At 41.1% G+C, this 118,219-nt stretch overlaps 10 protein-coding genes and 1 long non-coding RNA gene across 15 annotated transcripts; 4 read left to right on the top strand and 7 right to left on the bottom strand.

The window, feature by feature from the left end:
* Window positions 1-7,755: 7,755 nt before the first annotated feature.
* LOC4352729 (calmodulin-like protein 5) lies at window positions 7,756-8,641 on the top strand. Its single transcript, NM_001423615.1, has one exon. The coding sequence runs from the start codon at window positions 7,848-7,850 to the stop codon at window positions 8,346-8,348; it is 501 nt and encodes a 166-aa protein (NP_001410544.1). The 5' UTR covers window positions 7,756-7,847; the 3' UTR covers window positions 8,349-8,641.
* Window positions 8,642-25,832: 17,191 nt separating this feature from the next.
* Window positions 25,833-28,109, top strand: LOC136354732 (uncharacterized). 2 transcript variants are annotated; one of them, XR_010738476.1, is made up of 2 exons: window positions 25,833-26,222; window positions 27,148-28,109. It is a non-coding gene; the product is annotated as an uncharacterized lncRNA (long non-coding RNA). The 2 variants fall into 2 exon arrangements; XR_010738475.1 differs by having other exon boundaries at window positions 25,874-26,222; window positions 26,970-27,570.
* Window positions 28,110-33,105: 4,996 nt separating this feature from the next.
* LOC4352732 (VAN3-binding protein) lies at window positions 33,106-39,086 on the bottom strand. Of its 2 annotated transcripts, none has more exons than XM_015763170.3 (7): window positions 38,722-39,086; window positions 37,886-37,996; window positions 34,401-34,803; window positions 34,015-34,320; window positions 33,877-33,926; window positions 33,713-33,770; window positions 33,106-33,587 (listed from the first exon to the last, which is right to left on the bottom strand). In XM_015763170.3, the coding sequence occupies exons 1-7, from the start codon at window positions 39,019-39,021 to the stop codon at window positions 33,376-33,378; spliced, it is 1,440 nt and encodes a 479-aa protein (XP_015618656.1). In that variant the 5' UTR covers window positions 39,022-39,086; the 3' UTR covers window positions 33,106-33,375. The 2 variants fall into 2 exon arrangements, with proteins under 2 accessions (XP_015618656.1, XP_015618655.1); XM_015763169.3 differs by having other exon boundaries at window positions 37,886-37,999.
* Window positions 39,087-50,560: 11,474 nt separating this feature from the next.
* Window positions 50,561-52,438, top strand: LOC9267998 (protein IQ-DOMAIN 19). The gene is made up of 3 exons (XM_026021957.2): window positions 50,561-51,014; window positions 51,096-51,347; window positions 51,433-52,438. Exons 1-3 carry the CDS (start codon window positions 50,703-50,705, stop codon window positions 52,144-52,146), a joined length of 1,278 nt encoding a protein of 425 aa, XP_025877742.1. The 5' UTR covers window positions 50,561-50,702; the 3' UTR covers window positions 52,147-52,438.
* A 1,514-nt stretch (window positions 52,439-53,952) lies between these two features.
* LOC4352733 (protein ROOT HAIR DEFECTIVE 3 homolog 1-like) lies at window positions 53,953-62,282 on the top strand. Its single transcript, NM_001423616.1, has 22 exons — window positions 53,953-54,308; window positions 55,246-55,312; window positions 55,551-55,653; window positions 56,170-56,240; window positions 56,374-56,437; window positions 56,522-56,587; window positions 56,716-56,763; window positions 56,847-56,909; window positions 56,995-57,051; window positions 57,170-57,328; window positions 57,702-57,770; window positions 57,846-57,937; window positions 58,314-58,392; window positions 58,658-58,823; window positions 59,215-59,339; window positions 59,472-59,734; window positions 59,814-59,910; window positions 60,006-60,167; window positions 60,255-60,359; window positions 60,501-60,595; window positions 60,683-60,779; window positions 61,583-62,282. The coding sequence occupies exons 1-22, from the start codon at window positions 54,155-54,157 to the stop codon at window positions 61,943-61,945; spliced, it is 2,565 nt and encodes an 854-aa protein (NP_001410545.1). The 5' UTR covers window positions 53,953-54,154; the 3' UTR covers window positions 61,946-62,282.
* A 1,285-nt stretch (window positions 62,283-63,567) lies between these two features.
* Window positions 63,568-67,621, bottom strand: LOC4352734 (serine/threonine-protein kinase Nek2-like). The gene is made up of 14 exons (NM_001423617.1): window positions 67,263-67,621; window positions 67,069-67,135; window positions 66,733-66,798; window positions 66,595-66,641; window positions 66,458-66,503; window positions 66,279-66,359; window positions 66,140-66,182; window positions 66,000-66,049; window positions 65,841-65,922; window positions 65,703-65,752; window positions 65,493-65,566; window positions 65,343-65,394; window positions 64,785-65,240; window positions 63,568-64,467 (listed from the first exon to the last, which is right to left on the bottom strand). The coding sequence occupies exons 1-14, from the start codon at window positions 67,346-67,348 to the stop codon at window positions 63,892-63,894; spliced, it is 1,776 nt and encodes a 591-aa protein (NP_001410546.1). The 5' UTR covers window positions 67,349-67,621; the 3' UTR covers window positions 63,568-63,891.
* Window positions 67,622-73,715: 6,094 nt separating this feature from the next.
* LOC4352735 (uncharacterized) lies at window positions 73,716-80,347 on the bottom strand. 2 transcript variants are annotated; one of them, XM_015764468.3, is made up of 8 exons: window positions 79,883-80,347; window positions 76,469-76,562; window positions 76,324-76,374; window positions 75,582-75,755; window positions 75,066-75,245; window positions 74,725-74,844; window positions 74,396-74,529; window positions 73,716-74,015 (listed from the first exon to the last, which is right to left on the bottom strand). In XM_015764468.3, the coding sequence occupies exons 1-8, from the start codon at window positions 80,257-80,259 to the stop codon at window positions 73,949-73,951; spliced, it is 1,197 nt and encodes a 398-aa protein (XP_015619954.2). In that variant the 5' UTR covers window positions 80,260-80,347; the 3' UTR covers window positions 73,716-73,948. The 2 variants fall into 2 exon arrangements, with proteins under 2 accessions (XP_015619954.2, XP_015619953.1); XM_015764467.3 differs by lacking the exon at window positions 79,883-80,347 and adding an exon at window positions 77,823-78,108.
* A 1,127-nt stretch (window positions 80,348-81,474) lies between these two features.
* LOC4352736 (protein NETWORKED 1A) lies at window positions 81,475-90,332 on the bottom strand. Its single transcript, XM_015764465.3, has 6 exons — window positions 89,975-90,332; window positions 88,275-88,501; window positions 86,943-87,290; window positions 85,532-86,853; window positions 83,675-85,444; window positions 81,475-82,976 (listed from the first exon to the last, which is right to left on the bottom strand). The coding sequence occupies exons 2-6, from the start codon at window positions 88,375-88,377 to the stop codon at window positions 81,744-81,746; spliced, it is 4,776 nt and encodes a 1,591-aa protein (XP_015619951.1). The 5' UTR covers window positions 88,378-88,501; window positions 89,975-90,332; the 3' UTR covers window positions 81,475-81,743.
* An 8,553-nt stretch (window positions 90,333-98,885) lies between these two features.
* On the bottom strand, window positions 98,886-102,841 carry LOC4352738 (uncharacterized). Its single transcript, XM_015762795.3, has 6 exons — window positions 102,371-102,841; window positions 102,209-102,274; window positions 101,268-101,418; window positions 101,091-101,183; window positions 100,944-101,007; window positions 98,886-99,625 (listed from the first exon to the last, which is right to left on the bottom strand). The coding sequence occupies exons 1-6, from the start codon at window positions 102,640-102,642 to the stop codon at window positions 99,048-99,050; spliced, it is 1,224 nt and encodes a 407-aa protein (XP_015618281.1). The 5' UTR covers window positions 102,643-102,841; the 3' UTR covers window positions 98,886-99,047.
* Window positions 102,842-104,163: 1,322 nt separating this feature from the next.
* LOC4352739 (ubiquitin-conjugating enzyme E2 variant 1C) lies at window positions 104,164-106,366 on the bottom strand. The gene is made up of 4 exons (XM_015764791.3): window positions 106,199-106,366; window positions 104,968-105,107; window positions 104,719-104,844; window positions 104,164-104,627 (listed from the first exon to the last, which is right to left on the bottom strand). The coding sequence occupies exons 1-4, from the start codon at window positions 106,230-106,232 to the stop codon at window positions 104,487-104,489; spliced, it is 441 nt and encodes a 146-aa protein (XP_015620277.1). The 5' UTR covers window positions 106,233-106,366; the 3' UTR covers window positions 104,164-104,486.
* A 738-nt stretch (window positions 106,367-107,104) lies between these two features.
* Window positions 107,105-114,360, bottom strand: LOC4352740 (protein tesmin/TSO1-like CXC 2). Of its 2 annotated transcripts, none has more exons than XM_015764789.2 (11): window positions 114,120-114,360; window positions 112,564-112,733; window positions 111,770-112,475; window positions 111,046-111,452; window positions 110,892-110,963; window positions 109,352-109,529; window positions 109,177-109,272; window positions 109,018-109,084; window positions 108,227-108,395; window positions 107,738-108,128; window positions 107,105-107,635 (listed from the first exon to the last, which is right to left on the bottom strand). In XM_015764789.2, the coding sequence occupies exons 1-10, from the start codon at window positions 114,168-114,170 to the stop codon at window positions 107,762-107,764; spliced, it is 2,283 nt and encodes a 760-aa protein (XP_015620275.1). In that variant the 5' UTR covers window positions 114,171-114,360; the 3' UTR covers window positions 107,105-107,635; window positions 107,738-107,761. The 2 variants fall into 2 exon arrangements, with proteins under 2 accessions (XP_015620275.1, XP_066162244.1); XM_066306147.1 differs by having other exon boundaries at window positions 107,105-107,661.
* Between the last annotated feature and the right edge of the window lie 3,859 nt (window positions 114,361-118,219).

Here is a 118,219-nt window from a genome sequence, read left to right on the forward strand (position 1 = left end):
TGTAGAAAATAGTAGTAATATTTTTAACCCAAGATAAATATATTACAAAAATTTATTTGTTTTGAGTTAAAAATATTACTACTTTTTTCTATAGAATTAGTTAAATTTAAAGTAGTTTGACTTTAACCAAAGTCAAAACGTGTTATAACCTGAAACGGAGGGACGTTGGTGGGCTGGTGGCTACTTGTAATTAAGCTGGCGGTCAATAGTAAGCAAATACTAGTAACATCGCAATATCTTATTTTTAAAATGTATGACGCTGTTAACTTCTCAGATAATGTCTTATCATTCGTTTTATTCGAAAGTTTAGTATACATATGTAAAAGTATAAGTTAAAATTACGTTGAAATGAATTTATGGCTACATCGTATACAAATATAGAAGTATTTAATCTGTGTCTGAAATGATTTTCTGGCTACATTATGAAAAGAGAAGATTAAGAAAATACGCAAAACGTAAGACATTAGCATATAATTAATTGAGTATTAACTATTTTAAATTTTAAAAATAGATTAATATGATTTTTTAAGCAACTTTCCTATAGATTTTTTTTTCGCAAAAAGCACACCGTTTAGTAGTTTGGGAAGCGTGCGCGTGAGAAACGAGGTGTTTTCTCTCTCAATCTCCCGGAAACGATATCTCAAGGTGGACTCTTTGGATAAAAAACCTAGTTACAGTCTTACAGATGGCTGCAACAGCTATGATGATATCCTAAATGTGATCTTTTTTTTTTAGTTGTTGCATTCTCGATGGTTGTATTTTCGTTGGATCGGTTTTGATGGATATGGTGATGGTAAGATATTGGTGAAAGACTCTTTGCAGCTAAGTCATCCTCTGATATTATCTTCTGCTTTGGTTCATCAGTCATCGACGGTGATGTGTGCACAATTCGGTTGACACTATAATCAGTTAATCAGTCACACATTTCGAATATTTTGTTTTTGGTTTGAGAATGACAATGACTGCATATCCAACTTGTAAGCTATTGTGAAAAAAAAAGAAGTGATCATAATCACACTAATAACCATAAAGATGGGCGAATCCAACATGGGTGTTAGAGGGATTCAACTTCGAGCCCTCCCTACCCCGTTGGATCCTCATGAAGAGGAGAGGGAAGGGGGAAGAAAAGCAGGGAGACTGAAGGAGAAAATAGAATATCGGTATTATAAGCATGTTTTATTTCTAATCAAACCGAGATTTTATAATTTGCAAACATTCATTCTACCCGGCCCTTTTTTTAAAGATAACCTTATAGCTAACCTATTATACATGTTAGCTTTAACATTGACTTATAGTCAGAAGTGGATCTTACTATTAAACTTGCTCAGCTAGCTATTGTAAGCAACATCTCTTAGAGCAAGTATAATAGAGGGATGTAAGAAGGCTGAATGCTAAGGTGGATGAGAGAGGAGAGGAGAGAGATGAGAAATGAGCTGTAAGCTTACAGTCGGTTCAAATCTATGAAACCGATAGGTGGACCGTATATTATAGTGAAGAGCTAACCACCATATGAGTAAGCTGAGAGATATGCCATAAAGATCTATGTAGTCAATAACTGTCTGTTTTATTAGTCTTGCTCTTAGTTCTATCTCTTGTTGACACGTACATTTTTACAGTCATCAGCCGACTATACTATTAAACTTGTTCATTAGTACCCGTCCGCAAAAAAAAACAAATCCTAGCTACGAACCTGGATATATGCGTGTCTAGGTTCGTAGCTAGAATTTGTTTTTTTTGGATGGAGTAGTATGTTATACTTTTGGATAAAAGTGGTACGCTTTTCAAATTTCTAAACAGTGTGTTTCGTGCGAAAACTTTCTATATAAAAGTTATTATAAAATATAAGATTAATCTATTTTTTAAGTTCATAATAATTAAAACACAATTAATCACACGTTATTACCACCTTATTTTACGTGAAACACTTAGGGTGGGTTCGGCACCCTATTTTTCCAACCCCTCTCCATCATTTTCCGCGTGCACGTTTTTCAAACTGCTAAACGGTGTGTATTTTACAAAATGTTTCTATACAAAAGTTGCTTAAAAATCAAATTAATCCATTTTTGAAAAAAATGGCTAATACTTAATTAGTCACGCGCAGGGTTTAACTTACCGCCGGTAACCGCGCGGTTACCGCGGTTACCGGGCTTACCGCAGGGGTACGGTAATATAAATACCGCGGTAACCTCCTTAAATACAAATAAATTTAAAAAATAATTTGAATTTTTGATAAATTTTGCACGGTTTTGTACGGTTTTTCACGGTTACCGCGGTTACCGCGCGGTAACCGTGCTTACCGCCGGGGCGCGGTAACCCCGGCCCCGGCGGTAAGGTAAACCCTGGTCACGCGCTAATGGACCGTTCTGTTTTGCGTGATTAGTGTTCTGAATGGCAACAGCGAACACCGAACAAACTCTTAATCTCTATCTTCATCTCCATTTTCATTTTCATGAGATTCAAATACCACCTAACCTAGCTGAAAGGATGGGCGGGCGTGTGGGAGCAGTCGCAGAGGTCAAAGTGACCAGGAAAACCCAAATTAAGGAACATTGGTGTACATACATGCAGTGTCCACGGAACGGGTCTACGAGGGCGGCCACAAATTAATAAATTTGTCCAATCCTTGCACGGATCGATGCACCACTGCACCGCACTGATCGATCATCATCGGTTGAGCCGCGGGGGCAGTGGACTATGGACCTCTTCTTCTTTTTATTCTTTGTTTTCATGGCTTAGAAGACGTAGCTTAATCATATATATTAATATATAAAATTCATCTCACTTAATGTAGTTAATAATACTATTTTTTTTCTTATCTCATTAAGCCATATCATTACAATTATCACTAGCCCTGGATGATCGATCTATGGTCTAAATTATCTCTCATTTTTCTTCTCTTGTGAAGTCATATCACTTTATTTTTTTTGATGGTTAATCTATATTATCTCCATTATTTTCCTTCTCTATTTGAACCACATCACCTTATACTTTCTTTCCAATGATCAATCTATTTACTATTTAAATTGTTATAAACCACATAATTTTAATTGTCTACAGTTTTATTTCAATAACCGATCAAATACAAAAATTATACTAAGTATGTAAGGTTACGTCGTCTAGATATCTTACATGTTAATTATACTATCATCACATAAAACCCCATGGCAACGCGTGGGATTTCATCTAGTTAACCAATACTACCTCCATCCCAGAAAGATCGTGGTTTTGTATCGTTTATCGCCAATGTTTGACCGTCCATCTTATTTTAAAAAAATTATGATTAGTATTTCTGTTGTTATTAGATGATAAAACATAAATAATACTTTATGTGTGACTATTTTCTTAAAAAAATTTCTTTAAAAAATTTTCAAATAAGATAAACGGGGATACGGAAACTTACAACTGTACTAGGACGAAGGATGAAGGTAGTAAGACACTATCATGTTTAGAGGAGGTTTAAGTATTGTGTTGTCCAGCTGTGCCGATTGGCATTATGAACCGTCTAACACTGTACTCCCTCGGTCCAATAAAAAACCAACCTAGTATCAGACGTGATACTCCCTCTATTTTTAAATATTTGACGCCGTTGACTTTTTAAAATATGTTTGACCGTTCGTCCTATTCAAAAAATTTAATTAATTATTAATTCTTTTCCTATCATTTGATTCATTGTTAAATATACTTACATTTATACTTATAGTTTTACATATTTCATAAAAGTTTTTGAATAAGACGAACAGTCAAATATATGCTAAAAAGTCAATGGTGTCAAATATTTAGAAACGGAGGGAGTATATTATAGTACTACGAATCTAGACATAGTACTATAATATATCATATCTGGTACTAGATTTTTTTTTATGAGACGGATGGAGTATGATTCAAGAGGGTGCATCGGCAAAAATTGCTTTTGTATATATAGTGCCTTTTCATTATGTGCTAATAATTTTATATATTTGGCATGTAATTTTTTTTTCTGCGCGCCTATCACTGTCCTCGGTGCGTGCGTTTGCTGTTCTAATTTCTTTCCCCACTGAAGATTGACGACGACACCGGTCTCTCGATCGATCAAAACTTTTACTTTTGACACGGTAAATACACCGGTCGTCGTTCTTCCAACACGCGTGTCCTCCAATCCACGGCGTTTGTTCTTCACATCAGTCTCGATCGGTTCATTCATTTTCATTACTAATTCCTCGATCTGTTCCCATGTCAACGATCGATTCATTCGAGCGCGAGACCGATCGAGAAAACCCGGACCGTCCGATCGATCGGGTCACTACTAGACTGGATTTTGTTCCATGGCGTTTTTATGTCGTTTGGACGACGTCGTCAAAACCAAATCTTGACCGTCTAGCTGCTGCGACCAAATCGCCTACTCTCTATGCATAAGTACTCAATGCGTTCCATTAAAAAACCAAATTACCTACTCTCTGCTTAATGGGGGATTGTCTGCAGTACTGCATCATACTGTTGATACAGTAGCAATGACCGACGTGTGAACCGGACCCACATGTCAGCTTCTGCTACTGCATCAGCAGTATTGTAGAGGATTTGCATCCCTCTCTGCTACAACCAAACTATGTTGGTTTTCTACTCTCTGCTGTGACCGAACTATGTTGGTTTTTTATAAGATGGAGGGAGTACGTAGTAGCAGCAGTCATTCTATTTTCAAAATGATCTATCTTGATCGCCACTAGTTAGGCTGAGTTCGTTGCTTGGTGTTGGAAACTCGTCCCTTCGCGCACATAAAACTGAAGAACTCACTAGTGCATGATTAAGTATTAGCTAATTCTTTTTAAAAGAATAAATATGATTTTTAAAGCAACTTTTGTATATATTTTTTTTGAAAAAACATATTGTTTAGTAGTTTGAAAAGCGCGCACGTGAAAAATGAAGGAGTCGAGTGAAAAACTTTAACAAAAGAACTTAGCCTTATTACTAGTAATATGCTCTATCCGTTCTATAATATAATCATTATTAAATTCAGGTTGAATAGAAACACTATTATGCTCCTCATGATAATTCAGGCAAGTTGCAATCTCTGAATTGGATCTAGCTGATCAGTCCAAACAGCAATTCATTCATGATTTCATCCATTCATTGAACTAGAATTTTACTGTTGAGCTACGTGCTCCCAATCCATATTAATTCATTCGTTCAGTCAAGCCGCATATATGAACCTACGTGTGTACTGTGGCAGAAATTCTAGTCCAAACACTCGCACGAATTTAACGAAATTCTGCTGCTGCCAATCTCTGAATCATTCTACAACCGACACCTCTGAAAGTCTGAACTCTGTTCAAACCTCAAATCACGCACACGTACACACTAGTGTACCGAAGTATATCCATCAATTTCCAGGGAAAAAAAACAGAGGAAATGTCAGATGTATTATATGAACAAGTGAAAAGAAAAACAAAGGAATAAAATTCCTGTATGCATGATGAGTCCCTGTTTGGCTCTAACAAAACAACTGCAGGCCAGTAGGTTTGCAAAGAAATTAAAGGGCACTGAACCTGCAATACAACAGCTAGTAACCAGGAGAGAAAATTACGTATATATATACCCTCAAAATTAAATCAATCACTTTTTAAGTATTAATTATTATAAATTAAAAAGGAATTTATTTTATTTTAAAAAATCTTACACACACAGTTGTGCTATACATTTGTCGACAAATTTTTCCTTAAAAATTTGGGAGATGTAAATATAGTGTGATCGTAATAATTACATCGTAATTTGCATGTAACTACAGTACAACTTGAATGTAACTTTTAAAAATCTTGTGATAACATGCTATTTTCATGAAGCGGAGGTCACGAGACCAAATCCCCTCACTTACGTGTGTGTTGTGACTTTTTCCTTCCCATAAAGCAAATCTAATGATTTTAAAATTACACGAAAGTTACATATCATGATATCAATTAGGAGTACGCATCTCATTTAGCAGTTAGGAAGCATATCCATATAATACAAGAGAGAACAGCTAACCCAAAACTCTAAAAAAAACTCAGGCTAATTAACACAAACAAATTAAAAACATTGTGTGAAGGAGCAGAGCAGAGCAGAGAAGGCTAGAGTGTGGCGTAGAGGATGATGAATTTTGATGATGCGATGAATTTTGTAAGCATATGCAGATACAGTGGAGAGAAGAAACCAAGTGAGATTAATTGAGATCGATGAGGTGTGCCTCCTCCTTGAGATGCGACCACACCAGCTGTTCACAGCCTGTGGAACGCGTCGATCAGCAGACCAAATCGTGTATTTTATCATGCTGCCTCGTGTGCCACAATATTATTGTTAACGTAACTGCTCTATTATATTAGTATACTATTAGTTAATTAACCATGGATGACACTCTGCTAGATTATGTTTATTTCTTCAGTGTCTCAAGAAAAAGATTGTGTACTACGTATGTGTATGTTTCAAACTTACAAGTAGGAAGTTTTGAATTGGTTGGGGTTGGGCAAAGTTGTTGTCTTAGCTCTGTGTTTGTAGATATTAGCTAATTGCTCTCATGTCACTGAAAAATCGCAAGTTGGATTTTTTGTTAAAAAAATAGTAACCGTGGCAGCGGTGGAATGAAAGGAAATAAAAGCAATTAACTATTTCTTTTCCTTCATGGCAGGTCGCTAGTTGCCCTCAAACATCGATGAAAATAACTTAGTGGATTTTAGCATTAGTGGTTTCCAAAAGGAAAAAAAGATTATATATGAGTAGTACAAAATCACATTTGCTAAAATATAATACCCTTTTTTAATAATGGGTAGATCAGCCTTTGCTTCCGCAAAAGTTACAACCAATTATTACAGCGATTATAGCAACTAAGAACCGACAATATCAAATCAGAAACAACAACATATAAAAAAGAAATTCATGGATGAAATATAATACCATTTGTGCTAAAATAACCGTCTTTCTTGGTTATAAACTGTGAACTTGAGCAATGGTTTGAGAGTAAATCATCCGTAATTCTATTGGTCAGAGAAGTAGACCACAGTCGATTTAATTTGGAACAGTTCAGTCAAACATCTACCAAAAAATCTTTTAACTAGACAAAAGCGTTAAGCGTATCACACAATATTAGTTAAATAAACTTCCTTTATTAAAACCATCCTAATCCCTGGCATTTGACACAGCCAAACAGTAGTTTGATACTGATACGATTCACACATCAATTTTCCAATTTTGCGCTGCTCTTTCCTCACATATTGATCACATTTGCCACTTTTTGAAAAATGGAATTAATCAACGTAAAATTCCAATTAATTAACTAAGCTTCCTTTAATAATTAATTCCCTCCTAAACCCTAGCATTAATTTGACACAGCCAAACAGTTCATACTAATTCGATTCACACACCAATTTTTCAAAAAAAAAAATCTTAGCTCTTTCCACACATCATATTTATTTGTCTCTTTTTTGAAAATGGAACTGATCAACCTAAATTGTAATTAATTAACTGATTAATTAAACTGCATGAATTTTGCACTTTTGACCTAGCTAGCTAGCAGCCTAGCTAGGAAATCAAATCAAACCAACAAATAAAACTAGTTGATGGCGATGGAATCATGCAAGGAGATATTGAATTTGAACCCCCTGATGAAAAAGTCAATGCCATCAGCTTCTTCCTCTTCTTCAATTCCTCCACTCGTTTTCAGATCATTTTCCATGGCGCCATGGCGCCTATATAAGCACCCACCCCCCTCTCTCCCCCTAACCCTAAAAACATACACCATCCATTTTTCCAAGCTTCATTCCAAGCCACTACACTAGCACACACTACATACAATCTTCTTCTTCTTCTTCTTCTTGAGTTCTTGGAGGTCGAGGGGTGGGTCATCAATGGCGGAGGTGGAGGTGAGGGTGAGGCAGGAGCAGGTGGCGGAGTTCAGGGAGACGTTCGCGTTCTTCGACAAGGACGGGGACGGGTGCATCACGCTGGAGGAGCTGGACACGGTGGTGCGGTCGCTGGGGCAGACGCCGACGAGGGAGGAGCTCGCCGAGATGATCCGCGACGTCGACGTCGACGGCAACGGCACCATCGAGTTCGCCGAGTTCCTCGCCCTCATGGCCCGCAAGGCCTCGCGCGGCGGCGAGAACGGCGGAGGAGGAGACGACTCCGGCGACGCCGCCGACGAGGAGCTCCGGGAGGCGTTCAAGGTGTTCGACAAGGACCAGGACGGGCTCATCTCCGCCGCCGAGCTCCGCCACGTGATGATCAGCCTCGGCGAGAAGCTCACCGACGAGGAGGTGGAGCAGATGATCCGGGAGGCCGACCTCGACGGCGACGGCCAGGTCAACTTCGACGAGTTCGTCAGGATGATGATGCTCTCCGACCAATAATTAATCTCCTCTCTACTATATATCCAAAATCAATATATCTCTCTCCATTTCATTTTGTTTTTTTTCGATCTCTTCTTTCTTTCTTTCTTCCCAATTTGATTAGTTACCTAACTAATTAAGGTAGCTAGCTATAGCTACTGTCATTTAATTTGGCCTTGGTTAATTAGTTCCTTGATTAATGTATTTGTTTGTATGACCAAATCATACATACATGTATGTCCATTAATTTTTGCATGCAAATGGAAGTATATACATATATCTCCAAATATATGTCAATAATTTTTTTGTTGCAAGAGAGAAATTAAGAAGCAATCTTTTATCTCTCTTTTTGTTTCTTTTGGAAAATGAAAAAGAAAATGAGAGAGGAAGGAAATTAAATTGAAGCAGGGGTAGGTCAACTTGAGCTAGCTAGCACTAGCTGTCCCTGACCATTAATTTTCCATTTTTTAAAAGTCTTTTAGTGTACTTTTTTTTTGTTGGTGTTGACAAGAAACAATTTGGCAATTAATGCCTGAATCTTTCTAGAGTATTTGACCTGGCTATTTTGTTTTGTTTTGCTTTTGTTCATGTCCTCTTTTTTGGACAGTGACTTTGGCCGTGTTGGCTAGTAGTAGCTTTCATACGAGTACTTTTCTATAAAAAAAAACAGAGAAAGAGAGAGAGAGAGAGAGAGAGAAAAAGAGGGTCGGTGAGGCATATAGAATCGGTTGTGCGTTCAACGGTTAAATGTTGTGAAACCATACAACACGCGGTTGTGCAGCACCGTGCAATAAACCAAAGATAAAAGGAAAAGAAAAAGGAATGTTTTTTTTTAGAAAAGCAAAAGGGAAAAAGATCAAAGGAGATTTTGTTGAGGGACTCTATATGATCTTCCGTTAACACCTTTAGAAATACTGATAGGATCATGTATCAGGAATCATAATTAGAACACGCTTGTTAACCATGAATGGATCCAACCAAACGTCTTTGAAGTAGAAGGATGCGCGTGAGGCCAAGTTTAGTTCCAAACTTTTAATTTTTCCATCACATCAAAACTTTCCTACACATATAAACTTCCAACTTTTCGGTCACATCGTTTCAATTTCAACCAAACCTTCAATTTTGATGTGAACTAAACACACCCTAAGTTGGCTTTCTCACGCTTGCTTCCTCGTTGGCGTCCTACTGCTCATATGTGTTACCATGAGTTTATATCTAATATTGATGGATTTGTGCAAATTCGATGCAAAAATTCTAATGCCTCAACAGAACAGGTTATCCAGTAGTGGAGCCAAGTTCTGTAAACAGAGATGCTGCTATCCTTTCAACATATATTTAATTTGAATTTAAAAGTTCATGAAATTTCGACTGTTTAATTTAGGTTTCTAGCTCGACTACTTATGGCCATATGTGGCCAAATTAACTTCGGTACAACCTGAGGTAGACTCATTTTTATGTTTGTTTGATCGGATTGCTGAGCTTGCAAACAAAAAAAAAGTTAAAAAAAATACTTGGGCGACATTTGGACGGTGCATACATACAGCAGCCGGCCTGTCTGACTGACTGTCTGTCACGCGCATTGCTGTGTACGGCCGTACATACGTATATATATACATACACATTTAGGCCATGTAGCTCTTCCAAACAGTTCAGCTTTTTATCTAGATTTTGAGAAGCTGTAGTTGTAGAATCTGAATTTAGAAAATAAACTAGAAGCCAGAAGTTGGGTTTTTCAGCTTTTCCAGATTCTCAGAAGCTAGCTACCAATTAGCTACTTCTCGGAATGTTAAGCTCCCTACATAAATGTACTGTACAATCCCTTTTTGTCTGCTCCATTAACTATGCACCATCCGATACAAAATCAATGGCCGTGATGGACGTACATGTATATATAGTGTCGTGTACTAGTGTGGATCAACACCGAACCCGTGATGGATGTACGTCGTATTGAAGCAGTCGCCGGTCGGTGATGTGTACTGCACCGTCTGCACGTACTGCACTGCATGTAGGAGTAAATCGCAAAGGTTGACGCATATGGCGCAGGCGGCTGAGTCTCTCTTTTTTTTTTCCATCCTCTATTTGATCGTAAAGTTGTTCTTATAAGAGGAAATAGTTCGAATAAACCTCTAAATTATAAAACCAGATATTTAACATTTCAAATCACCCCCTCTCCCCTCAACTAAAAATCCACCCCTTATAGAAGTATTGTTTGGAGCGATTTTGTTGTTGACCGGCTGACGTAGAATTCCAACATGACAAAAATAGAAAAGATAGACCTATCTTCTAGAACCCATTACATCGTCCTACTATTTCCTAGTGGGGGAGATATTGCAACGCCGGGAAACTCGTGTCGATGAAATTAAGGAGCGATGTCGAGCTCACTTTTTCCCCCATTGGGAACCTCGTGGATTTGCGCCGATCTCGTCACCAAAGCTCATTGTGCAAGTGTGAAGAAGGCGTGGGACGGATGGCGTGCAACGACCAAGCAGTTTTTTCGGGTAGTGCGACGAAGGTTGGGCGGAGATGGCAGCTACCGGAGGAGGAACTCGAGCTCAGGGCAGCCATGGAGGTGGGTACTAAAAGAAAGGGAGAAGGGGGCACCATTGTCTACGCGCGTGGTCAATCTCCTTCATGTTGCCACCTAGATCTAGAAAGAGGAAGAGCCGAGGGAATCAAGAAGATGGTCGTGGCACGAAGTAGAGGGAGCCACATGAATGAAGAGGAGCAGATGAAGCAAAAGCCACAGTTGCCTTCCTCTCTCCCCTCGACGTTGCGTCGGGCCCCGTTCGCGCATGAGGACGCCATCTGCCATGTATCTATAGTGGCTAGTTGCATCGTCAGGGTTTTCATCATCGGCCTTGCTGAGGATATGTCGCTTCGTGGATCTACATCACTTCTCCTTCCGGCGGCTTCCTCCAACCTCCGCCATGCTGTATGTACTTACAACATATACTATCCACCGCTAATAAGACATCGCTGTAAGATGGCACACCACCAACTTGATCCCTTTCTCTCTTAAGCATAATATAGATATGAAGATAGAGGATGTCAGGTGGCCCCACTACCATACCATTTAGTATGAATGAAATTCAGATTTTTATCGTCATGTTGGATAGCATGTAGGGTCAAAACCGTTTCGTATTTTTTTTTCGTGGTCAAAACCACCTTGTATTAAAATAGGGTCAAAACCCGTCGTGCCTGATTTTCTTATAAGGGAGTATCGGAGTACAAATCTTTTTTTTCTTTTTAAAAAACACTCTTTATATATATTGTGTTTTTCTTTAAAAAATCGCACCGTTCAAAAAAAAACTTAGGAAGCGTGTTTACGATAACAGAAAATGAACAGCAAAGCGTTAATTAACTAGGAACCCAGAAAATTAATGAACTGGGCCTTATTAGTTAACTACGCGAGATGGTTTTCAAAGCAAATTAAGCGTGTACGCAAGCACATGCGAGTACGTACGTACAGGTACAGGTACAGCTATACTATTGATGTATGTATGGACGGAGCTAGAGCGAAATAGAGGATGGTGTCACTTGCTTAATTTACTTTATTTTAGATCGAGTTTAAGCTGATACGGGTGCCCAAGTTTGTATTGAGAGGGTGTATACATGGTGAAAATATATGAGGTATAGCTAAAAAATTTTCTTGATCGGATACCTGGACACCCCCTAACATATACTAGCTCCGCCCCTGGATGTACTCATGTACGTTTACATATGTGGGGGTACAGCAGTACAGTACAGTATAGGAGTGGATGGGAGCTGGGGTATTGAATGAATGAATTGATCATCGGTTGGTCAAAATCAAAGCATGGGCTAAGCTGTGTAGATAGCCCGGCGCCGGCCTTCATTGAAGCCTATCTCTGCATATCTTTGGATTTTCATTCATTTGCAGAGGCCCACCACCCTTCAAACCATCCACACACATTCTTCCCCTTTCTTCTTTCTCTAATAATTCTTTGTGCTCTAGCCATGACTTGGACAACAACAAATTTATGTGCATACTGAATAATGCTACAGAAACTAATACTCCCTCCGTTCTAAAATATAAAAAATTTTAGTAGGATGGGACACATCCTAATAATATTACGATTCTAGACAGAGAGCATGTATCCAACCAAAGCTTCATATCTAAATATATTTATAGTACTGGGATATGTTCCATCCAACTAAAATTTCTTATATTTTGGGACGGAACATATATTTAGACAAGTCAGATATGTGTACATCTCAGCGTGACACGTACGTATATAGGTTGTCCAGGCCGGCCACATGTAGCTAGACATAATTTGGTTTGCCAGCTTGATATATACTTTTATGTGTTTTGTGGGGGATTATACATATGTTGATGAGATTAATTGCTGAAGGAGTTGGAGCCTGGAGGTTTCTGCACTTGAATACTTGATCAGTTCATTGTCTGAAGAATGCATGCATGAACATTCAGTGTCCAGCTTGGGCTGCAAGCTGGAATTAACAGCTTGCAGCTTGTTTGATCCAGCTGTAGTACATATAATAATTTGTACTACAGCATATATATCCATGTATTAATTCAAAATGATTTACTACTACTTTGGAGAAAACAGCTAGCTATATGTATACAAACACATGCACACACTCTGATGGGATGGTATTGCTGGGATTAAATGGAATAATAATTAAGGAGCCAACTCTGTTGAGTCCAAATGCATGCATGAGCTAGCCGGACAACCACTCAACCAGCACTAAGCTCGTTCTATCTGCACTTTTCTTTTATTTCTAGAATAAGTTCACTTTACGTTCTTTATCTTAGACATTGAATTTGAATTACCTCCTTAAATCGCAATACTATACATATATAACACATCCCTCAACTTATGAAACCGATGTACCCAAGATCCTAGACAATGTAATGCCCGATTTTAGCTAACCAAACGAGTGGGACCTACGTGGGCCCAACATGTTAGTGGCCCACTCTTCTTCCTTCTCTCCCCCTCGTCCCTCTCTTACCCATCCCTCTTCAGGCCAGGAGGCAGGTGGCGAGCGGCGGGGAGAAGGGTGACCGCCGGCAGGAGGCGGGTACGTGGTGGGGAGACGCAAACACGGGAACCTAACCGATGGAGGAAGAAGAGTTGGCAACTAGCATGTGAGATCCACGTGGGGTCCCACTCATCACATCAGCTAAAATCGTGTATTATAATATCGTAGGACCTCGGGTACACCGGTTTTGTAAGTTGAGAAATGTGTTATATATGTTTCGGTTCAAGAACGTAACTCAAACTTGACATCAAAATGACAGACCTAAAGTGAACTTATTCCTTTATTATTCCCTCTCGAGAGAAGGCCCGATAGGCGGCCCATCAAGAGGACAAACTAATTAAACCTAGGATTACTACTACCGTACCTTATTAACTACTAACAATAACCACTATATAATCAGCTGTAAAAATTGTACCCGTACTTACCAAAATATAACAATTTTACAATTCAAAAGTTGTTCTAAATATAACAACCTTTTACCTATAAAGGGTGTGTTTAGTTGACACCAAAATTAAAAATTTGATTGAAATTGGAAACAGAAAAGTTGAAAGTTTACGTGTGCAGGAAAGTTTTAATATGATGAAAAAGTTAGAAGTTTGAAGAAAAAATTTAGAACTAAACTCGGCCAAAAGGTGACTTTTGTTCCCAAAGTAATCATACTATACCCACAGTATCCATTTTGTTTTTATTATGTACTCCTATTTAACTAGTCTCAACTCCCATCTCATATCTCACCTACCTCAAAGACAATGCATTTCTTCTTCTTATTGCTCGTGACAAAAGCTAATATTCTCATATTTTCACTTACGGTTATGCTTATTAACTAAAATTTAAATTTTCAACCTTAATTAGTTTGGAGCTGATTTTGGAGTTTTCATCGAAGTTTATTTTTCAGCATTTACTAGATTACTATTATATATATATATATATATATATATATATATATATATATATATATATATATATATATATATATATATATATATATATATATATATATATATATATATATATATATATATATATATATATATATATATATATATATATATATATATATATATATATATATATATATATATATATATATATATATATATATATATATATATATATATATATATATATATATATATATATATATATATATATATATATAAAAGTTTTATTTAAAAATTATTTTTCATTTACAAATATACCGTTTGGCTTATTCTACAAATAAGCAAAATGATGGGGGCCTTAAAACTTGAACAGAGGGATAGGAGTAGTCGTTCTTTCTTTTCATTTTGCGAGGATGCAAAATGTCTCTCTTTAATTTATTACAGTAGAAGAATCCCTGCGGTTTGGCTAGCTAGTTCATGGCAGCAAGCAGCTAGATTTAATGGCAGATTGCAGCTAGCTACTCGTAGCTGGTATATGCAGTACTCCCTCTGTCAAAAAAAAAAAAAAAAGACAAACCCTGGATTTCCGTGTCCAACGTTTAACCGTCTGTCTTATTTGAAAAAATTATAAAAAAAATAAAAATACAAGTTACGCATAAAGTATTAATCATGTTTTATCATCCAACAACAATGAAATTACTAATTATAAAAAAAATTTATATAAAACGGACAGATAAACGTTGGACACGGAAACCCAAGATTTGACTTTTTTTAAGACGGAGGGAGTACAGTACACAGTACAGTCCAGCTGCATGCCGACCTACCTAAGCTAGCTATACCGATCACCATTTAGGTTTTGTTTAGATTCAAACTTTGGATACAAACTTCTAACTTTTTTCATTACATCAACCTGTCATACACACATAACTTTTCAGTCACATCGTACTAATTTCAACCCAAATTTTCAACTTTGGAAGGAACTAAACACAGCCTTAGCAGCAGTAATATTGTACATATACGGCAGACACACTGCATCCTGACCTGCAGTATACTGTCCCTGCATAAACATGGACCTTGAGAGTTTTTATATATATATATAGGCCAGTACGTATATACAGATAATACAATGCCTCCATTCTTCTTCTTCTTCTTCTTCTTCTTATTCTTCCTGCTGTTGATCTAGCTACTCCTTTTCTTGAGTCTGAAGACGACTGATCTGGACCTGATTCGGCCATGTTCTTTTCAGTTCATGTAGTTATGAATTAGTCCGTAATGTAAGAATAAGAGGCTGAAGTCGAGGATCTACTTCTAAGAAAAAATATTTACGTTTCAATTTTCTTGTAAATAGGTTGTCAGCGCTAGTGTTATTTAACGTCGAGACATTGAACCTCAACACCAATAACTTGGCAATGAGAAAAAAAAGATCAATTCCTAAAATAATTTTGTTTCAAAGATCTATTTGTAAAGCAAGTTATCAAAAAAGTCAAAATGTAGAAATTGATCGACCGAAGTCTCCGATAGTTGGGACAAGACCCGGCCTGATCCAGTGTGGAATTTATAATTCCGCTGTGAGTAAATTTTAGGAATGCACATTCACCTCTTGTATGACTTCAAAACCTTTTCAAATGATATCAAAGCCTAATATAATGTATAATGTATAATGTTCAATTTATCCATATCAACAATTATCCATGTTATATCCAATCATGTATATAAAGAACAATGATATTCTGTTCCAAAATACATTAACTTTTAGGGGCCCTTTGATTTGGAGGAAAAACATAGGAATTTTAGAGGATTTTAATCCTATAGGAAAATTTCCTATGAAGCCTTTTGAAACAAAGGATTGAATCCTATCCAATCCTTTGAAATTCCTATGGAATGGATAATCCTATAGAGATTTTGGAGAAAATTTAGCAAGAGCTTCAACCTCTTGCTAACTTTCCTTTGAGTTTATCTCTCTCATCCAATTCCTGTGTTTTTTTGTGTGGTTCAATCAAACGGTCATTCCTGTATTTTTCCTGTGTTTTGCAATCCTCTGTTTTATACTTACATTCCTATCAAAATTCTACGTTTTTCCTATTCCTACGTTTTCTCAATCCTGCGATTCAAAGGGGCCCTTAGCTATAAATCTGAATGAGGACGTAGGTAGTAGTATAGCTTATACCGATCCAGCGTATTCCCCCCGTCCCATAAAAAACCAACCTAGTACGAATCTGATCATAGTACAAAAATATATCCTAGCTAGATTTGTTTTTTATGGGATGAAGAGAGTTCATGTAAGCATATGTTGCTTCAATTCTTTCATATGTTTCTTTTCGTTTTGATTCCACCACTTGTTGAACACGAAGGGTGTGTTTAGTTCACACCAAAGTTTGAAGTTTGGTTGAAATTGGAACGATGTGACGGAAAAGTTAGAAGTTTATGTGTATAGGAAAGTTTTGATGTGATAAAAAAGTTGAAAGTTCGAAGTAATAGTTTGGAACTAAACAAGGCCGAAATTGAATACTCTAAGCTGCAGTAAGCAAATGCAAATGCATCTAGCTTGGTGAAGGCCGAGTTTACTCTCAAATTTTTTATTCAATCTTCCAACATTTTCATTACATCAAAACTTTCCTACATATACAAACTTTCAACTTTTCTATCCCATCGTTCCAATTTCAACCAAACTTCTCATTTTGACCTGAACTAAACACACCCGAACTACAAGTAGCTGAGTTAGCTATACAAGTGGATCAGTAGCTGCATGTAAGATCGATATATGGATGACAAGAATAGGTCTAGCTGATATGTACTGTAAGAGAGATAGGCCTGCATCAGGCGGCGACAAGGCTTTTGTTTGTCATGCGGGTAAAGCACTGCACGGCTACCGAACTAGCCACACTAGCTACTCTACCAAGTACTACTAGTACTGTATTTAAGTATATACACACATACAATTTGTATTTGTATACATATACTATACTCTTCTCAATGCCAATGCAAAATTAATACTCCTACCATATATATGCAATGCATATGCAAGCCGGACCACACACTAATCGATCAGAACTACTGTTTTCTCACTCCAGATCTCTATATACATTCAGTTGTGGAGCAAGCGATGGCGATGCCCTGGAGACCGAACGATGAAGAGCGTTTTTTTTTTCTTGCCAGCAACTAATTTTTATGACTATTTTGGTGATCGAGAGTGGCGGCACCATGCCACCGGCATCCGATAAAGCCCGCGATTGACCACCGGCTAGCCCGAGAGTTTGCTCTACCAATCCCATACAATTCATAGGTTTTCAGCCGTGTTCGTCTAAACCGTAGTCTATTTTTCGCGAACGCGTAAAAGACCTAAACCATAGTCTAAAAGGTCTAGATCGTGTCTAGATGTTAGACGATTGTGTCTGTAAGGTTTAGGGTATAAATTGTGAATCAAACCGTTTGGTCATCTAATTTATGGGTTTTCGATCGGTTTCTGTAAAAAAAACGTGAACCCTAAAACAGTTTTCTTAACCGAAACCTTGTTAATTTGAACTTATTGGTTGCCAAAGTTAAAACTATACTGGTGAACGGTGTCAATTAAAAATAGAAAAATGAATGAGAATTTTGCTATAGCTATAGGTATGGATAGATAAAGATAGTTTTCCTCCGGCTATAGGTGCTCCTTTTCAGTAGAAAGGGCAGTAGTTCTAACTGCCAAAAGCCTTATGGCAATGTGCATGGTGAGTAGTAAATGGCACCAAGGAGTGAAAAAATAACCTTAAGTAGACCTAGCTATCTACCACTACCTACACATATATAGCCCCTGCTAGGATCTAGAGATGGGACCACCACTTGTGTAGATCATAGAGCAGGAGCTAGTAGTGACAGAGATATATAGAGGGGTCCTGCATGCCTGAACAAGTGAAGGTGGTTATATTGCTACAAATATGTGTGCATGGTCTGTACCTGATTGGAAAGCAAAGGATGCATGCTATGCTAGGGTTTTGCATTTCTTTTGTTCTACTCCCTCCGTTGAGATTTGGCTTGCAACGTTTGACCACTCATCTTATTCAAATTACTTTTATAAATATAAAAAACGAAAAGTTGTGCTTAAAGTACTGTAAATAATAAAGTAAGTCACAAATAAAATAAATAATAATTTTAAATTTTTTTGAATAAGACGAGTGGTCAAATGTTGCAAGCAAAAACTCAAAATCCCTTATATTATGGGACGGAGAGAGTACAATTTAATGATTTGTTTCTTGAGTATTCTTCTTCTTCTCCCCTTGGCCTGTGGGATGTGTACATGTATGTACTCTCTCTCCGTCCTAAGAGCAGGTAAGCCAGCTGTAAACATATTTTAAGAAGATAAATCAGGAGAGAGAAGAGCAGCGGGCTACATATTTGTAGCCAGCTGTAGCACGGACTCTAAGACGCAGTGTGTCTATGACATGTGGGACTAGGTATTAATAGTGTAGTATGTAACTATTGTATGAATGAGCTATTAAATTGGCTATAGATGAATTGAAGCTAGTAGTTGACTATACTATTGAACTTGCTCTAAAATAAACCAAACTCGTATCAAAATGTAATATGTTTAGTTTCGTTGAATTAGAATATGTTACATCGTAATACGATATTGGTTTATTTTGAAATAGTGTGAGTATATATGGAATTATGTGCTCCATTTTCAGGAGGAGAATCTTTGCCAGTTATGAACAGGTTGCTCAAATCTTGGCATTGATGAGACCTTTCATCTATGTGCATATCACTAGCCAGCCAGCTACTACCTCTCATCAGCTTTTAGTTACAGCTACTAGTACCTGGCTAGCTATCTCAAACAGCTTGTGTTACTCCTAGCTAGGAGTAATTAGCAATGCTCTAATCAATTTGCATTCACCATATTTTACATAAATGTACCTTTAAGCAATGACTGATAAAAAAGTATAGAAGTAAACTAATTTATGATCAAAATTTCATAAATGTACCTTTAAGCCACCTAAAATAATTTATGATCAATTTTTTTATGTTTGTGTTTTTAGTAGTTTAAAAGTTAGGGTTGAAAAAGAGACTATAATGAAAAAACAAAATTAACTCTAAAATTAAGTTTCGTCTTTTAAATTTTAGCGGCGTCTAATAAGGTAATAAGGAGACGATGAGAGCCTCATGAAATATATGATTATATGTAATGCTTGCTTGGAACTTTTGAAGATCTGATGGTTCAAATAGAGAATCATCTTATATAAGGCGGTTTAAGAAGCTTAAGATTACAGAGAAAACAAAAGTAACCCTACATTAATAGTACTAGTACTAGTAGTTATGCTAGCTAGGAGTGGAGCAACAACAATTGTTAATTGTAATGACTATATTAATTAGTGTGACAGTTAATTTGCTTGACCCCAGATGAGAGTCTCTAGCTAGCTGTAGTTAACCCCAGATGTGTAATTAACTTATTAAAGGCCATGCAACCATCACATCCAAAGCATGAGAAGACCTACACAGCACATAATAGCAACATGGTTACACAGATTTGTCTCATCTCCTTGGTGCCATCTCTCACACAGGTATCTGATCAACAAGGCCACTGGGCCAGGACATGCCTGCTGCTAACTGAATTGTATTATTAATTAGTACAAGTACTCAGCAATAGGAGAGGCAGAGTTGCTGGATCATGCTATAGATAGATGCTCTCTGCATTTCTTCTCTTTTCAGCAGCATGCATGCTATGCATAAACTGATAAAAGGAGAGATGTAGGGTTTAGCTAGCAGGTCAGAAAGGGTTGAGGAGGCATTGGAAGCATAAACTAAGTTATGATCAGAGGAGAAAGCTACTGCTACGCATGCATGCATGCACAGTACTATACTATGATCGATAAAGAAAAAAAAAGAAAAGAAAAGAAATATACAAGTATATATATTATTATACTAGTAGTAGGAGTATTACTCCCTCCGTGTTTTTAATATATGACGCCGTTGACTTTTTAACAAATATTTTGACCATTCATCTTATTAAAAAAATATAATTATCATTTATTTTATTTTATCTTGATTTATCATCACATATTGTTTAAGCATGACAAATATTTTTATTATAAATTTTTTTTAAATGAGACGAATAGCTAAATATTGATAAAAATAATTAACGGTGTCATTCATTAGAATACTGAAAGAGTATGTACTACTGTGCAGGCAGATCTCATGCCTGTAGAAAGTTTTCTGTTTACTCGCTGCTGTAGGCTACGCTTGATGGTACGTGTGCTGGTACCAGCATGTCTCTAGTGCCTGTCGTTTTGGTATAATATAATGTCCGATCTCTACATGTTTAAATTTACATGAATTTTCAGCAAACACAAAAAAAAACACTTTATAAATCAATACATGTCAATTTAGCGTCCAAAGCTCTCTAATTAATCAATTGCTTATTATTGCCACATATGCAAACAACGGGTACTATGTGCAATGAAATCGATCTTCTTTTTAATTAGCAGATGTTATAATGAAAACCATCAGAGAATCAAACACTTTCTTACTTAAATAGCTACCTGTTTAATTCAGTATCGAAGTTAAATTAATTGGTGGACCAAGATGAACATGGATGCAAATATGCAATGGAGAGGATGAGAAGGATTTTATCAGTCCTCAGCTGAAGTTTTGACTACAATTCCTTTGTCCAAAAGACAGTTTAATTTTAGGGTAAAGTCCATTTTAGCCATTAATTTTTTTTTCTCAAAGTCTATTTTTTCCACCCTAAACTACAAACATGTTATTTTTTTATTCTCAACTTTTAAATACACCTAGCAAGCTTAAAACACATTTCAAGTTTTCTCACTATAACACAAGCTTCATTTAGGTATGTTTATAGCTGTAGACCAACTTAGTGGCATCTGTACATTAGCAAAAATTGTGCAATAAGAGTATAAACTAATAAAATCACCGTCATTTTAAACAAAACAACTAAAGAAAACATGTCCCATGGTGTTTTCATTTTTAGTTTCAAAAGTTAAGGGTGAAAAATAACCGACTTTGTAATTCAACATGAAAAATAGATCAACTTGAAGCAAAGTCCTTAAGGCCTTGTTTAGTTCCAAACTTTTTCTTCAAACTTCCAAATTTTCCATCACATCGTTTTAATTTCAACCAAATTTTCAATTTTAGTGTGAACTAAACACACCCTAAGGGATAAAAATGGACTTTGAAAAACTTCCTGCAAAATTTTCTAAAGAAGTTCCCATGACCTTGTTTCATGTGCCACACACACCAGCATGCTGTAAAATTAACTCTCTTCTTTTATTTTTAAGTAATGTTCCTCTGCTGGTTAGCTATAGCTAGCTGCAAAAACCTGCAATGGCTTCCTTCTACTAGCTATATAGACTCCCTGCAGCAATGCCACATGAGAAGTCCTGCACTATGGTAGTGACCACTGCATGCATTGCTACTCACATCTCTCTCTCTCTCTCTCTAGCCCTTCTCTTTTACCAATGTACTCTAATCAATACACAGTTGCCATACTGTGTATATACGTGTATATGTACACATACCCTAATCATACATGGAGGAGTACACCTGCCTTAGCTTCTCCCTGCTTCCTCTATAAATGCATGCCCATCCATCCAAAAAGCCAAGCCTGAAACACTTTGGTTGAACCAACCTCGTTCTCTCTAGATAGCTAGCTAGCCATCTCTCCTCTTCTTCTTCTTCTTCTTCTTCTTCCATCAAGCTCACTCATCTTGAGTTCTTGGTGAATTCAAGATTCATGGTATATACTAGTATACTACATATCATGAGCACAAAAACTCTTCTGCTTCCCATGTATGTAGCTGTAGCTTCTTCAGTATACTTTGCTCTTGTTTCAGTAGTGTGCATCTCTCTAGTTATTGCTAGCTAGTACTCCAAAGAGTGAGATGAAATTAGTGGATGAATTATAAGTGAGATGATGATGATGGTGCTAGTGTGAATGAGTGAAGCTGCCAGCATGATCTAGCTCTGATTAATCGGCACTGTTGGCGTACAGTCGATTGACTAATCGTCAGATCTGTGTGTGTAAATCACTGTTAGATCATGCATGACAGCCTCATTTCTTCACACTGTTGGGCATGTGTTAAACTTGATTAGCTGTGCACAGTACTGCAAGAGGGTACAGACAGGATAAGGTGATGCATCTATGATTTATCTCTGCATGTTTGATGTTTTGATTACTTTGTACAAGCTTGATTAGTTGTACAATACTGCAGAAAGAGTACAAGGTACAGGGTAAGTTGTTGCAAACTTTGCATCTACCTCTACGAGCTGCTGTTATTTTTTTTCTATCTAGTATAAGTACGTAGCTAGTGAAGTAGTATCAATCAATGTATATGGTTATAATAGTTAATTAGTTTATGCTGGATTTCTCAGTGTATGTAATTAAGGGTACCTATTGTTTTTATTAGTTCAAAAGCCCTAGTCTTAGGATTAGTTGATGATTTAAAATTATAAATGTGTCAGCTCCATTCAATTAGCTTCAAACTTCTTGAGTACAACAAAAATTAAAGCAATTGGGCTAGACTAATATATCAGTTAAAAGCCTATATATTGAGCACTAGTACTTCACTAACTTGAAACAGCTATACAGGCCCATTTATTTAGTTACTCCACTAAGCAATGTGTAGTAGTACTAAGCTAGCTAGGTAATTATTAGTTTTTGGCAACTACTACATGTTGACATGTTGTGAGTGCTTTCATATAAATCTGAAGCAAAAATAGGATTCATGTTTGCTGGCTAATGTAGTTTTTTTTCTTTTTGATGCAGCAAACACACTATAATTATGTATATGGATGATTTACTTTTTATATCATTAATGTAGTTAAAAATATATTCTACGTACTAATTAAACTAACAAGACAACCACTTCATGCATATCCTAATTAAGACATAAGGCCCCCATACTTTCACCAACATCATAGGTTAATGCATTCAACAATATAAGAATTGATAAATTAATGTAGGGATCACTTAATTTGTGTCCACTTGTCACTTACACAAAATTAGTCAATTGTGTAGAAAAGCAACATTAAGGATTTGTAGATCTACCTAAAAGTTTATGCATGCATTGAGATGTATGGCTGGCTCTCTTTCATAGTCTGTAATCCCAAGCTATAGCCATCCAATTCAAGCAGCAGAATTGTCACTTTCTGCTTCCAAAACTAGGCCACTGACATATTAATTTATATAGGCACAGGTCTCATACACAGTAGCAGTATGTAAAAAAATACTGCCTACTAACTGGCTTAATTACTGCCGTTAATTACTGCATTGTGTTGTGATTTGTGAAGATGCATGCATTTGGTATTAACTATTAATCTCTCATCGAAAGCATGCAGGGATGAATAATTAACTAAATCTATACTGCAAGGTCCTTGATTAATCACTGTGAGGTGGTCTTGGTGAACTCTTAATTAATTGAGATGTACTGCATTCTGGGATTAATACTGGTCATTCTAAATTTTAATATTTCGTGATAAGCTTGTAGCAACATTTGACCTAGATTTATGTACATTCATACATAGTACACATGCATTGTATAATATTTGACAGACGTATTCATATCCATCATCAATCGGTCCAGAAAAAATGAAAGAGACTGGAAAGAAGACGATACGTATATACGGCTACTGTTTCAGATTTGGTATAGATACGGGTCCATACCGTATCCTCCGTGCCATCTCTATCAATCTTTTGATAGACAGAAAAAAATAATTCAAGAGACATGGAGAGACTTTAGTCGATTAATTAATTAATTAATATCATCAGGCTGTCACTGTCTACACAAATCGATATATTGAGGTAGACGTCCATCGACTGCCTGCACGAAAAGTTCTCGATCTCTAACGCAACTAATTAACCATTTAAGTAGCATTTAAATTAATATAATTCATGCTAGTAGTGAGAAAATTCACTAACTTCATATACTCATGAGAATTTTTACTGTTCATCACCAAATTCTTTAAATTCTTTGTATTTTGCAAAAAGAAATTCTCTGTAAAAACATACTTAGCTTATTCTCTTCCGTCAAAAATAATACACTCTGTTCTTTTATGTATAACATTGGTTAGTTCAATTTATACATAATAGAAGTATTTGATGTTGGAGATAAGATTGATTCAATCTAGTTTTAACCTTCAGTTTTATATTAAAATGATTTCATAAGATATAATGTTTTTGAAAATATTATGACAATAATTTCCAAGACATATCTAGATATACTATTTCTTTACAAAACATTTGAGAAACTACCGACTATTCAAGTCTGGAATGTTTGACTCAAATCGAGAGAATCCTATAATCCTCAAATTATTTAAGAGGGGGCACTGTACTTCCTTTCATTAGTGAATAGACCAAACATTGGAACAACCTAGAGCTAACCAACAAACATTGTACGGGAAAATCATATAGTAATGTATTAAAATAAATTATTCACCTGATTATTATTATAAATTATTTACTTAATAATTACTACCTCCGTCTCATAATAGATGTCGCTTTGATTTTTTTACTTGCAACGTTTGATCATTCGTTTTATTTGAAAAATTAGTGCAAATATAAAAAATGATAAGTCATATTTAAAGTACTTTTAATAATAAAACAAGTCACAAACAAAATAAATAATAATTCTAAAATTTTTTGAATAAGATGAATGATCGAACATTACAAACAAAAAACTCAAAGCGATAAGTAATATGGGACGGAGGTAGTATAAGAGTAACTTAAATATTTAAGAAGTAAACTTAATCAGTAGCAAATTAATCGACCTGCTATTAATTAATGTTGGTATTTATGTTAATTTCCAGAGTAGGATCTACGGCTCAAATTAAAGCCATAAATCAAGTACTTTACAAATCTAAATTGAAATTAGCTCAAATAATTGCAGTTACAAGCTTTTGTACAATTCACCTATGTTCTCAATAAAACAAGTCAGAATTAATTAACAAGGGCTAAAACAATCGAACTAAATTATAAAGAAGAAACATATCATTTTTAAAGAAACACAGTTTTAAAGACATTGAGTAAGTAAATTAACCTACTCATACAGATAGGGTGTATGTGTGTATGTTCAAAGGGGTGGTTGTACGCGAGTTGTGGACGCATACGTCTATACAGTGGTGGATCCACTGTTGGGGCTTGTCAGTGCGCAAGTCCCAGCTCCATGATCCCCTTCCTCTAATTAGCAACTAATGACTCTATTAGCATTTAGTGTAAATCCAGTAGTATGACAAGGAAAGCTAGCTCAAGCACTCAATGTCCAAATTAAATTGCAATGTCAAATATGTTATAAGTATACCATATCAATTTCTTGATACATTTGTGTGTATATATTAATATAGCTGCAAATTAAAATGGAGAAAGCAATGGGTTGTCTTTTGATCATATGGGTTTGGGTTTCATCGAAAATACTTAGTTGATATATCCTAGTTTGTTTCAGTCACATTGCCCATATTTATACAAAGCCCTCCCTCAATTTATATCTAGATTCGCCACTGTGTCTATACTGTGTTTTTCTTAAAAAAAAGACGTGGAGTAAATAATCATACTTAAAAACAAGGCGAGATGAGATGACAAAAGATGAGAGAGAGAGTAAAAATCACCACTTTGGCTTGTATATATCCCGGCCGCCGCTTGCTGCTTTCTTCTAGTCTTCTCCAATTATTCGCCCATCTCTCTCTCTCTTCTTCCTCCTCTCCTCCATGAAAGCTAGGGAAATTAACTAAGGGCAGTGGTGCACCACAAGTTGGTGAAGCTGCCAGCATGATCTGATGATGATGATGATCCACCTCTCTCATCTGTGTTCTTGATTAATTACGGATCAATCGATCAGGTCATGCTGTAGTTTCATCTGCTGGTTGGGAGCACAGCAAAAAAAAACCCTAACTTTGTAGCCGGATTTGCATGGATTAATCTGCTAGGTAGCTCATCAGATTCTTTGAGAGTTTGCCTTGCTCTTCTGCAGATGAAGACGTAATCTTTGAACAGATGGGATTCTCAACTCTCAAGGTGAGGTAGTCATCAATCCAATCCATATACCTGCTCAAATTCAGTTTTAATTAAAGACTAGCTGCTTCTATGGAGTTAATTAGGGATCCTTTTTTATAGATCTCTCTTGATCTGTTTCTTAGTCTGTTCTTTCTTAATAAGGCATATATACCTCTTGGATTTGGATTTTCTTGAAAATTAAGGTAGTTTATGAGTTGGATGTGTTGTGTTATCTGCCCAGCCTTAATTTAACTGTGCTTCCTAAAAATTCGTTTGATTTGATGGTAGCATCTGAATTGTGAACTCATCTTTGGAGCTTGGACTTTAGACCAGGTGCCTTAATTCCTTAACATAAGATTTGGTCCATATTGTTTATGGAGCTTCTTATCAAGAAATACTCTTTTGATTAGGGAGTCCCCTTGTCACTTTCTTCAGTTGTGCAGGTACATATGACATATCTGTATTAAACTGATGACATTCATAACCAACTGTCCAAGTAGGGATTCATATCTTTCTACTAATTGCAGAATGTTTTCTTGGCTGAAGGAAGTTTAATCTAACTGTTCAAGTTAGTTGCTTGGTTAGCTGATAGTGATCCCTGTGTTTTCTAGTTGTTGATACTGCATATACATATATCTGTGACATATGGCTAGTTCTTGTTTGTTGTGTGTAGATAAGATACATACAAGATTCTGATCTCTGCAGCAAAAGAAACAAAGCTTCCTTTTTTCTCTTGTTTTATCCCCTAATATATCTCTTCTTTTGCAGTTCTAGCTAGCAATTTCACTGTAAAACATGTGTATTACCGATCAATACTGGCATATATCTGAACTTGATGCAATACATGTGTATTACTGATCAATACATAAAACTGAAAATGTGGAACATATCTGCTAATTATTTTCATGAGTGTGGCTTTGATTATTGTGATCTTGCCACTTGCCAGCAATGATGTTAGCTAGTGATGGGAATATCACCTGACCAAAGGAGGGACATGATTAACCTTGCTAATTAAGTAACAAGAAAAGGAGGAGGGGGCAAAAGAATTATGGAATGGGTTTTCTTGACCTGAAGACAAGTAGTAAGATTTGCTAATGCTTGCTTGCAAGATATGCATGCCTAACCACAAAACAAGGAGTTTGGCACTACAAAACTGAATGATGATTGCCTCTTGCTTGAAGGATGAAACTGCTGCCCATCTTTTGATCATGGCACCCCCTTCGCATATGCATGATTGCCCACACTTTTCTCCTCTTTTGGGCTCTGTACTATGGAGATATTCAAGCCATTTTCTTGAGATTTTCTCTGCAATGTAATGACCTGTTCTGTCCCTTGATGTTTCACTTGCAAAGGAGACTGTACTACAGCATCTCTCTCTCTAGTCTCTACCTCTCTTGATGTTTCACTTGCAAAGGAGATTGTACTACACCACCATCTCTCTCTACCAATCTCTCTCTCTCTCTCTCTAATTAGTTGCAAGTTTTGTTGGCATCTCTAACCACCTCTCCACACTCATGGTCATGGCCATGGCTAGCACATTTGTCACCTAGCTTGCATTGCATGGTCCTTTGGAAGATTCATGGGCCACACACACATGGTGACATTCATGCAAAGCTCCAAGCAGGTCTCCTTTATTGTGATTTGGTCAGCTAGCTGGTTTGTTACAAGATGCCCACAACCTTTGTCCTTTCAATTCAATGCAGTGTGCAGTGTGTGCCTGCAACTTTCATATACATGTTGTACCATCATGTGTCCTCTTCCTGGCTTGCAAAAATGTAATGGCTAATCACATCCATCATGCTTGCAAATTAAGCTAATTAATTAATCACAGGTGGCTAGCTAATTACCAACTGATGATGATGATTAGTGACAGGCAAAGATGATAATCTAGATATCTTGTTCTTCTCACTACTGTCTTGTCATTGTTGGCGTGGAGTGCAATGCTGCCGTTTGTGTGGCTCCAGAAAGGTTGCCGGCTTTGCTGCCCTTCTCTCCATGTTCTTGTCTGAATCCTGAACATTTTAACAACCGTGTCTTTTTCTCTTCTTCCTTTTCCTCTTTGCTGACAAGTTGATGGTTTTGAGATATCTATTGTTCTGCTTGTTTTTGTTTTTGCATGTGAAGTCATATTCAGATGGTTTGCAAGGATTAGAAGTCATGGGTGTACTGTGTGCAAATTGAACTTGTCAGGAACAGTGACTGAATTTTATTGTTCAGGCTTTGCTTGTCTGAACTCAAGAAGAGGTAGAGCTAGGGTGTTATTTTTTTTATCTGATTTATGTGATACATAATCAACTACCATTCGTTTGACAGAACAAGATTGATAGGTGCATGTTCAGAGAAGTTCCTTCAGGTTAATTTCTTATCAGCTTAAGATTTTCCTCCTTTTTTCTCTCTAGTAGCTAAAGTACACTTGCATGTACAATATATTCAACCGGAACTTACACAGAAGAGCTAATTTAACTTATAGTATATGCAAATTGTTCTTGTTTTTCTCATACCTGCATCAGATATTCAGATTAGTGATACGAGTAATGGGCCTGTTCGGCTGCTTTGTACCGCCGCTGCCCTGCCACAGCTGGAGAAACAATATACCATGCTTGTTGGCTGCACCCGAATAGAGCCAATACACTCAGAATAAGTTCACTTTAGGTCCCTCAATTTGTCACCCAGTCTGATTTGCATTCTCAGTCCAGAAAAACGGATACAACGCATCCCTCAACTTACAAAACCGTGCAGAAAAGGTCTCTGGGCAGTATTGTGCCCGGTTTTGGATGATGTGGCTCCCTTTGATTAGGTCCTCGTCCCACGTGGCATTGACGTGGTGCTTATGTGGTAATTGGATCCCGGAAAAATAATAAAAAATAGTGGGACCCACATGTCAGCTACACAAAAATAATAAGAAAAGGTGGGGCCCATGTGGTCCCACATGTCAGCCCCCTCTTCTCTCTACCCCCCTCTCTCTCCCCTACAGAACAGCGAGCAGTGGCGCAGAGGGGGGAGGTGGGCGGAGCGGCGCGCGGCAGCGGGCAAGGAGGGAGGCGGTGCGCGGCTACCGGGAAAGGAGGGAGGGCTCCGACCCGGATGTGACCATCGAGGACGTCGGCGGCAGCGGCCGGGCGAGGAGAAGCCGCGGGCGGCGGTCGGGCGAGGAGGGAGGGGGCCTGCGGCGGCCGGGCGAGGAGGGAAGCGGCGCTCGACGACCGGGCGAGGAGGGGCGGCGCCGTTCTGTTGGGCATCGCGGGCGGAGCGGCCGACGGCGTGGAGCTACCGCGCTCGCGGGCGACCTCCTTCTCTGCCTCTTCCACCTCCGGCCACCTCCGCCGCCCGCGGCCTGCCGTCGCTCCGCCAGCGACCTCTTCCTTTGCCTCTTCCTCCTCCGGCCACCTCCACTGTTGCTCCGCCCGCGGCCTGCCACTGCCGCCACCCCTGCCGCTCTGTCCGCCGGCATTCTCATGCCGCCGCTCCGCCGCGAGGACGAGGGTGAGCCGAGAGGAAGAGGAGGGAGAGCCGAGATGGACTTGTGGGGCCCACGTGGGCCCCACCATCTCTTATTTTTAGCTGACATGTGGGCCCACATGGGTCCCACCATCTTTTAATTAATTTATGTGTGAGCCTGACATGTGGGTCCCACGAAGTTTACTATTTTTCCGAATCGAATTATCATGTAAGCACCAGGTCAATGCCACATCAGATGAAGACCAAGTCAAATTTGTCACGTAGGCGTCATATTAGCCAAAATCGCCGTCAAAACCACCGAGGGACCTCGTCTGCACTGGTTTTGACAGTTGAGGCACCCGTTGTATCTGGTTTTCCGATTGAAGCATGAAAATCGGATTCGTTGACAAGTTAAGGGACCTCATATGAACTTGTTCCAATACACTCCGGCTGATGAGGAATGCATGTTTCTTTTGGCCCAATCAGGTACTGTTCTAATGGAGGACCAATCAGCCCACATATGTAAATGGGCCGAGCCCATGGTGCTAAGCTCTCAATCTATTTGGGCTTATTTTAGCCCAACCTAACTATCTGGGCCATCTCTAAAAACAATACTCTGAAAAGGCCTTCTCGCCATTTTTTCTTCAGAAATCCTCAACACAGATTCTCAGGCCAGTTCAGACTTCACAAAAGCATGTACTCCAGAATTAGGATTCCTGCATTCTCAGCAAAACCAGTTGCTATGAACTAGTGGATTATCCTATGTTCAGCTAATTAATTCAGTTATCTCCAACTAGTTTCTGTCAGGGTTAGTAGGAGAACAGAAACACCCTTTCTGAAGAACTGAAGAATGGCATCACATTAGTTCAGCCAGCTTGCAACTTTTCTAAAGCACTTGGGATTAATACAATAATCTGTACTTGAAGCAGTCGACGGATGGAGCCTTCAATCTGTACTTGAAGCAGTCGCCACCGCCGTCTCCCGAGCACAGTGATGCTCCCAAGTTCCAACATATACTCCACATGGTTGATTCTTTTCTTCCCAAATCTGAAGGAGAAAACAACATTGGCAATTATGTGTGACAATTATTGGAGCGTACAAATGAATAGATTAACTACTATGAATTTGAAAATTATATTGAAATCAATATTATAAGAAATTCATATACTGAAAGTTTTTACAAAAATCACACCACTAATCGATTCATCAGAAAAGATCAGGGCCAGACTCACACACCCAGATCACTGTCTGTCTTCCAAAACCAGCTGTCCTACCCTTGATTTTTCTTCGGATTCAAAGAAAATGATGTTAACGAATGGAAAGAGTTGAAACAAATACTAAAGTTCTGCTGCTGATGCTACTCCAACACCTGCTACAGTAGTACTGCCTACTCCATATGAAGATGCTGATGCTTTTGCTTTGCAGGACGACTCGGCATCCAATCCAATCACGTTTATCAAAAGAAGCTGCAGGGCCCTGTAGTTGTAGTACTAGTACTAGCATCTCCTGATCTGATCATCTGAATTGACCTGCCTGAATTGACCTGTCCCAATTCTTTTCTTATTATTACTCCTACTTGATTCTTTTCTTACTCTATTATAATTAATACTGAAAAGAAACTCATGTGTTTTTCCTTTCCTTCTTGTCGTTTTGGCTCCAATCTTTGTTCTTCCTTGAAGAGGATGATGAATAGTTGTAGGTTTCAGCAACAGCAATGTGGTGTTTAGTTTCATTTTCTTCTTTTCATGTTTGTTCAGAGAAAGGATCTCAAGGCAGGAGCAAGTTTTGTGATCTTGCAGCCTTTCTCTAAAGAGATGAGATGAGCTCTCACTTTTACTTTACCGTTTGCTTGCTGCCTAAACCCCACTGTCAAAGCCTGAGATTGCATTAGATTCGGCATTATATATATGCAGATGTAAACATGAAGAAGAAAAGTGAGGTTTGAGATGATCTTTAGTCACCAATCTCGAGCACCGAAAAGCATTTCACAGTTTCACATCATTCCATGTCTGAACATTCTGAATACCTCCTTTTTATACAAGTTTAAGTAAAAAAAGAAGATCAAATGTTAAGCTTATCTGAACTTAAAATGTTCCACAATCCATACACACCGTGTTTAGAGCGAATGAATTTCATATGAAACAATTCAATTCCCGTATTAGAAATGGGACCCTCATTGTTAAGTACCACTTCTATACGATCTTAAGTTTAAAAAAAAGATCGAGTTTAAAGTTTACCCAAACTTGAAATGCTCCACACTTAATGCACGCCGCATTCAGGGGCATGCATGAATTTCACAGGAAACAGTTCAATTCCCGCATTATAAACGGGACCTCATCGTTATTATAGCACTACAGTTTTGCATGATTGCATCATTTGAAACATAAATTCCTCTCACTCACCAAGACAGCAACAGCCATCAATGCCCAGAGCCTGAACTGCAAATGCAGCTAAGCTAATTAGGATTCAAGAATTGTGTGGTCCTTGCAAAACCAAACTGTCCTACATCCATATAAGCTGGTCCTGGAACAATTCCTCCTTGCTTCGTCCATATCTACAGTTGGAGAGGGGAGAACAAGTGAACAACCCTAGCTAATACATTCTCACCCTGCTATATGCAAATGCAATTGCAAACAAAGCAATCATCATTAAGGGACCCAGCAATTCAAAGGGGGCAACAAACTATTTGGTGTATGTAGAATCTATGGATTGATAGGCAAGAGGGGTAGATGATGTTAAGGTGGCAAATGGTTAATTGGTTAGCCAACTTTTGCTTTCAGGCTGCAGTCAAAGATTCTTTAGCCTACAACAATTCTGTTGTGACCTGTGACTTGTGAGTACTGAGTAGTAGTACCAGGTACACTCTATTGTTCTTTCTTGTTCTTATATACTGAAAAAAATTACAAGTAGACATAAACAGATTATTGGTAATGACAATAAAAGCATAAGGAGAACATTCAAGTAAGTTCACTGGCTGACAAATGCAACGGTAATACTTCATCCATTTCAAATTACTTGTTGTTTTAGCTTTTTTTCTAAATCAAACATTTGAATCTTCAATCATCAATTTTCGTATACACCGAAAGATTTATGTTTTAGATTCACTATAAGAAATACTTTCACAATATATAATCTATATGTTAATAAAGTACACAATTTTTTTAAAATTAATAGTCAAAGATAAAGGTGTTTCAGTAAAAAAAAAAAAGATGATAAAAGTATTTGACTTAGGTCAATGGAGGGAGTAGCTAAGTTTACCACGGTTATCGGCTTTATCAAGGTAATACAAATCGAGAAACCGCTCGGGAAACCAGCCAAGTTAGAGAAAAGAAAACCGAAAGTCCAATTTTCAGCAAATTTGTTTGAATTCTACCCCCTTTTTTTTTGTTAGTAATCGAAGTGAAACCACGGTTACCGGAAGAGCAAAAGCACTTAAGAAGTTATGATTCCCTGCAGACACCACATATTACAAATGCAGATGATGCTTGTCTGTCTGTATTTTCATTGCCCAAACCCCCTCAAGTTAAATCAGAGACAACTGAAAAGAGAAGATACAAAACAACACTTCTTACATGACACATAAAACCAAAAAAGAAAAGAGAAATCAACACCACACACATCTACAAACCATCTCTGAATCTTGTTCAGTTTTCTGCTCCTAATGACAGCAACAGTGAAGAGTGACATGATCACAACAGCTTTTGCAGGCAATGCCGGCGACGGCGGCGGCGTTCGGTCAGGCGAAGCGCTTGCGACGGCCATCGATGGTGGCGAGGAGGCGGGCGACGCCCTTGGTCCACATGTCATGCTCTCTCTGGCTGCCGCACTCGAACTCGATCACCCGGTGCTCCGCGGTGCGGAGCCCGAAGTACCGCCGGTGCTCGCCGCCCTCTAGCAGGTGCCTCCCCGGCCACGCCGCCACGTCCCTGCACACGTCCACCACCACATCTGCCGCCACCGCCACCGCGACAAAACCCCGCCATTGTTAGAGACAAAGGCATACACCCCTCCGTTCTTAAAAATATATATATATAAAAATCAACTTCTGGAAACGAATCTGGACAAGCGCTTACTCTTCTTCTTCTTGGTGAGCGTGCCCGCGACGTGCCGGCTCTTCATCTTGAGCATCACCTGCAACAATGGCGAACCGCAACTTGGGATCAGTAAACCTTTTTTTTCGCCAACAAATTTGATACATCTAAGAACACAATTTGGCATATGTTGGTTATGGATTTACCACTCCCGTCCGATGGATGTAGACCGAGACCACCTTCCAATGCAAAGCTCCTGCACATGATCATCGAGTTTGATTGATTAACATCATCGAATCGAATTAGTGGATGATCAATGGTGATTGGGTAGGTAGGTTTGTTACCTTTGCGAGTGCGCTTGAGGAGCTCGGTGCCACGGGCGAGGAGCTCTTGGCTGCAGATGGTGAGGAAGTTGTTGTCGTCGTCGTCGTCGTCGTCGACGGCGGCGACCTCGTCGCTGAAGCTGCTGCTCGTGTTGCTGCCGTTGCCATGGTGGCGGTGGTGATGCTGCTGCTTCTGGGCGTTGTGTTTGTGGTGGCCACCGCCGGTGGTGGCGGCGGCGATGGCGTTCTTCTCGACGGGGATCACCGCGGCCACGTTCCACACGTCCTTGAGCGCCCTCGCCTTGAGCGTCGCGGCGCCTCGCAACGCTGCAATGCAATGTAGAGAGATGGCGTGATCAGTCACGGTGGCTCGCCGGAGACGATGAGGATGGGGGTGGAACGCGAACCGGTGGCGGCGGCGGCGGTGATGGTGACGATGTCGCCGGGTGTGCGGACGTTGACGGCGGAGGCGATGGCGGCGGCGAGGTGGTCGCGCTCGGCGCCGAGGGACTCGGCAGCCTCGACGCACTGGGCGGCGACCAGCGTCGCCGCGGACGCCACGGCCATGTCGGTGCGCGCGGCGCGGTCGTCCCTGCCGCCGCCGGAGGCCGCGGTGGCGGCGGCCACGGCGGCGACCGCGGCCGCCACCGCCGCCACCGACACCGCGGCGTGGACCTGCGCGTTGTGCGCCCGCGCCTCCTCCTTCTTCTTCTCCTTCCTCTCCTTCAGCCACCGCCCCACCGTCTTCCCGCCGCCGCCGACGACGCCGCGGTACGGCTGCGGCTTCGGCGTGCTCACCGCTCTGCAAAACTGCACATTTTTCCAAGAAAAAAATTGTCTAATTAGCAAATAGTTCCAAATTAGTTCCTAGTAAATCAAATCCCTAGGTTTCATATTATATGTCGCTTTAATTTTTGTTAGTCAAACTTACAAAATATAATATATTTTAACACAAAATAAATATATTATCAAAATATATTAATGTTATATTTAGTGAAGCTAATATAATGTTGTAGATGTTCCTAAATTTTTCTATAAATTTAATCAAACATACATAAAGATGTTTCTAAATTTTTCTATAAATTTAATCAAACATAAATAAATTTAAATAGAAAAAAATCAAAACAACTTATAATATAAAATGGAGGGAGTAGTGTTCAATGCATCAAAGTCATTCGATCCGATTCTGTCCTAATAATCCCATGTCACCATCATATAATTCAATCCAAAACCCAATAATCCTATCAAAAACCGAAATTTTTTTAATGAAAAGAATTGTATTAATTTCATCGGATTGGAACTGCTTAACCAAAATGTGGCATTCATGTACATGCACTCCTACTACACACCATTAGGTAAAATGGAATGGATAGCTAATAAATTCCCCCAACTTAAATTTGATCTACAGCAAAAGTGGCAAGCAAACAGTAGCATTACAACTGGAGCAGCTAAGCCAAGAACAAACTCTGAATTTGACAGGTTGCATCCAAAGGGGTTCTTATTTCTGAACAGCAGCAGCACACACTGTAACTGTATCAAAATGATGCTAATTGCAAAGTGTGGCTGCATTTCACTGACCCAGGGCAAATCATTGTGCTTCTTTTCCATTCCATGACGTTAATCTAGAACCCTAGGTTAAATCAATGGAGAATGTTGAGCGTGCCATAGGATAGGCCAGGTCAGTCAGTGCACACGCCACTGAAGAAAGAAGAAAGAAGAACACAAGAAGACATAATCATGGAGGGCATGAGCATGAGCCCCAAGCAGCAGCTTTCTGGAGAGGAGAATTTACATTACATTACTCTCAAGCCCCTGTTCCTTTCAGATCTTTGTCGCAGATTATTTGCTTCCCGCTTCTAAAAATATGATTTCTCAAAAAAAAAAAGTCTACTGCGAAGTTTATTTGTCAAAATATTAATTTATCGTGTTAACAAATAAAAGCTATTTCCTCAGACAGTGCCTTGATTAGAGCACAGATTAAAATAAAAGAATGGCATCATCAGGTTAGGAACAGAAAGCTGTGGGGGAATAACACTTGATTAGGGATAAGAAAGGCATCAGGTAGTCTTGACACTCTCAGCTCATCACTCTCATCAAGCTCATGGGGCAAAAAGGCAGGCAAGCAGCTAAAGTTCAGAGAAGAGAGAGAGAGAGAGGGAGGCAAGGCAAGGCAAGGCAAGCCTGCTGCTTTTCACCCAGAGATGGCAGTGAAGAGAGTGGGGGCACTGAACATGTTGCAGGGCTTTGCTTGTGGAAAGAGGAGACCACAAGGACAGAAATGGGAGCAAGAATCAAAGCTTCAGTTCTTACACACCAAGCAACCACCAAAGACCATCAAATCAAACACCTCTTCCTGCTGGTCAGAGCTACAAGTGTACAGTACAGAGGAGGAAATGTTTTTTTTTAAAGAAAAAATGGAATTGGGAGTGTTTCTTGTGGAAGGAAAAAGCATGAGATCACATGGTGGTCTTTTCTTCAGTTCTTCTCTTTCTGAACTTTGAGATGGCCCAGAGGCTCATGGGGCAACAATAACATGCAGTGACAAATTGCCAATCAAGTCTTTTGACCATGACCACTCTCATGAGACATGTCTCTCATGAGCCAATGCAAAGAGGAGCTGAATTGTGGTGGCACCCATGCATAGGATTTCTGTTCCTATCAAGATTCAACTTCAGGACCAAAGCTTGGCTGAGTACACAGTACACTGAGAGTGCATTTCACATTGCTTTGTGATGCTATCAGAGTAGACATCAGCAAAGGAATGCATGGTTGGGAAAGGTAAGCAGATTCTTTCAATATTCAATGTGAGCATTGGTCAGGTGACATGGTCCAATCACTAGTCTTTGGTTGTTGATTCTTTTTGTCACCCTAATGTTTGCTCTACTACATCTGCTTAATTAGATGGCATGCTTCAGTTGCTAGGCTTGATAAGCTATTCACAAGAACTGCCTCTGTTAAAGAGCATGGCATGTTGGCATGCCTATGTAGCTGCCGCCTGCAGAATGGAGTGAAAAATGAGCAATCATTGCTGTGAGAGCTCAAAGGCAACACTCTAACAAACTAGTGCAGTGATTCAGAGAACAAAATGTATCAAAGGGAGAAGAGGATACCAGCCAGGCATGAGAAAAGGAGCAAAAGCATGGAAGAAAAGGGGAATGATTATTGGTCACAAGATGTATCCCATTTTGGGGTGAGAAATTCTGCAGATGGAAGGAAGAAAAAGATATCTCCATCCATATTTGTGAAAAATTCACAAGTATATACATTATTCTGCAGTGGCTTTTTGGTGTGTAGTATTTCTGAAGCATGTGAGCCTGCAGAGAAAATGGAATTTGGGCAGCAAAGTATTCCATTGGATGAAGAGAAAGGCATAAACTGGAATTCTTTCTCACTGTGCAGAAAATTTTGTGAAAAGGAAAGCTGCAAGGCTGGTGTTTTTGTCCCAGAGGCCAAGTCCCCACAAGTTCTAACACTGAAATTGACTAACCTGGAAATGCTAAACACTACACAAAATTAGCCAAAGTGACTTCTTGTTGTGTCCCAGATATATATTGCTCCACACCAAAAAGATGCAAACAAGCTAGTGTTCCATTTCCACAAGGAAAAAAGGAGTACACAAAATCATAGCTGAATATAACCATCTCAAACAAAATGCAATGAGCAGGATAAAAAGATATCATGGAATTTCTTGATTATCTTATCCAAATTGGCAGTAAAGAATAGCTTATCCTGTTTTTACCCAACAATGCTAGTGCAGCAACTCCCTTAATCATGTTCAGTATGTATAAACTAGAGCAATCACACACCCCCCCCCCCTCTAGAATTGACAAGATTAACAAGTCATCCATGAAGGGAAAAAAAATGTTCAGGTGCAGGGATCAGGAGAAGAGACCTTGCTGTCGTCGACGTCCGGCGAGACCGGTGGGCTGTCGGAGAGCGAGCCGCCGCCGTTGAGAGGGCCGCTGCTGTGTGAGAGGCGGCCGGAGGTCAGCGGCGACACCTCCTGCTGCTCCATGAAACAAGAAACGAGTAAATTCTCAGTGTCTATCTGCAAAGTGAGCTACTGTTCCAAGCAGAACAGCACAATTTCACAATAATCATTGAACATGCAAGGAAGTTTTAAAGAGTAGGAAATGTTGGTGTGAATTGTGATCATTAATTAGCTTGGATTCATGTTACAGAACCAAATAAAGATGGCTAGTATTTTGTGTGTGTTTTTTCGTTGATTATGATGGGGGTGTGTGGGGGGAAAGAAATCTCATATTTGGCCTCTTGTTCTTGTCCTCACTTCAGTCCAAGAAGTACAGGAAGTCAGAGAACATTAAAGCAAAGCAGGTACTACTAATCGACGAGGTAATACCCATGAGAAATCAAACCAAAAACATGCAGTTGAGAGAATCACACCTAAAAGTTGGGAGATACAAGTTTTTTACTGCACTGGATTGAAGTTCATGTATTGTTTGGCTAGAGAGAGAGAGAAACAGAATGAAAAAGCAGAGAAACATACTACAGAATAATCTCACCAACCTCTCACCTAAAAAAAGAATAAAATAATTAAAGTCCATAATCCGGTTGCTATTAGGATGTACTCAGTTACTCACTCACTCAGGGACAAGCTCAATTAAAAAAGACCGAATTAATCTCTCTATTTTTTTTAATTAAGGAAGAGAGAGAGAGAGAGAGAGAGAGAGGATGAGGCAAGAACGAAGGGACGAAACGCGCACGCACCGATTGCGACATGATCCTGTCCATGATGAGCTGCGAGGTGGCCGCCGACGCGAAGGAGAAGGAGCTCCCGGAGGCGGAGCCGTCGACGTCGAGCTCACCGGAGACGTCCTCGGCGATGACCGCGGCCGACGCCGCCGCCGCCGGGAAGGCGGCGGCGGCGAGCGCGCGGCGGGAGACGTCGGCGGCGCCCGACGCGCTCCACGACCGGGACAGGAACTCCAGCGCCGGGTCCCGCGGCAGCTCCGGCGGCCGCAGCTCGCCCCTTCCTCCGCCGGCGGTGACCCTGCCGGATTCGCTCATCGGAGCAGTCGCTCTCGTCGTCGGCGGCGAGCGGTGGCGGCGTGCGTGGGCGCGAAAAAGGTGGTGCCTTTGGAGAAGTGGGGGTGTTGGTTTTATAGGAGTGACCCTCTGCAAAGAAAGACAAGGAGGGGATTAACCGTTTGTGCATCTAAAGTGTTTTTTTTCTTTTTTTTTTAGTTTCTCTGGCTTTTTGTTTTTTGAAGTAGAATTGGTCATTTTCTTTATTGGTATATATTTTACTTTTTTTTGGCTTTTAATATGTTTTTAATACTTGCAGGGGATTTCGCTTACGGATGTTGTTGATAAGGTCGTCTTGATTTACGGGGTTGTCGTTTCTGATGTAATGACGTGGTATTGTTGGCGTATACGGAATAAGTGATAAGCTCTACAGAAAGTTTAATACCGTAAACCATAATTCTCGATGGGTTGTTAGAAGTTTAATCGTGTGGGTTTGAGGTATGACGTGGTGAGCGAGAGGTTTACTCATTGTCGGTTTGTCGACTTGCTGGTTTGGTAAGACAACGATAAGAAAGATGAAGATAGTATAGTATACTATGAGATAATTTTGGCTATTCATGGTTTATGGCCTGAATGGTTAGGATGGACCTCTAATAATAAGGAGAGTATAGTAGTGTTCAATAATACATAAAAGGTGAACCACTCGCACAAGGTAACTATAGGAGCCAGAGAAGAGGTTGCCAATATAATTGTGAATATGATACTCAATAACCTACAATGCTCCGCAGTTACATCAGCATTGGGAGATTCATATCGCAATAGACCTTTCTCAAAGCAACTTAGCACAAGGCTAACCATTACTCTAATGAACCACTAAAAAGTTTCTTTTTTTAGTTTATCTGCCTTTTTTAAGTAGAATTGTTCATTTTCTTTATTGGCATATTTTACCCTTTTTTTGTCTTTAATGTGTTTGTAATACTTGAGGGGGGGTGTCACTTACGAATATTATCGATAAGGTCGTCTTAATTTACCGATGGTTGTTTATGATATAATGACGTGATAATGTTGGCGTATACGGAAGAAGTGATAAGATCTATGGAAAGTATACTAGCGTAAACCATAATTCAACGGGTTGGTAGAAATTTATTCATAAGGGCATCCACAATGTACATGAAAACCAGTCCATAGGAAATAAAAAATTCCATTCAGCTATCTTAACACATTATGCAACTAGTCTATAGCAAAGAAATAACAAAAGTTGTCCATAGCACTATGGGTAGTCCATAGACAATAAAAAATCATAGTTATGCCAGGTGCATGCATGCTGCAGCCTGCAGCTTCAGCTCCGGCTGATTTTTTTTTGCCTTTAGTGGGACCCACCTTAATTGCACACATTGTGGTGGTTTCTAAAACTATGGACTCCCAGGTGTGGGTCCCACATCTATGGACTAGTTTGCTAAATACATTGGTGTTGCCCTAAGGGTTTGAGGTATGACGTGGGGAATGAGATTTACTCATCGTCGGTTTGTCGACTTGCTGATTAATGGCAAGACGACGATAATAAAGATGTAGGTAGCGTCATCATTGTAGACTATGAGATAATTTTGGTTATTCATGGTGTATGGACTTGATGATTGAGACGAACCTCTAATGAACAGTAGTAAGAAGGAGAGTAGTAGCATTCGATGATATATGAAAGGTGAACCACTCACATGAGGAAACCGTAGGAGCCAAAGAAGAGGTTGACAATATAATTGTGAATATGATGCTCAATAAAACTCGCCTGCAATAAATTCAGCACGACACACAGCTTAACCTCTTAAACACTACAATGCTCAGCAGCTACATCAACCTTTGGAGATTCATATCACAATAGATCTTTCTCAAAGCAACTTAGCACAAGGCTATCCATTACTTTTACAAGTAGCATCACATGTAAAACTTAACTAACAATTAAAAAACCCTCATGTCAGCCACTCTTCATTTCCAAATTACAAGCAATGGCTCCACATTCCCTGGAATTATTGCTCCTTAAAATAGCAGTACTATACTACTATTTTTTTCCTAACTCACCCAATATAATCAATTATGCCATAATAAGTGGTGCTCCATTTGTTGTCAAGTTAGTTTAAGGTCTCATCTCATGCCTTTTTGGATGGGCCTTCTCTGCTTTAGTTTTTGTCTTCTCTTTTCCCAGATGTTAAGAAACCATAGCAAAACCAGCTATCCTCACACTTTTTTTCTCTTTTTTTCCCTTAGCTTCCATGTCCTTTTGTTGTGTACACTTGTGCTAGCTGTGAACCATACCTAGGCCCCCACACAAGACATGGTAGTATGGTACTTGTTCTGTTGGATACTCATGTGTTGTGAGCAGCAGTGGTTTTCTTCTGTCTAGAAGCAAACATGGCCTGTACTGGCAACATACTTATGTGCTTTCTTTGCTAATGGTCATGATGATCTTTTTTTATTATTTGGGGGTCGCTTTAACTTAATTTGACTTTAAGCAGATACAGATACATGGATGAGCTTTGGATTGTAGTGCCTTTCTTGTCCATGCAGAATTGCATAATAGAAGCTGAAACATGTGTGATGAACAGAATTATACTACTACTTGTTTGTTGATAGGCCTATTTCTAGGAAAAAAAATGTTATTTTTTGAGTAGCTAGAATGTGATCAAATAGTACATGATTTAATTGATTCTATGGATATAATGATAAATACTACATCCGTCCATAAGGAATCCTATTTTTTTTAGAGACTACGGGTAAAAAAAACATGTTGCCTTATTAACGAGGGATGTTTAGGGGGTGGGGAAGACCTCTTATAATTATAGAAAAATTCTAAACCATTAGATCCCTTATATTTGTATTTGTAGATAGAGGGAACATGATTTAACCTGTGATTGTAAGGTTAACCCTCACTTTCTATATATACAAACCAAATTTGTATTGCGTATCACGTTATGCATATACTCAAATTTTATTTTTAAAAAGTTACAGGGCAGATTAACCATCACAATACTCACATTAGTGGTTGCAGTGCCAAGGGCACCAAGATTAGATCATTAGAGCATCCAATTTGATCATATCAACATAAGTACATGACAGGGACGACCATTAATTTTGATTTGATCTTGTGTTCTTGTACATATGTGGGAATGCACAGAGGCAGCAGCCATAAACAGCTGATGCAACCACCCACAGCATCCACCGACTCACACTGTAGTGTATACTGTACACACACACCATTTGGTACTCTACCTGATCACCTCCAGCTCTTTCTTCCTCTCTACTCCTACTCCTACTAGATCAGTGATCAGTAGCCTACCCTGCCGGCTGGGTCACTGCCAGGTGGGGCCCACCCAGAAGCATGAGCTATATAGCAGATTAGCAGTAGCACCTGAGCTACTTCACCTCCCTGTCTGTATGCATGATCATGTTCTGTTTTGGGCTTGTGGCCTGCATTGGCGGTGGTGGCCAATGGCTCATGCAGTAGTTGAAGAATTTAGATTATTGGTTGGATTATTGCTGCGAATTATCAACTTGATTACAATTATCTATATATATTTCTTTTAAAAAAACTCCAATGGTGGTTACAGTAAATCTGTCCCACATTACCCTTTGAACTTCTAAATATATTACATAACAACTACATTTAAATGAATAGTCACAAATAAAATTAAATTGAGGTGAGTATAACTTGTAGCAAAAAGGTGGATGACACATTGATAAAAAAATATATGCTTTTATTTATTTTAGACAATAATATTATGATAACATAATAACTAGTTTAAAATAGGTGGTCTAATGCAGAAAAAAAGAATTTTAAGAAAACGCATTTCAAAGCGTGGAGCAAATAACCCGTTTTGAACTTTTGATAATCCGGTAAATAAGCTGAACTGAAATTCCTATAGTAACAGGCAGCAGGCAGAGAAAGACAGATTTCGCTGGGTTGCTTTGATGATTGGTTGGTTGGGTTGGCTGCTTGATGGTCTCCATCAGGTCCACCCAGCATGCAGTCAGTCATCAGTGTGATCGATCCATCCTTGATATGAGAATGAGATGCTGCTGCTCATCAGTGGTGATCACTAGTGCTGCTGCCAGTGGACAGCAGCAACAGCAAGATGGAAATTTCTTCCATCCTGTTGTAAATTCTTCTTCTCTGATTTTATCTGCAACCATGAGTATATGCTGCTGCTGATGCCAACTCATGATGCAGCACATGAAACTACAGCTTCTCTGCAGTCAGAAATCGAAATAGTGATCAACAGATCAGGTACTATTAACCAGCAGGATTTGCATTGTTTGGCTACATGTGCAGAGTCTTAAATTTCCCGGCTATTCTTGCTCGAGCTGAAACCTGATAAGTCTGTCCGTCCTAAAATATAACTGACTTAATAAGAACAAGAAAACTATATTACTTCTTGGGTGTGTTTAGTTCACGCTAAAATTAGAAGTTTAATTGAAATTGTAACGATATGACGGAAAAGTTAGAAGTTTGTGTGTGTAAGAAAGTTTTGATGTGATGGAAAAATTGGAAGTTTAAAGAAAAAGTTGGGAACTAAACCAAGCCCTAATTGAGTATTAGGTTACTATATTTTAAAATGGAGGGAGTACTTACTTATCTGAAAATAATTCAGTTTGGAAGTTCAGCTTAGCTCTCATCAGGAAGACGGCATGTAAATGCAGGTATCATGATTCATGAGCAAAGAAGGCAGTTGACAGAAGACAGTGTGTGAAGAACTCTGCAATGGCAACAGCAAGAGCACTGTAGTAGGTCGCTGCAGATTACTATGCACGCATCAGGCTTCAGTTCAGACAGCAAGCAGGCAGGAGGAAACAGGTATAAATTTCATACGAGAAAAAGAGGAGGGAAGCAGCGAGAAGAGTGAACAGTGGAAGGGAATCGGCAACGGCAAGTGCAGTCGCATTCATCTCCAAGAGTAAAGAAGCTAGATAGGCAGCCTACCTTGCTACGAACATGGGCAGCTGCAGAAGCAGCAATGGCGGCAACGCATCAGCAGAGCAGCAGCTTAAGAATTCAGATCAATAGCGAGCACTGTTCATTGCGTAGCGTAGTTCAGAAACTGAAGCTCACTACTCCTCCGTGGTACTCTCCGCCTCAAAATAACATCATTTTTCACTCATCTCACACATATCAATACAAAGAAAAAAACTATAGTACCCTCACTTTATTAAATCCTAATGCGTCAATGTAATTATTTCATACTTTATTATTTTTAATATTTATCCCCTATTTTTATAAACTTATTTCATAAATTCTGATGCAACGATTATTTAAAATTAAATTTATTTTGAGATAAACAGGAGAAATAAAAGATGAACTTATTGAGTATGGAACCGGATCCTCTGACGTAGCGCTCGCTACGTCAGAGGGACGTCCGGCAGCGCTCGTCCATCCGTTCAGCATCCAACGGAGTTGAGCGCGCACAGCACACAGGCTCGGCCCACGGCAAATAAAAAACGGCCCACATCTTCGCGTTGACGCCACACAAGCCGCTGCGGTGCAGCCGGTGGTGCGCCGCGCCGCCGCCACAAGTGAGGGAGGGGAGGCCTATGCCGCCGCCGCCACACGGCCACAACCCGTGCTTCCTGATGAAGCCCCCTCTGCCACCGCCCTCTTCCTTGACCCTGTCCCACGCCTCCGCGTCCTCCCTCGTGCCGTCGTGCGGGAGCCTCGCTGCGCTCCGGCTGCGTGGAGGTCCGATTCCAGATCGCGTATCTGACGGCATGGCAGCATTCGCTCCGCTGCAGTTCGTCCTTTGTCGTTCGTCCCAGAAGCGCGTCGCCCAGTCGTTCAACCCATGTCGCCAGGGAACTCCGGCCGCCAGAATCGCCGCTCAATCTCCTCGAGTTCCTCTCGAGCTGGTGGAGCGCGTCGGCCGTCGATGTTCCCCGTGCGTGGGGCACGCGATGTCACCTCCAGCGAGGGCAGAGTAGAACCGATCGAAGATGACGCTTTCTTTCCATTTGTTAAAGAAGACATCAAGAGAGTGTAATGTGTTAACCAAGAAAAGGAATTTGCGGCCATGAACTGAAGAGAAAACGAGTGATTTTTTTATTTTTTTCTTCAATTTGTTCCTCGTCTAGCTCCTCGACGGCGAGGACGGACTAGTATTCCAGCCGACCAAGTTGAAGATCACGGCGGGGTTGCTCGATCCTTACCCCTAGGACCTTGGCTTCCTGCTCTGCTTCTTGCTCCTCTAGCCAAACAGCTTGGACACAGACAAATTGATGTGACCATGGCTACTACGGATACATCCGTTGCTCACATCATGGATGAACAACAAGATATCAAGTTCAAGTCCTCCAAGTGCTGGAATCCGATTCGGCCACCTACTACACTGCTGACTTCAAACGGCCGCCGAATCTCCATACGACCTCCGTTTTCGGCCGGTGAGTACTTGATGGAAAGCTCTCGGAGTCCTCTTTCCAATGCATCAAGCCTCATTGCCAAATTCCATCTCAGTCAGCAGCAACTGAAGAAACAAGGTGCTGCGACACCTGTAATGGGCCTATGGGCTTGTAACTTCATTTGGGACCCCGGCCCAGGTGGGGCCCATGTGGGGTGCGCCCCAAGCTGGTGGGGCACGACCCTAGGCACCCCTAGGTCGTCCTCCTACCCCTATATATAGCTAGTTACCCCTTCAGGGTTTCTGGGTTTTGATGATAGAGATAGCTACTTGCTACCGGCTCGCAGCGCGCGTGTTGGCTAAACCGCCCGTCTGCCTGTAATCGGAACCCCACCATATTGTGTTTTGATAGTGAAACTTTCATCTTTATCTAGCAATTTCAGTGCTTGTTCTACTTGTTCTTGCTTGTTCTTCGATTGCTTGCAGGACGAGTGCCCTCGTGGCCGGGTTGACGCGCACCACAAGTTCGCGGTGACCATTGGAGGTGGTGTATCGGTTGCTAAGGCGTAGCGTCTTTGGACAGTTGTAGTCGGGCTGTGAACGTCGTCTTCATCCAATCGAGTTATCCCTTACCTCTCATCGAAAGATCGGACCACAAACCCTAGCGGGTTCCCATCACAAATGCTACCCAGCCGTCGACTTCACAACGGCATACTTAACAACAGCAGAACCAGCGGCGCGGTGAACGACAGCGAGCAAGTAGCGCACATGCTGCACCCATTTTTCCCTGAGCGAGTAGCGAGCGTTCGATGCTTGATGGACGGCGGATCGACGGGCTACTGCCCTCTGACTTAGTTTTTCCTAAGTCAGAGGATCTGGTTCCGGAAGCAAGGGCAAATTGTGGGGCCATTTGTCAGTGTCACAAGGTGGCTAGTTTCCCTTGTTTGCAATATGTTTGCCTTCTTCTTCTTCGGGTTCTTTATGGCCGGACATATATAGGACATGGTTGTATTCCTACTGAATAATGATAGCCCGGCATATATAGGACATGGCTGGCTATATTCCTGCTGAATAATGATATGGAGTAGCTAGTAATCTGGATTCTTCGAGAAGATGTTCCCTAGTTTCTTTGCATTCCATCTAATTAGTTATGAAAAAAATTGGTAAGATAGATTAGTATGTGACGGGGTATATTATTTTGTAAACATTTAAGTTTAGATTATACAAGTTAAAAAAATATGACCGTGAGTACACATATACTAGTTTGAGTTAAATTTGTTGATTTTATTACAACTTGTGGGGATCAAATTTTAAGTTACATATTTTTTAGATCGATATATTACATATTAATCTATCTTATCATTCATTTTATATAACTTTTTGGATAATATACACCACCGAGGAGACATCCCCTTATGCATGAGATTAAAACCTATTTCCGTAGTAACCTTCACTATTTCGTGTTTTCAATACTCCTATATGACACCGCTAACTTTATTCGATAGACGGTTGGTCAACAACATGATACCCGGAGAATTGACTACGTACGAATGATAATAGATGAAACCAGCATGATATGAACTGCAATGATGATCCATCGCCTCGCCTGAAGAAAGCTTAAGCTTATATAACCTGGGATGGATGAATGGATGGAGAGGACAGAATATTCCTCTCCTCGAGCCTTTTGATGTCCTGCCTGCTGCTGCCATTCTACCAAATTGCCAATCAGCAATATGCAGGCATGCTTGCTTGCATGGGCAAAACCATAGAGGATGTCGAGCTAATTTAAGGTGGTGTTTGGATCCGGGGACTTAATTTTAGTATCTGTATTTAGACACTAATTTAGAGTATTAAATATAGATTACTTACAAAACTAATTACATAAATGAACGCTAATATGCGAGACAAATTTTTAAGCCTAATTAATCCATAATATGCGAGACAAATTTTTAAGCCTAATTAATCCATAATTAGAGAATGTTTATTGTGCTAATCACGGATTAATTAGGCTCAATAGATTCGTCTCGCGAATTAGTCCAAGATTATGGATGTGTTTTATTAATAGTCTATGTTTAATATTTATAGTTAGTGTCCAAACATTCGATGTGATAGGGACTTTTAAAGTTCCAGTCCCATCTAAATAGGGTCTTAAGCTAGCGGCATTCATGCTCGATGAGCCAGTTGAAAATGAAGAACAATGTATATATAATATATGTCTGATGTCTCCAAAAGCTTCGAATGTCCACGTGATGTTGCTGTAGCCTGTACAATTTTACTACGTATATGCCTAGTAATACTACAAATTATACAATGTGTTTTGAGTTTATATGGACCTTGGGATCTTCAACCTCTTAGCCAAGACAACGATGATTACCACTCTGCTGCAGACACACACACTCACAAACTCACTCTCACTGTCGATTCTTTTCCCATTAAGATAAATATATATTTTACCTCCGTTCTTTTGTGGTTACGATATAAATTTTACCTCGGTTTTAGTGTGCTTTTTAACTGAAGGTGTATTTTGTACGAAAACTTTTTATATAGAAGTTGCTTTAAAATATCAGGTAAATTCATTTTTCAAGTTTATAATAATTAAAACTCAATTAATCATATGCTAATAACTTTTTTGTTTTTCGTGCCTTAACTTCATCTTCATTTTCAGTAGAAATGAACATCATCTCGGCGTGTGCTTTCAGCTGTTCAACTCATTTCGTATGCTTTTGTACTTTCTTAGAATAATAAAGTGGTGTTTAACATCCAACTTTGCATTCCTATTCAGATTACAATGAGGATTTGAGAATCAAACATGACACCCCTCCTGTAAGGTAGAAGCAAACCTGGCTAGGTTGTGAGCATCAAAGTTACAATACAAGCCTGATTTTCCTAACAAAATTTACTTTTGCAGAATACTTCTTTCTTGCCTCAATTATCATTAACAACTGCTAAATATTGGCACCTTGATCTCAAGGCAGTCTGATGATACACAGACCTTTGACATGTTCAACTCATTTCGTATTTTCTTTTGTAAGTACTAACTTTGTTGATTTGTGTGTATGAATTATGATGGGCCCATGACCTGGCCCGAAAGACAGGTAGGCCAGGAATATGGGCCGGCCCGTTATTATTATCTACCCAGTTTGGATTGAATGAAACTGGCAACTCGTTCGTCAGTGTCAGTCTCGAGACGTCCTAAAATCAAGAACGAACAATCAAGCAGAGATCTTGTATTGTATGCACATATATATATAGGCCGATTTTTGTACCCATTCTCAAGCTTCTTTTCATTGATTATTCAGAATACCAAAGAAGATAGAAACAAACTTTTGTATATTGTGATGCCAAGTTTTCTCTTGTCGAAAGATTGAAACTCTGAACATTTAGGACAACGAACATCATAAATTAAGAAAACATTACTACTTACCTTCTTGTTAGCATTTGGAGGAGAATCTTGTTGTGGCCTCTTCATTTTTTTTTCCTCAACTCATCATATTCATACCATACTACCATCCTCCAAATGAGCATTCAGTCTTCGACCAGATGCGCAAAATTTGTCTAGTGTTTGTATAATTTTGAGTTATCAACAGTCGCGATGGAGATTTGAGAAGATAAAGAGATCTCACTCCAGTCCAATGCACTCATCGCAGCCATGATGAATGATGCATCAGAGGAGAAGGAAGTTTCAAGAATGTGACTGAATTCTTGCTACTACCTTCAAAAAATTCAGAACTTCTTCGAACTGCCACCATTCGCCATTGGATCCTGAATTTGATTCCAACGTTTGTAACCGCCTCCAAATTCTTTCACTCAAAATTAAATGAAACAAAGATCATTCCTTACTACATTTATTGCCAAGCTCCGGTTTCGAGTGTCACCATGGCCCATTGTTCTGCTGCCTGCTCCCTGCTGCTGCAGCACTGTTCAGGCCTTCAAGGTCCAGGCTAGCACATTGAATCCTCAACCATTGTGGCTGTCTCGACACTCATAAACCCAGCAGCCTCCTACATCAGTAGCAGCAGCAGCAGCACCATGGTGTACCAGCATGCAGTACAGATCAAAGTTTCAAAGGCACACATTACTCATCACTATTCAATACGCCATTGTTACACACTCATCATAAGCACAATCATGTGAAAGAAGCTAGTCAAGTCAGGAAGGAGAAGGTTCAGGCCACTGCTCCCCTCTGTCCGCAAATATAAGGTATTTGGGGTTTCTCCATCCATCCACAAAAATACCTTTGAATTTATCACTTATTGGTAGTTGAATCGGTAGGCATGATCTTTCCCGATAAGTAAAGTATCAGGGGCATCAGAGGAATTTCACCTTAACCTTAAACAGTGCTAAACAATTTAGAACCCCTTAAGTCCCATCATTTCGCCTACAGCTGACTATCAGCTTAAAAAATAACTTGTGAGCAAAACTTTTATACTTATCTTCTTAGTGACTTTAAAGCCACCACTGAAAAATAAACTACAATAAAAAAATCAAAATCAACTATAAAATTAAAATTTTAAATTTTAGCCGTGACTGATAAGCTAAAGAACAAACGATGAACAAACTTTATGTTTGTGGACCAAGGGAGTAATTAATTGGTATTGGATCATGAGCCCTCATGAAAAACTTTGCTCAGATGGTGTTTGTTACCACTGGTTAAAGTAGCTAGCAGTAGCTGTAGCACTTGTAGACCATGGTCATTGTAGCAGTACCACATTGTGCTGAGTTGTGCCATGTGTTTGCTTCTGGAAGATGAGGGAGTACTGCATGATGCATGAATGAATCCACAGTGCTCACATTCATAGCCAGGTTAATTCCAGTAAAAAAAAGCAAAAGAAAGATTGTACTGAATTACTCACCACATGTAGCCTCTGAAAACCCCCCTTAAATCCCCACAATTACACCATAATTAACATTGTCCATCTCATATGAGGGACACATTTTTCTTTGTTGTCCCATTTTTTGCAGTGAAAGGCTGTGTTTAGATCCAAAGTTTGAATCCAAACTTCAGTCATTTTCCATCACATCAATCTGTCATACACACATAACTTTTCAGTCACATCATCTCCAATTTCAACCAAAATCCAAACTTTGCGCTGAACTAAACACAGCCAAAGTTGAGGAGTTAGTAATTGGTATGCTTAAATTGTGTTGGGTACAGAGTTTGCAGTCCTGCAGATATATTTAACTGAATGCATGTGCAAGAAGAAGAAGAAGAAGAGCAGTATGTAGATTGGCAGATTGCAGAGGCATAGGTGGAAGATGTGTAAGGTTCTAGAAGCATCTAGAAGCCGAAGCTGAGGTCACTAGGCCATCACTTCTGCTGCAGAAGCTTCTTCTCCTTCTTGTGCAGAGATGGGGAAGGCGGGTAGGTGGCTCAGAAGCTTCCTGACCGGCGGCAAGAAGGACAGGAAGGGCAAGGACGGCGGCCAGCCGCCGGCGCCGCCGTCGCCGGCGCCGCCGTCTGCCAAGGAGAAGCGGCGGTGGAGCTTCCGGAGGCCGCCGGCGCAGGCCACCACCAACACGTCGTCGCTCTGCTTCTCCGACGTGCACGCCGTCTCGCCGGCGCCGGAGGCGGAGAGCTCGGCCGCCGCTGACGTCGCCGAGGAGAACGAGGCCGCCGCGGCCGCGGCGGTCAGGATTCAGGCGGCGTTCCGATCCTACCTGGTACGTATAATGATACGCCATTGATGACGCCATCATCTGTTCCTGGTTTTGTGCAACTCGATGGCGTGTGGGGGGGTGCAGGCGAGGAAGGCGCTGTGCGCGCTGAGAGGGATGGTGAAGCTGCAGGCGATGGTGAGGGGGCAGCTGGTGCGGCGCCAGGCGAGCACGACGCTGCGCCGCATGCAGGCGCTCGTCGCCGCGCAGAGGCGCGCGCGCGCCGAGCGGCTGTGCCTCCTCGACGACGACAAGGACAAGCACGCGCGCTCGCCGCGGCCGCCGACGACGACCAGCCGCCGCTCGTCGCCGCAGCACCACCGATCACGGAAGCCACTGGTAAGCGAAGCGTCTCCGCCACCGCACTCTAGCTCGCGACGGCGATCATGGGAGACATGAGGAGAAGATGACTATGGCATTGCAGGAGGTGGTGGATAGGGGATCGGAGGAGAACGTGAGGGTCGTCGAGGTGGACAATGGCGGCGGCGGCGGCGGCGCGGCGAGGGGGTGCGGGAGGCGCAGCACGTGCGGCGCGGCGGCGGCGGCGGCGAAGGGCGAGCTCTACCAGAAGGTGTCGCCGACGCCGTCGGCGTTGACGGAGGCGAGCGCGCGGACAATGAGCGGCCGGCTCGACGACTACTCCTTCTCCGCCGCGGCGTCCGAGGCCAGCGGGCGCCACCACAGCGTTCCAGCAGCCGCAGTCGCCGGCGGCGACCACGCGGCGGCGCTGCAGCAGCTGTTCCCGAAGAACTACATGTCGAACACGGAGTCGTCGCGCGCCAAGGCGCGGTCCCAGAGCGCGCCGAGGCAGCGGCACGACCAGCCGATCAGCGCCGCTGCCTCGCCGTCCCCTTCGCCGTCGTGCGGCGAGTGGACGACGACGCCGGGCGACCGCCGGCGCAGGGCGTCGCTGGACCCGCGTGACCTCGCCGCCCCCGCCTCCGCCGCCGGCGTCGGCGTCGGCGCGCGCATGGAGCGGTGCGCGTCGCAGGCGCGCGCCAGCGCCAGCGCGAGCGCGGCGTGCCCGTGGGCAGTGAGGATGGACAGGTCGACGGCGTCGCTCGCCGGCGGCAGCGACGGCGGCTCGTCCGCCGCCACCGCGGTGACCGCGGCCACGGCGGCGCGCGTGACAAGCTGACACGGACGAACACGAGCTGCATGCTACTGTGTGAAGAAGCGATCACTCTCTTCTCTCGAAGTCTCAAGTCTGAAATTTTTTTTTTTTCAGTGGCTTGAACAGATCAACAGTAGAAGCTGACAACCTTGTTGCTTCTTTGCTTCTTGCTGACCTGAATGAGCCTTGTTTCTTTTCAGTGATCTGAAGTTCTGAACAGTGAAATTTTGTTGTGTGTTGTCTGTGGCATTGTGCAAGTTACAGATTGTGTCAGTGAGAAACAATTGTGTGAGTTTAATTCAGATTTGTTTCTTGAGATAGTGTGGAATTGCAGTTATTCTCTGAGGTGATATTTTCAGTTATGGCCTTGAAAAATTTATGGAAACTGGGCCTGTTTCTTTTAGCATCCATTCCTGCCCAAAGTGACTGAAGGGTTTTAATTTATGAGTTGTCCATTTACAATGTTTTTTTTTGTTATTTTCGGATCCTCTTTGATGTAGTACTGCAATTCACCATAATTAGACTACTGTTACTTGTTACCGTAAATGCGATGTGCATATGATTTATGATATGTAAAATATATTGACAGGTTTTGCACTAGCCTTATCCTAATTGTGGTATATCAAGATGTATCGCAATTCTATATACATCTCGCGCGTTAGGTTTTACACTAGTCGTATGTCTATTTTAGTCATTGAAGATAGTCATTATTGTTCATACATATCAGCGATCTCGCTATGATTTAGAACATCCTTATAGCCATCTTTTAATTAACCACCTAAGATGTTTGCTAGTATAGCACCCTTATCACCTTTGCTCAACCCACACCCCCTTTACAACATCACCACCTTTCATCACATAATGATGTAATGATAAAAGCACGGGCACAAACCATAATGCAAGATATAGAGATGAGCGCACTATGATCTAAGATAGACGATAATTTCATCCAAATGTGAAAGACTCATGTATAAGTCTGGTTCGAATGCTTTATCATACTACAATAAAGAATAAATAATGTAACCATAGCTACTACGCAAGAAAACGTATAAGGTATATCTATGTACCTATGTCATGGTGCAGTCTAGCATTACCATAATTTATTTTTCAAATGGCCGGATATTATCCTGAGATCTATATATGCTAGATTGATTTCAATTACCCCCATATAAAAAAATATAATTTCTACTACGCCCTCTGTTTCATATTATAAATCTTTTAACTTTTTTCCTAGCTAATCATTGTTAAATTTGACCAATTTTTTAGAAAAATTTAGCAACATCTAAATATATCAAATTAGTTTTATTAAATCTTACATTGAATATATTTTGATAATATATTTGTTTTGTATTGAAAATACTACTCCCTCTATTTCAGGTTATAAGACGTTTTGACTTTGGTTAAAGTCAAACTACCATAAGTTTGACTAACTCTGTAGAAAAAAGTAGTAATATTTACAACACCAGTATAGTTTCATTAAATCTATAATTGGATAAATTTTCATAATATATATTATGTCTTGGGTTAAAAATATTAATATTTTTTCTACAAAATTAATCAAACTTAAAATAGTTCGACTTTGACTAAAGTCAAAACGTCTTATAACCTAAAATAGATGGAGTACTATATTTAAGAAAAATATGGCCAAACTTAAAAAAATTTGCCTAGGAACAAAAGTCAAACGACTCATATAACATGGAGCACGAGGTAAAACAAGAGGGGGCTGAAATGTGATAAGTTATTTTTACAGGGACAATAAGCTGAGTTACCCCGATGGGAGGAGAGGCGAGGGCCGAGGGGTATAAAAGCAAATTAAAAAAAAAAGGAGGAGAAGGGGGAGAGGCCTCGCGTCGCGTCTCCCACGTATCGTGGTCCGCGAAACCCGAGTGGCCGGAGAAGCCGAGGCGAGGCGAGGCGGTTGCCGTGGCGGGCGAGTGACATCGTCGTCGTCGTTGTCGTCGTCGTCGTCGTCGTCGCGCGCCCCACGAACCCTATCGGATCGGGATCGGGATCGGAGAGGAGAGGAGAGGGTATGGACGAAGCGGCGGCGGCGGAGGCGGTGCAGCTGATCGACGGCGAGGGGGAGTTCGCGGCCGACTCCGCGGAGCGCTTCATGGCGGCCGCGGGCGTCGCCGGCTGCGGCCTCTCCTACGCCGTCGTCTCCATCATGGGACCCCAGAGCAGCGGTACGTACGGACCCATCCCATCCCTCGCGCCATGTCGAGATCGCCTCATCGATCGGCCGCCGCGCGCCATGCGTCATGATTGGGTATCGATCGATCCCTCGCACGGCACCTGTTCGATCAAATGTTTCGGCGCGCGCGCAGGGCCGCTACGACGCTCGTAGTATACAAACATCAGTTTTGAATAATCTTTGCTTTAATTTGTTTGGATTGGTAGTACATCAGTACAATACAAATCTGCATTTGCTACTAGTGGAGTACTTGCATACGTACGTTTGTGTTTCTAGCAAGTTATTATGGTTGCATTTTTTTTTTCGTCTCCCAATACTGATTGATGGATGCATGAACGTACTCTTTGGCTAAGGTGTGTGTAAAGGAGCCACTTAATTGTACACATCTTTCATCAAGCTCTGCCTCTGCTGACATGAATGGATATTATAACCCGGCAAAATGAATGGATATTATAGGGTGTATAAGTCTCGCATAATCTGTTCTCCGCAATCCACATAGATGACAGCATCTACCGTTTTTCATTTTTCTTACACGCCTACCTTTCATGCATGGAGGAAAGACCCCTTTGTTTTTGTCTTTTCTGATACTTGACTGTGTTATACTCCTTCCGTTTCATAATGTAAGACTTTCTAGCATTGCCCACATACATATAGATGTTAATGAATCTAGACACATACATATGTTTAGATTCATTAACATCTAAATGAATGTTGGCAATGCTAGAAAGTCTTATATTGTGAAACAGATGAAGTATTACTCTTAGCACGCATTCTTTGGCTAATAGTACCCTGACACTGGCCTTTACTACAATGTACTATTAGCTTTTAGCTGACATGTGTGCTTTCTGTCACCAATATTTGTGAGTACATGATTAAGAAATTAATTAGTACTTGTTTGATCATCATAACATACCTTTTATTTTGAGCAGGAAAGAGTACGTTGCTGAACCAACTCTTTGGAACTAATTTTAGGGAGATGGATGCGTTCAGGGGAAGGTAGTCCCGTTTTGTTCCTCCACATGATTATAAATATTCGTACTGTCTTATTTTTATTTTGTTTTTTGAACTAGTTACTTTTCTTTGCTAGGCAGTAGTACGTATCTTTGCTTGTTCATTTTCCTGTTCTCTGATTGCTGAACTGGATCTCTCACAGGAACTCATAGTCACACTATTACATTTTGATTTCTGGTAGGGAAATACCATGATATCACTGATATTATGCCTATGTCTTTAGGAGTCAAACTACCAAAGGTATCTGGATAGCACGATGTGTTGGTGTTGAGCCGTGTACTGTTGTGATGGATTTGGAGGGTACTGATGGAAGAGAAAGAGGAGAGGTATGCTTGCTTAACGCGTATACAATTCAATTCCCATGTTCAATATATCTTCTAGTGAACCTTTTGGAGTGGCCGTGTGCACTTGTAGAAAGCTGTTCTGTAGAAATCGGTAACTAGCCCAAGATATGGTTTCACAGAACAATAACCAACCACTGACAATTGGATTTTTCCCTAGCCCGAGATCTTTAAAAGCAAAGTTTGGATTTTTCCCTACCCCGAGATCTTTAAAAGCAAAAGTTCAGTTAGCATTAGTATCTCCTTTCCTCCTGCAATGATTTATCTGAGCAAATTAAGTTTGCAATATTTGGTTTATAAGTATTGCGTTTTCATTGCATTGTCATTTTCTTGTCTTCTGTTTATATCTTCCAATTAATGAAAATGAGCTTAACCTGCTTGGCTAGCTCCTATGTTTTAAAATGTGCCTTTACATGTATTACGAGTTTAAGCAACTTGAGGGATACATGAGTTGTTTCTTCAGTTCCTTTTCTGATACCTGTGTCTTCTGCCCCATTTTAGGACGACACTGCATTTGAGAAGCAAAGTTCGTTGTTTGCTCTTGCAATTTCAGACATAGTTCTAATTAACATGTGAGTTACTCAATTGTTCAACTCTACTACTGAGCTCATATTATGAAAATTCCTCATAGCCTTCTAGGTTGAACTTTAATATATAATTCATCAACTTCATGACTTTGTATTACCACCATATGTATGTCGATAGGTGGTGCCATGATATTGGCCGGGAACAAGCTGCCAATAAGCCTCTTCTAAAAACAGTATTTCAGGTATTTATCTGTTTTTTCAGATAACCTTTGCCACAGCAATACATTCTTGATGCATTTGTAACATTTGGACAACTGGGTTTGTAGGTCATGATGCGTTTGTTCAGTCCCCGAAAGACAACACTATTATTTGTTATACGTGATAAAACCAGGGTTTGCCTCTTTGTTCTTTATTCTTTCTTGAATATATTTACTGTTATGTTTTGTGCAAGCTGTTTGGAAATATAATCATTGCTCCATTTACTTGGGCCAATCTCAGACACATCGTTGTTTTCATGTAGACTCCACTTGAGCATCTAGAACCAGTTCTGAGGGAGGATATTCAAAAGGTGATGCCATCATCTATTGTTTCCATCTTTGTTACAACATAGTTTCCTTTCTCTAGTCCTAATATTGTCACAGATTTAATCAGATATGGAACTCTGTTGCTAAGCCAGAGGCGCACAAAGACACCCCTATCAGTGAATTTTTCAATGTAGGTTTTGTAGTTCCAGTATTCAATCTTTGAAACAAAGATGAAGGTTTTACTGTTTATGTTAACATGGTTTGTCAATATGAAGGTGCAAGTCACTGCATTGCCCAGTTTTGAAGAAAAAGAAGAACAATTCAGAGAGCAGGTACCTTTTCACTTGTACTCTAATGAAACAGTTGTCTGGGGACAACAGAACGTTTTCAAACAAAAATAGGGAACTGAAAATTATTATTTTTCAAGCACCTTACTTTTACCTCTGCCAGGTTCAACAACTTAGGCAGAGATTTTCAAATTCAATTGCACCAGGAGGTCTTGCAGGTGATAGAAGAGGAGTGGTTCCTGCTTCAGGATTTTTGTTTAGTTCACAACAGATTTGGAAAGTTATACGAGAGAATAAGGATCTTGACCTACCTGCTCACAAGGTACACTTATATCTCCTTCTGTGCACTAAAGACTTATACTGGGTCAGTATTATTACACTTACCATTAAGGATTTAAAATCTATAATATTGTCTGTGCACTTTAGAATACAATTGAATATACTATGCAGAATACACCAATGAATCCCCACTTTCTGAACGAAAAGACTAATGCCACACCATCTGATGTATGCTAAAATTGTTTCTTTCAAATGCATTGTGGAAACTTTTGTTGTCAACAGTGATCAGTAAAATAGTTAACTGCGAGTTTAAATCTGTATGATATACCTAGGTGAAGTAACATCATCAATTCAGTAAGAGAAACCACTCTAGCTTGTCGGTTATTGATTTATTTTCATTTGTTTCATTATACAAGGTAATGGTTGCTACAGTTCGATGTGATGAAATTGCACACGAAAAGTTTTCCTGCCTAACCTCAGATGCAGTAAGAATCTCCCACTTGATCTATTGACCTGTGTACAATTTCCAGGTTCATTAATTTGTTTGTGTCATTCTTTAGGAATGGATGGAATTGGAGAGTGATGTGCAGTCAGGTCCAGTACCTGGTTTTGGAAAAAAACTTGGCTATATTGTGGACGTCCACATGCAAGAGTAAGCCCCTGCATAATATAAGTTGTTGACAGCTCACAGTTGTGGTTTGTTCAGTGTGATTCCTATTACCTTCAATTTAGCAAGCAAACAGTATAAGTAATATAAACTTGGTAACATAAATGCATTTGATGTTTCTATAAATCTACCAGTAGATAGGCATATGCATCGCAAACAGGAAATGTCTTAAAAGTTCTCAAACACTTAATTATGATATTTACGGAAGAATTAATATAGAGATGTTTTCCTCTGTTTCGAATTGCTATTTGCAAATTCTGGAAGCTAGAAATTGGTCACCTTGTTTTGTACCAAATCCAATATTTTGTGGTGACGGTAAGTATTTGTTCATGAATAAAATTGATACGTGAATTATTTTTAGGTATGACAAAGAAGCCATCTATTTCGATGAAGCTGTTAGGACAGCAAAACGACAACTGCTGAAATCCAGAGTACTGAATGTAAGGACTCTTGTACATCAATACTGTTTTTTCTTATATTATTTTAATATATAAAGGAAGCTTTGATTGACCTCAGCCAATTACATCAATACTGTATTGTTATCGTTGAAAATGGTATGCTCTCTAAGAACTAAAACTTTTTTGTAACCACTCTGCTACTCTGATAAGTTAATCTGGCGCTAAAGAGAAATGCCAAGATTTTCTTTCTTCTGAATAAACACAGTTCATATATATGTTTTAATTTTTTGTCTCAAATTCTTCGCAGCTTGTCCAACCCGCATTCCAGAAAATGTTGGCTCACCTGCGTACGAGGGCTCTTGAAAAATATAAAACTGAACTTAATCTTACTTTGGAGAGTGGAAAAGGTTTTGCAGCAGCTGTTCGAGACACTACTGAATCCAATCTCAACGAATTTGATCAAGGGTGTGCAGGTAAACTTCTTAAACTCTTGATAATTTATATAGATACTTCATGGCCAATGACCACAAAATTTATTTGAGTAGTACTGTTATTAGATGTAATAATCGTTACATTCTTGAATTGAAGCAGTCTACTAGTCTGAGTCCTGCAACCTGCAAGTAGCTGAATTTGGTGCACTTAAACTTCAAAGAACATTAAATTTGTCTAAAGACGGTATACCTCTGTGCAGTGATGTTGCATGCTTTTTCATCATTATATCTACTTACTGTGCATGATTAACATGCAATTTGCAGGGTACTCTTTTCCAGATTATTTTTGTGTAACAATTCTTAATGTGGTACTGGTGACCTTGAGGAAAGTGATACTGCCATCTGACTTGTTTTTCTGTTGATTCTGTTGTAGATGCTGTAATCGAGCAGGCAGACTGGGACTACTCTAAAATACTAGAGAAGGTTCGGCGCGATGTTGAAGACCACACACTTTCAATTCGTGAAGGCAAGCTATCAGAATTGACAAATCATGCTAAGGTTAAGTATGGCAAGCTAAAGAAAGCCCTTTCTTTTAGCAACTCATAACTAACCTCTCTTCTGCATCGATTTAGCATGTGCTACGGGATTTGGTTACCACATGGTACTAATGCAGGTATATTATACATGCAGGAGAAACTAAGAAAAGCACTAGTTGAACCTGTAGAGTCTCTTTTCGATGCTGCAGGCCCTTCAACCTGGGCATCAATAAGAAACCTTTTTAAACGAGAAACGGAGGCTATCCTGCCAGAGTTTCAGAAAAACCTTGCTGGGTTTGAAATGGAAAGTGCAACGTCAGAAGGAATGGTATCAAAATTAAGGGATTATGCCAGAAGTATCGTAGAAAATAAAGCTAAAGAAGAAGCTGGCAAAGTTTTGATTCATATGAAGGAGAGGTTGGCAAAATCATCTATTATTCGTTCACCATACCGATCAATTTCTCGCACTTCTGACAAAGTTGCTTGCCATTGCCAGGTTTACAACGGTTTTCAGTCATGACAAGGATTCAATTCCGAGGGTCTGGACAGGGAAGGAAGATGTCCGTGCAATAGCAAAGGATGCTCGATCTGCTGTATAGGACTTGAACCCTTCTAAGTTCTAATGGGATGACATAGTTCTTCCTTTGATTCCCCTTCTTTGTTAAATGGACTTGCACTCGTGTTGCAGGCTCTCAAACTTCTTTCTGTATTGGCTGCCATTCGCTGGGATGAGAAACCGGATAAGATCGAAAAAATCCTCACTTCCACACTCCTAGATGGTTCTGTTACACCGAAGTCGAAGGGTGCAAGTGCTTCTAGTGATCCACTTGCTTCAACTACTTGGGAAGAAGTAAGCTTGTGTTAATTTTTCGCGCTGCTGTAAATATTAGAAGTGCATAAATCATGGAACCATCACGATTATTGAACTCTTGAGCAGGTTTCTCCAAAGTATACCCTCATCACTCCTTCTCAATGCAAGTCACTGTGGAAGCAGTTCAAAGCAGAAACTGAGTTCGCCATTACACAAGCGGTTTCCACGCAGGTGTGTATCCATAATTTGGGAGGATCTTTATGCTTTCTTCCAAAATTTGGATCACGTACATGGTTTGATCTTTTCCTATTTGATCAAAGAGTCTTATTTTCATTTGTCAGTTCCTTGAATTTTCATCTTTTTTTACTCCAGCAAGCTCACAAGCGCGGCAATGGTAGGCTGCCTCCTCCTTGGGCCATGGTGGCAATTGCAGTTCTTGGGTTTAATGAGATCATGACGCTTCTTAGGTATTTGCTTGTACTATACATATCAATTCTATACCCACTCACAAAACAATATAACATTATATCTTCGTTTCTTCTTGTTTTGCACAGGAATCCCATATATCTATTCTTGCTATTTGTGGGTTATTTGCTGGTCAAAGCTTTAGCAGTGCAGCTAGATATCAACAGAGAATTCCAAAATGGCGTGGTAAGGTTTTGAACATTCACCGTGAAGCTAACCTATAGTATTGATATGCTATTGCAATAGTATCCTATAGAGATCAACAAATTTCCCGGTACTATCTGATTATGTGTTGCATCATAGATTCATAGTGGAGCATGTACAAGGTCATTATCTATTGAACACTTTTTACGAAATTTGTTTCCTATGAGGCTATGAATCGGGAAGGATAAATTGTTTATTGAACACTAGTATCCTATTGCTAGTGTATAAATTGTTTCCTATGCTACTTATTTCATGAATATTTAGTGCAACCTCAACTTAGAGGATCTTGTGAAAAATATATAGTGGCATAGTTTATTCTACAGAGAAAGTTTTCTTTTGTTAACATAGCAATCTGCTTATAAAACCTTAATTTTGCTCTAATTTTGATGAAACATCAGGCTATAAGCGCTACACATTGGTGCAGGGATTGAAATTTTGGTTCGAAATTTCCGAAATTTCGGTAAATTCGGACCCCCCGGCATGCCAATATCTCGGCCGAATTTTTCAGTTTTTCTCAAACTTTTGTGAATTTAATCAAATTCAGTTAAATTGTGTCGAAATTTCAGAAAATTTTGGCCCAAAAATTTTTGTTCTACCGAAATGGCCGATATTTTAGCCGAAATCGAAATTGAAAACCCTACATTGGTGTGTATCAGCAATTCAGTATTGTCTTCTGAGTTAGAATGTTATGCCAGTGCCTCACTAGTGTTAATAAGTTTGCAAAAAACCACATTGATCCTTTTCTCCACTAACACAACAATTATGCTGAATCTTATATATTGCAGGTTCCTGGGATCATCTCTGTTACAGCAAAACTAATCCCCACACTACAGAACATTCTAAACAAAGTTGCAACAGAGCAACAACAACAGCAAGGGCATCACCAAGATGCTGCTGCAGAAGCTCCACAGCAACAGCAGCAACCACAGCCGCAGCCACCTCCTCTACTCCTGAGCCCCAGAAGCCCAATGAGCGAACTGCGGAGGCCGCTGCACATGCCATTCAGCCCGGTGCGCAAGGCGGTATCGCCTTCGCCATCCTCATCGTCTTCCACCGTTACATCGCCCAGGAACGCTGGTGAAGACCAGAAGCCCAGGCAAATGGTACAGCCTGACAACGAATCCAACAATGCTTACTCTATAGTTTGATGATCTTGGGTGTTCAGGGTCAGCTGGTGGTTTATACTGTCCAACTGGAAATTGGAAGGTATGAGCATTTCGTTGTCCTCATTTGAATGCATAGGTACACTGATTGCAGCAATGATCCATCGTCAGTAGGGTATCAAGACAGAATAATTCAAAATATTTTGTCTCGCAAAATTTTGTAAGGAGGGTGGTTAATCTGTAGAATGGACAGAACAATTGCTACTGAACACCATTTATCAGCATGTATATAGGAAAGATTCAACTGCAATGCCTAGGATATGGTCAATCAAAAAGAAAAAAAATATATATATACTTCTAATGCCACTTGGATAAAATAGCACATGCAAAGGTTTGTTTCCTTTCAAAATACTCTATCCTAGGTTTGAATTTGTGCTGTCAAGACAGTGACCATGGCCTGACAGTACATTATCTAGGGAATGGTGAGTTAAAAACCTTGGTTACATGACTAGTACTATACTGCATGTGTGCATCTGTTGATTGTCAATCAGTCTGGATACTTACAAAGAGAGACAGGGGACACTGTTGTGGACATGGGGTGTTGCCTGCTCTGCTGAACGCCTGCAAGAAGCCACGACATTGCCCCCATGCCGACGGCCTCTCCCGAGAGAGATCCATGCATCCATTGTTTTCTTCTTCCTCCAGTCCTGTTGGCAGCACAGATAAGTGGTAGATTTTGGATCATCTTGTACAGGCAGGTGACAATTGTGACAATACAAGCAGCATGGCACATGCAGAGATTCTGCATTTGTACAAAGCCTCTACTGGTTTTGATTCTAAGCCTCTACTGGTTTTGATTCTCTCTTCTCCCCTCCTCTCTGCATGACTGCATCCATCACCACATGGTCATCTGCTGTTTTGTGGAGTAGTTAAGTACTCTCCCCATCGTTTGGCCTGGCTTATTAGAGACTAAAAATAGTTTATGCATAAATTGTTTATATGTGTGCTCTCAGCGACTTAGAAGCCAGTATTGAAAAATAAACTACGATAAAAAGAAACATCAAGATCCGCTTATAAATTAAGTTTTAAAAATCAAATTTTAGCTACGGTTGATAAGCTAAAGAGCAAACAATTCTAGCGTTTGAAATTTATCCACAAATATAATCATTTCTAGAGTACTATTTTCCCAATCTAACCACACATGATTCTCTGTATTTATCGTTACATTGCTTGGTGTTATATCTCATAAAGCTAGTAAACTCTTAGGGAAATCAGAGTAATTTCACCTCAACCTTTATATCTGTTAAAACTCCTAGAAATGCTTATATTTATGGACAGAGGGAGTAGCTAGCTGTGACTGAGATGGCATGCAAATTCAACCACAGGGTATGGCTTACAGCTCAGGTAGTTAGGCTTAGCTTACAAAGGCCACAGGGTAGGTACATGGTATGTGATACATGATCTGCACAGCATCCATGCATGCATCTGGGTAACATAGATTTCTCTGTTCTTATGATTGGAGTGAGCTGAGAGAGAGCTGGATCAGTATAGTGTAATGTAATGTAATGTAGTCAGAGTAAGATGAATCTGGAGATCCTGGCATAGGATACCCCAAACCCTGCTCAAAGAAAATAATCCTGGAGACCCCACCCTGCCTGCTGCCAACTGGATATCCTTAACCCCACATTTATATCACTACATGATTGCAGGTGCCACATGATTACAAAGGTTCTAAGATCTTGCAAGATCTTCAGCTTAACTTACAGTTCTACTACTACAACTCCTGCTGCTGATTGCTGATTCCTAATAGAAAGTAAAAAACTGGAAACTAGCTAGAGCTAGAAGTAGATTTTGAGTTAACAGCAACACTGAGATGGTGCTGCCTCCCAACAGCTAAAAGTCTCAAATCCTAAATATTGTTTACCACTACCTGAGCTAATATTGCACATGACAAAACTGGCGATTTTAGACGCGCCTGATACAAGGTGGCGCTATGATGCCGTCTCCTTGAAGCTCTTTGTGAGCCAGATGGCCGTCTCCCTGGGAGACGCTTTCTCCGGTCCGAATGGCTTCAGCAGAATGCCCAGCTCCTCATACCTCTCCTGCTGCAGCAGCTGCGCGCTGAACTCCAGCAGCCCTTCCAATGCCTCGGCACGCTGCTGGAACGACGAGGTGTCGAACCGCTGCTGCCTGGAGTCATTGGATCCGCGGCTCGAGGCAGCAGTGGCGTTGCGGCCTGAGGAGTCGCTCCCGTTGTCCCCATCGGTGCGTAACACCTGGATCGTGCATTTGTCCTTGGTGATTGACCGGTTGATAAAGGGAGGAGTGGAACATGAGCCATGGCCAGGAGAGAGCTTGTTGTGGATGGGGAGCAAGGGGTCCTCAGACGATGCCAGTGGGAATTCCGCAATTCTGTCGATTCGAGGGGCATTCACAGAGACGTCAGGGGAGTCTAGTTGTTCCAGAATGCTGATGCTGCGCTTGGTGGGTGTTTCATATGTTGACAGCGGGAGTGATGCTCTTCTTGCTGGTCGGGCAATTTTGTTTGGAGTTGTTTTTGAGGGCAGCTGTAAAAGTGGAAGAAATTGGAGCTCAATGAATATTGGCACATTCATTTCAACAGACAAATAATGAAAGAGGCAGCATAATCATGCAAAATGCAAGCTCGTGCTGAAGCCATAAATAGCATAAAGAAACAACTGCATCATGACAAGATCTTAATAACTCTAAAAGACCAAAAGCTGAATAACACTAATGTAGTATGCACTGAGCAAGCACATGCTATAATTGAGGCTATTGTAGTTTCTAAACAAATGAAGAACAGGTTCACTGGTATTATTGAGTGCACAAATAATATAGAAAAAAAAGGCACAAAATGGAATACCTCAGAGCGGTATGTTCTGTTATACGATGTTTTGGGAGGTTCAAGCTGATTTCTAGCTGTATAAGTCTTGGCTGGCAAGCTCTTGGGCGTCCTTAGGATGCTTGATGTCTTTGTTATGATGGCTTTACTGGTAACCTCATCCCCAGCCTCACTACTGTCAACAGAGAGCCCTTTGACACTCTGGGTGGTTGTGTATTCTTTGATGCTCCGTGTAGAGCTAACTGAATTCCGTTCCGGAGATGGCTTGCTAAATGTCACAGTCCTCTCATTTCCCAGAGAGTTCCTCCTGGCCATTCTTCTGCGTGCAGAATCAACCACGTCACTAGGAAATGTCATCTTCTTAACTTTGTCAGTCAAAGATTGATGGATTGGAAGTATGTTGCGAGTAGGACTAGATTTCAATTGGACTTGCAGCACATAAGGCTGAAGTTGTGGATGCTTGAGTAGCTGTGCAGCCTGTACAGGAAATTTAGTAAATATTTATACCACAAAACAAATAGGAGTATACATCAGCAACTATTACAAAGTAGTAACTAGGATATAGTATAATGGACTTACACTAGGTCTGTGCTCTGGACTTTTCCGCAGCATGCTCTTAATAAGTCCCCTACTGCACGCAGAATATAAATTTAAGAAGCATGCTCTATCCAGATAAGATGGTGGGCAAAATAGGGTGAAACAACAAAAGGCAACTAGTTCAAAACTTACAAGGCACCAGAATATTTAGTGGGTAATGGTGAGACTATTGATTTCGTGATCTTGTTAATCAGCGCTTGCATGTCCTGCAGGGAAATGAGAAAATTAGACCCTTGTACGTTTCATAACACTGCATTACTATTAGCATAGATGTAGTATCTAAACATATGCTCAAATAAACCATCACACAGTAAAAGTAAAGAAACCAAAACAGGGACTTACAAAAGCTTTAAATGCAGGCCTGAGCGCGGTCATTTCATATATACAACATCCTGAAACAAAGTAATAAAAATGAGAGTTCAATAGTAAGTTTTCCATTTAGGGCAGGAAAGTGGTTTCTCAAATTGAAGTCATATATACCTAGAGACCAAATATCTGACTTGGTACCATATGGTATATCAGCAAGAAGTTCTGGACACATGTAACTTGGTGTTCCTACTACCTGTGTTGGGAGCAATATACTACTAAGAGTGACATCGAATATGTACTGGAAATATGAAAAGTGCTACAATTACTTACAGAAGATGCCAGATCATCAGAAGTCAATATTTTTGCAAGCCCAAAGTCACCTGCATTGGTTTAAATTTGGAATTGCAACATTACCAGGATTGCTAAACCCATACATAAAGTATGATACTTTTTGGGACTAAGATACATACCAAGTCTTATACTTTGGTCCCTGGCAATGAAAATATTGGAGCACTGAAACGAATTTTTAGCAGCTTTAGTATATATTATTTCCATGCCATGGAAATATAAATACTATAAGGTACTCCCAAGTTTAGCACTACTACTGACCTTGACATCTCGGTGAAGAATGTGGTTTGCATGTAAATAATCTAGAGCCATGAGAAGTTGCACAAGCCATTTGCAAAGCTTCTGAAAAAAAAATGAGAAAAACATTTCAGTGCACATCCCTTGTTTGCAGCAAAGCAATTTTTAAGGTATCAAAGGAAATGCAAGGTCAGAATCCACACCTCCTCAGAGAAATATGTACCATTAGCTCTTTTAATAGCTTCAGCCCTGAACCGATTATAGATTGTGTTAGCTAAGGAACTAAAGTTCAAGAACAAAATAAACTATTTTAAAAGGATTTCATCAGAGGAACACATACATGTCTCCTCCCTCACAATATCCTATAACAATGCAGACATAGCAACCCTGAAAAATCCAAAGATAAAGAAGTGAGAATGAAACAAATCTATTCCACCCTCCCAACTTCATAACCTTCTCTTCAGTCCTTTTCACCTACCTTCTCCACCCATGAATCTTTGTACTCCACGATAAACGGATTCCTGACCGTCGCAATAAGTTGCATCTGCATGAGGAGCATTTCCACATAAATCAGTATAAAAAAAAAGGAAGTACCGCACAAGAGCAAGAAGACATCACATCATTTTAACTTCACAGTTTCAGATCAGTTCAGCACCAGCCAAACTAAACACACTAGCATCATCATCATCACCACCACCCAACACACCAATTTATGCAGCTCATGGTGAACACAAGGCATTCCCCTTGAAACCATAGCTTACTAGGTACCAGAAGCTGAAAAATGCAGCTCATGCAGAGATGATGATGCTTTTACCTCCTGGTGCGCAGAGCGGCGGGTGCGGTCGGTCTGCCGCGCAAGCCGAATCTTCTTCAGCACATACCTGCATAAACACACACACAAACCTCCAACATGATCAAAATGGCTGAAATAACAGTGAGCTTCAAGAATGCCAAAAAAAAAAGGAAAGAAAGAAAAATGAGATGAACAATGTCGAGTCAAAAGCTCACTTCTTCTTCTCCAGCTTGTGCCTCACCAACAACGCCGAGCCAAACGCCCCTTTCCCAATCTGCTCCAGCACCTCATACTGATCCATCCCTTTTTCCTACGAGAGACGCCCCCAAGAAACCACCGCGAAGATCCAAGAACTCGCTTCCCCCCACCCAAACTCCCGATCAGCAAAGGATCGATCTTTGGGCCCCCGCGCCGACGCCTTCACGCGCGCAGATCTCGCCGCATTTGATCGGAGGAGAGCCAAGGCAGGGGCACCGAGAAGAGAAGAACACGAGCCGCGAAATTGAAAGCCGCAGCGAGGGAAGAACGAAAATGAAAAGAAAAGAAAAAAAAGATGGGGTTTTTGGTGGGGTTCAATCAAACTCGCTTACTCCCCTCAGCTTTATATAGCCTCCAAAAAGCCAAAGCAAATGAGGAGCAAGAAGAAGAGGCCAAGCTCCTCAAGCTCCTCGAGGAGAGAGAAAGCAAGAGCAATGCTAGAGAGAGAGAGAGAGATGGTGATGGCACTGAAGAGAGAGAGAGGGAGGAGGAGGAGGAAGAAGAAGAAGAGTGAGAGATGACTGAGGAGAGAGAAAGAGGGGGTGTGGGCCCCACTGGTCTAGTCAAATTAGTGCTCTCTTTTTTTTAATTTATTTTTTTAAAAGAAAATATTTTGGGTCTTTTAGGTTGCATTGATCCAATTGGTGTTTGTGAAGAGAACAAAAAGGAAGTCATTAGTGTGAGTATGGCTACACTAATGATATGGTAACAGTGTGTGATTATACAAAGTACCTACTTGTGGAGGTGTGGGTACCACTGATTTTTTTTTTTTTTGATTTTTTGGATGAACTGAGAGGAGAAGGCATGTGATCAGATGAGAAATCAAAGAACAAATCAGTACGGAGTTCGAGCCTGCTTGATTTTAAAATTTGGGGGGTTTGATTTTATGACTAGTTTTAGAGATTTCTTGGTCACTTTTGTTGTCCAAATCTCTTTACATGTTTTCGTTGCTTGAAAAGAAACACCAAAATAGCATAATTTCATTAAAGACAGCTACTAGTTTTTTTCCTTTTCTGGAAACTGATTCTATTTAGCTAGTTGAATTGTATATGCATTTTTCTCTTGACATTTTTTTAACTTTTTTTTAAAAAATAGGACAAAATCCGTATCATTTGTCTATGATGTTAGGGTGATTAGTGATGGGGCTCACACTATACACATTTGTTTTATAATGTAGCCATTTCTCCTGCAACTACTACTAACACCACTTGCAGCATTATACTACTTCACAATTACACTATCAAACAAAGAAGTGAAACATTTTATAATCCAACTATCCAAGCAGTGTTAGAGGCATCTGAAAAGAAAAAAAAACACATGTACAGAAAGCCCATTGGATGTAGCCTTTGTTTGGCATCTTCTGAACTCAAGAGAAAGTTCACAGATAACAGATTCATTCAGATATGGTAGTAGTGTAGATGGAGAGGTGCTTGCTTTAGCTGGAACAAGTTCAGAGGTGACTTTGGGTCATTGTTCATTTTGCTAGGGTCCACACGTCAGTCACTCAAAGTCAGGTGATGTTACCGCGGAGGATTCGCTTCGTGCTTTAGCTAGATAGAATTAGATTTTTGAAGCAAATCAAATCAAATTGCTCAGTTCCTTTCATCCTTTAATTTCTTGCTTTCTTTCTTTCATGTGTGCTGCTTCTGCGATCTCTGCTTTTGGCTGCATGCCATGGCTCCTTTCTCTCTGCCTGACACCAGAGCATTTTGTGCAAAGCAATGTTCCATCCATTCCATATATCTTCTTTTGACACGCCTGCAATGCTGCTTGGTAAAGCAGATCGATCACATTGATGTTTATTGCAACAGAAATTGTTATGCTCTTTGATCAGTTGCTCTCAATGTTTAGTTAGTACATGCATTGCATTTTACAATCACTGTCCATTTGGTTGGTTAAGTCACCATCAACCTAGGAAAGCACCTAATGTACCCATCCCTCCTTTTCCATGCATCAAAAGTATAGGCAAATTAAACAAAACACTTTCATGCTTACCAAATTGTATGGGATATAACTAGTGGGAATCATGGATGAAGCTTAATTATCTGAAGCAAAGAATAGCATTCAAGAATCTCATCATTATTGTTTCTCTAATTTAGTTGCTTTAATGTGTCCTATGTAAGCCATTTATTCTGCTATTTTGGTTCTCTCTGTATTATTTGAACCCTATAAACACCTCCAGATTTATTGCCTGTTTGAAACATAGAAAATTTCACCTAGAGTTTTGCCTTATGTTTGCTTATTAGCTTATCAGCCGTAAGTTAAAATTTGAATTTTAAAAGTTAGTTTTGGATTCGATTCATAGTTATTTCATCATAGCTTATTTTTTAGCATTGGTTTTAAATGTTAATAACACAGCTTATTTAAAAAAATAGTGAAAAAATAAATAAAACAACCCAAAAAAAATTTATGGGTAATATTTTTTAAGTAAAAGTTTTAAGAAAAAACTCAAATGAATTATTGATACGATTTGTGAAACACAAGTAAAGCAAATAAAACCGTATTATTAAGATATGTATATATCGTGTGATGTACTGAACGTGTGTACGTGCACGAGATGAAAATTAAAAATCCGACAGGTACCGAACTGGGTCTCACATGGAGGGAACAGTGGAATCCAATGCGTCTATATATATGTGCCAATTAAATTGAATATAAAAGTAGAATTAGATGCATCTAATAATGATATGTGATAGATGTGGCAGCATGAGAAAGTGACCCATACTTAACCCCTACTATTACTATACTTTGAGTTGGATCTAATCCTAGCATGTAAAAATATCACTCTAGCAAAAATAAAGAAATTCAGAATGTCAACTCACTCGAGTCTGATCCAATTGATTGTTAGTTTTGCTCTTAAGGTATGCTCCTATATACGTGCATTTTGCATCTACACCCTTCTTGAAATACACGTTTTTTCATAGTGGTAGTAAGTAGATGTTCCCAGTGAAAATTTGATTGTGATAATTTCTTATTTGCCCCTGCAAAATACACACGATCAATCATTTATTTACTCATGACGAGTCACTGACATTGGGTCCTAGATCCATATGTCATTGAGAGAATGAGAGGAAAATAAGGGATCGGGTTAATTGTAGAGGCAAATAATGATTTTATCCAAATTTAATTGATCCACTACATTGAAATTGAGGGTACAGTTACAAATAAGGCCTCTAACTTTTTTTCCCTTTTGCTTTATCTGCTTCTAAAAAGAGCCAGAAATATTCCTGATTCCATTGCCATGCAGTTCCATCACAAGCTTTTTGTTTGACAGTTTGACTGCATCTCCTATCAACCTTTTTGCCTTCGCTTTGTTTGGCAAACGGGATAACGTACAGTCTCCTTGATGCAAAAAAAAAAAAAGAAAGAAAAAAAAGAAAAAAAAAGAAGAAGAAGCATGCCTAGGTGACTGGCATGTGGGTCCCACCCCAAGCTTCTAAACACTGTTGCTTCGCTATGCATGATTCCAAAAGCACTAATGCAAAACAGTGAGCATGCAATTGAGTAGCAAGAACTAAAAGATATATGGTCGGTACACTGAAGAAAAACAAACCTTCAAAAGGATAACAATGTCTCTGTTTCTTGCAAAGAAGAAAAAAGGGTGCTGATCATGATGTTAACTTCCTACTACTGTTGACTTAGAATCTCAATTATGTCCAAGATATCACTCTAGCTAGCTTTTTTTTAAAAAAAAACAAATCCTGAATTGTGGTGTAATATTATAGGATGGGTGTATTAATAATTAGCTAATTCATTTAACAAAATATTTAGAATTTTATCTCCCTATATACCTCAACATTTCTTTTCCAAAAAGCTAAATTGTTAAATAACAGAATGATGGAATGATTTAGCGATCTCTATTCAAGAGCAAAAAGGAATAAATTAAGTACATAATATAAACTTTAAAAATAAATTTATAACTTTTTAAAAGAAATTCAGAAATGAAAAACTTTTGCGAAAACCACAACGTTAAGGAGCTCAGGCCCATTGATCCATTTCTCCATTCCTTTAGATAGAACAAAGAAATATACAGGCTGGAGCTCGATTCCAAGAAGCAATCCAGAAATCAGGAAAAGAAAAAAAAAGAAACCAGGAAAGTTAAAAAAGAAAAGATCAGGGGAAAAGAAAAAAACAGAAAGCAGATCGAGAACACGTATACGCCATGTCGATGCATGCCGTAATTTAATAACTGCAGCCAAAAGGATAGAGGATAGAGTTGATGTCATGCGTCCCTTCTGAATCTCCGAATGTGTCTGAATAAGTTTTTCAGCGATGCATCGCGCTTTTTGCTTACCTGTTTCTCTCCAACCTCTTTCTTGGCGTATCATGCGAAGATATTGATTCACCGTGTTTACTACTTATCATAAACTAGATATTAATCCACCGTGTTTACTACTCACAACACAACGCGCGAAGCTTTCATCTGATAGAAATGTATTTTTGTCAACCCTGCAATCTTCGCTCGACATTGGCATTTGAAGCATCTAAAATTTGTTCGCAAATATAAATAATCTAGAATACCTCTTGTCCCTACAATTACCTCTTATTAAAATTTCTTCCCATCTTTACTACTTATCACCCTCTCACCTCATCCATCGATCCCTCATTTATCGAAGGCCACCGATTTTTTTTCTCTTAGCGTTAATTCAGGTTGAACAAACATAAAAATGCATATTTATAAACGGAGAGAGCATATATATATATATATGTCAGCGCCATGCAATGTCAAGGAATGCACTGCTGCAACTGCAAACAAGCCTTGTATTTTTTTTTTATATAGCCATTTAAATTGGAAACTTAGTCCCACGAACATGCCAATCTAAAATTTCGCTCGTATGAAGATTTAAAATCAAAACCTTAAGATGCTACTGAGGTCACTGCAACTACTAAACTATACACCCTTTGGCAAGCATGCCATTGCAAGCCTGGATCGAGTCAGACTCAGGGGATGCATACGCCATTGCAATTTCGATTGCGATTGACGTACTGTTTGAAGAGAGAAGACTGAAACGGAGCCATCTCCGCCATTACTGCGGCGAAAGCAGCAGCTTCGTCATGCAGAGATGCAGGGGCATACGTGACGGCCATTAATACAAGGAGATGAAGGTCACATGCTCCTTGCTCCCCTTCGCCAGTCTCGCCGGAACTGACGGCCTCGACGGCGACCGGCCGGAGCGGCGGAGCCATTCATGCTGCTGTACCTGCTGCATTTGCATGCGCATCCCTCTCTACAGTCTACACACGTGTTGCTACATCTGGTCTAAGGAGAAGATAGAAGAAGATCGAATACGTAAAATGAGATAAGTCATCAGCACGGAATTAGTTAAGTATTAATTATCTTAAATTTAAAAATAAATTAATATGATTTTCTTTAGAAAAACATACTATCTTCGTCCCAAAAAAAAGTGCAACCGTGGATATCCATGTCCAACATTTGATCGTTCGTTTTATTTGAAAAATTTATAAAATTTTTTTAAAAATATTAGCCATACATAAAGTGCTATTTATGTTTTATCATGTACTAGTAACAATATTAATCGTAAAAGTTTTTCTAATAAGACGAACGGTTAAACATTGAACATGAACCGTGTAAAACTACACTTATTTTGAGACGGAGAGAGTACCATTTCGCAGTCCACCAGGGAGTGCGCATGCGGAGAACGAGTTTTTCTCCCAATCCCCATGACTTGAAACAAGCAAAATGAGCATACTACATCATAGATGCTAGTAGCTAGCAAAATGAGCACCAATAAAAGACGCAGTAAGCATGAATATTGTTACTAGTAGCTAGCCATCCAAAGTGGATGAAGCAGATACTAGCAATTGAAATTCTATGGGTAGGCTTCTCTAATAAAACAAATGAATCTCTTCCCTCCCGATCAGAAATGGAGCCAACTGATTTTGAACATTGTTTTGTTTGATTCATGTGATGTAGTACCTGCAACTTATCTCCTTGTTTTGTTGGTATGCACGTACAGTACGGTGCTTTTGTACTGTATTTTAGTTGGTTGAGAAAATGTGATCGGATAAAGTTGGGGAAAAAAAGATGGGAATGGAGATGCTATGAGTCACGAATTAATTGTATCTGTTCTCAACCGATGCAGGCATAGCTGTGTACTTCGTACAATTGTACATCACATTTGTCAGACTGCAGAGCTACTGATGGTGATACATCACATGCCATAGTTTCTAGGGCATCGCCATCAATTCATCGTCCATATGTACTCCAGATGCCAGAAGTCATCAGGTCATTTTAAAAAAAAATACTATGTGCAACCTATACAAGCACAATTTTCTTATGCTCCATAATAGTGGTAAAAGATGTGGTCACAGTTGATCACAGGAATGTAGAATATGGTGTCTAAATTTTGAGGAATCAAAATCTGCATTTCACAAACCCAGACAAAAGCTTGTATACAATGGAAATTGCACCACTTAAGGCATATATAATTAAAAAACCAGATCAGCAAAATTTGTGTGCCTCGGTGTACAATACAGATCAACAGCTTACAAAATCTGGCATGCAAATCTAAGCTCTCACCACGCTATGAAAAATATCCCCTTTGCAACTGTAAGCTAGGAAAGAATATGACCACAACAGGGGAAGAATTTGGGAGCCATTCACTGTCCATTTGTTGTTTATTCAAGCCGTTTCTTTGAATATACGGGGAAGCACTTCGTGGATGCTAATGTCCAGGAGCTCAGGACTCCTGCAGAAATATTAAAGAAGAGATATAGTACACTATATAAAAGCTGGAGACACCCACAAGAGGAGGGAATAGACATTGATGGTTATCTAACAGGTCGGGAAAGCAAACCCTAAGTCATGAATGAATGGTGCAAAGTTTATAGCTGTACAACAGGTACAACATAGGTCACAAAAAGTGCTGAGCACCACAAGATGGCGCAAAAAGCTGGAACATAGATCAATTATATCCTAACAAAATTCATAGCAGGAGAAACATGCCAGCACAATGCAAAGGTTTTCTATTTATGTTTACTACTAATTCCTTGAGAAATTGAATTCCTCAAAGTAAAATATGGAAATGCAGATATAATAATTTTGTCTCATGAAGAAAGGGATAAGTACCTGCATAATACTCGTCCCTTTTCAGTTGTGCTAGGGACAAACCATATCTTCCGCAGAATTGGTGACTCAAATTGCACAAAGAAACCATCACTCTGGTCAAGCTTCCATTTTCTTGATCCCTGTCCTTTCCAGACCTGTATATAACAAGATCATTGTTAGTCTATCATTTTCATTCTAGCACCAAAAAAGGAAATCTTATGCGCTGATTTAACATGAACAAAAAGAAAATATATTAGAGCCAAGCATGCAGCAACACAACATCAGAAAATGATAGGCACAAATCATACAGGGCATGGTGACACATGAAAGAGGGGAGAGGGTGATTTGACCTGAGGGTACGAGATGGCGCTCTTAGGTGCTACCATACAAGCAGCCTTTGAGAAAGACTCCTCGGAATATTGCCGCAAAAATGTGAAGCAACTGCTGTGAGTGTGGGGTGAGTCAAAGGCCTAGTAAAAAAAGAAACCAGATAGGTGTTAATAGGAGACAATGTCATGGATTCAGAATAGAAGCCGTAACAGAAAATTGAAGATTTACATATGTAAAAAATAACTAGATCCTAATTCTGTTAAAGAAATTGACTATTATAAATTTCAAGATGTCTGCCTATTTATGAATTGTTAAGCTTATGTCGAACAGCCGAAATGAGCAGCCTGTAGCAGAATAGTACCTTGTCAATGTTAACCACTGGGGCATGTTTTTCAGTATCAGTCTTCTGGTCATCAAGAAGAAAATTAACTCTTGCATCTACTTTTCCGGTGTCATGCCAGACCTTTATAGCTGATTCAATCACATTAACAACAAAAGTGAAGATACTTTGCCCCAGTTCGGCATCTCCATATTTTCCAGCCTGAAATGGAAATGCATCCAAGTTAAATAAACAACAAAACATATTCCTTTATACAATAGGAAGTCCTTTTGTTTTCCATTTCTGTAAAATTCGAACTGGTAGGAAGAAAATTGGATATTAAACACTTGACATTATGCAAGGTGTATCTGTTGCTCATTTAAATTTCAGAAAGACTTTCCCTTCATTAAATGTGTGTACCTTAGCATGCTAAAATATGCAATGTACGATCTTGAAAGAAAAAGGAAAGATCTGTCGGTAGTAAATGCGGTAGCAATGACATTTGGGAGAATATGATGTAGCTTAAAATGGAATGAGAAAGCATGTAAGACTACCCACCAGCTCGGTTTTCAGTGAATCCAAGTTCTTTGCAACATCAACATTAGAACGCATGTTCTCCACATCAAGAGCCCGCTTCTTTTCCCTTGCCAACTGAGTAAGCCTCTTAATTTTTCTTGAAACTTCTGTATTTTGTGGATTGTGTTGCAAAGCTATCTGAAAAGAAGATATTGCCTGCACCAGAAAATAGCTAATACAGAATCAATGCTAATATTTTGAATAGCTTGATAATGTACAATCAATGCTACTGATATTTTAAGAGTTTGATCTCATGAAAGAGAAGTTGATGAATAGTTTAAGTACTTCAGCCAAACATCCAATCTTTGCATGTGGCCATATGAAAATAGCAGCAAGAGGGCCACTGCTCAAGCACAAAAATAAAACCCCCGAATAGACATGAACACATGTTAACATGATTGAAGGAAAAACTTTGTTCAATTGTAAAGACCAATGTTATGATATAACATGGTAAAATGAATAAAATTCAAATTTATCTTACAGATTTAAGGTTTCCCTTAATGCAATTGCACTATAATGTATTCAGCATCAACTGATTTCAGAACTTTACTTTTGATAATTGCAAGTGATATGTGCACTTCCAAACTAGGGTATTTCTTACCACAATTTTCTCAGCTTGCCAAATACGGAAGGCTTGGCTAAAGCTTACATAACAGAAAATAAAAAAGAGATAATTATCCTTCTCCCTGTTGAGAAAAAGCAAGGAATTGTCCTTTACTCTCACCTCCTCATAGTGTTCCATCGACTCTAAAACACACCCTTTCCTGAAATGACCCTACAGTTCCAAAGAAGGCAGCCAGTGAAAAGCTGAAATATGATGGAAAAATAAATTGCAACAGATAAATCAGAGTGATATGATATGAATATACCTTTTCCCATTGTGGCTTGAGTTTTATTGTCGTATCAGCATCAGCGAGTGCCTTATTAAGCTTAACTAGATGGAGAAATGCAGCAGCCCGATTGCTGGCAATTATTTAAATAAAAAAAAGCATAATCAGAAGCACTCAATAGCATTTACAAAAGAATTCACAAATAGAAAGTGCTGTCTCAGAGTATGGGTTCATATAGAATGAACATCATCAACTCCACATATTTGTTATCCTAACTGTAACTGGACATGTGAATTCCAAATATTGGTGATCCAAAGCCAAACACTCCTCTGGATTTGTTTCCATATATATAGACAGTGCATCTCAAACCAACTAAGATAGCAGCAAGCTCCTATTGGGAACAAGAGAACAGATCAATACGACCAATTTATCTAGTATCTCTTGTGAATATGTGTAAAAGTGTTGCTTAGTTGAGTTACATCGGGCAAGGAATCTTTTGATGCAATTCAGAACTTATGATGTAATTGGCGTCAGATGTATGACCTCTCAAGTACCAATAGAAAAGGAAAAGGAATAAAAAAACATTGTCTTTACTATTTTTGGTTGGAGCAGACAGTATTGGACATGCAGGGTGTATCTACTTTTTAAGAAAATTAATTGCATCCAGAAGTAATTCTTCTTCAGCCAATGAAGAATGGTTTCACTTGGAACAGATATTTTGTCTGTTTGTGCGTTTAACACATTACGTGCAGTTATGAAACAAGATGTTTACCTTCTGCAACTCATCATTTTTAGACACGCCAATAAACAAGTAACATTGTAGCATCAGAGCCTTACGTAGTTACGTCACAAACTCACAATAACTTAGTTCCATATATAACACTGGATCTTTATGAAACATAAGCCTAGCTCCGGACAGGGTTTAAGAAAACACAACAAAAGGCTGAGCTGCTTACATAGTTATGCCAAAAGGCAATAGCAATCACTAAAACTCTAATGCTCGGAAACTACACAGCATCATATCCTTTGAAAGCCTAAAACTAACTGAAAAATCATCACCGTGGGTTCGCAATTCTCGAACCAAATATCAGGACATTACTACAGCATATTAACCTGCATCAACAGTAGTAGCATTTTAACTTTAAGCCAAGGAAAATGATCAAGCGCAACATAGTTGTTGTTTCTGTAATGTATCCACTCGATCCCAGGGGCACCATTCCACATAACGCACGCATCCAACCAAACAAACGCACACGCCTCCGTCTCCGGCGACCTCGAGTCTTCTCAACGCGAAGAGGAGAAACGGCGACACACGCGCGCGCTGACGCGGGAGATCGGCTAGGGCTACGCGAGACGCGAGGATGGATCGGGGAGGAGGAGGAGGAGGGGATACCTATAGAGGGTGGGGTTGTCGGGGTCGAGCTTGATGGCCTGGGTGTAGAGCGCGGCGGCCTTGAGGTAGTTCCCCGCCTTGAACTGCTCGTTCCCCTGATCCTTCAGCGCCGCCGACGCCGCCGACCCTCCTCCTCCGCCGCCACCCTCCGCCATCGCCGCCGCCGCCGCCGATGTGAAGCTCCGAGAGGGTTAGGGTTTTGGAGTTCGCGAGCTCCTCACTCTCACGCGTGCCACCTCACCTCTCCTTTTTTTTTTCTTTTTTTTTTCTCTTGACTCTTCTGCTCGGGCGAGACGAGCACGTGCAGTAGGAATAAGTTCACTTTGGGTCCCTTTATTTGTCGCCCAGTCCGATTTTCGTCCCTTGGTCGCAAAACCGGATACAACTCATCCCTCAACTTACGAAACCGTGCAGAAAAGGTCCCTCAGCAGTATTGTACCCGGTTTTTGATGACGTGGCGCCTACGTGGCTCCCTTTGACTAGGTCCTCGTCCCATGTGACATTGACGTGGCGCTTACGTAAGAATTGGATCCCGGAAAAATAATAAAAAATCGTGGGACCCACATGTCAGCTACACAAAAATAATAGAAAAAAGGTGGGACCCATGTGGTCCCACATGTCAGCCTCCCTCCTCTATCTATCCCCCTCTCTCTCTCATCTACATGGTGAGGAGAAGGTATAGCAGGCCAAACAGGCGGCCCGCCCCAGCACAGCACGACACACTGACGGCACGGCTCACTAGGGCACGGCTCCTGTAGCGGGCCGTGCCGTGCCGGCCCACGTGCCAAGGCCTCGGCCCAAGGAGGTGCTGGGCCGTGCCGGGCCGGCACGGCTACTGTAGCGGACCGTGTGCTGGTAGCGGGCCCACTGGTACATGTGGCCCATAAAAATTGAAATTTGAGGGGAAAAAAGAAAAAAGGCAGAAAAAACATAATATAAAGGAAAACATTATAAATATAGGATAAATGTGAGGAAAATTTAGGAAATATATCATAAAATATATGGGTACAAATAGGATAAAATGTGGCAAAAAATAAAAAATATGAGAAATATATGGAAAAAATTAGAAAATCGTAGGAAAAATAAATGGGCCGATGGGCCGTGCCATGCCTGGGCCGTGCCGTGCCGGCACGCTAGAGCAAACGTGCCGTGCCGTGCCGGCCTACGGGCTGAGGCGTCGGCCCAAACACGGCACGGGATAACGGGCCGTGCTGGCACGGCCCACAGGCTGGCGTGCCGTGCCGGCCCTGGGCCGGCTACAGTACTGCCGTGCTCGGGCCGGCCCGGCTTGGCACGGCCCATTTGGCCAGGTATAGGATAAGGCGAGCGGCAGCGGGCGGAGTGTGGACCAGAGGGGCGGCGGGTGGAAGCGGCGGGGCAGCAGGCGGTGGGCGGAGCGACGACGGGCGGCGAGAGGCGGGCGGCGTAGCGAGAGCGCTGCGTGGGAGGAGGTTTCCTCTTCTTCCTCCTCTCTCCTGGCATCTTTGGCAGTCGGCGATACGGCGGCAGGAGCGCTGGGTGGGTGGGGGGGAGTCGGCAGGCCACGGGCGACGATGAGACAATGGCCGTCGCCGGCGGCGCAGCGCGCGACGAGGCGCCTTCCCGGGGCGGCCGACGGCGCCGGCGCGCGTCCTGGGCATGCAGCGGTGGCGGCGACGCGACCACGGAAGAAGGGGAGCGCAGATCTGGCGGCGCTGCTGCTGCTGCGGCAGCAGGCGTCGGCTCCGAATCCGCAAGCTTCCCTTCCCTTCTCGCCGGCGGACATCCACCTCCGCTTACCGCCTCAACTGGATATGTTTAGCTTACATATCTGCTTCTTTCGTTATGGGCTGAAGTGATCAATTGACGATTTTGCCCACGCTGACATGAGAATGGTCCTCTTTTGGTGCCTGACAAAATTTGATCTCTACCATTTACAGCTCTGGAGTGGCTGACGAGCAGCCCAACCACCATGCGTTCCAACGCCAGCCATCAATCCTCGTCGCGCGCGGTAAGGCACGGGCGAAGGAGGACTAGGACTCTAGGAGAAAAGAGGGAGAGGCGTGGGGAAGGTAGCTCACGAGGTTCCCGGTGCCGAGGTGCAGAACCCGTTGGAGCTATCGACGAGGACGAGCCCCACCTGCCCCCGTTCGCCGCCGCCGGTACCCAGGACGAGGTCGGCCTCCGGCTGTAGGGGCACCGCTGCCCGGAGCACTCCCATCGTGTCGGCGGCGGCGGCGCTACTGGCGTCGGACCCCGTTGCGCGGCGCGTGCGTGGCTGGAGGCTGGTCTTCGGGTTGACCTCGAGCTCTCCCCGTCGGTGTCTCGCTCGCTGCCCCGCCCCTCCCGTCGCCCGCTTCTGCCGGCCGCCGCTCGCCCCGCTCCATCGGCCGGAGAGAGAGAAGGGATAGAGAAGAGGGGGAGAGAGAGGATAGAGAGAGGATGGGGGAGATGACATGTGGGGCCTACAAGGGTCCCACTTTTTTAATTACTATTTTGTGTGTGAAACTGACATGTGGGTCTTACAGGTTTTCTTATTTTTCAGGATCGAATTACCATGTAAGCGCCACGTCAGTGCCACGTCATATGAAGACCGAGTCAAATTAGTCATGTAGGCGCCACGTCAGGCAAAACCGCTGTCAAAACCGCCGAGGGACCTCGTTTGCCCGGTTTTCGTAAGTTGGGGATGGGTTTCGTAAGTTGGGGATGGGTCGTACCCGGTTTTGTGGTGCAGGGACGAAAATCAGACTGGTCAACAAGTAGAGGGACCTAAAGTAAACTTATCCCGTGCAGTAAATTAGAGGAGTACTCCACTCGGCCCAACCCATTATGGTCCACGGAATCCCGTTTCGACCGATTTGCGGCCCATACGTAGATGGGCCCATTGAGGCGTATTACGTTGGTGGGCCAACTAGCTGCAGCCCAACAAGTTCTAACCAGCGGCTTTAACCAAAAAAAGAGCAAATTTCAGCGAAGTTGAAGTTGCATAAAACCCCAGGGGTTATGACCAACGACACATATCCCTAACTATTGTGATTCTAAAGTTTTACAAAACCTCACCCCTATATGTATTCTGGCAAATATTTATTTAGAATTTTAAAACGTACTCCGTAGAATGTATATGAAACCTTTACTACTGGTGATTAAAGTTGTTTGTTTAACTCTTCACTGCTTTAAAAAACATTGTTTCTGATATGCTAAAATCATTGAAATTTAATTTGAAGTGGGATTTTATGAAACATTTGGATCCAAAACACATGTGGTTACATGCCACAAGCCTTATTACCGGTAGTTTTACGTAACTTTAACCCTACTAAATGTGGGTTTTTTGAAATTTACTGATGAAAAAAATCGATGGCATTGGTAGTTTATCCTAATTCATAACTAACAGGGGTTTTAGTGCAAAAAAGACACCTGTTTGCGGCGTAGATCGAACATGCGATTTTTGCTATATAGCCCCTAGATAAAATCTCCGAACCCCGAAGATCGAGGAGATTTTGCAATATAGCCCCTTCAACAATTCGAATTCTGCCCCTGAGCCCCTGGACGCAATCCGCCGCGCATCACCGGCGTTCTGACACGTCGGAGGATCGCCGGCGGCCAAGCAGACGCAGAGACATCCACCGACAAAAACCAACATGGAGCATCACATATCGAATCAACAGAAAATTAATTTACAATAACGAGGAGGAAAAATTACTAATTAATTAACCATTTACAACGATGCTTAATCGAAGTTCATGATATATATATGATTAAGAGCACGAAACTAGGATTAGTCCACGAGATTATTTACCCTACACCCCCACGACATTAAAATGATTACGAGTTTTTCACTTTTGATTAATTAAAACTGGGTAAAATGAAATTAAAACGAAGTAGTAAATAAAAATTAAACGCTTCTTGCTTTGTCCATCCATCCATGGAGATTCTTGATTAGAGTTAGTCGTCGATGGCCTTGGCTCTCATGCAGCACGACGGCCCGCGCCGCTGCCGGCGGCTGTCGCGCCGGCGCCCGTAGAGGTACTCCACCAGCTGCACCCTCGACGATCGCCGCTGCACGGCGGCGGACGACTTGCCGCTGCTCGCCGCCGCCGTCGCCGCGGCGGCGGCGGCGCGGCGGGTGGCGCGCTCCTCCTCGTGGCGGAGCAGCGCGTGCTGGAAGCGCTGCGTCTCCTGCTCGAGCCGCGCGATCTTCTCCGACATCTTGCGGACACGCTCGAGGATCTTGCGCTGGCTGCGGCTGCGGAGGTCGTCGCCGGCGGCGCCGCCGGCGGCGTCGGCGGAGGTGAACTCCTCGGCCTTGCGGAGGAGCTTCCCGTTGGTGTCGATGAGCTGCGCCACGGCGGACTCGGCGTCGACCATCTGTGCGGTGACGTCGTCGAGCTCGGGCGCCGCCTCCGCGCTCGCCCGGAGCTCGCCAACGATCGACTGCAGGTCGACCAGCCGCTGCGCGTCGGCCGTCAGCCGCTCGATCACCTTCTTCTTCCACTCCCTGTGTGGCGCCTCCGCCATGGCGGGTGGTGGCGGCCGCGGCGGGAGGAGGAGCTCCTGCTTGTCCACGCTAAGATCCTTTACCACCGTGAGCTGGCTCACCTCCGACGAGCACGACCTCCGACCCCTCTCCGCCGACGCCTCGCTCTGCGGCGGCCGGAGATCGTCGTCATCGCCATCGCCACCCTCCTCCTGCTGCCGCCGCCTGCTCGCTCTGACCACGCTCCACAGCCCAAGCGGCGGCGCCTCCGTCGAGCCGCCGTTCCTCCTCCGGTGGTGACGCTGCGATGACGCCGCGGCGGTGGCGGTGGCGGTGGCAGCTCGGCTCCGGTTGGTCGGAGTTGTGGTCTGGACGAGGTCGAGCTGGATGTCCTTGAGCAAGCGGCGGTCGTAGGCCGCGGCGGCTGGGTCGCTGGCGGCGTCGCTGTCGTCGACGGCGGCGGCCATGTCGTCGCGGAGGCGGAGGAGGTCGATCTGGCGGCGGGCGTCGAGGAGGTTGGCGTTGAAGTCGAGGCGCTCCTGCTCGAGGACGACGCCGGTGTCGGTGACCACCTTCTGGAGCGCCTTGATCGTCCCGTGCAGCTTCTCCAGCTCCATGTCCTTCACCATCTTCGTCGCGTTCGGCTCACCATGGATGGGCTTCACCGCGATCTTGGACAGCTGCGGTGACACCGAGAATTCCTGCAGCAAGTGACAATGAGTGTCCCATGATTAAGACTGAAAATGTTCTTTTTTGTGTTTCTTTTTTTTCGAAAAGTCTTCAATTAAGGAGGAGCAGAAGAAAAGTTTCAGTGGTATGACAAAATGATTTGAATTCATAATGATACTAGATGCAAATACTGGTCTTCTATGTGCAAGAAAAGATCTTCAGGTAGTGCAATTCAGATCCTTCAAACAAGATTTTCATGGAAAACATTGGAGTTCAGCATAGGGATTTGTATGTTTCAGGAAAACTGAACAGTTTTAGTGGTATGACAAAATGGCGCAAATACAAATATTACAGTGTTCAGTTTTTCAAGTACAGATATCAGATCCTTCAAACATGATCTTCATAAAGGTACTGCATTTGTTTGTTCAAGTTTAAGCATAGGGAAAACATCTTTCTTTTGAGGAGCAAGCATAGTTTTGCGAAGAAAATTAGTAAAACTATCATAATACTTCAACAAGAACAGAAATGTAGGGTAGTTGCTACAGGCTTGGTAATTATCTCTACGTTAGCTAATTTTTGGTTTATCTCTACATTAGCTAATTTCTGTTCATGTTTAGTTAACAGGTGGAAATTTGGTATAGAAAAATTTTGTGCAACTAAAATGGAACAGATATGCAGAGAGTGCTGCAACACGAACAGAAATGCAGAGAATGCAAGGGTAAATGTATACCTCCATCCTGAGCTTATTTGATGGTAAGCAATCTTTGGCCAGTGACATGGTTTGCTTCTCCAGGGCACTGACTTCAGTTTGCAATGCTCCCAACAGTGTGAAGTCACCATTGAGATCAACCTTCAGCCTACTGTTCTCGATCTCGACGGCGTTGAGCTTGTCCTTGAGCGCATTCACGTAGGAGTTCCTCCGGGTGATCTCCTCCTTCAGGACCTCCTTCTGCACCATCTCGCTTATCTCGAAGCTCTCGCACGACGCGATGAGCTCAAGCACCTTCTCCTTGAAGAGAGCCGCGTTGGCAGTGGCCATCTGCATGTTGGTAAGCAGTTTTGTGATCTCGGCATCGCAGGACTTGACATCGATCACCGGCTGTTCTTTGCTTCTGAGTGCCTGCACCTCGCTCTGCAGCTTGTGGAGCTTCTCCCTCAACAACTCATTCGATTTCTCAAGGCCAGCGTGGTCGATCTCTTTGCGCTGTTCGATGTTCACCGTGCTCTCTTGCTGGCTCTTCCTGCCAGATTTCAATAGCTTTGTGTCTCTTCGCATAGTACGCCTTCTCCCAGCGCCGATTTCTGAACCAGAGCTGTCACAGATGCTCATGGTTTTACTGAGTTCCTTCTCGAGATAGTTGTTCTCGAGTTGCAGGTCTCCAAGCTTCTTGTTCATCAGCTTGATCTCCTGGTAAAGCTCATTGCCTGCTGCATGGAGAGACCCGAAATCTTCATGCAAAGACTGCAGCTGAGATGTCCTCTCATCATGAAGACTTTTGAAAACGACACCGAGGATGTCTGTACTGATTGCTTCACCAAGGAGAGTATTGAAATCATCGTTGGCCGTCTTCTCTTTCTCCCTGGAGTCATAAAGTTTGCCTGACAGTGAGGAGTTCTCTTCAATCAGCTTGATGACTTCAGCTTGCAATGACTGCCGCGACTCTTGCAGCTCTGAGAGTTGTCGAACCAAGAATTTTGCCTCACCTTTCATCTCCTCAACCCTACGGTTACGAGCCTCCATCTCCTTCCGTAACTCGCAGCTGATCTTCATGAGGTCGTGCCTTTCATTTTGCAGCTGCAGAAGCTCTTCGCTCTTCGCCTGCCACTCTTGCCTCAGAACACTCCTCTCTGACCTTAGATCAGCCACCTCGCGTCCAAAGTGCTCCAAAAGCGTGACGACAAGAGACTTCTCGAGGATCTGGTTTTGCTTCACGTCCTGAGCATCAGAAATAGTATTCAGCAAGCACTTGATCTCATGCAAGATGAGCTGCACGATTACATCAAGCTTCATTAGATCCAATGATCCATATTTATCATCCAAATGTAGTTCTTCCATCACAGAACCAATTCCTTCCGTTAACCTCTGGTTGTTTTCTGTCAAAAAGGTTAATTTCTCCTCCTGGATTTCGCATAGCTCTTTCTGCTTCTGCAGTTGCCCTGAGACATCAGAATTTGCCTCTGCCATGTCACCTAAGCACTTCTGCAAGACGAAAATCTCCATCTGAGCTTCAACAATCTTATGCTCCTCATCTTGAAGCTGGTTCTCCCTACGACGGCCTTCTTCGAGCAGGAAGCTTAACTGCTTCTGTACAGCACTGAACTGAGTCTTGCCTGAGTAGTTCAGTTCTTTGTGCGCCTCTCTCTCAAGCCTTAACATCTCCTGTAGCATGATCACTTCACTGCTTGCCTTGTTTTTCTCCTGCTGAAGATCCAGGTGGTGTCCTTCTAACTCCGTGAACTGGGCCTCCAGATTGAGTAGGGCACCATTCATGCTATCCACCTGTGGCAACATGGAAGCATTTCTAGGATCAGTTCATATTAAATTATGACAAAAATAATTGAAGTAGTAGAGATGCTAGGCTAATACCTCACGCACAAGGGTTCTCTTTTCAGATCGAAGTACAGAATTCTGATTAAGTAGTGCATGTGTGGACTCTTCCGAGTCATTCAGCTTCCTTCTGAGGATCTCAAGCTCGGTATTGTTTTCAGATAACAAATTTTCCAGGAATACGTTTTTCTCTGATAGCTTCTCCATTGTATGAGAAATGCCCTCGATCCGTGCAATGAACATGGACCGCTCAGATTGGAAGCCATTAATCTTGGAATTGAGGTGCTTGCATGATTCTTCCAATGCAACCTTCTTCTCTCGCAATTCTTCAACCTCAGTGGTTGCAGCTGACAAAGACCTCTCTAAGTGAGCATTTCTCTCCAACGTCCTCTCGAGCTGCATCAGATTATCAACATACAGGGCTTTCACACCCTCGTGATGCTTGATGGTCTCTTTAAGCTCAACATTCCCATCTCTTACCTCTTGCGCAAGTGCTTGGAGGGATTCCACATTGAAATTCACCACCTGTATTTGTTCCTTGATCGAAAAATGTTTCCTCTCGGAGTCACCCTTGTCATCCTTGAGCTGGGAAAGCTCATACTGAAGCACCTTCTTTTCCTCCACATGCCGAGACACCTCTTCCTCAAGTAGCCGCTGGGCATTCTTCAAGGAAATTACTTCATCCTGTAGACGAATTATTGCTGAGATCGAAGAGTTGTTTTGCTCCTCCAGCTTACGGTTCTCTTCGCGAATCTTGTCCAGATCATTTTGAAGTCTAACTTTGCTTGCTTCAATGTCATTAAACTTACTTGCTTCACCATTCTTTTCAAGAGTCAAGATTCTTAGCTTCTCCTTGGCTTGTGCCAGTTGCTTCTCCAGTGATAGCCGTGTCATTTCGGCTTGCATGCTCTTGAGTTGCTCTTCTTGTATAGATATGCTAAGCTTTTCCAACTCAACGTGCTTCTCATTGAGTTCTCCATGCCTCTCTTTTGAGTCATTCTTCAGCTTATCTAGCTCCGAATACAAATTCTGGTTAGCTCTTTCAAGAAGAAGGCAGCGTTCCTCTGCGGTGCTCAAATTCTCCAGTCCATTTTGCATCTCCTCCTTCAATCTCTTGAACTCCTCCTGGGTTTGCAGTATTTCAGACTTGAGGGCCTGTAATCGATCACTGGATTGTTGGCATTGTGAAAAGGCAGCTTCCTTCTCGGCTTCTTGTTGTGCAAGGGCCTCCTTGAGGGAAGCAACTTCAGATTCGGCCCTGTCGCTATTTTCTAACACTGAAGAGATCTTCTTCTTGAGTTCTTGGTTTTCCTGCGACAAGCTCGATATTTCTTTCTGCAGCTTCTCATGTTCCTGGTCATCTGCAATGTTAGCATGTTAGTATAATTTGATTTCCGTTAGGATTACTGTATAACTTCAGGAAGTGGATTTGTACAGCACTACAACATACCTTTGGCACGCTTTTTTGAATCACCAGAATTTATGAAAGAGAGGAAAAATGGTGTCATGTCACGACTATCAGCCTCAGTTTCTGTAGACAAGGTTTCAGCTGGCAAATCATCATCCAAGTCTAACTGAAACTCATCAGGAAATGCTTCCGCCATTTTCCGCTGGGCGCTTCGGAGCTCCCCAGCAGCATGATCATGTCTTTCAGCTAAAGCTCGGTAAGCACGGTATAACTCCTCCAGCAAAGACATCAACTCTGGACGCCTTCTGTAGTACATTTCTGCTCTTCTTGCAAACGAGTCAGCATCCTCATCGATTATCTTGATCATACGCTTGATTTTGCTATCCATATCTGTGTATTTAAGCATTGGTTAAAATGCCATTTCAGATCAGACTTCAAGAAATTTTGCAAAGGAGATGTGGAACATTGTGCAACTTGAGTATTTGACAAAAACAAATATTTGCTGCTACTAACTGAGACCATATCAAACAGACAATAATAATCTATAAAACTTGGGCCATGTTATAATCTTGAAGTTCAAAACATACAAGAGTTTGATTTCCTAAATATTTCTAATGATCAACATCTGACAAGTGACAAGTAGTAGCTAATATGTGGCGCTGCCCAAGTTTTTAAAATCATGAGTTCTTATCTGATAACATCTCTAGTGCAGTTTCTGTTTAACTGATTCATTACTAAATCAAGTCCATTCTAAAACCAGCATGCCCAACAAGCGATTAAAGCTCCAGAGAGCATAATATATTTCACACATGAGGAGATTTGGAACAATCCCAACAACTGTCCATTTGGGTATCTTACTATCTTATATTCCAGATATTCCAGTTTCAACTTATTCAAGTGTTTTTCCTCAAAATCTGCTGATCTTCCACAAGAGACATGAGGGATGGGTTCTTTCTTATGAACACTGTGACAGGCAGAGATTTTTACAGATAGTCAGATATATCTTTGCTTTAGCATTAAAGCCTTTCAATCTCAGGCTTACATCCTAGAAAAAATAACCAGCACACTGTCTAGACAATTTCATAACTTTTTTTAGAGAAGGGAACTTTTTTACCCGGCATCTATATCCAACCAGATATGTGCAGCCTTAGACAATTTCATAACTGATATGTAGATTCAACAAATATGCCGATATGCCACCCGAAACAATAGACAACATGGTTAGGTTTTGTGACTTTAGGACAAAACTACTGCATGAACAAACTGGTATAGAAGACTAATGTTGTAGCTAGATATTGATGCATAATGCTAATTATATCCAAAGACTAAATAAGAAGAAACTAATAAAATTAAAATGACCAAAATAAAGTTTACCTGTGAGATTTTCTTGAAGCCATTTCGAGTTCTTTGGGCTTATATGACTATCCCACCACCACGAGTACTTGCGCATCGGATTCGTTGGCGACATCATCTCCATCAGATCCAATCAAGACAAGAGAACAGCACCCCTTTGATTCTGAACACTTTTATGGCTTCAAAGCCAATGGTGACCAAAGCAACGGGATATCAACCTACATGAAAATCTAATTCCGGCAAACTACCTGCAAAGCATTAGAAACCTCCAAGATTAGCACCTTATGCAGAAAATTTCCTTTCCCATATGCAAGCTAAGCACTAGGTGTTAGAAATAAAAATAAAATTGAACAACAAGATGGATCAGAGGACCATCAGACCATGACAAGTTCTATTCCACCTTTTTCTAGAACACCCTTCAAAACCAAGTAGGTTTTATAGATCAAAGTTGCAATGGAAGGAACACTTTTAGAAGTACACAACAGTAAAATGTTCAGATTAGCAACATATTAATGCAATGAATTGTTTCCCCAAAAAAAAAAACGCGCCTCAACCTGAAACCGTCTACTTGTTGTCATTCTGAAATTAGCAGCAATTTTTCCGAATTAATTAAGAATTCCGGAGATAAGGTTTTGATAAGAAGCAATGATGAACCAGAAGCATAAAAAATTAAATGGAATACCCAATCTGCAGAATGTTTCCAAGATCAGAAAAACCAGACTATGAACAACCCAAAATCCCTAATTTCAGCAGCGACTGGAGACTGACTTGTTAATCAAAACAATGCCCAAAAAAATATGAACAAGGCAAAACTAGATGAGAAATTTATCAGATACTGCCAGAAAAGAAAAGTAAGGAAGGGACGGAAAAAAAAAAGAACAGACTTCCCGAAGAAGGAGAAGAGAATCAGAAACGTAACCTCAAGAAAGGTTAGAACATCCCATTTCCCACACAGAAGCAAAGAAAAATTCCTTAAAAATGGAGTATTCTTCCATGGAAAAATGGTAGATTAAACGGAGAGCAGTGAAAAGAAAACCCAACAAACACAATAAAGACTCAGCCAACTAACCCTCAATGCCTCAAATCACCCACAAAAAAAAAAGTAAAATGAAGCAAGAAATCCACACCTGCTCCCAAATCGCAGCTCTTTTTTTTTTATGAACTGATGCTGATCAGAAAAACCGCAGAAACAGGAATCACAGAGAGTAGAGTATTAGAAGGGAAAATTTTTTGGGACAAATGAACCAGGAACCATACCAAGAAGCAGTGCCATCTGCTGCCATTTTTAAGGGGCAAGACTGTGATGATGAGAAAGAAATATTAGAGGAAACAAGAAATTAAAACAGTTTCCTAAAATGAAGCTTCATCTGCACCCCATCTACGCGGCTAAAATGGGTACTAATTGGGTCCCAGAAATTGCCAAGAAAAGGGAGAAATCGTCGCATTTTCTTTCCTAAAGCGGCAGAAAAAGGCAAGAATCTTGGCATCCAAGAAGGCCACCAGGAGAGCTTTCAACAGTGACCAAAAATCAAAGCCAGAATACAGATACCGAATTATTTGGAAAGAAATCAAAGGTAAATCAAAAACAGCGAAATCTTCCCCCCCACAATGTATAAAAATCCCATATTCTTTTTCACCCCTAGGCAAGCACAATCACATCTCACAACACCATTCGCCTGAATCTTGCGGCATTTTGCCCCAAATCAACGAGATGTTCATACCTTCACAGGAGAAGAAGAGGAGTGAGGAGGAGGCAGGATGACATCTGGGGTTGGATCTTTCCTCCCTGAAGTGCAGCTCCAAACCCAAGAAAGAGAGATCCAGCTATTACCACCCCTCATCCCAAAACAACCCCTATGCCATCATCATTCACAACAACACATTAAACACTATCCAAGAAAAAAAATTCTCAATTTCTTCTCTCCTTTTCTTTTTGCAACACAACACCCCAAGAGAGTGTGAGAGTGAGAGTGAGCTCTCTCCTGTGGCAGAGCAAAGCAATGATTAAGGAGAAGATGGGGAGCAATGGAGTTGCATCAGTGTGGGGAAGAAGGAAGGAGAGAGAGAGAGAGGGGGTGTGGGGTTAGTGCAGTGATGAGGGAGGGTATTAATTGTTTATTTGTTTCTATTTTTATTAGGAAAAGTAGAGTAATAGGACAAAGATTAAAGCGATTCAGCTACATTTTTTTTCTTGGGAGGAATAATTTTGCAAAGAACATGAACAGTAATGTGGAGCCGTGATATGTGGCAGTGTGGGGATTGTTGTGTTCAGAAATTATTTACTTTGTTACTTTCACCTTTTTACTGTTTCTTTTTAAAGGGGGGCAAAGCAAGCCAGAAATTACTAATGGGGGAGTCAGATTGTCAGTCAAGAAATTTTCGGAGGAGTTATATTTTTTTTTCGGAGTGATTTACTTTTGTTGCTATGATTTGTTACCGTTGTGTCCAAAAATTGGATTTTTGCAGGAATTTTGTGAGTGTTTGTTGTGATTTCTGAACGTTGGGAACTAAACGGTAAAGTGAACTTAAAAGTGCGAACTATTAGGAGATAAATATCCAGATTGTACAAAAAAAAGGGCTTTTCTTCTTCATTTATTCGGTTGTGCTAATTCTTGCTAAGTACCCTTAATTAATTATGAACCAAACGTCCCAGAAAACTTCTTTATAGGCCATTTGTTGAAACATAATTTTAATGAATCACAGTGGATGTACTTTAGGAGATAGCTGGATCTCTGAAAAGGTTTGCAAGTTTTATGTCTCAATTATCTAACCTAAGACTAAATGTTAAATTTTCTCCTTTTTTTTATTTTGCATCGTATCTTCTTCTCTGTCATAGTTACATTATGATAATATGATTCCTCAACAAAAAGGTTTCACTGGCTAGGACTCTAGGCATTGTAAAATTTTCTTTACATGTTTTTTTTCATGACTTGGACTCTAGGCATCATGTTTCATTTACAGACTGTAGTTAGTGTTTGTGTGAGAGAGATTGTTCACCTAACCACCAGTGCTAATCATTGTTTAGAGCAAAGCATTAGTTTAAGCATAGGTATAAGTGGAGGCAGGAATGAGAGCTAAGGATTAGGAAGGTGGTAGAAAAGCTATGGCCATTGAATAATCAGGGTTTACAAGCACACTAGGCATATTTGCAGATTTAAGTACATTGGTCTTGCTGTCATTTGTCCTCTTTTCTGCTCACTTGGCAGCACAGTTGATGGTTGTTGTCTACTACTTTTATACTTAACATTTTTCTTTAATTTGTTTTTGTTCCTGGCAAAAGGTGCCTTCTATTCTATATTCCATCAGACTCTCCTACCACATTGCTAATATTATAGTCCAGGACTGCATCAGTCAATAATCTACTACTAGTGACCAGATGCCAGTGATCAGTAAACATTCTGCGGTCATAAGCTAAATTAACTAAGCCTGCCACTGTATTCTGATTTCTTTAACACACTCTAATCTAGTATTAAATTGCCTCTCTGAACAATACTACTACGGTCAAGCAGAAGTAATGTTGGTTGGCATGTGTGTGATCAATCGCTGTCACTTTACACTGAAAAATAATCACGATTAATTACCTTTTTTCAGTTGTTACAGATCACGAAGAAATGACAGTCTCCTGCAGGGGATAATTCAGTGCAGTTTTATCATTTACTACTCTAAATCATAGGAACTTTATGGATTTTTTTTTAAAGAGTGATAATTAAAGAGTGATACAGTACAGTATAGGCAACAAGAGTTACAAGCTACCCTGCTGATTGGCCGTAATTTTCTTTAAAAAAACTAATAAGTCGTTGCTTTGGTTGAGTCTTAAGCCACAACCATGTGCAAAACTCCTTGATGAGAGATCCAATTTTATTCATCCTTTGTAGTATAAAGGTACATGTGTCCAGATTCATAATCAGGAATTCATTCATTCGGAGATAAAGAGAGTTAGACTCTATTAGACGATGTTGTTGAAGTTGTCAATAAAACAAACTCGACCAAGACAGGTTGTACACCTAAGGTTAACTTTGAGCTTACAACTATATATGCTCAACCTTTGAGCTTGCAGGTTAACCTCAGGTTGACTACTCCACACCATTATCATTGAAAAACCCTTTAATATTATGATTAAACACTATCAAAATTTTCAGTAAAAGAAAAACACTGCCAAAATGTGGCTAAATAAAATATTTCAGTAAAGAGAGAAAAACATTGTCAAAGGTGTGTAAATAAGAGTTCGTACAACAGAGACATGATAGAGACACTATTGCCGGATTCTCTGATTTGGTGAGTGATTTAAATGCTGAAATCATACAAATTGAAGGTTGGTGAATTATTTAAGAGCAATAAGCTAGTTGGCTGGATTTTTAAATATAACCAAAAGGGATGTATTCCCTGCTGGGAATGAATCATTTTATATAGGCACACTTTAGGGTCCATGCAAATCCCAAAAGTAAGAAAATGATAAGTAAAACAGTGCAAATTGCAGGGATAGGATTTTTCAGTACACACAATTGCAGCACGCATGCTTATGATTCTTGTACGAAATGGTGTCCTTTATATGCTATTTACTCGTTCTTTTTTAGCTGAGCTGGCCATAGCCAAATTCCATTCATATTGAAGGAGAAGTGGGGTTCAAAAATCCAAGTTGTGGACTCATACAGAATTGTGTAATTAGTGCCATTAATTCTGGAACAATTATATATATGCATCTGTTTTTCTAGCCGTGCAAAATTATTTTTTAGGCCGGGTTAATTTCTCTTCAGCTGCAATTCACCTTGATTAGGAGCAAAAGTACAGTGAAGATTGCTTGAGTTGGGGACTGTCGGCTTGAGCCTGCCAAGAGGTAGCTAGGTAATCGTTTGTTAGGTGCTCTATCAAAATCATGATATGCAATTACCTCTCCACAAAGCAACTTACTAGTAGCATACATAGGCTTCTCAAGTGACATGCATATTGCTAGCTAGGTGGATTAGGGCATGTACAACTTTCATTAGTAAGGGTTCTTAACCTTTCCAAGTAGACAAATTCGCTGACATGGAAGAGATGAGAGTACAAAGTGAAATATCGATGTTAAGCTTAACATTGGTTTAGCATCAACTGTTTTTAAAAGAGAAAATATCGACTCTTAACCTATGTAAAAAGAAATTTGGCTACATAAGGATAGGGAAAGGGGAAAAAAGAGATTTTTTTTTCTGATGGACGAATAGTGGATAGTCTTTATTGTCTTAACTTTTGTAAGGGAAACAACCTTCAAAAAATTTGTATTGCCTAAAAGTTCATGCTAAGCTAGCTACCTTTGAACTTGTACTTATGACTCAAGATCCAAAAAAAACAATACTTAGTTTCTTAACAGTGTAGTTAATGTTTGTTTTGATTTCTTTAGGACTAACAAAATTAAAAAAAATGAACCAGCTGGCTTAGTTTCTTGACAGTGCAGTATTCTGAATGTGACATAACATAACTAAGAGTCTATTTTCTTTCCCCCTTCAAAAATGGGCCCATTTGAAATCCGATTAGGACTTAATTCTCCAAATTAAGTGTAAGCCAGCATAACTGAATTACTGATTAATCAGTCACAATTTTCGCTGTCAGCTATATATAGTTGCAGGCTGTGCAACAAAGTACAAGAGGGGTCAAGATGAGTCAGACATTGCCTCTAGTCCCCCACACTGATGTTGATACACTCAAAAGTCCATTTCTTGCATCGCATGCATGCATGATCATTGATGCATAGCTGTGGCTGTCCACTGGTTGCAGACGATCTCTATTTGATCTCTCCTAAGCTTAATTAATTGAGCAGCTAACTTTTGCAGCTTCTAAACCTTTATGTGTGTTCCAACACCAAATGATGCATATTCATGGTCATGCACTAATTAACCTCAGAATTGAAGGACCTATTTGTAACTTTTAAGGGCTATAATGCTCAAAGATGGCTCTGTATTACTGTATATATGCCTCCTTCCACAGAAGAGTGATGTAATTTCTGTCGCAATATTATTAATAAAATTCAATAATAAAATTATAGTTTGTAAAAGAAATTTTTGAAGGAAATAATAACTTATCTATATATAAAAAATCACCATTTCAGGTGTCAATCAAAATATCTACAAAGATAGTTATACCAAAAGCATATTAAACTATAGGTATATCAATTTTTCTGTGAAAAAAAAAACAAATGCATATAAATCACTTTTCAGATGCCAATATTAATATTTACAAAGATAGTTATATCCAATGTTTACAGTTTCTTTTACTATAGTTATCTCAATACGTCATTGCTTTCTGTGGGTGAGGTCATATCTATCGACTTTATCAGAAGGTGAAGTATACATTAATATATGTGTAATATCTCTACTGATCTAGTAGTACGCCTATATATGCATGAGAGTTAAACAAATCTAAAATGTAGCTAGACATTAACCTTTTGGGTGATTTGGATCAATTCAAGCATGTGTGGTTAGGTGAAACTACCTAGCTTTGGGCCTTTTGCACATTTGATATATATGTACCCTCTTGGGATCTAGCAGTGCAACGTTTTGTGAGCAAAGTTAGGTTTCAGCTACCTAGCTTATTAGATGATTGGCAATGGATATGGAGGGAGATCTCGTCGACTAATTATTGTATGGATGATTTTCTGGCTAACATTTTCCTCGAACTTAATTACTAGCTCGGCCTAAAATGTCATGGCATGCATGTTTGCTAGCGAATTTTAGAGAGGAAACAAGTCAACAACGTTTTGCATAAGGTCTACTGAATTAAGATAATTAAAGACAAACCTCTACTGAATTTAGGATTAATTAAGAGGTACTAATTCCTAAGCATGTCTGACAAAGCAACAAAATTCAGTTAGGTACTATAAATTAAAATAATCAAATAGCTAGAGATGAATATACACTTTTTTTTTTTTGCAATGGTGGTGGCAAGCATGCATGCTTGCTTAGCTATCTTAATTATTAGTGCCCTCCAAAAGGGATAAACATGTGTGGATAATTGGGCTTATGGATCTTCCTTTCCAACCCGGCTACTACTGATCTCGACCGACCTACATGTGTACATATCTTGCTTAATCAATGGAGCTTTTTTAGCCTTTAGCAACTGTTGCATTATGCATGCTTGTGATCTCCTTGATTATCTTGCTGCCATCCATCCATCCATCCATGGCCTTTTGGGATATGATGTGCACATGAAAAGTTTTTTTGCATCACTGGCTTCATGTTCACTGTTCACATGTACACGTACACGCGTGTGTACAAACTATATGCGAATTGTCAATTTGCGCCTTCTTTATTTGTGGATCCTTCCATCCCATTCCTTCAAGAGCCAGTCGCTAACGATTAGCCTCATTTAGAGCATGAAAATTTATCTTTTATTATTATAGAGCAAGAATTTAGATTTTTTTTTTGTAAAATTACTGTGAGGTTCTATGTTATTGTGGGGTTTATGTGAATGAGTTAAGCATTTAAAATTTTTTAATAATAAAAATGGTTTTACATCACCTATCTCTACCAACATGCACAAGAAAAAAATAAATAAAATGGTTCAAGGTCATGGGACGAATTCTTATCTCCCCCGATAATATCCAACTGAGATATACTCAATAGAAAATACATTTAAGCATTACATTAGTTATAATTTATGTTAGTTGGTCAATATTTATCTTCCTTTTTCTCTACAAATAAATTTGTAGTACTGAACTCTTGATAGTTGAGATATGTTGCCAAGAAAGAAGAAAGGGAGGGGGTTGGAAAAGTGAAGGGGGGGAGCAAGCCGCCATGATGGGGGCAAGTGTGGCGCACAAGCCGGCCAGAAACACCAACACCACTTCAGTTCTCTTCCCTGCTTTCCATGCATGGCCTTGTGGCCCACTCACTGACAATGAGCTCACTGCAGCTAGTGACAGTCCAGTGTTGTTCTGGGCCCATGCCCATGGGTGGCCCACCCTTCCGGGGCTCTGTGGGGCCCTGGACCCACTAGGTGCCGTTTGCTTCCATGACACATTTTCTACTACTACCCTTCTCTTTTGGAGTAACTTGTCGATGTGACAATCTGACCAACTGAGGGTGTGTTTAGCTCACGCTAAAATTAGAAGTTTGGTTGAAATTAGAACGATGTGACGGAAAAGTTAGAAGTTTATGTGTGTAGGAAAGATTTGATGTGATGGAAAAGTTGGAAGTTAATTTGAAAAAAAAAGATTGGAACTAAACTCGGCCAAAGTCATAAGACTATGGCCCTGTCTAGTTCCCAAAACAAAAATTTTTACCCTGTCACATTGAATATTTGGACACATGCATAGAGTATTAAATATAGACAAAAAAAACCAATTACACAGATTGCGTGTAAATTGCGAGACGAATCTTTTAAGCCTAATTACGTCATGATTTGACATTGTGGTGTTACAGTAAACATTTACTAATGACGGATTAATTAGGCTTAATAAATTCGTCTCGCAGTTTTCAGGCGGAATCTGTAATTTGTTTTGTTATTAGACAACGTTAATACTTCAAATGTGTGTCCGTATATTCGATGTGACACCCAAAACAAAACTTTTGCCAACTAAACCAGGCCTATACTCCAGGTTCAGAGATTTCGCAAGCTTTATTAATTCAGCATGTCTAGCTAGATGATACTCCCTTTGTTTCATATTATAAGTCATTTTGATATTTTTAAAGTCAAACCTAGTTTGATCAAGTTTATAGAAAGATATAGCAACATTTATACTGCTAAGTTAATTTTATTAGATCTAACTGAATATATTCTGATATTATTTTTGTTTTATGTTAAAAATATTGTCATATTTCTCTATAAACTTGATCAAAGTTAATGAAGTTTAACTTAGGTAAAAAAACAAAACAACTTATAATACGAAATGAAATGAAGGTAGCACTTATAAAATACAGCTGAATTAAAACTTTAAGCAAGCAGACAGTGCTTCCAGAGTCTACTAATCATGTTCTTAAGCTTTTCTATAATGGGAAGGACTAAATTTTAATTAGTACAATTGTCTCTCGACAAGTACAGCTTCTGAACTCTGGATATGTGAGATTGCAATGCATTTGCCTTTGCCTTTGCCTTTAGACCCTGAAAACCCTGCCTCTACGTGCACTTTGGTAAGCATCTGCCACCTTCTAAGTTGCAACTTGCAGCCTCTAACGAAACCATTTAGCCTAATCTTTTTCAGAGGTTTTCAAAGAAAATATTTTTTTTTCAGAATTTGATAAATGACAGGTTCCTTTCCCTGATAAATAGTGCCCTGGAGAACTAAAATTCAGTTGAAAATAGTGAAAATGGACGATCTTGATTTCTGGTAGTACTCCAAATCGGAATGTCGGCACAGAGCACAATGAAGTGCAGGCTTTCGCACCTCCAGTTTCTATCAGCAGCAAACATCAGTCCATCACACATCACTGTGCTCCATTTTTTTTAAAAAAAAATGGAATTGTTGGGCTGTCAGATCATAGGATTGTTCTAAATAAATTTTTTTGGGGTATCGAAAAAGACAATACTTTGTCAGCGCATTTTTCTCTATAATGTGCAACAACGTTTTTGGCACAACTACCACTCAATCAGTGATCAACTGGAAGAGTGTAATTTTCAGGAATCTGCAGTAATTTCAAAGCAAACAGTTTTGTTCTCACAGAAACCGAAAAAAACCTGAATTTCTAGCTAATGGATGATGGATGAAACTTAGTTTATGACAACTATTTATAAAGATATAGACAAACGAATTAAATATTAGGAAGTTGACAAGTTGATTAAAAAGTTCTCTAAGAAATGTTGATGAAGTTTTTTTTAAAAAAAAATCATATCGATTAGAAAAGCTTAGAAAGTGTGCTTACGATAATCCATATCTCTTAAGCTTAGGTCACTACAGATATAGATGGGTTTTCCTCCTCTCTTTTTTTACCTGTGTTATCTTAAGGACAGACACGAGACACTTGTGATGGCCTATGCACGTCCATTTTTTGACTTGGGGCTCACTGGTTCAGATGTACAGTAAACATGGTCCATGGCTCCATTGATGAAGGAGACCAATCAAAGGTTAGGTTGGTGAGGAGCCGGCACCCCATCTGGAGCAGTTCAGTGTTGATTCATCAATATTGCTCACATGTTCTCATGTTCCCAGGTTTGTCTTCTCCTTGGCTAGGGGGGGACTTTGGCCCCCAATCTTATCCTGATTGGAGCTGTGTGATTGTGTATCACTTGGCACTGTGTGGTTCATCATGTCACCTGAGCTGTTGTTGCACACCAACCAGTGTTGGGCTGTAGCATCACTGTTGCTTGCTCTTGATCAGGGGCACATAGCTTAGCAACCTTCTGTCAAGTGTCAACCTCATGGACATGGTCAAATGAGTCTTCCATCCAATTTTGCAGTTTAGGCTCCATGACATTTGAGAAAGACTTCTCATTAAGAATGCCACATGGCTATACACAATGTACACTGTAGGTAATGAAGAAAATGTGTGCATGGTATGAATGATGGTTGAATGTAGGAACATATGAAGAGGATAGCAAAGATATAATTGTGGGCTTCCTGCATTTCATAACAGACAGGGTGTCACTCATTTCCATATCGAAGGAAGAAAAATATACATAACTTTTAAGCCAATGAGGCAGCAGAAATAAGTAGAATCAATTTCTAGCTGAAGCCTGAAGATCATATGAATTTATTGTTGCTGGCTGCAATATAGCCTGTGCCAAGTTAGGACTAGATACATCGGTTCAGAACTCTTGAAAACTAGATATATCTACAGTACACCACATGCTTGACAGGTTTTATGCGGATGAAAAATTTTCATGGTATCTCTACACAAGGCTCTTCATCTTACGCTTCAGCCACATGGTTCGAATATCTACAGTCAGTGAAAGAAAAATCTCCCGATTGCTTGGATCCAAGAAGACGTCCGGTGCGAGCGACTTCTCGATCGGCGAGAGGTCTGCCATGGCGTTCATCACCTCGATGCACCGCGGAATGCTGTACCTATCAACATGGTTTTCCAGCTGTTTATTGTCTCTCTGAAACTTGGGGTCAGCATGTCCTTCCATAACATCGGATGTTCCATCCTCACTGGGCCTCCTCAAGTAGTGCCATGCCTCTCCTCGCACTTCCTCAGTAGGCCTCCTAGTGAGCTGCCATGATTCCGGCCGCACTTGGGTAAGCGGTTTTGGGTATAGATGCCCATTCATAGTCTGGACTTCGACGCCAACTAAAGTCTCCTGTTGGAATGAAGACTCTCTGGATACTGGAGATGGGGAGACAGGCGAGAGTGGTCGGTTCATATAATAATCATCTTCTTCATCGTCACTTGAGTCAGCTTCTGTTCCATTCCTTTCATTTGGTGTTGGTCCAGCAAGAATATTTTTACCATCCAAAATAACACCAACTGCAGAATATGAGCAATATTTAAATTTTAGCAACAGCTTGCAATTCATACCCAAAAAAAAAAATCAAAGACTTCCTCCGTCAGGGCAAGCCATAAATGTCATCATTGGAGAATAATTGCAACAGGACATATTTGAACTTAATGTGCAGCATAAAACATGCTATTCTGGAGGCCCCGGTTTAATGAAGACATAATTCCAAAGTGTACTGACCTATACAATAACTTCAATTTGTATTTGTTGAGGTATATTGTTCCTTAAGAACAATGTACATAAAAACCAAAGCATAATGCTGCTTCTATCAGATTATTCTTTAGTATAGCCACAATTTACTACTACCTCCATCACTTAATGTATGACGTCGGTTAGTTCAAAATTGAAAAAAAAATCAGAGGGAGTACTATTTACTTTGGTGTAGTAAAATCTAAATTACTGCATTGATTGCTGTGCAGTTTGTCGTTATTAAATATTCCTTGTATTTTGTATAGAATTTCACAGGACTGGTGGTGACAAAATACAACAAGCATATTTATCGGTTCATACTTTCATGTGCATTTAACAATTGCAGATACATATTGACAAGATCATAAGTCCAGAACTCCCTATGTCTGTGTGTGCCAGCCTGCCAGGTTCCTCCACAGCATTAGGTGTATATGTTAGATATGATAAGGTTCTATAATGTATTTTGTGATTGTGGGCCAACCAAACAGTTTATCTTGATGATGGAACAGAAGGCACCTTGTTCTACCATGATGATCAAGTTAGTTTTCCCTACAATGAGATGGCCACGGAATGAAAAGCTCCAAGTTCTACCATGATGGTTAAACTGAGACAAACAGAATTTGCCTGACAGGAAAAGGAACCAGGTCGTGCATGTAATCAAAAACAGCACAATTTTCTACCTTAACTACTGCAACCAACAGAACTCCCTCTTTTGTTACTCTCTAATGAGCCCTACTGGGTTTGGACCATAGCAACAGGTAGACAGTCCTATCTGTGCAGATTTTGTAACTTTAGCAATAAAAAATAAAATACAAACTAGTGTTATCTCTTTGAGCCATGTATTGAAAAAAAAACATTTCTGGGAGCATTAGAAGCCTAAATCTCCTGATTAGAAGGATCCTGGGATAGCTGCTACTTGTAGCCGCAAGCAAACGGTTGTAAAAATCTGCTATTTGAAACAAGATCAACCAAAATCTCTAACTCCTATAGCTGGTGCAAATCACCTTCCCAGTTATGAAACTTATGTGGTATATATCCAATTAATTCTACTTCAAACAATTGTATCTACTAAATCGGATTGGCAACACATTGTATTACCTTTTCTCCCATATGGGTTCTTGCAATCATCACATTTACAGTTGATGGAGCATCCTGCTCCTCCCTTCAAACACAGAAGAAAAACATATCCATGGTCATGAGTGGACAAAAGATGAGAAACTAACAGGATAGAGCTAGATATGAAACCTGGTAGCAGTCACAGTATTTCTTAAGGCAGCCTGACTTTTTGCAAGTGCATTTTCTTCTACCAAAGTCCATAGGGGATCTTATAAGTTGTTCCTAGAGAGATCATACCAGGAACAGTGAAACCAGGAACACAAAATAATCCAAAATAATAAGATTCTGTTTAAGAAAAATGTATACCACTGAATCTTGACCAGTCTCTAATGTTTGAACAGCTTTCAAAGGCAAGGCTGGTGTACTCCGTGGAACACCATGAATAGATTTGTTGTAACATGGATCACATCCACATGATTCAGAACAATGTGATCCAGATGCAAAACACACACAATAACTGCCACAGCATAAATCAAGTGTCAGTTACAAACAGAAAGAAATGATTACTTAGCAGTAATAAACATAAAGCATGGTGTTGCACACAAGCTCTTGGCTGGCTGGAGTGCTGGACAGGGTTTGTGTCTAGGCCTGCAGGAGGTGGGATGGGGGTTTATGCAGGTGTGCTCAAACCATATCAGGATTTCCATCCTCTTTACATGCATCTCCATGCATAAAAATCCCCCCCCCCTCCCCAAAACTCAGAGTGAGGTGACAAATTACATTAATGGCACTAATGTGCAGATTATCAGGAAAAACAAAATTAGCCAGTTCCTCTGAGTTGTGGTTTAAGGCCCAAACTTTACAGCAAAATATAATAACAGAAACAAAAGGAGAGTAAATTTTATACCCAAAAAAAGGACCACCCTTCATAAACTATAAAGTACCTAACAACTCATTGACATGTTGTTAGTGCTACAGAATTTTTACTCTCAAGCAGGACTCAAACTAAAAGTAATCGGTCCTTCGCCAACATACGTTTCAAAAGCGTGATCATCGAAGCTAGAATTACATGAAAACTATCACAGGATTCTTTAACGATGGCAAACTATATCACCACCCGGTGAAAAAATGATACTCCAAGAGCATCCTAGAGATAGATGATACGAACAAACAAAGAGGAGCTGGACATGATAAACCCTCAATTTCTCCACCCTCTATCGTGTTATGGTAAGATCATGAGCCAATTCTACCATTAAAGAGAGAGAGAGAGAGAGAGAGAGAGAGAGTGGGAAGAGGAAAAATCTTACAGCTTAAGGCACTTGGATTTCTTGCAGCTGCACGACTTGCACCCTTCCCCTTCATCCGTCTTCCTCCTAAACATATAAAAAAATTAAACAGCAAAAACGAGTTAGCAGCACGCAACGTACCAAAAACAGGAAATCGAAGACCAAAAAACGAACGCCACCGACTTCTTCTTCTTCTCCGAGTTGCCGTTCGCCTCCACCACCGCCGCGATCGCCGCCGGCGGCACGGCGAAGGCGGCTTCCGCGGAGGCGTTCTCGGCGGGGGCGAGGAGGGCGGGGGCGGGTGCTGGTGGTGGTGGTGGTGGTGGCGGGGGAGGGGGAGGGGCGATGACGACGACGCGGTCGCGGAGGAGGGGGTCGTCGGGGTCCGATCCGGACGCCTCGAGCTGCGGCGGGGGTGGGGGCGGGGGCTTCGCGGGATCCTCCGCGGCCGACATCGGATCGGGCGACGCCTCCTCCCGCCCGATCGGCGGTGGCGGTGGCGGCGGCGAGGGGTTCGCCGTGGCGGCGAGGGGGGAGAGAGAGAGGCGGAGGCGAGGGGGAGGAGGAGGGCACGAGGCGATGCGGGATTGGAGGAGAGGCGATGCGGGGGGTGGATCGGACGGCGGGGAGCGGCTTTGAGATTCGGGTCTGGCTACGATGGATGATGGGGAATTTATTTATTTTTTTTCGCTCTCTCTCCATCTCCCAAATCGTATAAATTCCGTCCTTTAACTTCAATTCGCGAATTTTAAATTGGGGGTTGGGGATTATTGTTACGAAGATGATATTTATAGCCCTATCGTTTGGCTTATTTGACGAGGAATAATCCCAACGATATGTTTGCAAACGGAAAAAATATAATTTGTGAATAAAATTTTTATATACATATTTTTAACGATCTAAAAGTAGAGGCTGAAAAATAAACTACAATGAAAAAAACTCTAAAGTCAACTCTAAATTGAAAATTTAAATTTTACTGATAAGTATAAACATACACGAAAAGATAAAGCTGGTATATATTCTCCGTAAAAAAAAACAACTTCTAATCTATGTCTGTCAAAAGTTGGTTGTTTCTTCCACGAAGTATGTAGTGAAATTAGTTAAGAGTTCGTTTTATTCTTATTGCAATGGGATTTTGTTATTATGTTAAATTATGGGGTTTAGATTGCGTTACTTATTTTGGATGATATAGGGCTTGTTTGGTTCAATACCCTACCAAAATGTTGGTAGTGCCAAAACCTAGGCAAGTTTTGGTACTACCAATTTTTTGGTAGGGTAGAGTTGTATTTGGTTTGAGGCCAATTTAGAACCAAGCATTGAGTAGAATATAGAAAATATCAAATTGGGCATTGGCAATGCCAATGATTTGGCTTCAAACCAAAATCACCAGATACACTGTTCAAACTACCAAAGTATTGGTAGGGCACGTTTTTGGCACTAATCCAAAACAGCCCATAATTAAATGCCGTCTTTGAATTGAACTCTCGCCCATGTATTTACGAAATTTAAATTAGAAGGGGTATGAATGAAGATGATATGTTTAGGTGGAAATAGATTAGGAGTTTGCTTTATTCGAGTTGCGATTGCGACGGGATTTGTTTTTTTTTAAATTACGGTTTTAGATTGCGTTCACGAATAGTATAAGTACTATTTTGATGATATATGCTTTGTAAATTTGTTTAAGAGTTCGTTTTATTCGTATTGCCATGCGATTTGTTATTTGAAATTATCTTTTCGGATCGCGTTCTTTAATATCATATCTGTTGTCCTGTTGACAATCACAACTCTAATCAATCTTATTATGGTACAGCATAGCATGAGATAATGAATTACTCTATTTCCAGTTATTAGAGCGATTCGCAATTGAAAACTTTGTGATTTAAAATTTAGTACAATTTTATCACCACAGATGTGAGATCAGGTTAATGCAACATGGTAATCTGAAGACAAAACAAACAACAAATTTAGACTTGCAATGCCAGAAAAAGAACCAGCATAGTACCACTTCAGAAACATAGCCAAATCTGCAGAGCATCACTAGATTCATTACAAAGATTTTACCCCAATTCGTTAGTTTTGTCTCTTGAGGTAATGCCGTACTGGCAAACTGTTAACCAAACAAGCGAGACACGACACAAACACAGGACGTACACGGACCACGTACAAGGTAGTACCAGCGAAGTTCAGCTACAATCATTTGCACCAAATGTTCAGACGGCTCAAATCTCATGCGATATATAGAAAGAGAATTACAATGGTTCATCCATGGCATGCGGAGATGAGTGGCGGGCGCCTGCTTCTAGAAGAATGTCCCCTCTGGAGGCTGCACTAGTTTCCGGTTGTGTGATGCTGCCATCTCTTTCTTAAGTTGGGTCAAGATAGCCTCCATTGTGTACTCGCGGCGCCAATTTGACAACAGGCTGAACTTCCTTTGGTCAACCTACATTAGCTCCAAAAGATAAGTTTTAATTAATCAAATAATTGAACACAAGAGTTAGAAATAATTCTGAACCAAATTTCTCGTGTCATACCAATCCATTCTCTGGGTTTACACAGGTCATGTTGATTCTTGAGTGAAATTTTACAGTTGGTGGCCTGTCTGGGTAGTCCTTGTCGCAGAAAAGCTTCAGTTGGTATATCCGGCCCTCATGGACAGTCTATCAAAAATTCAAATGTTCGAAACCAAATATATATCAACAAGAAAGCGTCGAGCTCAGAACGCAACAGTTACATATGAAGATTATGAGTACAAGAGTAAGCAATGGAAACAAACAACTTACGTTATGGGGACCAATAATTGTGCCTGTCCAAGAGCGCATGTAGATATCGTCTGCATCATCCATTCCATAGCTTACTGATCCATCACCGATGCCCTTCTCCCCTCTCTCAAGCTCTTCTAGCAGTCTGAAGTTCCTAGGCACTGAGATAACATTTATACTAGTTAATAACACAGCTTGCTTCACAGAGCATTAAAAACACAACCAGGATACGATTCTCCTCCTGGTTACATCAAGAAGGTACCAAGGGCAAGTATTTTGCCAAATATCCATTCAAAAACTTATCTTGGCAAATACAAGCATCATGAACTTGTTTTAAAATGTAAGTTCCAAACCCACTAATTTGGATTCAAACCATGAGGATTTATGTAACGAGATGAAATGGGGTCCAAGTGCCCAACTGATTGCAGTAAGTGCTAAGTAATAGACAATCATTTATGAACGGGGAAAAGACAACCGCTAACAAACTATTTTACGCTCTGACCACATAAGCGCAAAAACTGAATGAAGGCTTAGAAGGGAAAAATGTCCAGCCCAAGCATTCGACTCTAGCAATAGTCCTGGACTCCTGGTAAACTACAAGTGATAGCTTCCACCACCAGTTTGGGGCTTTAGGCAAAGCTAGTCTGTCAAACGAAAACATCGTGTATGGAGAAGGCGAGAAGCCCAATACTGCATTCTACCAATCCACAAGTAATAACTGACAACTAATGCTACCTTTCTGAAAGATCCAACATTTCCTGCTCCATGATAAGATTACAAGTACATTTAGCTGCTACTACTATCATTTTAACCGTCATTCATTCAAATAGCACACCTCGAATCCTCGATGCAATAATCGAACAGGGACAAATAGCATATGCCTCTAGTGCACCATATCATGAGGAAAACCACGAAAAACGTCTATACTTTCCCCTTCCCTGATATATCAAGGGAGATTTCGCAATCGTCCTGAATATTAATTAATCGGTACGCAGTGTGTGCGAACCAGAACACATAGCAGCCAAATCGATCTGCTCCGATGATGGATCCACGGCAGGTGACAGCAGCGAGCGAATTGGGACCCCCCCCCCCCCCCCAAAAAAAAAAAAAATCGATCCAATCAATCAATCAATCCATCCATCCATAGAGGAAACGGAGGTTCCGGGGTAGGCTCCGCGCTCGCGCTAGAGGGAGAGGAGGAGATCGGGGGGCGCGGGTCAAAGGAAGCGGATCCAGGAGAAGCTAGGCTTACCGACGACTGCCGATGGATCTCCACTCGACGCCATCCCAGCTGAGCGCAGGCGCCGGCTTCGCGACGACAACCAGAGGCCGCAGCGGCGGATTGGCGGGACAGCGGGCGATCTCCGGCGGCGGCGGCGGAGGAGGGGTTCGCTTCCGTTCCCCTTTGGTGGTGGTGTGTGAGTGCGCGGAGACGAAGCCAACCAAAGAAGAGGGGGGAAGACGAGCCGATCCCCAGAGCCGCGACGATACGAGCCGAGCTGGGAGGAGGCAAGTGGTCAAGAGGGCGTGCGGAGGTGGGCTGGGTTGGGCCGAGGCCCGTACGGCTCCAAGCCCGGTAGGAGTTTTTGCAGCAGGATTGGGCCAGGGTTTCCTTGACAAGAAATTATTTAAAAATGAAAAAGATATTTTTGAATTTTGATAGCTTTCGTTTGATTTACCGGGTACGGTAAACCTCTCTCCTCCTCCCCGATTAAGGTAATGGTCGTTTTGGGTCTCAGTGTTTTTATAGATAGCTAGTGATAGATACGCCTCTCAAAAACGGAAGTTTTAAAATACGTGCACACACTTTGCCCTTTTGCAGTTGAACTCACATGCTCTGTACTCCAAAGTAGACACACACACGGCGGTATTGAAGCTTTGCAAGCATAAGACAAGCAAAAGGGAACAAGGTTATGAAGATCATATGACCACAGCGTCAGTAACCATTCGTGGTTGGACTTTTGTAGCCAGAGAAAATTGCATCTATACCACCAGCCTTGAGATTTGCAGACATCCAGCTTTTTTTTATGATCTTGTTTTTTTTTCTCTGCACAAATCCCTGTTCCATAAAATTTTTACAGTACAAAAATGTTGCACAAGCAATTAAGCAAGTTTTCAACCGATATGGTCAAGTTCATTGAAAAACACACACACACAATTGGATTTTAAACAGAGTTGTTTCATAAGTACTATAAATAACTGCTTGTTCTCAATTACATAAAGTTTTCATAAAAGTTTTAACAGCCTGATCCCAAGTACATTACATAGATGATAACAATATCAAAGTACACAGATGACATATCTCTTCTTTTCAACACAACACATTGATGATAGATGTCTTTCAGATGAAGCGTGAAATGATACATACGAACAGGGATGGGCAACTCAAACAATGACAGATAGTCGACAAGTCCGGGCATAATTATTAGCACACCTCCTGTCACAGGAGGCTCTTGATGGGGGCGTAATTTTTGGACATCTTTTGGTACGTGTACACGTACTGGATTATTATTGGGCATTTCACTCTCGAGAAAGCACGGGAAAACTTCAGCCTCTGAACAGAAACTTGCCGAAACTAAACTCCCTTGGTTGATCATCAAACTTAGAGCATGATAGAACCAACCCTGATGCAGACTGAGATGTTGGCGATCTGGTCCTCTGAGGAACCATAAATAAACAAGGATATAACCTACACGATCGTAGGTAGTTATTTAGCTGAGCATAGATTGGACATAGCATTATGATCATCATCAAACAAAGGCAAATGAGAGAGAGAGAGAGATGTTTTTACCTCAAGCACTAAATTTTGTTGTGTTCAAGGAGCTAGCGAACTAGTGTTTGGATCCTCGTTAGTAATGTCGACACCAAGAGAAGGGAATGAAGGGATGGACTTGAGAATCAACTTCCTGCCACTCTTGCAGATCGGAGACAATCCGGTACCAATGCGAGGGGGAGAGACCCTCTTTTTATTAGGTGACACGACCTTGACAGAAGTTTGAGGGGATGATTCCCCTTTTAGGACATTTGATGTACCATCCCCGAGCATCATTTCTGCGTAGCTTTCGAATGGAGAGAGTAGAATGTCAGACTTCAGGTGTCCTTCAAGTCGAGAAGAATATCCACCAAGCTTCGTCGACGATCTTGGCTTCTTGGAGCTCAAAGGTGGAAGAGCAACCAAGGGTCTAGGAAGAAGATTAGAAGAACAAAAGAAAACTGACATTTTAGCATTTTACAGAAGAGATTGAATCCACAGTAACATGAGTAATTGTACGAGGCAGACCTGTAATCCACAACTGAAGGTGTTGCCAGCACACTCTCAGCAGGAGTAAGGTTGATACTATCTTGATAGATAACAAGCTGCTTATCATTATCAGTGGTTTCTTCCTTCACGCCTCCATCCTTTTCTTCGCATCCACGCTTAGCTTCCTCTATGCCTAACAGTGCAACTCCTTCAATGGAAAAAGGTAGAGTACCATAAAAAACCAATAACTTATAAACCCTCGCAAAACTAAAAAGAAAGGTACCTACTAATGCTATAGTATAGGAATTGTTATGTTGAACAAAATCTGAAACAGCTATACATGATGTAGACTTGACCTACTAAGATGGTTACCATTGTCTTTACTCACTTGACAGAAGTTTGAGGGGATGATTTCCCTTTCAGGGTTCTCTATGTGCATCCCCCACAATCATTTAATTTCCAGTAAAAAAACAAATTTAATTTAAATTATTAATGATCCAACCTCCAAATTTAAGTAACTCCATCAATTCCTACAATGAAATCTTACCTAGGAAGTACATTTTCAAACAGAATAGCATGCAAGATATTCTAAGATTCCTAGTGCTCTCCTGTATTTAAATTTACAAGTTGAAAGATCAAAGCTGAATCCTCTAGAAACATATGAAATACTATTTGGAAGCAAATATGAACCTAAAGAGCACCTCCTCTCCCAACTAACCTTTCCTTTGTATCTGATATGTACATCACATAAAATACCACAGATGCAACTAATCTTGAGCAATGCATGCATTTTGCACATTTATAAAACAGGATGTCAAGATGAAACTTACCCTCCCTCCTCCCAAAAGCATTCTTACAACCCTCACATCGGCAACTCACAGAGCATCCAACACCACCCTTCATTTTTTTTTAAGAAAAGTGACAGTGAGACAAATGCCAAGGGGCTAAGAAAAGAATGTCAAATCATGACCTCGTGTAAGAGCTAGAACCTGATAACATTCGCAGTATTTTTTCAAACACGATGACTTCTTACAATTGCAGCCTCTTTTGTGACGAGAAGAAGCAGGAGTTTTGTTAGAGTCATCCTATAATATAGCAAGGATTATATGAGCAGTAGCACGTAACAAAGGAGAAAGGAAGTAAAACAAAGAGAGTGGCTCTTACAGCTAATTCCTGACCAGGCTCAGTGCGAATTACTTTAGGAGCAAATGCAAGTGGATTACGAGACTCAATCTGCTCTCGAGTCGATAGAACTGTTTCCATGTTGCTAGGCATATTCAGACAGCCTTGACACGAACAAGGTTCTGAACAAAAGACACCAGCATGAAAACACTCACAGTACCTGCATAAGAATTAGCCAACAATGACATTATATTAGAGATGATGCTTGACAGAACACATCCCAACAAGAAGACAGAACTTCTCCAGAAATATCTTGTAAATAACAAATGAAACTCTTCAAAGGAGCAATATGGAGATTCAGAAACATCTAAAATGGTTTCTTATTTTCTAATGCTAACTTAATAAAATTGCTAGACGGCTAGAGAACCAAGAGAAACCTGAACATGCAGCAAGTGCATGCCCTGCAGGTCCATGTCAACAGTATAGCAGTCTGTAATTTTGTTCATAAGAAATGGCTATCCAGAAGATCAAATTTCATGTATCAATATCAGGCCTATTGTACTAGTAATATCAGCAGAATGGTCCACTGCAAACTCAAGTATTGTGCTTTTTAGTATTTAACCATGTCTAGGAAAACAAGCAAAATGACATGTTCCACAGGCATAACATCAGCTTTCTGTTTTAGGATTGCTCATGTTGAATTGTCCTCATCATCATCAAATTTGTTGCACACATGTGAACGACAGAAAGACAATGGTGGGGCTCAACAACATTAAGAAGAAAACTGACAAGCCTAGAGAGTTATCACTTTCCTTTTGCAACAATGCTACAGTAGTGACTGTGGGTGGTCCCATTTCCCAACTGCATGAGTCCAAACCAGCCACAGGGCATTAAATTATTTTTATTGGTTTTTCACTTCTGACTATCCATTCTCCCATGCTTACCAGCCATATCGGTCTATTTTAGTTTACAAATGATACCCAACTGGAAATTTGACAGCTTGTGCATTGTGACAAAAAACTTTTCTAACCATGTTTCTGAAACAAAGATTGTAGTGCCGTTTCAGAAGCTCCTAAATTTTTCAATTTTTTAATACAAAGCTACTTGCAAAAGCTTCTTTTTTGGAGGCAGGACAGAAGAAGTTTTAAAATTAACATAGCTAACTAGATTCCATGGAGCAGTACACAGTCCCAAAAACTAGCCCAGGGCAATATGTTGACATCTACAAGCTCAGGAATGTGTGACAGTTGAAGAAATGATACTGTAGATATGACTGGAAAAGGAAGCCTGAACACTGTGCATCAACTTGTCATAAATCATATATGATCAAAGCAATTATTTTCTATTATGCACTCCACCCAAAACTTGGAGTGCCTGATACACCATATATGTTTATCTCACCGCCACTACTTCATAAACAGGAAAAAAACATGGACGTGTTCATCCTAAACCTCAAGCACTAATAAACAATTGATACCTCAGACCAACCAATATCTTGACATGTTTTCACTCTGAATTAACCTGGTTGGCTTGTTGCATATTATGAGAAACAATTGAGAAAAGAAGGTGTAGAACAACTTACAGCTTCAAGCATTTTGACTTCTTACAGCTACAACGCTTGCACGACGTGCCATCACCATTGTCGAACTTGTGTCTGCATAGCATTATTGTGTTTCATGATTTGCCCAGCGAAATGGTTCTCATGACCTATAATAATGGGCATAGAAACAAAGTACCTTTTCTTCTTGGGACTACCCTGACTCGATTCACCAACATATGCAACCACGGCTGTCTGGGAGGAGTCATCATTTATAGTATGTGGATCATCTGTTGGTGGAGAAGAACCAACAGCAGACGGAACATTGCTGGCTTGATTCAAAGAGGATTGAATGTCATTATGGGGAACCATTTTATCCTTTGGCACTGTGGCAAGGGCATTCAAATGCAAGCCAATACCAGGCAATGCACATGGAGGGGTCCTCAGAGTCTTTAAGTTGTTATCACTGGAACTAATCTTGCGTCTGGGTGTGGTTGAATTTGTAGAATGACGAGCTGAGGAGTTCTTTGCCCCTTCATTAGCAGCTCCACTCTTTTCATTGAAAAGGCAACGTCTACGCATGCCACGTAAATTCTGTGATGACACCTACCGAAACAAGAAAACAGATTGTTTGCTTAGTTTATTACCACGACCCACAAGAATAAACATTGATACTTCAATTCAGATTAGCAATATATAAACATTGAAACTTAGGTTATCAAATTGAGCGTGTCACAAAGAAAAAAATGCATGAAGAGAAGACCTTTGTTTGCCAAATTGCTGGTTAATTTAATTTTCAAGCTCTTAATATATTGTTTATAAATGCACTGCTGCATTTAGTTAGACAAAGAATTTGCTATGATTTATCAGCAAAACCAACAAGTGAATATCTCCAATTGGGTAGTAGCAAGAAGAATACATACATTGTGGTCCATTGGCATGTAATCACTGGGCTCGTTGAGCTTGTTATTGATTTGATCATTTGGCACCAACTGGCTTTGACAAGCACCAGGGAGCATTTGGGGGGTATAATCTGTTGCACACCCTTCAACTGCCCCAGCCCAGTAAAGATGAGGATCAGGTGCAGAATTTTGTGTGTAAGAGCCACTTGGCCCATCGGTCAACAAGGTTTCACAGTAGACATTATCTGTTTGTAATGTCTCATTCACTAACTGTGTTTCTGACTCAAATGGTGGAGCTAATCTCAGCATATCACTATGTGGTTGATGTGCAAACATGTAACCCCCATCAAATGACCCAAGTTCATCCTTGTGTTGTTCAGACAGTTGGTTTTCACAAGCATTATTACCTGACTGTGATGAATCCATTTTTTCTGGTCCACACTGATCAAGTAGGACGAATTCTATGTCTGTACGGTCTTGCTCTGTAGTGGGATCCTTTTTACCATCAGTATTTTGATTCGTATCACTTTCTGCACTGCCGCCACAAAGCTGGATGGGTTGAGATGCTTTACTTGAAGTTGAATCATTTAGGTAACAAGTTATACTGCAATTTTCTGAAACAATGTTTTTGCATCTGATCATTCTAATAATAGAGCTTGTGGCCCCTGTTCGAGTTCTGACACTGTTCGGAGAGTGCGATTCTCGAGAAAGTTGAACAGAATCTTCCCTGGTTAATATGGAGATACATGTAGATATAGTAAGCTAAAGCCTAAAAGGATGAAATTACATTCAACTAGAAAATAGCATAAATTTACCTGATTGGAAGTTTAGATTCCTTTGCAGGATTGACATGTGGTGAGGCAAAGATTGAGGAAACAGGAGCCAAGTCTGATGACTTGAATAGTTGAACATTATGTGCTGAGTCTGAAGGCTTAGGTGGTGGTATAGGAGATAGGCTGTTGATGAAATTGAAGACAGGAGAGTCCTGCAGGCACAAAAAACGAATTAGAGAGTAGATTGCAAGGTTTTTCATTTGACAACAATTAAAATGGAAGGTCTTCATTTCATAATAGCTTCACGCGTATAAAAGTTAGCTTAAAGTAATAAGGCATTCTGTGAAATACTAATCCAAACGTAATGCGCGGTTTTCGATTAGTTATGGATAGCCCAAAGCAATCAAAGCCTCCTGCTTCCGCAAGCAAATACATGATTTCCCATATCTTCTTGTAGTTAAAGTCATCCCCAGATAGTCATCAGAAACAGTTTACTGTTGGTTGTTAAGGCCCTCTTTGTTTAGGCTTAGGCTTATTGGCTTATATGATTTATAAGCCGGTGGATAATGTCCTAAGTTTAGTGGTGGTGTCATACATCTAGCTCACATAAGCCAAAAAAATGTTTCTCCAACCTAGCTTTTGGCTTAACAGTTAGTGCCTTATGGCTTCAAAAAAGCCAAACGAAAAGGCTGCTTGTTTGTTTAGGCTGACTTTTTGACTTATAAGTTGGCTTATAAGCCTAAACAAAAGGGCCTAAGTACTTTGAACAGCTTAGATCAAATAGTTGTTAGATCAAATAGTTGTTCAGTCTAGCCAGGTCAAAGTTCAGAAGCGTTCCAGAAAAAACAGGAAGTGCAAGACACGACAAAAAAAAAAACCAGATCCTAACTAGCACAAGGATTCTTCCATGATCAAGTAGAATGCCCAATGGAGCTCCTCAGCTGAACCAGAATCGATCAAATCAGCGAGCATTGCATTAAGCCACAGATCTAAGCAATGGTTCCCTAAACACAAATCATCCATTTTCTCGACATTTGACATGGACAACTGAACCAAATCGAACCACACTGCTGTGAGCCACGGATCTATTGCACTTAGTTCCCCCAACTAAAACAGCCCATCTCTCTTACCAGAGCGCTCTGATAGGAAACGGAATGGATATTCAGACAAGCAAACCTGAATCGAGACTTCTAGCACGATTAGGCCCCAATCCGGAGCGGCGAATGGCCGCAACATCTAGGGAGATCATGTTGATTAGACACGGAATCAAACCCCACAACATCTCCTCCTACAAAACCCCCTTCCATCCCTCAAATCCAGCACCGCGTTAAGCTCAACAATGGATGAGCAAAAACCCCTAATCCCCCCACCCAACACACCCGCTTAATCCCCCCACCAATGAACTGGACGAGCGAATCCAACCCCCCAAAAAAAACAAAAATCAGAAGTAAAAATAAATAAATAAAAAACAAATAAACCGAAGCCCCAAATCGGCTCCCCCCGCAGCCGCCGCCGCCGCCCCCTAACCCGAAACCCCTCCTAAAATCGACCCCCAAAAAAAAAAGTCCACTCGACGAGCGAGCCCCAGCATCCCGGACCTCGACGGCCGCGGTGGCGGCGGCGCGGGGGGGCCTATCCGGCGTGTCCATCTCCGGCGGCGGCGGCGGCGGCCACGCGGGGGATCTCCCGCATCCGCCTCCGCCTCCTCCTCGGCTGCGGCTGCTGGCGAGTGAGGAGTAGGAGGAGGAGGAGTGCGCTGCTGCTGCTGATGCTGATGCTGCTCCACTAGTGGTTTTACTGGGCCTTTGCCCTGACACGAGGCGAGGAGGCTGCTCTTCCGGTTTCTTCTCTTCTTCTCTCTTGTTATACTACAATTTTCGTGGGTTCCCGCCCATGCCCATGGGAGGCGGCCATGGGCGGGAACCCCATATTTTCGTGGGTGGGCCCGGGTTGTCAGTGGGAGGGGTGGGTTCACGCTGACAGGTGGGGGTGGGGTGTCGATTTAATGCGTTTTTTTTCTGGGACCAAGCTGTCAGTGGGGTTATAGATATGGTTGTGGTGGTTTGGGCCGTTTTGGGCTTTGGCTTAGGGCATTGTTGTTTTGTTGGACTGCAATAACTTCTTTCTTTTTTTTTGGTTGACTACAATTAATTGTGCTTTTGGTTCGTTTGCTTTTACAATTTCATTAGTCCTCCTTTTGGAGATTGGTGTTTTTTTAATCCTAATAAATTTATTTATGATATGATTCAAAACATGGAAATTTTACATGGGACCAACTCTGTTTGGATTTTTTTTTTATTCAGGTACTCTAGTTTCATTTTTTTTTCTATCCATTCTTTTCTATGCATTCGCAAACATAAGCTTTTACTTGTGGAATTGTGAAAAAATCTGTGGGGAAAATCTATTGCGTACATGTTCATGTATCATTACTACACGCGAGTACCGCACGACGAAATACCCGTGCGCGCCTCTCATTCCCTTAATTCCCATTTTTTATGTCAGCTTAGCTAGGAAAAACCCAGGTACAAAAGTTAAACTCAGAAATAGCCCATGTATTATTGAAGAGAAAATTCTCTATCTAGCATAAAAAAAGTTGCTCTTCCCTCTATAGCATCCAAACTTCAAAAGTTCCCTATCTAGGCACCCTCAAATTTTTTTCTTCCCTATTTGGCACTTCCGTTAGTTTTGAAGGTGACGGTGTTAACTAGCAGGAGAAAAGACGGTTTTGCCCTTTTTAAGTTTTTGAGGGTGGTGGCTGGGGGCGACAGCTCAGGCAGCGTACCTGCGAGCTCAGCGGCAGCGAGTGGAGGCCGGCGACAATTGACTCATCTCTCACAGATGAGCGCCCGTCGTTAGTATGGATGGCGCTGCAGCACATCGTCGGTGGCGTGGATTGGGGGTGGCGGTTGGGAGCAGCGGCGCTGGCGGCGCACCTACAGGCTCGGTGGCTGCGAGTGGAGGCCGGCGGCAATGGTGACTAGTCTCTCCCAGACGAGCGGTCGTCGTTGGCGAGGACGGCGCCGCGACACATCATCGGCGGCGTGGTTCGGGGGTGGCGGCTTGGAGCGGCGACGGGGACTACGAGCAGCGGCTCAGGCGGCGCACCTGCAGGCTCGGCAGCTGCGAGCGGACGCCGGTGGCAATGGCGACTTGTCTCTCGCAGACGAGTGGCTGTCGTTGGCGAGGACGACGCTACAGCACATCGTCAGCGATGGGGTTCGGGGGTCACGGCTGGTAGCAGAGGCGATGGCTGCAAGCAGCGGCATGCGACCTCGCTGGCGTCGCCCACCACATGCGCCGCCATTAGCTGTCACGCCCAGAAATTTAACCCAAATTTCCAGACTATTTTGCGTAGTAAATCCCTGTCCAGAACCAGCCAGGGTACACAAAACGACAAGTAATATACAGTTCCAAACGTAAATAAAGCGTAAAATACTTACGGAAGAGGCACTTAGTCCTCACACCGAAACAGAACGACAGCAGCGGAAAAAGGCGATCCTAGCGGGGTTTCAGCTCCACTCCACAGGCAAAACTCAACTGGGGTCTGAGCCTTGGTCTTCTAACTTCGTCTTCAGCTCAGAAGCACTACACTTCTGAAAAGGGGGAATAATAGCAAGGCTGAGTACAACCACCGTACTCAGCAAGCCACACCAACGATGCAGACGTGCAAGGGGATACAAGGATGGTTTGTGGCTATTTGCATAAAGGCAGTTGTAAAACACTTTATTGAGCAAAACAGTAAAATGGTTGAGTAATTAAAGTAACATTAAATCTCCACTGGTCAACGCTACACCACGTTGAACAGGCCCAACCAACCCACCTGAACTACAGTGTATTGGGTCGATTTATTAAGATGGGACTAATCACAGTGAATCTGGTCGACCGCCCATAACCGCGGGCACGGCTATTCGAATAGTTTTACTCTGATCAGAGGTGTACAACTGTACCCACAAGACACAGCCCCACGACACGTTTCCGTGCGCCGACATGCCACCACGACATACCGGAAAGAGGCTGTGACAGGACCCTTCGCATAACCCCCTCTAGCCAAGCACACCACACCTCAGGTTTCACCCCCGTCCCCAGCGGGCAACGGGCAGTCCCCTCTCGTGCCTAGGTGAATCCGGAAGCCGCATAGGCCGTCGCAGGGCCCATCCAAACTCCATCACGCCCACCCTTGCCTGGATGCGTCGACTAGAGGAAAGCTACACTACAAGCCCAGCCGTTGCCCACGCTGGCTTGTGGTAAGTACGATAAGTTCTTCCAGGGCATCCCGCGAACCGGTCCTTAATTGCCATGGGTGCGACTAGCAAAACCATGCACCCACAGCCCACCATTCAGTCGCATTTTAGTTGGATAATTACGACTATGAAGCATGGCCAGATGTCTCGAGCACGCAGCTCACTCTGATACTAAAAAGGTCTAATACTGTAATTATCCCATCAACTGAGCTAGTGGTAATTAAGCATGGCTAAGCATATAGTTCTAGCTAGGTCACATAAGTAACATGAGCTAGTCGATTCATTACCCAAGGTTGACAAAGAACAGATATCAAGTAAACATGGCACAAGCGAGCAGATAGGTAATACCCGAATCCCATGTAATTAGCAAAACATGCATATTTATTTGCAAACAGTAAAACATTTGTAAATTGGGATCAACATGCTCAAGGGGAATGTGTGACTTGCCTTGTTTCTTCAAAACGATTTTCCGAACTCTTTTCCTCGCGACCGCGGACTTCCGAAACGACGGATTCTACACGCTGGCACGCAAAACGAGGAAAAACTCTAATAAAAACCAAGAAAATAGTACATAAAAACTAAACAAACCTGTAGAGCTCAATTTTAGATGAATTTTGCAAGTTGAATGGCTCAATTCGGAGTTCGAATGAATTAGATATGAATTTTAGAAGTTTTGAGCCATTTAAATGAATTTCTAGAATTATTAACGAATTATGACGCAATTATTATTTATTTTTCCAAAGGAAAAGAGGGTTGCTGACGTCATCAAAGGGGAGGGGCGGCGCCGGCAAGCGGGCCCCACCGGTCAGCGGCACAAGGGCGCCGGTCCACCGTGGACCGGGACCACCGAGGCGGTCCACCGCCGGTCCACGGGAACCGACGGCCCAGATCAGCCCGAGCTGATCGGGCGGCCACGGGGTGGCGCGGCTGAGCACGGGCACAGCTCAGGCCGGCCCGGCCGAGCGACGGCTCCCGTCGGCGCGGCCTCCTGCGGCGACGGCCGACGCACGCGGGAAAGCGGCGGCGCGGCGCGGCAAGTGGATCCGGGCGGCCTAGGCGAGCGGGGCGGCGACAAGCCGGCCGGCCGACCTAACGGCGGCGGCGCACGGCCAGGTGGTCGCCGGCGGCGGCCACCGGCGCGGCAGCGCGCACGGGAGACAGAGGAGGGAGGCAAGGAGGGAGAGGAGGAGCTCACCAAGGGCGCGGCGACGAGGGGCGGGGAAAGGCGGGGAGCTCGGCGTCGGCGCTCCTCGGGACGAAGGCGGAACGGCGGCCCGGCGGCGTAGGGTGGAGGTAGCTTGGGATGCACGGTGGAAGGGTAGTGGCGGCGATTAAATGGGGAAACGGAGCGGAGGCCGGGGTGCGGCGAGGCACGGAGAAACCGGCGGTGCAAACGGCGCGGCGCGGCAGTGGCTAGGGCGGCGGCTAGAGGTGGCCGGAGCTCGCCGGGGACCGAT

Source organism: Oryza sativa, chromosome 12, assembly GCF_034140825.1.
Source record: "Oryza sativa Japonica Group chromosome 12, ASM3414082v1".
Lineage (NCBI taxonomy): Eukaryota > Viridiplantae > Streptophyta > Magnoliopsida > Poales > Poaceae > Oryza > Oryza sativa.

Excerpts from the sequence above, each read along its gene's own strand:
- LOC4352729 (NM_001423615.1), top strand. The coding sequence starts at position 7,848 with ATGGCGGAGGTGGAGGTGAGGGTGAGGCAGGAGCAGGTGGCGGAGTTC.
- LOC4352732 (XM_015763169.3), bottom strand. The coding sequence starts at position 39,021 with ATGAGCGAATCCGGCAGGGTCACCGCCGGCGGAGGAAGGGGCGAGCTG. Across the intron at positions 38,000-38,721 it reads ACAGGATCATGTCGCAATCG|CAGGAGGTGTCGCCGCTGAC; the intron begins GTGCGTGCGCGT and ends TTCATGGAGCAG. Across the intron at positions 34,804-37,885 it reads CGGACGTCGACGACAGCAAG|TTTTGCAGAGCGGTGAGCAC; the intron begins GTCTCTTCTCCT and ends AAAAATGTGCAG.
- LOC9267998 (XM_026021957.2), top strand. The coding sequence starts at position 50,703 with ATGGGGAAGGCGGGTAGGTGGCTCAGAAGCTTCCTGACCGGCGGCAAG. Across the intron at positions 51,015-51,095 it reads CGGCGTTCCGATCCTACCTG|GCGAGGAAGGCGCTGTGCGC; the intron begins GTACGTATAATG and ends GGGGGGGTGCAG. Across the intron at positions 51,348-51,432 it reads ACCGATCACGGAAGCCACTG|GAGGTGGTGGATAGGGGATC; the intron begins GTAAGCGAAGCG and ends ATGGCATTGCAG.
- LOC4352733 (NM_001423616.1), top strand. The coding sequence starts at position 54,155 with ATGGACGAAGCGGCGGCGGCGGAGGCGGTGCAGCTGATCGACGGCGAG. Across the intron at positions 55,313-55,550 it reads ATGGATGCGTTCAGGGGAAG|GAGTCAAACTACCAAAGGTA; the intron begins GTAGTCCCGTTT and ends CTATGTCTTTAG. Across the intron at positions 57,052-57,169 it reads AAGAACAATTCAGAGAGCAG|GTTCAACAACTTAGGCAGAG; the intron begins GTACCTTTTCAC and ends TACCTCTGCCAG.
- LOC4352734 (NM_001423617.1), bottom strand. The coding sequence starts at position 67,348 with ATGGATCAGTATGAGGTGCTGGAGCAGATTGGGAAAGGGGCGTTTGGC. Across the intron at positions 65,567-65,702 it reads GGCCTGCATTTAAAGCTTTT|GACATGCAAGCGCTGATTAA; the intron begins GTAAGTCCCTGT and ends ATTTCCCTGCAG. Across the intron at positions 64,468-64,784 it reads ACAGAACATACCGCTCTGAG|CTGCCCTCAAAAACAACTCC; the intron begins GTATTCCATTTT and ends CCACTTTTACAG.
- LOC4352735 (XM_015764468.3), bottom strand. The coding sequence starts at position 80,259 with ATGTCATCTCCCCCATCCTCTCTCTATCCTCTCTCTCCCCCTCTTCTC. Across the intron at positions 75,756-76,323 it reads CGATGGAACACTATGAGGAG|GCAATATCTTCTTTTCAGAT; the intron begins GTGAGAGTAAAG and ends TTTCTGGTGCAG. Across the intron at positions 74,016-74,395 it reads AAGGGACGAGTATTATGCAG|GAGTCCTGAGCTCCTGGACA; the intron begins GTACTTATCCCT and ends ATATTTCTGCAG.
- LOC4352736 (XM_015764465.3), bottom strand. The coding sequence starts at position 88,377 with ATGGAGATGATGTCGCCAACGAATCCGATGCGCAAGTACTCGTGGTGG. Across the intron at positions 86,854-86,942 it reads TTCAAAAAAGCGTGCCAAAG|ATGACCAGGAACATGAGAAG; the intron begins GTATGTTGTAGT and ends CTAACATTGCAG. Across the intron at positions 85,445-85,531 it reads AGAGAACCCTTGTGCGTGAG|GTGGATAGCATGAATGGTGC; the intron begins GTATTAGCCTAG and ends ATGTTGCCACAG.
- LOC4352738 (XM_015762795.3), bottom strand. The coding sequence starts at position 102,642 with ATGTCGGCCGCGGAGGATCCCGCGAAGCCCCCGCCCCCACCCCCGCCG. Across the intron at positions 101,184-101,267 it reads AGACTGGTCAAGATTCAGTG|GAACAACTTATAAGATCCCC; the intron begins GTATACATTTTT and ends TGATCTCTCTAG. Across the intron at positions 101,008-101,090 it reads AATACTGTGACTGCTACCAG|GGAGGAGCAGGATGCTCCAT; the intron begins GTTTCATATCTA and ends CTGTGTTTGAAG.
- LOC4352739 (XM_015764791.3), bottom strand. The coding sequence starts at position 106,232 with ATGGCGTCGAGTGGAGATCCATCGGCAGTCGTCG. Across the intron at positions 104,845-104,967 it reads CAATTATTGGTCCCCATAAC|ACTGTCCATGAGGGCCGGAT; the intron begins GTAAGTTGTTTG and ends AATTTTTGATAG. Across the intron at positions 104,628-104,718 it reads TAAACCCAGAGAATGGATTG|GTTGACCAAAGGAAGTTCAG; the intron begins GTATGACACGAG and ends GAGCTAATGTAG.
- LOC4352740 (XM_015764789.2), bottom strand. The coding sequence starts at position 114,170 with ATGGACACGCCGGATAGGCCCCCCCGCGCCGCCGCCACCGCGGCCGTC. Across the intron at positions 112,734-114,119 it reads CCGCCACCGCGGCCGTCGAG|GACTCTCCTGTCTTCAATTT; the intron begins GTCCGGGATGCT and ends TTGTGCCTGCAG. Across the intron at positions 108,129-108,226 it reads CCTTCAGTTGTGGATTACAG|ACCCTTGGTTGCTCTTCCAC; the intron begins GTCTGCCTCGTA and ends TCTTCTTCCTAG.